The following is a 144179-nucleotide window of genomic DNA, read 5'->3' on the forward strand; positions in this document are numbered from 1 at the left end:
AGTTGGAGAGGAAGGTCATTTAAAGTTTAAAAAATGTCCTTTATTGGCACAGGAAAACTATAGCAAGAAAACTGATTAATAAAAATCATTAAACAAAAAGCCTCCAGATGAGCTTGAATGAGTCAATATGACTCATTAAGGAAATCATTAGTACTCAAAACCAGAATAATCCAGAAATGTTGTACTGGGTTTGAAAATACGTAGACATGAATTATAGGAGCAAATATGTCCACTATAGCCAACAGAGACTTTGAATATACACAAAAATACCAAAGTTTGAACTGTTCAGCTCTGCTTGAAATTTCTTTATGGAAACAAAAAGTGCATATAATTGCATTACAGCTTGATTGCTCACTTCATATATTGAGAGAAATCGGATTTCTTTTTATTAGCAATAGATCCTCTCCAGCCTTCTGGACATGAAGACTCTTTAGCTTAAAGGACCAGGGCATGCATCAAGTGCTTGGGAAGTAAAACATCATTAGGCTTCAATTTCAAAAAGTATATGGAAAATGTTTAGCCACGCTTGGAATAAGGCCAGGAAGAAGGAACAGAATGGCAGTAAGGTTTAAGATATGATGATGCTTCTCAAAAAGCTTTTTAGCCAAAAGCAAATTCACATTTTGATGCAATCTCTTAAAGTCTTGATCACTGACCTCAAAAAATGTAATACTGTGAACTCTGATGTTTGCTTTGAAGGAGCAAAAATAGAAAACATTGAACTAAATTTGACCTGCTGCAGATCATAAAACTTGGTGGTAAATGCAGGTCTGAAGACTTTATCTTGCAATGTGAACCATTTCTTCACCTTCTGTTCAGTGCTTTATTCCTACTGTATGACAGCAGAACGCAAGCCTAGAAATCGAGAGCTTCAGTCAAACACAAAACAAACTGACCTCCCACACACTGACAGCCTGCGCACATTATTGAACACCTGCAATAATGCTTGTGCAAATACATGATTTAAAGCCCCAGGCCTTACTACTGCCATTATTGGTTACCAATATTTGATGTAGTGCTTATTACACATACTACAATGTGCTGCGTTGAGGTCTGTAAATATTATAACAAAAAATAAACTTGTAAAATACGAAAGTAATCAATCCCAATATCAAATATTGGGCTATGCTTCTACCTTTGACCTCATTTATTTATTTAGTTTTTAATTAAAATAATAATAATAATAATCAATAGATTATTGAGTGGCTTGTGCATATGTGTGTGTGTAATTTAAGAAATTAATAATTTTATTTAACAAGGATGCATTAAATTGATCAAATGTGATCAATTTGCAAATAAATGCAAATCAATACTGTCCTTTTGAACTTTCTATTTATAAAACAATCACAGTTTCCACAAATATATGAAGCAGCACAACTCTTTTCAACATTGATATTAAAAATAAATGTTTCTTGAGCACCAAATCAGCATATTAGAATGATTTCTGAAGGATCATGTGACACTGAAGACTGGAGTAATGATGCTGGAAATTCAGCTTTGCATCACAGAAATAAATTATACTTTAACACATATTCACATAGAAAACGCTTAATTTAAAGTGTAATAATATTTCACAAAATTACTGTTATTCCTGTTTTTTTCCAAACTTCTACGCACGTAAAGGTATCAAAATGTATCAGCAGTAGTCAGAATGAACATAAGTCAATGTGAACCAGGTGATAAAGTAATTGCTCTCTGCATGCTTCAGTGCTTATACTAGTGTCTGTTCCATATAAGCAATTCATTCATCACTTGTTGACATATGATGTCTACAAAACTTACGGAAATACATCAGCTCTTCAGCTACTTGTCTCATTCACCCCTTGTCTCCAGAAACTCTCACAGGATCATTTCGACTGACTTTGAAATAAACATTTACACTGTGTGAACTGAAATTTGGAGTTTTTTTGGTGGAATATTAGGAGCTGTTTTTTTGTGCTTTGAAATTGGTTGTTTTTTATGATGGCTGTACATTGCTAAAACTACATGCGCTATAAATTGTGTTTATAAAAAGAAATAATTGGTGCCTCTTATTCTGGCTTAACAACATAAGCAGAATAATTTAGCCTGCAATCTTCTAACATTTTTGGTAAGTCTGCCACAAGAGTAAAACACGACCTACCATTGTTCAAAGAAAAATGAGGTTTACCTGTGCTTTTGTAGGGTGAACACTAAGCATTGTTATTTTCTTCATGGACTGTTTTCAACATCTTTTTCCCATGAGATCAGGTTGGTATGTTTGCAGAATCAGATGGATTCATGCACAGATTCATGCTGCAAATGTTGGTGTTGAGATCTACCGTATAAAGGATTCCATTCATCATCTATCTCTTCTTGTGACCCACTTCTTCTTAATTCATTCTCCTCTCGTATGTTCTATCATCTGTGAGTATTTGAGAATTCATGTTTCTGAATAAATAAATTCAGTATAAAATAGCATTGGGAGCAAGAGTTTAGTTTCTCTGTAAACACTGGAGAGCAATCAACCTGTACACTAAAATCACTGAACGTACCTGAAATAGCCTTTTCTATCTGATTCTACCCTTAGAAATGACACCAAATTATGTTAGTGTAACCTAATATAATCCAGTACATTATTAAAAATATTTTTTGATGATTAAACCCAATATTTAAAGGAATAGTTCACCCCAAAATGATTATTTACTCACCCTCAGGTCATCCAAGATATAGATGAGTTTGTTTCTTCATCAGAACAGATTTGGAGAAATGTAGCATTTCATAATTTGCTCACCAGTGGATCCTTTGCAGTGAATGGGTGCCGTCAGAACGAGAGTCCAAACAGCTGATAAAAACATCACAATAATCCACACCAATCCAGTCCATCAGATAACATCTTGCAAAGTGAAAAACTGCATGTTTGTAAGAAACAAATCCATCATTTATAACTTAAAACCATCTAAAATACATTGTCTATCTATAATTTTGAATCAGGAGAGAAATATGCACTGATCAAGCACAGTTTACAAGCAAACACAAGACAACTATTTCACTGGAAGAAGTGTTATAATGGATTATGGACTCATATTTTGGTCAGAAGCATTGCTTTAAGGTTAAAACATCTTAATGATGGATTAATTCAGCTTTTCTCTTCACAGGACATTCATTGATTGTCTGGAGTCATGTGGATTATTGTGATGTTTCTATCAGCTGTTTGGACATTTGGCTACAAATGATATCTGAACAGTCCTACAAAATGCTGCAGGACTAAAGGCCAGCTGTAAAATGAAAATCAAAGACATTGTGTGAAAACCACATTGATCAGTAAATACGCACGACCCTCACACTGCTGCTGGGGTCGTTTCAGTTGTGTCAGGCAATCTTAGCAAGAAAAAAAATATGCACATGATATTAACACGATTAAATAAAGAGACATCATTGTCGCTGATAAAGGCACTCTGAAGTGCCGTTTGGGCTGTATAGAGTCCTTTCTCATGGAAATCATCCCTCCGTGGGTCCTCTCCCTGCTTTTCATCAAAAACATGAATTTAACCTGCCTCCATTAGAGACTCAATGCTTTAAAAATGGCACACAAGCTTTGTGGGATGTGTCAAACATGAGCCTACTCTTAAAAATAAAGATTGAAACCAAAAGGGGTTTTATAGCCTGACGCCACAGGAGAATGTTTTTAAAGTCAATGCATCTGAGGAACTTGAATTATCAAGAATAGTATCCTCTCAAAGGACTCCTGTACAGACAAAAAGTGGTTGTTAAAAAGAAAATGGGTACAATGCTTTATAACAAGTGACTTCAATGTCGAGAACCCCAAATATACTGTTTATAGAGACTGTGTCTCGTTTAGTTCCTCTCATTTGTACATTTCCAAGACCCTTCTAGAGTTGCTCACCTCCCTTTGACGCAAAACAAGTCTTCTGCATTCATGTTTGCTCGCTTGTAGACGGGACTTCCTAAAACCTGCGTCAAACTAGCCAATCATAACGTCACCTGTCTGCAGTCTACATACCGATCACGTCCATAAAGTCACGGACTGCCCAAAGCGCGTCCATTTCAACTTTAGCTACTTCCTCCATGTGCATGAGCAAAATATTAAAGACGAGTGCTTTTCGTCATTGTGCGTTTTAAAGCAATCTGACTAATACATTTATTTGTTTTATCGATTTTAAGCGTCGGAAGGAACCTGTCACCTCCCTGTTGCTTTGCTATAAAGCCGCGAGCGCGAGTCAGTGCCGGAGGACGCAGAGAAGAACTCCGTTATATGTGGAGGACACCGTTCACGCGCAGCTGACAGAACACCCTACAATAGCTCGCGAGTTATACTCTGAAGTGCTTTGGGGAAAGAAAAGGAAACTGGGTGCAACATGAAATTTCTTTTACCGGCTGTAGTGATTTTTCTTGTTTTGTGCCAAGTTTTTGGAGAAGAATTGGGTCCAAAAGAAGACATTGATTACTGGACAGGCAGCAATCAGGTTCAGGTGAGTTTTTCATCTTTTACTGTTATCTAAACATGTCTTTTAGACCAAATAAAATCTAGTGTAACAGTTTTAGGGCTGGTTTTAAGGACCTTTCATTAGTAGGCATGCCAAAATTAAAAACGCATATTTTTTTTTTAATCAAATAGTCATTACATTGAGTACATTTAGTATGTATTAATAATAATAATAGTAATAATTACATTGATGTTGATATCACTTCATTTTTCTTTATAACAAGTGACTTAAAATCTTAAAAGAGTCCTGGGGGGTTACTGCAATTGAATACCATATTGCAGTAACAGCCCTAATTATAGTGTCATGTAATATGTGCAACATGGATGATGTTTTAATTAGATATCACTGTCGGGACTCGAGCACAATACGCACGGATCGCTGTCCAGTGCTGAATTAGTCAATGCTCTTACTGCTTGTTTGAATGGAGTGCACGTTTCCCATTTGACATTGCGGGTTGGAGGACAGCCAAGCACTTATGTCTTTCATGCTTTTTGTGCTCATAAACTGCATCTATGCAACTACTGTATCTCGTAGAGTATTTCTGTGTTCAAAAACTGTGGTGAAAAATCATCAAATTTGGTGAATTCTGTATTGGGATGAGTTATAAAATACTGTTTGTGTATAAAAGTATACCAGTGATCTTCTAAAGTGAGTGGCATCTGTCTGCCGGGGGTCTGATGTTCAATAATCAAATCATCTTTTGTAGGATGAGTGGCTTCAGGCGGATCCCTTCAGAGAGATATTAAGACGTATGACCAGGAAACCCAGACCTCATCAGTTCATTGGTCTGATGGGGAAACGGTCCTCTGGTAAGACCACACTCCTATATCTCCCCTAATTTGACATTAAAAATTCAAATCAGATTTTGAGCTGTTTTAACTAGAACACAGCAAATTCTAAAACTTTTTTTTGACCTATAACTCACATCTCTTTCATTCTTCCACCTCCACAGCAAATGCACAGATTACACGAAAAAGTAAGTGACCTCCACTACTGCATACAATGCATATCTTATTTGCTAAATGCTTTCATTTGCATAAAAGCAGTCTCTTCAAGAGCTTTACAATTATGCAAAGACATTTCCAGAGTTCTTTACTAACATAAAGGGGATTTTTTTTTTACAACTGTAGAACAAAAGAGAAAACTTTCAGCTTTAAGAGTTTTAGAGACACATGATTCCTCTTAATGCAAAACTCACATCCTCAAGGTCTAAATTTTCACAGTATAACAACACCTCTGTAAAGAAATAAAATCAATTCAACTGCACTCTAAACTTCAACAGTATCGCATCTATGTCAATCCATCTCTCCCTCTATATAAAATTGGTTCCCTTTATTGTCTTCTAGGGCATAAAATCAATTCTTTTGTGGGGCTGATGGGTAAAAGAAGCCAAGAGGAGCCAGGTAGGAACTACAAAAGCTCTATATTAGGTTTAGAACAGCTGCTTAATAACAATAGTAATAATAGAACTACTAGTGATTTAAAATTTGATGATCTTTTGACCTTCTCTCTTCACAGAATCATATGAATGGGGAACAGTACAGATCTACGACAAAAGGCGTTAACAAAACTAATCATCCTCACATCCGCTTCCTAAAGGATCATTTCATTCTGTGATATTCATTGATTTTTATTTTTTATTCAGGTCGGAAATAAAAATTTCACATTGTGGTAATATGGCCAACTGGCACCTGTGGCAGTTCATTTCCATCATTTAAAAAGGATCAGACATTTCAATTCTGTCACAGCATCTCTCCAGGTGTTGTGGAGCGTTAGAGCAAAGCGTTGTCCCTCCTAAGGTACTCCGAGATTTGTGCTGACAGTGTCAATACATAGTGCCTCAATGTTTTCATCATGACTGAAGATGTTGTTTTATAACACCAGGCCAGGTGTGATGTCATGTCCTGTCACTGCTACGAGTAAAGGTTTTGCTACCTTAATATCTCTGTGTGATTGTAGCTTCATATTAAAAATATTTTCTTTATTGGTGGAACTTTTAATTCCTTGTATCGTTGAATGAGTGGTGCATGGCGCTCACTCCACCTACATGCCATTAGGAGTATTTCAACAGCAACAAGTACACTTTCAAAGGCGACGGATGAGAAAAAAAAAAAAAAAAAAAAAGAACACATCCTGCTGTTTTGATGAAAGGCTTTATCAATACCATTACCAGAGATAGCTTCAGCATTTGTCATACATTGAAATCTCCAATTTAATTGAAAATGTCTTAAATTGTTCAGCATAGGAAGTTGCAGTTTCTTTAAACATTCAAACTACATGCACGGTTCTTTGCTGTAATTCTTAGTACATTTTTTAAAACCAGATTAAAGTGATGGTGCACCAAAAAATACAATAATAAAAATTTTTTTTTTTATAACCCTCAACTTTAACAGAGCCATTCATTCAACTCAGAGACTGGAGTAATGATGCTGAAAATACAACTTTGATCACAGGAATATATTACATTTTAAAATATATTGAAATCTACTGCATGAATGAATGATGCATTTATATAGCGCTTTGTGTATTGCTGTACACCCAAAGCCAATCAAGTGTATGGGGAGGATTATTAGGAGGCCATGATAGACAAGGGCCAGTAGAGGGAATTTGGCCAGGATACTGAAAATAAAGCATCACTCCAACCTTTAAAAACTGACCTAAAATAAACTCAATTCCGTTTAGGAAAGACTAAAAAAAAAAAAACAACCTAAAAGATGGTTTAGTAAATTGAACAGAGAAAGGTGAGGCAAAAAATATTTTAAGGCAACAAGGTCTCTATGGTAAGGTCTGACGCTTGATGTGATTACTGGTCTTTATCGGGCTTGTAGATGGCCAGGGTTCTGGCAGAGGGGTCTGTGGCCTTGATCCAGCGGGGCATCCAGTAATGTGGCGTCCACTCGCAGCGGCCGGGGTAATGCTTCTCAAAGATCTTCCTTATGAAGAAGCCCTCTTTGGTTGTGGGAGGATTGAAAGGGAACTGCTTACTGGCGTTCTCCAACTGGGAGTCATTCACCTGAGAGAGAAAAGAAAAATGAAAAGACGAGATGACGGTGAAGAGGCTTTAAAAATCACCGTGTCATGTGCAGTACCTCAGACTCGACGTGCTCCTGCAGGCTGGTGTACCAGGATTTCTTCATGGATGTCATTCCATCACTGAAGGCCTCCTTCCTCCTCCAGAGTATCTCATCTGGGATGAGGTTCAACCCTTTAAACGAATCCCTCAAGAGATGCTTCTCCACACCATCCTGCTCCGATCAAACAAGTGCAGTCGGATTACAAAAACCACTAAAGTGAATGTTGAAAATATACTACCAAAAACTATTGCTCATATTAAACCCTACTGTATCATATCTAATACAATAATTCGTAAGGCCTCTAAATAAATGATCAAAACCTATTGTACACAATCTACTACATGCCTTCCGTTATCTGGTTGATTCTTTTTACAGCAGCATGTAAAAGGCCTTTTAGCATCATTTTAAAAACATCCAACTTCGGGTCGTGGTCCACGTATTTTTGCTGCGAAATCTTTACAGATTTAAACTTTAAAACTGAAAGCAAGAATAACTATAAATATTCAAGATGAACACCTGAAGAGTTTATTTGCAAAAACATAACTCAAAAACATAACATAAAACCACAATTTTGTGTGTTAGTTAGCTGTATTTTTTTTGTTTTTAACTTGATCAAAAATAACCCAGCTGCAGTTTGATTGAGATTAATTGAAAAAAAAAAAAAAAAAAAAAAAAAAAAAAAGTTTTGAAAATGGTTAAAAACGTAGTAATCCGTTTTTGCAAATTAACTCTTCACTTACTGGACTGAGACAATTTTGTTTTTGAAAACACACGTTAAGAGTATCAAATAGAGAAAAATAGAGCTTTCATTTAAGCATTTAAATATAACAACTGATATTTATACGATTTTATGCAAATAGTCTGTTATACTATTATAAAGATCTCATTTGATTTACATTAGAAACTAACAGAACTTCATCTTATTTGTTGACCATATAAATATTAGCAACTGCACCAAATTGCATATTTTTGCTCAGTTTGGGCATCTGAATAAAATTGAAGTGAACATGATACCCAACAAAGATTTGTCTAAATGTTCAATTACCTTTCCATATCTAAAAAACTAAATTGTTATTTTATATGTCAGGCTTTACAGGCTTAAGGGTTTATCGAATCCCCAACTGAGCAGCAGCAACAAGAACTGACATGAGTATAGATCAGGGTTGTACAAACTTTAGCTCCAACCCTAATCAAACACACCTGAAGCAGCTAATCAAGCTCTTACTAGGCATAGCTAGTAGCTTCCATACAGGTGTTGAGCCAAGTTGGAGCTAAACTCTGCAGGACACTGGCCCTCCAGGACCGAGTTTGGACAGCCCTGGTATTGATACATCACTGAAGGTAAGCTGTCAGGAAAACCCACCTTAGGCACTCTCATCTCTTCAGGCAGAGAGAGGTAGTACGCTGTGAATCTATGGTCAAGGAAAGGCACTCTCAGCTCCAGTCTAATGAAGACAATAAGAAAAAAAAAAAAAAAAGTTTGCAGTGACAAATACTGTGAAAAATGACCAATTACCAATTTTCTGTGGGAAGAGAAGGAAAGGACATTTAGTTTTACCCGTGTGCAGCTGTGGTTCTGTCCGCTCTCAGCACGTCAAACAGATAAAGCTCTTTCATCAGACGCACACTGTCCTCTGCAGCTGCTTTAGGTGATGGCGCCTGATTTAAAAAAGACAGAAACGTTCAGCGAAAAAGCACAACCATCACAAAATACAGCAGCAAAGACTCATATACTGAACATTGAAGTCCAAATAATTGTGCTTAATTGTACTGAATGCGTACTTCAATCTTAAAAGTATATTTATAAAAAAAAAAAAAAAAAAAAAAAAAAAAAAAAAAAAAAAAAAAAACTCTACACATGGTCAATAAAGTAATATTCCTGAAATAAATGGCCACTTAAGTGTACTTAAACGAGTTTACTTTAACGACTGTTTCTAATAACACTTAAGCAGACTTTTAAAAAGTGCACTATAATGGCCATGGATGAACAAGGAAGTGCGGCTCTTGCTGAAAGCCCGCAACACTGCTTTCAGATCAGATGACGCTCAGGCCTACAGCATATCCAGGGCTAACCTGAAGAGGGGCATCAAGAAGGCCAAGCACTGCTACAAGCTAAAGGTAGAGGAGCATTTTTCCAACTCTGACCCCCGGCGCATGTGGCAGGGCATCCAGGTCATCAGTGACTACAAGCCATGCAACTCCACTCCAAGGGTCACAGACGTCTCCTTCCTTGATGAGCTAAATGACTCTTATGCTCGCTTTGACAACAACAACAACGAGACAGCCACCAAGATCACACTCTCAGGAGACCATCAGACCCTCAAACTCACCTCCACAGATGTCTGCACAGCATTGAGCCGGATCAACTCATACAAGGCTGCTGGCCCCGACGGCATTCCTGGACGTGTGCTCAGGACATGTGCAGAGCAGCTCTCAGGGGTCTTCACAGACATTTTCAACCTGTCACTCACCCAAGCAACGGTGCCAACATGCTTTAAGTCCACATCCATTGTGCCAGTGCCGAAACACTCCTCCCCAACGTGCCTGAATGACTACCGCCCCGTAGCACTCACACCCATTGTTATGAAGTGCTTTGAGCGACTGGTCCTGGCACACCTCAAGAACTGCCTCCCACCCACACTGGACCCACACCAATTTGCCTATAGAACCAATAGAAGCACTGAGGATGCAGTAGGCACAGTACTGCACTCGGTACTCACACACCTGGAAAACAACAATACATATGCACGGATATTGTTTGTTGATTTCAGCTCAGCATTCAACACAGTCATTCCCTCCAAGCTGACCACTAAACTTGGAGACTTGGGTGTTAACACCTCCCTTTGCAGCTGGATTATGGACTTTCTGACCAACAGACCTCAGCATGTTAGGTCAGGCCTCACCTGCTCCACCACCATCACACTCAACACCGGCGTACCACAGGGCTGTGTGCTGAGCCCATTTCTCTACTCCTTCTACACCCATGACTGCAGGCCTGTGCATGGATCCAACTCCAAGTTTGCTGACGACACCACAGTGATTGGCCTCATCAGAGACAACGATGAGACTGCCTACAGGGAGGAGGTACAGCACCTGGCTGCATGGTGTGCTGACAATAGCCTGCTCCTCAACACCAGCAAGACAAAGGAACTTATTGTGGACTTCAGGAAGAAGAAAAGTGGAACGCATGACCCCATCCACATTAACGGGATGGTTGTTGAACGTGTCTCCAGCTTCAAGTTCCTGGGAACCCACATCTCGGAGGACCTGACCTGGACCACCAACACATCCAGCCTAGTCAAGAAGGCTCACCAACGCCTCTTCTTCCTTAGGACACTGAAGAAGAACCACCTGTCTCCAATCATCCAGCTGAACTTCTACCGGTGTGCAATTGAAAGCATCCTGACCAATTGCATCACAGTCTGGTATGGGAACTGCTCAGCTGCTGACCGCAAGGCACTACAGAGGGTGGTGAAAACCGCCCAACGCATCACAGGGACACCACTCCCTGCCATTGAGGACGTCCAGAGAAAACGCTGTTTACGTCGAGCTCGCGGCATTCTTAAGGACTCATCTCACCCTGACCATAGACTGTTTAACTTACTGCCCTCTGGGAGGCGCTTCAGGAGCCTCCGAACAAGGACAAGCAGACTCAGGAACAGCTTTTTCCCTACTAAACTCTGCCCAATGATACCCCCCTCACACACCACTACAAACTCTTCACCCCTCCCCATCATTAAATCGATTAAAAAAAAAAAAAAACAACAACCAATCTACACACTGAGTACTATGTACTGTAAATTTTTATTTCTATGCACTTTCAATGTTCATTGCACTAGTGTTTATATATCTTAAATTTATAGCTCATTCATATCCATTTGTAATTGTTAATAGTTTTTGCTCATAGTGTACATTTACTGCACAATCCATCTGTATAGTATGTTCACATCACCCATCTGTATATCATACTGATAGTATTTAAAAACTTGTAAACTATGTCCATAGTACTACTGCCTTATCTGTATATTTCTGTACATATGTAACATTGTAGCCACTGTATATCCTGTACCTCTGCTAATTGCACTTCTGGTTAGATGCTAACTGCATTTCGTTGCCCTGTACCTTACATGTGCAATGACAATAAAGTTGAATCTAATCTAATTAAGTGTTAAAGTACATTTTAAATCGTTGCATTAATACTCTTAAGTGACAAGTACACAGTTTTTGACGTGTTGACTAACAAAGCACATTACTGTTATTTAATATTACACATCAATTTACATTTATAAGTTAATATTTTAAATGAACAAAACTGCACCTTCATTACAAATGTGTAATTACAAGTTTCAATAGAATAGACAAAATATATTTATGAAATTGCATATAAAGATGTACTAAAGTGAACCAAGCAATGCTAAGTTGCATAATTTTAAACTAATACATTTTCATGTAATTGCAATTAAAATGCAATGAATCGTCCTAAAACATCAAATTCAGTTCACACCTAAGTAATACAATAACATGTACCTTATGAAAGTAGATGTATCCTTGTGTAAGTTCATCCGAGCCTTCACCTGAGAAAATCACAACGCTGTCTGTCTTCTCACGGATGTGCTTTGATATCAGGTACATTCCTGCAGACAAACAAACAGACCACATCCTTTTTTTTTTTTTTTGCATAACACTTCTGCCATCTAGTGGCTATGAGTTCAGACTAGAGACCTGCACTCCTGCGGGAGTACCGTGGGCCCCAATGCAACAGTGTGCGGCGCGGGACAACTCTTGATGGGCGAGTGCGGGTGGGATGAGACTTGTGTGTGTGCGCGGGATGTGGGAGAATAAAATTATTCACGGGACTCCCGCAAAATAGAAATGATCTAAACATAACATGTCTAAAAAATATAAATTGTTATATATATATATGTATATATGTGTTGCACAAAAGCAAAAGGAACAACTAATATTAACATTAAAATGATTAACATGCGAAAGCTAGGCAGAGTTTCTATTTATAACACGTGTTTAAAGGGTTGCACAACGTAGCCAATCACAGACTCAGCTGTTGATTTCTGGAATGCAATGGCCAGTCAGAGGTGACTCACCACAATGATGAAAGATTCACTGTTATAACAGAGCTTTATGACATCGCGATGAACTGAGATGTCAGCTTTTAGTGATGCTGCTCGCATTTTGCCATGCCTAACCATGCTGGCAGCAGCCCATGCTTGCTTTTCGGTTAAAAATAACAGTGGTTTGTGAATGTTGATGCTTAGCCTATATAACAAATATTTCATCAGGAGTGTTTATGCTGGGATGTTGTGGAGCTTAGGAGATGTTACAGAACCATTTCATGTAAATTTCTTCGATGTACAAAAAAAAATCTTTATAGATTACTTTTATGCGGGCGGGAGCGGGACCAGATAAGATATATTTCTGCGGGAGTGGGCGGGTCTGTAGTTCAGACTCTATAGTGACATTGCTTGGTCAAGCATGGCTGCTGTTGCTCATTCTCATTTCAGTTCAAATCAAATAACCCCAGGTATCAAGCTCTTAACGTGCAAGTCATCCTACACTTTCTGTGCTACAAATATGAATGATACCACAAATCCAGCAACTTGCTGAAGAGGAGAAGTAATAAAAATGAAAAATATATAAATGAAGTTGCATTACCAAGCAGTTAAAAGCAGCCTTTTTAATCCCAATGAAGGGAAAGGACACCATAAGAAAGTGAGCAGTGAAAACCGATGGGAGATTGCCTTGTGCTGAACCTTTTGTCCTGCTAACTTTCTAAGCAGTGTAATGCTGATGATGCAGTTTTCAGTTTCAGACCACCATTACCTCTAATCCAGAGAATTCATGTGGTCACATGAGCAGAGCAGAGGAATGGTGGTGAAATAAACCTTAAAGCCGACCAGCTCAATATGGGCACAGTGACAAAAGGAAAGTTTCACCATCGACACTTACCAGATGTTAAAGAGAAATTAATTCGTTATTAAAAATTCTACCACTGTGGGTCGTGCTTGTTATGCGGACAAGCAGAGGAGAAATAAACTTCACATTGTGTTCCAAAGAAATTTATTAAATGAAGGAACTAAATGCCCCCCCCCCCCCCCCCCCCCCCCCATTTAGTTTGATGAACTTGTGTACTCACCGACAGAGGCACGCACAGTGGTGATGTCAAAACTCTCCAAGTGAACGATGACTTCCTCCAGCGCACGGATCCCCTCCTCAGGTGTGAAGTTCACTTCGTGGTGTTCACTGCCAATGTGTGCTGCCACCTGCCACACAACACCAGGCATAACATATCTGCTACCATTCCCATGAACAGGGTACAATACAGGCATGACATTCTTTCCATCTTTCTCTAACGGTCAACCTTTGGAAAAAGTCGTCAATCTCAGACGGTAACAATAAATATTATTTGAGCCATTTCGATTTTCTAACCTTTTTCTAGACATTTTATAACAGATAAAGATCTTTTTTTTTAAACAACTTTCAGTTGAAGGTTAAGCTTGATTAATCCAGTGGGTGTAAAAAAATTAAATAATAATAAAATGAAATGGGATGAATCATCTTCCTGCCATGCTGAAAACCACCAAATAAATCTCACATCTTTAATGTCACAATTCTGAGGAATGTCGTAATGGAGGTTGCATAAAAAATGTGGCACACAATGTTTCTGATAAATAAAATGTTAATTAAAAATATTTTTACTTAACTGGATTGCAAATAATTTCTAAAGATTATGAAACTTTTTCATTGTTATTGGTGATGCAACATTTGATGAGTTTAAAATTAGCTACTTTCATGGTAGGTTAATATTATTTTAGACCAGTTTAAAATCAAACATTTAATCTCACAAAAATACCTTAGATTGCATCTCTATTGGTTTGACATTTTCTATACTCCCAAAACATGCTTCCAGTGTTCAGGCTATGGAGCTGTAAAGTGCAATCGAAATGCTACATGTTCAGTGTGACTGACCTTGCGAGCAGCAAGAACATCTGGGCTGTCTTCTGCACCGATGGAAAACGTCTGAATGGGATACCGGAGCTGCTGTTCTTTGGCCAGTTTCACTAGTGTAGCAGCAACCAGACTTGAATCGAGACCACCTGGAAAAAAACCATCACGGACAGGCTGAATGTGAGAAAATAATCCAGAGTAACTAAACCAGTAAATCACAGCAAATAACTGAATGAGCACAGGCACCTGAGAGCAGGCAACCGATTCTTCTGTGAGCCATCAAGCGTTTCTTTACTGCACTTTCAAACAGGATCCTAATGTTGCTCTTGACCGTCTCCAGTTCAAAGCCTGATGAAAAGAAATTAATTTCTCTTTAGATTAGACTGACAGTACAGTAAATGGTGGTGTAGGCAGATGCATGCTAAAGAGATCGGGAGCTTCCAGAAGAAAGTTCCTCATTTATCTACTCCACAATCAAAAAAAATAACTTAAACTCTTGATTTTTTTTTTTTTTTTTCATGCCTTATCTGTATTTAGAAGATTAGAACTGGCAATAACAGTTTGCATGTTGTGTAAATATTATATTACTTTTATAGAAATTTGTGACGATACAATCAATCAAGAATTTGAGATTTTCTATATAGTATAATCGCCCTATTTAAGCATACTGTATGCATGCAGATAAACTCAGACATATATGAAACTTTATATAAAGAGCTGGGCAAAAACAGTTACATTTTGCAAGAAAAAAAACAAAAAACAAAAAACAGGTAGTTGAGGTCTGCTATATATACATAATCCATTTAATTTTTTTTATATTATTTTATTCATTTAAATGTTTTTGTCATTTGATTGTTTGATTTTCTCTTTTTTTTTTTTTACCACCATTTTAACTATCTAGGAATTTTATTTTTAATTTAGCAATTTTTACATTTCATTTCATTTTAAAAGACCTGAATCGGACAGCAGAATTGGAAATAAGAAATATTTTGAGTATTTATTCACTTAAAGTCATGCCCCAATTATCTGAATGTCAACTTTTGTTTGATATTGTGTTTTGTGAAAAGCTCCTGCAGCGGATGATATTTAATTTTGATATTTTGTTATCTAATGCAATGACATTGACACACGTTTAAGTGTTACACGAGTGTCTAAATGCTTAGGTTGCTGTATCGTTTAACAGCTCTTGTCATTAGTGCAGAGTGACAGGCTGTAATATTGGCGCACATGACAGACAGACAGTCAGGTTGAGCGGTGAAAGGAGACATTCATGCCTTCTAAGCTGTCATTTTATACCCTCTTTTATACCCCAAGATACTGGAGCTCTTAAGAGGAGCTTTACCGTTGTCACAAGGACTGCTGTTATCTCTCGCTGTTACTGGACAGAATCCTTCAGACAAACTGTTTGCTGTCTTAAAAGCACTCGAAGGTGCAAAGTGTCATGAATGTATGAAGATTTCATTGTGCATCAGTGCTCTTTAGGTTAGTTTGGTTTAGATTGTGGGCTTCATTTATAAAGCGTGTGTACGCACAGATTTGATCTTACAGTGTGCATACGCTTAAATCCATGCCAATGTTCATATTTATAAAGACGGTCTTTGACGTGGAAGTGTGCTTAGCGTCACGTCAGGGTCTGAGCAGATGTACGCAATTTTTATTGTCGGAGTATTACAGGTTTTTTAAAAAATATAAGCTGTTCTTGCAGCTCGCTGTTCTAAATTATGATGATTGGTGATATTTTATATGTTAATGATATTAATTAGGAGTCGTTTACAAGGCAGAGAGCTGAAACCATTCAATTGCGTGCAAGTTGTGGGAAGTCGTGGCCTAATGGTTAGAGAGTCGGACTCGTAATCGAAAGGTTGCGGGTTCGAGTCTCGGGCCGGCAGGGATTGTAGCAGGGGGGAGTGAATGTCCAGCGCTCTCTACACCCTCAATACCACGACTGAGGTGCCCTTGAGCAAGGCACCGAACCCACAACTGCTCCCCGGGCGCCGCAGCATAAATGGCTGCCCACTGCTCCGGGTGTATGTTCACGGTGTGTGTGTGGATTTGTTCACTACTCACTGCTGTGTGTGTGCACTTGGATGGGTTAAACGCAGAGCACCAATTTCGAGTATGGGTAACCATACTTGACAATACGTCACGACTTATTTTTTTTTTTAAGTTCAAGATCATTTGCGATTCATAGATTTCACATCTGAAAGAGACGCGTACGCACGATTTCTGTTCGTACGTTCATTCTATGAAGCGCACGTACGCATATCTTAGAAGCGATCGTAAGATCAAATTTAGGATGGTTTCTGTGCAACATTTTATAAATAAGGCCCTGTGTGCTTATCATCATTTTAGTAGTATTGCTCTTTTGTTAGTTATGATGGTTTCTATTGTCCTCATTTGTAAGACGCTTTGGATAAAAGCGTCTGCTAAATGACTAAATGCAAGTGTATTTGCTTAATAAAAATACACAGCAATTTTACTTTTGGTATACTTAAAGTCTGCTAAATTGGAAAAACTAATTTTGTGCATAATGCACTTTAATTGTGCGGATGTAGTGCAACTAGAGATACTTTTCAGGTACATTTTAAGGGCCAGATTTACTAAACTGAGCAAGTTAGCGTTAGAGCGCAATTCCGTAAAAGGGGAAAAGTCTGCAGGTGATTTACTAAATGCACACATTAAAGAACAAAGATCGTTTCCATAATGACGCAATCTATCAAGAGCAGTGCAAATTACCGCCCATTTAAGAAATGCTTTTTTTGGGCGTTAAATAATGGTGCAAATACCAGTAATTTGACGAGCACAAATGTTATATTCAAATGCATTCAATAATGTTAGGCACAAAAATAACTGTCTTTTCAGCGCTAATTCCAAAGACTGCCCTTCTTTAGTAAATCCTGACAGTACTATTTTAATGCCAAAAGACGGCTTGCGCTGGTGCAAGCCGTTAGTAAATCTAGCCTTATATATCTTGCATTTAAAGACATTATTCAGAGATCATGCAATCCTTATTAATAGTGATATTAAAACACATTTTAGGCATAAAGAAATGTGCATTGTGCAATAAAGAAATACTCAGAGTCAGTTGAATTATAATTTTATATTAGTAAGTCTTAAGTGATGTCAAAATATGATTTGAAGTAGACTTAGTATGAAATAAATGTATATTAAATAAATTATTGCATTATTGTTTTGTTTTTTTACTAGTATATATTGCTTTATGTGAGTGTACTGTATTATTGTATTACATAAAGTGGGATATACTTTAAATCCAGGAGTTAAATATATCACTGGCTAATTTATATTTTTCAGCGATATAATCAAGCAGTTGAGATTTGCTACACAACACATAATGTGAGTGTATTGTGTATGTATTCAGGTAAGGTCGGACATACTTATAGTAATTGCATAAGTTATTAACTATTAATGTGAGGTATTCATTTGTTATGTATTCATATTGGGAATTATGAAATCTGTAAGGTTTTGCTCAATTTAAAATTACAGTTTTGTTAAAAATTTGTCACAAGCCTAATTACTATTTGGTGAAATAGGGTTAAAAATGGGTCTCTTTATGATGCTATCAAACAGCTTAAAACATAAGTATTATGAACTACTCCTATGCTGAATCTGGCATCTACCTGTGCCTAGACCCTCCAGGTTGTTATAGGTGGCGTGTTTGGGTTCTTCTGTGCAGCAGTGGAAGCGATCCATCTGAACAGACTCCACTTTTCCAGTGAGCTTCAAGTCAAACACCTCAAAGTGTCCCGGTAGGAAGGCAGTGATCTTCGCAGGAGTGGACATGGAGGTTTTGATGTCTAGCAAACCTGTTTGGATTAAATCAAAGATAAAACAATGCTGTTTAAATCATATTCTGTTCTCAAAGTGAGCAAAAACACTAGTTAGTTTTCCATCATTCATTATACCTTTGGCCTCAGAACAGACAGCTAGAAAGCCGTTGTCGGTGAGCAGTCTGAACAGCGGTCTCACGCCGTACGTGTCTCTGCCCAAGAAAACCTTCCTGTTAGCCGTGTCCAACAAGATGAAGGCGAATACGCCATCCAGCATGGAGGCCATCTTCTCGATTCCAAAGCGATCGTACAGGTGCAGAAGGATCTCGCCGTCGACTTTAGTCTGATAATCAAACTCAAAGTGGTCCTTCATCTATAAAGATAAGATTGGACAACAGATGTTATGGTAAACCATGAAGGGATATAAGAGGAAGTAACTGATGTAATCTGGACTACGTAATCAGATTTTTTTTTTTTAAATGTAACACCTGTAATTAAACTATATTCCATTTTTTAAATATTCATAATCAGACTAGTTACTTTATTGATTACATGATGACTTGATATTCACAATGTCAGTAAATTATTCATAATTAATAGATTCTTCTTTCTTATATTCGTTCGGAAACTAAGATTTGTGAAACTGCACACACAGGCTTGCCACTCAGATGGCTGTAATTACACAGAAAATTGAGGACACAGCATAAATAAGAAATATTCTTTAGTAAGCGTTTTATTTTGATTGTTTATTTATTTTACATTTTTAAGATTTAATTGATTATTAGCTTTTCATTAAGTTACGAACTGGGGTTTGTGATGTTTAATGCACTTCATGTTGTTAAAGAATGGAACACATTTTCTTTCTATTTGTATTTTATATCAATATGCTACAACAATCCTATTCAGATCAATGTGATTTGAATAGTTATCTCAAAAGTAATCAAAAAGTAGTCTTATTTTACATTAACGTACGTATATTACAGCGTCTCTCTTAACATTCTCTGAACTGTGAGTGCAACTGTTTGCTGGAGCTTCAGAACTTTATTGCATATCTGCAAAATGTAGTTACCCACCCAAAAAATTTCATTCATGCTTCAAAACCTAGTTATCGTGGCAGTAATTTGGCCAAGGCCACCAAAATATAAAGTATTTTTGTCATCGTGTGAGCCACACTGGTCAAAATGTTTAGTTGTTTTTTCACCATGACAGTCAACCATGGAAATTAATGTTTTATAAACAAATCTGATATTTGTTGAGAAGAGTCAATAGGACATAGAAAAAAAAAAAAAAAAGTATATGAACATTTGTATTTATACAGTACATTTATTTTTGTACGAATGCATTACATGTAAAGTAGTGTGAAGAGTAACAGTGCACTGTTACTGTAGTATTACCTGATGTAAACTACGGCAACAGTTTGGATGACAGATACTGTACTGAAATGCAGAAGGCTGCACTTCTTATGTATGCCACATTTCCTTTCAAAACTACAAATTTATACATTACTGTATGTGGGATAGTGATTGAAAGAGACAGTTTCAAAATGTTTGAATTAAGTAATCAAAAAATAGAGTATATTAAGTAATCTAAAAGTAATCAATAGTAGAGTATATCAAGTAATCTAAAAGTAATCAAAAGTAGAGTATATTAAGTAATCTAAAAGTAATCAAAAAATAGAGTATATTAAGTAATCTAAAAGTAGTCAGTACATTACCTAAAAATGTAACCGATTACATTATTAATCATCATGTAATTTATGTTCAGTAATGGACTACATTTTGTAAGTAATCCACCAAGCACTGGATATCAGGCACATAAGTGGAAGAAACATTTATAAACAGATACAATCAGAAGGAAATGGTGCAGAAATGTTAAAAATGTTAACCTACTTACCTTGATGTGGTTGTAGATCTCTCCGTTGTAACATAACCACAGATAGGGGAACTTCTTGATTCGCAGAGGCTGCATGCCGTACAGCTGGTCCACGATAGCGAGGCGGTGAAACCCGAAGCAGCAGTTGGTGAAACCGTTGACATTCTCAAAGCGGAAAGCGTCTGGACCACGATGAGCGATTTTCATGGCATTGATGCACTGAACTGAAAGGCAGTCATCACTACCAAACAAGGCCCATATACCACACATTCTGATGCTGCGGATTAATAAGAACATAAAATTGTAAAAAAAAAAAAAATAATCATATCCAAATAAGACCAACCAATTCAAGACCACTATGTTTTTGTATATGTGCCATTGAAGTAATAATATTCTTTGATTTCGTCCATTGGACGAGAGTTTCTAAATGTGTCATTGTGGCTCCCGTCTGGAAATGATGCTTCACTAGGAGTGCTACAGAGTGCAAAAATCTGCTTTCTGAAGTAAAAAATCCAAGTCAAGGAAATACATTTTTAACAATAATTCGCAAACCAGTAAAGACTGACCTGCTGTGTGCTGAGAGGTTGTTCATCAATGGTATATGCAGCCATCAGCCAGCATAATTTCAATGTATTATTTTTTTTAGATAATTGTTTAACAGCAGAATTCCCAGTGAACTACATTACCCATGATTCTGCAGAATGTCCACCAATCAGAGAATACAGACAAGCAAATATAGCCAAAAATGCACTTTAGGACCCATCAACTCCTATGAAGCGTCTTCATACACATACATCTATATGCGCATATTTTGAAATAAACCTAAAATATAGTTTTATATATACACATCAAAAAAGTTATTTCTTTTTCTTTTTAAATTTGACTATTTGCAATGTTCATGGGATTGCAGTTCTTTACCTCAAAGTTATTAGCAGTCTTGTGTCAATTTTACATGTATTTTTGCTTCAAATCGAAGTTTGTAATGTGATTCACGTGGTAGCTGTTTGCTTTGGGGTTGATTACAGATGAAGGCTTTCACTTCTGAACCAATTTGCTGAAACCGTGGGGGTGGGAACTATTGTGCTCCATAGTGATTAAAATCTGATTGCTCATTGGACATTCAGTTCCTGCATTTTTGTCCCTCCTTGAAACCCGACTTGATGATTGGGCAATCTCTCAAAGGGGCGGGGCCTTTCAACACAGTGGTTGATTGACATACAAGACTGGCAGGATGTAACCACAGATAAGACTCACCATACCAGCCCGTTTAGTTAAGTTTTAAGATAATCTACTTTTTCTTTCTTTCTTTTTTTTTTATATTCACAGTGCTTTGACAATTATTTTCAATTAAATCCACTGTTTGTTACGGTGGCCGAGAGAGCTCAACGCGCTGCAAATCAAGAAAACGTCATCAGTTTGACAGCATGTGCTGCAAATGTTCACAAACAAAGAAACACACCGCAAATGCTCAAATACATTTTATTTGCATTGCCTTTGTTTGTTTGGTTGTGTTGTGAGTATTTGCAGCGTGTGTGTTGTAAAATTGAAGTTGTTTTATTAATTTGCAGGCGTTTTTTTCTATTTGAGCTCTCTCGGCCACCGTAGTTTGTACTATGAGAAGCGGATTTTAGCAGCAACTTAATAAAAACTAAATGAATTTAAAAAAGTCACATTTACGCTTCCTCGTTCTTGAAAAGTAAAAGCTGCCAACGTTAGCCGCCAATGATTAGCAGCAGCTTGAGTGAATTAGTTGCATCAGCATGCGTGCTTAATATAGTCACAAAAGCTTATTTCCTGTAAATAATAGGTGCATTATATAATATCTGACCGGTAAAACCTGTCCTCACATGGCTGGCCTGAACAGGAGAACAGCACAATCTTCGTAACCTTACAACATCACTAGACTTTTCTAATATTCAGCACATTGTTAATATATGTTAAGCTGTTCGTTTATTACATTAAAATACACTTATTGCAGCCGTAAAGCATATGTAGCAGGAAGAGCTGCGGTGGTTTTACATTTGGACAGGCTTAGGCATGTTCTAATCACATATATGACCATATTAAAAACGCAAACTGAAATCTCACACAACTAGTAATACCTGTAAAAGATGCTTGATTTGGTCTATATTGGTTGAGATGGCAGAGCTACCCGTTCTTCCTCAGCGAAGCTCAGCTGATGAAACACATGTGCGGTGTTTCTGCATAAAGATAGATGCCCTCGTGTCTTCCACAAGACGCTGCTGATTGGTCGATTCAAGGTCATGTGACTGTCGGGCGTAGAGATCCGGGTATTTATTTCATCATTGCCTCATTTTAATGAAACTGTTCAAAGAGCCGATGTAAAGATTCCTTACTTTTAAGACATTTTGTTTCATATGTATGTTAAAGTATCGTTAACTATTTATTTTCCACCGCTATATCAACCTGTTAACTGTCGGTTCCACTTTTTGAGTATAGGCCTGAAAATGACATTTCCAACTTAAATTGTTATACATTTTGAATGGTTTGGAGCAGATACTTAAGGTTGGTCTCTTTTTAAAGAAGACCCTTAGTAGATTATTGTAGAGGTGAAAAAAGTTCTAAAAATTATATTACAAAAACGTTATGGAAGTTTAAGTTTATGAAAATATAAAATGCAAAAATGTTAATATTTATACTTTACATAACATGTTTTACTCTAAAACTGCTAGACCAGGGGTGGGCAAACTTTTTGACTCGAGGGCCACATCAAATTTTCCACATTAAGTGAGGGGCCGCATAATATGTTTATGACAAATGAAGCTTTTATTTTAATTTTAAATTGACACTCACTTACTACTGAACTATGTATACTTGTACATACATGGCAGTTATTTTCTTGTACCATCTCTACCTATTTTTATGAGCACTTTATGACACACAGATAAGTTGCATTGGTGTACAAGTCTATGTATAAGACACAGTTTATCATTTAATTCAGAAATAATGTAAAATAAACTAAACGTGAATTTATATTCACTCCACAAAAAGTCCTGTAAATTTAGCAGTGTTCAGAATAGAAAAAATAATGGAAACATAAGTAAAAAACAAACACAAATTATAGTGGCATTCAATATAAACATATATTATAAAAGCCCAGCCTTAAATATTTAAAGCGAAACTGAAACTAGCGTCGTGGTTGCTGGAATATGCACAATTTAATATGAGCGCGCTTTGCGCTTGACCTTGATTGCTTTATATAAGTCACCTTAGAAAATCGCAGCACGTTGAAACCAAGCACACCATTGTTTTTCTTGTGACATTACCAATAAGTTTGATGTGTCACATGGCCCTCTTCCTATTGAAAAAACAAAGTTGTATCCAAGATGGCCGACTTCTTAATGGCCACCATGGTCACCACCCATCTTGAGGAGTTTTCCCCCTCACATATACTAATGTGCCACAAACAGGACTTTAATATCACCAACCATTCCCATGTTATTACGGTGTATCCATATAAATGGCCCACCCTGTAGTTCACGCTGCATCAGAAATTGAGAACCTATTGTTTTTTCTTTATATTCAAAACACTTTTAGACCTTTTTTTTTCTCAAAAAATAGAATGCATTTTATCTTTTGAACACTTGACATGAACACGAATGGAGATTTTTCATGATTTTATATATGTATCACTATTTCAAAGTAAAGGTCAGAACTCTCTCTCTGAGTCTGATGAGCACTCTTCTTACAAATTAACAAATTACAGTTGCCCTGTAAAATATTTTAAAAAATCAGTCACCAAATATGAAAACTAGAGTCTTTAAGCTTTCAAACAATATATAGTTTGTCAAGATTGCTTTTGGTTCAGACTAAGATATTACTGTTTAAATCATGTAATGGCAAGTGGGCCCACCGGTGGGCCCGTGACAGTTAACAGGTAAAAAATAATTAATTTTGGTGACATTTTTGACACAGTCCGACAATAATTTCTGACCCGGCACAACAGTATAAATAATCTGTTCTCAGCCAGGGGGCCAGGGCCCACTATGGGGCCTCAAGATGACTTAAAATAGTTTAAAATAAAACGAAATAAGCATTAAAATTAACTAAAACAAGTAAAAATCCAATATATTTCTTAGTATTTGGTTATTTGTTTTATAATGAATATACATCTTTCTAGTCATGCTAAGCTCTCAAATATTTTGGGTGAGTGGAGGAGGGCCTTGAAATAATGTTGTGGACAATAGTGAAGTCAAACATTTTGAGATCCACTGGTATAAATCAAATGATTAATTTTTGTTATTTAATTAGTTATTGATTGCATTCGAAGCAGGAAGTTTTACATCCAATCACATTCATGATGGTTGTAAATAAATCAGACAATTTAGTGATATCCCCGCAGTTGTGGTCTTGAGCCGTCTTAGTCTGAGACCAAGACAAGACCGATCTCGAGTACTACAACACTAATAAATATGGTAAGACAATAATTCAAGTATTTGAAAGATGTAGACATTGAATGTATTTTGGACCAAAGCAATGTTGCATTTCACTCAATGTGAAGCTTTTAAAATCTAACACAAGTATTGAGAAACTGGTCCTAGTGGTGAAACAGACCATTCCCTACACATGAAAAATGCATTCGGTGTGACCATGTGGAGTTATTGGATTTTTTTCTTTTAACCAATAGAATATGAATGAATGCTTAAGTGATTTCTTGTATCGTTAGAGGTGCATTTATGTAATTTAAGTTAAACTCTTCTATCAGACTTTCTACAAAGATGTTCACTTGACCATTGGCAGCCTTTGATCAGTAATTTAGTCACTTTATGATAGGCTACATTTGGAAATTTATTACAAATAGACAATCATTAGTCAATTATGTAACAACTGGCATAACACAATTGTCCACGGACATTTAAGTATAAAAGTAAATGGTCCATGACAAACAATGTTGTTTGGCTGAGGAGTGCGGCATTGAATGCTACATAATAACCCAGAGTCGTTTACACCGGGTTACGTGAATTCATTACAGATTCATTGTCAACATGTGCCAGACACCTTAAGATAGATCAGTGATAAATAGCAACAGTGAAAGTAGTGCAAATAGATCTCAAGCACTGGAAGAAAAGACTGAGGGCAAAACAATTATAAAGCTGTAAAACTATGTACAAGTAGGTGTAAAAATCATAGAAACGTTTCGACTAATGTTCTGACATTTTTCGGACCTGCTCTCCCGTTTATAAGAAAGAGTGTCAGACTTCCTGGAGAGGCACTTCAGGAAAAAAAATAGCTATTTAAAACCAAAGCTTCTGTTTGTTTTAAAACTAGCTGCCATTAGACTGCCTACTAAAATAACAGTTGGCTTCGATCAGGATTCTTTGAATAAATTGCAGATAGTGTGACCGAGAAATGTTTGTGTTAGCAATCCCAGGTGTTTGCATCTGAAAGCAGGCAGCGCTGCTGATGTTGGAGAAGCCTGGTCTTGACTGGTACTTCATGAAGTCAATACGATAGTCTTTTACTGCTCAGACTGAGGTTTAAAGTAATCTTCTGTCCTAAATACACTGGGAAGCTCTTGATGTTTTTGTGATTGCCTTCTTGGGCTAGCAGGTTTCTGTAAAAAAATAAAAATAAAAGAGAGGAAGGAAACATTTGTTACCAGTTGTAAAATGTTCAAGTATGCCAAATAATATGGCAGGCATGCATGTATAAAGAGCTCACATTTAAAAAACCTGGTACGGCCATTGTGCGGAAGAACTTTTTGAAGGTGCCTGGTAGGGTCCCAACTTCACCTTCGACTTGAGTTACTTGTTCCTCCATTGCACTGACATTGGCTCCAACCATTTTGACAAAGGCCTGAGAATTAGACAGTACACTTGAAACAACAACAACAAACATGTCCATTTGTCACCATGGTTTAAAGACAGCTTTTAAAGTTATTACCTCCAATTTGTCAATTTTTCGGTAAATCTCTCTCATCTCTTCAGATTTTCTTTGTATCTGTGGTAAGTTCTCATTGACCACCTGTGAGGTGTCGTTTCGAATCTATATATATAAAAAAATCTGTTAATGTCTTTGCAGGTTTGTCAGTTCAACGCCTTTGGTCACAGTGGTTATTAAAGCAGGGGTTTAAGGGGGCAACAGCAGGGTTCTGGGGGGGGGGGGGGGGTAGTTATTTATGGCAGTCAAAGTTAACTAACACTTTATAATGGAATCAAATTTGAATTGCATTTATTTGTTTATATATCTGCCATTTTTCTACTAGTGGATTTGGATACTTCATACAAAGGCCATTATTTTCTAGAATCTAGATAATATTTTAAGAATTTGCTTTAGTTCCAGTACAGTAACAATATACAGTACAAGCAATTTTTCACATAGATTTAATCTTGTACCATACTGATATAAAACTACAAAGAGAAAGAAAATCTATTCCAATAGTTGTTATTAACAACATGAAATGCATAAAATTTTACATCTCATTTTCCTAAACTGGGCTTCGTGAAGGAACTGCAGGGAGTTTGAGAGTTTAGAAGAATTAGGGAGAATCAATAAATAATTAATAATGCATTGCTATTGTGTGGATAATATGTAATCACAAATAATAAAAAAAACTACTGTAGTCTCATTATGAGTATTTTAAAAATTAGCCTACAAGTATTACATTTTTGGAATCTGATGTAATCAGTTGCTACCGAACTCTGAACATAACTTTGCTGCCTATATATTTAATCTGAGTTGTGCTTTTTTTCTAAATAGTTTGTCTACTCAGCTGTAATTTTCTTTATTTAGTTTTAGTAAGTGCGTTGCTTCAACATAAACCTGTTTTATTTCAGTTAGTTGCCAAAGCAACACCTGATTTAATTTCAGCTTCATTTCAACTGATGAAAAATTATTTTAAAAATAGTTTTTGTTTTAGTTAACAAAATTGCTTAGTGGTTAAATGCTGAATTTAAACATTTGCATGTCGTAAGTGTGGCTTTGCATTGAGCACTGTCTTAAGTAATTAGTTAAAACAACTTCAAAGAATGGCAGAAAAATATTGATCTTACCATATCAAGCATACCAACAAACTCATCGACTCTTGTCATCATTTCCTCCAGGCTTTTCTCCAAGCACAGGACCTGCAGAGCAAATACAGGACAAGAGTCAAGAAAAACCCATGATATACTGTAAATATAATGCTATTTAAACATATAGAAGGACAGACAGTTGCTTCACATACTACTTTGTAAAATAACAGAGGAGCATAAAGAATTCAAAAAGCAGTCGTGTGTCAGGAATTTAACATAATTCAGTCAGCAGCACAAAGAACAAGTCAGTCTTTCTTTATCCCATATCACACTTAGCAAATTAGGCCTGATAGAGGAACTACTCTGTGCTCCAACAAGACGAGTATACAGACTTTTAGTTGGTCATCAAAAAGTTCTCTCATTCTGACGGCACCCATTCACTGCAGAAAATCCACAGATGAGCAAAAGATGTAATGCTAAATTTCTCCAAATCTCCTGTATTCTCCATTAGTGAAGGGGCATCTACCCTCCTCAGCCAAAGCTAGAGAAGTTTTGAAGTAGAGAGTTTTGTTAGACAACCACTCACATGCAAAGTAACAGTGGTTTTAAATGTCTTAATATTGTCCTCCATTCAATTCTTTAAAAAAAAAGAAGAAGTTTTGCAATCATTTCCAGCCTAGTTAACACAACCTTTGTAGACGGAGTAATGGCCGAACCCAGGCTCATGTTCTTCAACAGAGCAGAAGTGCTAAAATCACATGATTTTCATCCCATGCATTGAAACAACTGACTTCAATTATCTTCATATGAACAGACATATGTTCAGGTTCTCATACTTTCTCAACCAAACATGGTTTAAAAAAATACAGAGATGTGGTATTATTGGTTTAACTTGATTCTCGGTCTACATACAGGACTTTGATGAGGACTGTACTTCTACAATTAGCATTACAAATAAAGTCATGTGAGGAATCTGATATTATACTCATGGGAGTAACTGAATACTGAAAGCCAACATGTCTAACGCACTTTAAATAAATATGGCTTATCCAAAGCTACTTACATGGCATTCAAGATATATAATTGATCAGTTTATAATTAACATAGACAAGCAGATAGATACAAATACTGAAACACTACCAGCTCACTGTGTTCACATTTTCAGACATGTCGATGCTTCAAGAAACCTACCTGCAAAGCTACAGCACTGTTAAAAGTTTTAGGCACTTGTGTAAAAATGCTGTAAAATGAGGATGCGGTCAAAAATAAAATGTCATAACGCCTATTAACTAAATTCATGGTTTGAGCATCTTTTGCGTTTAAAGCAGTATTTGCCATCGGTGCACTTGTGCATTGTTTTGTTTTTTCAGGGAGCTTTGCAGGTAAGTTTCTTAAAGCATCTTGGAGACGTTGTTCTCCACAGTTCTTCTGGATTTAGTCTGTTCAGTTTCTTCATGTCATTGCAGACAGACTGGATGGTGATCAGATCTCTGTGTGGAGCACTGGCTGTCGTCAGACAAAAATCTCACTGGATTATTACAATTAATGGCACAATGAATGTTTGGAAATATAAACTGATATTTCCTACTGACACACTACAGCAAAACATAGAAATAACTGACTTAAAACCATTTTGCAGCTGGTGAAAATAGTATATATAGTAATACTATATAAGATTCTTGTTTAAATGGATAGCAATAGCACATTTACAGTGGTGTGAAAAAGTGTTGACCTCCTTCCTGATGTTTTATTTTTTGCATGTTTGTCACACTTTAATGTTTCAAATCATCAAACTAATTTAAATATTAAATCAAAGATAACACAAGTAAACACAACATGCAGTTTTTGAATGAAGTTTTTTATTATGAAGGGAAAACAAAATCCAAACCCACATGGCCCGGTGTTAAAAAGGTGTTAAAAAGTGCTTGCCCCCTGAACCTAATAACTGGTTGGGCCACCCTTAGCAGCAACAACTGCAATCAAGTGTTTGCAATAACTTGCAATGAGTCGGTTACAGCGCTGTGGAGGAATTTTGGCCACTCATCTCGGCAGAATTGTTGTAATTCAGCCACATTGGAGGGTTTTCCAGCATGAACCGCCTTTTTCAGGTCATGCCACAGCATCTCAATAGGATTCAGGTCAGGACTTTGACTAGGCCACTCCAAAGTCTTCATTTTGTTTTTCTTCAGCCATTCAAAGGTGGATTTACTGGTGTGTTTTGGATCATTGTCCTGCTGCAGAACCCAAGTTCGCTTTAGCTTGAGGTCACGAACAGATGGCCGGACATTGTCCTTCAGGATTTTTTGGTAGACAGCTGAATTCATGGGTCCATTTATCACAGCAAGTCTTCCAGGTCCTGAAGCAGCAAAACAGCCCCAGACCATCACACTACCACCACCATATTTTACTGTTGGTATGATGTTCTTTTTCTGAAATGCTGTGTTACTTTTACGCCAGATGTAACGGGACACACACCTTCCAAAAAGTTCAACTTTTGTCTCGTCAGTCCACAGAGTATTTTCCCAAAAGTCTTTGGGATCATCAAGATATATTTTCTGGCAAAACTGAGACAAGCCTTTGTTCTTCTTGCTCAGCAGCGGTTTTCGTCTTGGTTCTCTGCCATGCAGGCCATTTTTGCCCAGTCTCTTTCTTATGGTGGAGTCATGAACACTGACCTTAACTGAGGCAAGTGAGGCCTGCAGCTCTTTAGATGTTGTTGTGGGGTCTTTTGCGACCTCTTGGATGAGTCGTCGCTGCGCTCTTGGGGTAATTTTGGTCGGCCGGCCACTCCTGGGAAGGTTCACCACTGTTCCATGTTTTAGCCATTTGTGGATAATGGCTCTCACTGTGGTTCGCTGGAGTCCCAAAGCTTTATAAACTTTTCCAGACTGATAGATCTCAATTACTTTCTTTCCCATTTGTTCCTGAATTTCTTTGGATCTCAACATGATGTGTAGCTTTTGAGGATCTTTTGGTCTACTTCACTTTGTCAGGCAGGTCCTATTTAAGTGATTTCTTGATTGCGAACAGGTGTGGCAGTAATCGGGCCATGTGGGTTTGGAGTTTGTTTTCCCTTCATAATAAAAAACTTCATTCAAAAAATGCATGTTGTGTTTACTTGTGCGATCTTTGATTAATATTTAAATTTGTTTAATGATCTGAAACATTAAAGTGTGACAAACATGCAAACAAATAAAAAAAATCAGGAAGGGGGCAGTGACGCTTTTTCACACCACAGTATGCTTAACTTGTAGTATGTCCAAATCACAGATGTGCTAATATTTAGAAGAACAGCATACTATCTTACGTAATAATATAGCTGTATAATATAATATATATATTTTTTTTCTGTCCTGATTTGATTTATTTATTTTTGTGTGTGTGTAGAGTATTATTGGTGTTTGGGCATTATTATATATTAAGCAGGCACAGCATTCTTGTTCCCTTACCTCTTCCTCCGCGTTGGCTCTGATATAGGAGGAGTAAGTGATGGCGGCGTGTCTCAGGAGCTCGTCGTCTCGTGTCTGCTCCGGCTGGGCTTCTCCGGCTGCTGAGCTCGGGCTCTGGGCCACTGCAGCGCCGAAGCTCGGGCTCTGAGACACAGTGCCGCTGCTCAGGGCCTCGCTCAGCATAGACAAGCTGCTGGCGCTCTGGGACACGATGCCGCTGTCTCTGCTCACCTCCGCGCTGGACTCCTCCAGCGGTGACAGCACTGCTGCCGCCCTGTCAAAGCGATGCTCCATGTTTCGCTGTCCGCTGCACTGCTCTTGTTTATGTGGAAGTGAACGCAGAGCAGCATGTGCGCATGCGCGGGTTTAACACCAATCAGAGAACGGCTCGGCCACATGCTGGTCATGTGACATCAAGGGTCTAACTTAAAAAACACAGTAGATAGATTGTTAAAATATTAATTTTATATTATGTAATTATTAAATTATGAGTTTTATAACTATATATTTATAATTTTGGATAAAAGCGTCTGCTAAATGACTAAATAAATAAATAATTTTATTTTAGATTAGCTGACATTGGCGTTTCCTGTCCAATGATGATAGGCCTATATGTGACCATGGACCACAAAACCAGGGTCAAATTTTCGAAATTGAGATTTCTACATCATCTGAAAGCTTTCAAATAAGCTTTCCATTGATGTATGGTTTGTTGTGATAGATTCCAGATTTTCAAATAGTTTCATCTCAGCCAAATATTGTCCTGAGGGTGCAAAAAAATCAAAATACTGAGAAAATCGCCTTTAAAGCTAGTTCTTAGCAATGCATATTACTAATCAAAAATTAAGTTTTGATATATTTACAGTAGGAAATTGACTAAATATCTTCATGGAACATGACCTTTATCTTTTTAATATCCTAATGATTTTTGGCATAAAAGAAAAATGTATAAGTTTGACCCACACAATGTATTGTTGGCTATTGCTACAAATATACCCATGCTACTTATGACTGGTTTCGTCATCCAGGGTCATATAAAAAATTATTTTATTTAAAATTATTAGTGAAAGATAGAATAGAATGAGCTTTTGTTCACGCAACACAAAAGAAATGTGTTTATTTTTAGGAGCTCATACACATCGCCATGGGAATAGATCTCTGATCCTTGGTCATAAAAAAAGTAATTAAACAACAACAAAATGCATTTTATCCATCTCTGAATTTTATTATGCAATTTTAAAAAACGACTTGACATCAGTAAAAACAATATAGACAATATTCACATGTATTGAAAAGGCTTTAAACTACCAGTTTAAATGTGGTTTTACTGCCTGACTAATATATTGAGCATTGAGGATAATTTAGACATTGAAATTGATTGCGTTAAACCATAAATATGACACTGAAACTGTCCTGACATGACTGATTTAAGACATAATCTGTTGTACCCTTTTTCTTTAGTAATGTGCTTTTTAGCTCGTCCTGTTTTGGATTTATTTTAATTTTATTTATTGTTAATGAATACACATATAGACGAACCAAGCCATCAACAGTGATATGAATGAAAAAGTATTGATGCCAAACAAAGAATGTGATTTTCAGCAAAAGAGACGCAGTTCAGGCAGTGACCAGCAGATAGCGACTCACAACAAATGTATTTCTACTCGTGTTATTCCAGGTCCTTGCTTTTACCAAAGTGAACATATTTCCAGTGGTCAGATCCAAATACTTAGTCTGTTTGAGTGAAGTATGTCTGTAGGAGGGGCAGTAAGGCACAAACATGGTGAATATGAAGGTAAGTCTTTGTTCATGAAGATAAAAACAATGCAGTCAACCTTAAAAGCAAAAGAAGGTACATCCACAGTGGTTTTAAATTATATACAAAAATGATTCTACAGGCTCTCTCTCTATAAACAAAATTATATAAACTGAGTTCCCACTGTATAACAGGCTGATATAAGACATGGTCATTTAATACCTGAAGTTTGACTGGACTTAAAGGGACAGTTCTCCAAAAAAAAAAAATCTTTCACTCAACCTCAAATGTTCCAAACCTGTATGAGTTTCTTCTGTTGAACACAAAAGAAGATTCTTTGTAGAACGTTGGTGACCAAACAGTTAAATAAAAAATTATTGGCTACCGTCAACTGTTTGGTTCTTCAAAACATCTTTCAACAGAAGAAACAAACTCGTACATGTCTGGAAACAAACCTAATTTTTTTTTTATTATTTTGGGGTGATCTATCTCTACTATGAGACAGCATTCTGTTCTGTTGTGGGGCTTTGAGTGGAGGTCAGAGGTGAGGCTTCAGTAACAGTGAGGTGACAGAAAATGTGTGTACGGACTAAACACAGAGAGAACCAACAGACTCGCATTCCGCTGGACTCCCGAAGTCAAAAGGTCTTCAAGATGACATTTAAGTGTGAAATACCTATATTTGATGACCCATTACACTCCACTGCAGTCCAATAAACCAGAAACCAAGTCAAATGAAACCCTACAAGACCAAAGTCAACATGATAGTTAACGTCTTACAGCAAGTGATATTTTAACCGAGATGATCTTATCTAAACAAATTTTCCACAATTTCAAAAAAAGCCTTTTTTGAATGCTGACACAAGTGATATTCATATATTTGGAAACCAACATTCTGAGGGTATCTGCCAAATAGTAAATTTAGTGCATACAAATGTACTAAAGATACAGCAGATACATATTTATCACAAAAAATCATGATAATTAATAATAATACTATTCAGTTATTAACTTGGATTGGGCAAGGCAAACAAAAGTTTGTGTTTCTGATTAAGTGTAAATTCATTTTGGCATTTGGCAACTAGCTTTTCTATTACACCGGGGGCAAATGTTTGTTTTCAGATACAAACCGTAATCTAAACCCAATTTCTGGTCCCAAGAGATATTTAGGTAACATGATTAAAATTAACCTCTAAACAAGAACTGAGAAACACTGATAGACAAAGACAAAAAAAAAGCTCTGCTTAGAAAAACAGACACATACCACTTAATCTGAAACATTTTTGACATTACAACACAGGGAAAGCAAACATTTAAAAGAATAAAATTGCAGATATTGTTTCTGTTAAATTATTCATTTTCCGAAACCCTTGAAGTTTGGTGAGGTTCAAAGTCAAGTCTGATGTCCCAGGCTGAAAGGCAGAGTCTCTGGGACGGCTGGATTTTATGTGACTGTATGTATTATAAAGTGATGACTGTGCCATCCTCCTCCACCCCTCCTCTGGGTAAAACCAGGCTGTGACGGGGGTCTGTCCTCAGGCTGCTGAGGATTTTGTGTAGGCTGCCGTTGCTCTCCCGCATGGCGGGGTTGCTGCTGTGGTAGGGGTGGTGTTGGAGGGTAAGGTCCTTGTGCAATTTGTAACTCAAATTATTGTGCACTGTGCCGTTAAAGCTCGGTTGAGAGTGGAAAGAGGCTGTGGACACGGTGGATGGCGGCCTCGTTTGGGGTCGTGTAGGGGGGCTGGGAGGGGTCACGGTGGTCATTTGTGTCTGGGACCGGGATGCAGTTGAAGCCACCGAGGCATTGGAGCGCCGTGATGGCCGCTTCATGTTGCTCTCAATTACGATGTCCGACTCCTCGTCACTCTCCAGATCCTCTGGATTGTAGCCATGAAAGATGGCAGTAGCACCGGTGGGAGCGGTGATGGCGGGGTATCCCACCGAACCACTGCTGTCAGATGACTGACCCGAGCTGCCCGAGATACGACTGCTGCGCACCACATTGTTGCGCTGGTTCACCGGCTTCACGGTCACAATAAGGTTGTGGCTGTTTGCGATCATCATGTCAGTCACCTGGTCCAACATTTTTCCTGTTACCTCGATGCCATTGACCTCTAAGACCTCATCGTTGACGGCCAGCAGGCCCGTGCTCTCAGCCAGGCCTCCAGGTACCATACGGGAAATGAAGATACCTGGGACCTTTTCCAAGCCGTGGGGCGTGACACGGACACTGGTTCCATCACGGATGTAGAATCCCAGGGGCTTGTCCGAGCCATGCCGGTAGAGCCGAACTCTCCGGTGAGATTCAGGAAGGATGTCCACGTCAATAATGGATGACACGGGACGGAAATCCTGAGGCATGCCAATGCGGATGTGGGGCCGTTTGCGGTTCAGGTCATTGCGAAGGGTGACCACAGCTTTCTTTTTCCGGGTCAGAGTGCTGGTGCCAAAGTTGCTGTAGTCAACCTCTTCTGCAAGAGTAAACAAGAATGACAACTGTTAATACTTTTGCATTTGACGCTTAAGCCTCAAGTATGTACAGAAACATGGTAAAGCAAGAGATTGGATCAGTTTGTTAAACTTCAGCCTTAGTACTTTTGGAAAGTAAAACTTCACATGAAGTTGATGAGAACAAGCATGCAAATCTAATCAGACCTGCCGGACGGTTTATACCCCTCAGATGCTCCATGGATTATGATGTAACATGCTTTTTCTGGCAAGTTAAATCAAAACATGAGGCCACTTTTGAGGCCATCATTACAAAAACGTACCCTCAACTAGTAAAAGAACACAACGGTCTCTGTTGAAGGTATTCAGCAGAGATGAAGGTATCTGCATGTTCTGATGCACGCTGATAAGTGCTGTAAGAACTCCATGTTACTGGAGCACGTAGATTAAGAGATCAAGTGTAATCACAAGTCCTACTGACACAACACATCTTAAAACAGAAATGCATTATTGAGATGCCCCCATAGGGACGGGGTGAGGTACTTGTGAGGCTAATGATAGAATATAACTTGAGGAGCACAGAGTGTTTTAATAAGACTTCTCTTTGAACACTAACATAACCTGCTTTAAAAACATCCCCCTCTGTGCTGAGTCAGACAGCAACCACACCTGGACTGTTCGTTGTGGATATAAGGTATAGTTTCCAGTGCAAGTTTAATTGACTTCCCAGAATGAGTTCTCCGGGAAATACAGGCAAGAAAATGCCCACCTTCTGTTCAATTACTCTCAAATCAATTTTTAAAAATGCTTTTACAAAGCTTCCGAATTTTCCTCAAAGCATCCAGCCACAGTTGTTCTTAGTTTGGCTCTTTGGCGGCCTGATTATTTTGATTGAGTCCAGACAGGCTTTTATTATGTCCTGGAATTTCAGCCACAACTGCAAGTCTCTTGATAGGAAACACATTGAAGTGTTTCTGCTTCTGGCCTTCATTAGGAGGGTACTGTTCTCCAAATGTCCACCCTCAACTGTCTTCTGAGAAGAACTTTGAACATCTAACGGAACATGTAGGAACTTGGGGACTGGTGAAAGGTGTAGTTTTTAAGTAAGCAAATACAAAGTTGATCCTGGAAGCTGGGACTTGGGGCAATGAATGTGTTTTTTTAGGTTTGCCTGGCAGATACTAGACTCCACTGGATTTTCCATTCTGTCTCCCGGTGACCAGTACGGGCTGGTATCGGCACAGACCCAATGTGGATTCTTTAACCTCCAATGGGACTAAGAGTAAGGGCAAGCCACTAAGTCACCAAGCCTAAACTACTTCTGACAGAGTAATCCTCACTGCACTGATGCATGATGGGAAAACAAATTCAGCTCAGTGATCAAAGGACAGCTGGCTGTTTCCAGACATTTCCAGGGGAAAGTGAATGGCCCAGTGCCTACCAGACAGAAAACAAAGTCTACAGGTTCAAGAAAGGCAACAATATTGCCCAAGGAGGTTTCATTAATTGGCAGTTTTCAAAAGAGAGGGATGTTGAGTCAATAGCTGATGAACAACATGCCCAAATCATTATTTCATACATACTTTCATACAAACAAATGTTGCAAACCACAATCCACAAATCTGTTCTTTAAAGGTTTAGGCACTAAATGGTGGAAATTTGGGTTATGAGCATGTCTACAATACTAACTTGAGGGCAAAACTTTATTTTTATTTTTGAAAAACAATTTTCAAACCATAATTAGTCTTGTGGATGCAAACCCCTACAAAAAGCTAAGGACTTGATGGCCTTATCTCAGTGGCCAGAATTGCCATGATATTTAGCCACTCCTGTAAGTAACATATCCAGAAAATCACCTAAACATGCATTATAGGGGTCATGAACTGAGAAAACAAAATTCTTTAGACATAAGAGGTCATTGTACTACAAGTTTCAGAAATCAAAACTTTGTCGTTAGTCTAAAAACAGCTTATATTGAAGGCAGTCTGCCAAAACGACAGCTTTTGGAATGTTCCTACAGGGCTCCAGACCAAAGACGCCTTTCCACTGCACTCGACATTCGGACACGTCTGTCACATTTATCCCCCTAGTGGCAGGCGCACATAGCTTTCAAACTGGTTCTGCACCAACCGTTATCTTGGCATATTCACCATGGTAAAATTAATGATTTTAATGGATACAATTAATGTATTGTCACAAAACAAATGACCCCCAAAATAAAAACATAGTAGGTTTAATGGGGCTAATCAACGTAAATAATGATTTAATAATTATAGAATAATTATTTCTGCCATAATTATTCTAAAGCATCATTTTACAGAAATAGTGTTTAAAGAATAATATTAAAGTGAACAAAATATTGGTAATTCTAACCTTACGGTCATAGTTTTTAATAGCATACAACACATTCGGTCGGGCGGTTGCATACGGTCTAGCCGCAGAAGTTCAAATAGTTTAACGCATCCGAAGCTCAAATCGGATCCTAATTTTCCGCATAAGCATATGATCGGAACTCCATGCAGCTACCGCACTACTCTCCATTGGAAATGAATGACTTCCGGTCTGTCGCTTGTCGTAGATAGTGGAAAGGCAGTTTATCATTTGAGAGCAAATGATATAATTTTATAATTACACTGTTGCCCCACCCTTACACCTACCCATACCACCCTAACCTTACCCATATCCCACCTCAATAGCAGCAAAAGTGTTCTGCAATACAATATGACCACAATAAGTACACTGTACTTATTTTTTTGATGCAAGTACATAGTAGTTAAGGCCACCTAATATAAAAAGTGACATAGAAAATGTATATATTCCACTCTTATTAAATGTACCATTATTCTTCTATAGTATTATATATAGAACTTCAGTGATTGTGTGATTTAGGGGGATTTCAAAAAGATTGAAACTAAAAGACGATGCTGTGCTGCCTATTTTGGATCCGACAGTAATGTCGCAACAAAAGTGTGTGAGTAACTGTTTTCATTACGTGGTCTTATCTTACAGATCGTTTGATATGTATTGAGTCATTTATGTGTTTTAAACCTAAATCACAGCAGTGTCCATCTGAGGAATGAATGTACGCTATTAGCCAATCACAGCAGTGGGCGTTTACTTTCAAGTCTACAATCCGCCATGTCGATTCAAATAGAGCGTTCTGCTAAGGGGGGAAAAAGCAGGATAGAAAATAGCCTATTACTTCTAAATTATGATGTTTATGTAAAAATCTTGATAACATTATAACTGGACCTCAGAGAACATTACAAAATAAAAAACAAAGGCAGTTCATGACCCCTTTAAAATAAGACAGCATTGTTGAGATGAAGGCACAGAGAGATTAGGCAAACAAGGCCTACAAAAAGTTAACTCTGCCCACAGAAAGCAGAGAAAGAATTTCTCATTTGCTGTAATTCAGAAATAGACAGCTCAAATGAAAACAGTAATGTTTCAATGATGTGCCTGGCACTGCAGTCACCTGACTAGGCTCTATAAGAAGGGGCCCAGTCCCAGTGTCAGGGGTCACTGGCGATGTGGTAGGAATAAACCCTACATTCCTCCGCCACAGTGCCTCAACTAGGAATGCAGAAGTTGTTTCACAACTTAACCGAGATGACCCACAACATGTTTGAAGCATAATTCATCAGTTGACCGTAGCGGTACGATCCCCCTCAGTCACCCATGGGTGGGTGTGGGAAAGAGGAGTGGGTGAGGTCTCAGGCCTTTGTTCATGTCGTCCCACCTCTCGTTAACTTGCACACCGAAAGGTTCCCTTTTCAAGTTCTGTTGGATTTTTTTTACAAATGCTCATAAAAGCAGGACTCAAAAGAGTTTTACGACCAATCATTATGCCTACCAACACAGTTTATTTTCCCATTTTCTCCTGCATTTCCTACTGTGTTTTCTGGAGAAACTGCCAATGCGATCCACTTTCCTATTTCCAAAACACCCTGCCCAAATTCCTGTCTTGGTTCTATTATTTATGCTTGCTGTCACTGTCGTGCTGGTGAAGAATGCTCTTGGTGGGAGTCATCCACCGAAGCCATGAGTGAATAAAGTGATGTGCATTACCACTGAGTGACAGCGAACACAATTCTGCATGACAATACCTTGCCTGTGAGGCCAACCAGCTCGCGATGAGAAGACTATATAGTACCCTGACAAACAGGACATCGATTTCCATAACATCATCAAACTACCAGGAGAAAGAAAGGGAACTCTAACGTGAACGGCATAGATTATGCGATTATATACATATAAAGCAGACACAGGTACTTCAAGGGTTCACCGCAGTGCAGAATCAGGGGTAATGGCTCTCAGACAGAGCCCCCTGGGAGAGTCTGTCTGTGTTTGCTTTAAACCGTCGCACTCAAATTTCCCTGGACGAATGGAGCAATGGCTTTTGGCTTCTCTCTGTACCCTGAGAGAGATTAAAGGAGGAAGCCCCTCCTTCACGGGTGCACACTCAGCAGAGCTCTCTGTGCAGGCTCCTACACACCCCTAGGTTTTTAACTTGTGTTACCCACAGTGCACTGACATACACATCTGGGAGAAGTTAGCAGGCAGCGGTAAAGGGTGGAGACTGTGACGGGAGATTCAGTTCCCTTGCCATCTTTTTGCGATGTTGCATAAGAACTGCTTTTAACAGGTAGACAAACTACGAAAGTTGTTTTAGACATTCCACCAAGTCTACCCTGGTAAAGAAGGAATCCAGCTCAAATATACAGGTTGTACTTCCACTGTGCAATTCACATGCAGCTCTGCACATAAACCATCTCTACGCGAAAACATATGCTCAGTGTTTAACCTTGTTCTCCACCCCCCATATGTTCTGCAAGTGTGGCCAAGTTTAGGACATGACTGCCAAGAGTCCTTTAGGCCCAACACATAACTAAGCATGTCCTATCATTACATGACGTAATCACTGCAGCTGCCAGTATGTAACGTCCACAGAAATGTAAATAAAAGCTATTACCAGTGATCACATAAAGCACTGAGGTTGAAAGTAAATGTTTGGTTATGAAGTGTGTGCAGGGCTAACAAAAAGATGTGGGGAACGGAGGAAGACAGTCAGGAAGCAGAACATGGTTCAGGATGCACTGGTTGCCCTCTTCACGCTGTGGTGTGTGTTGGTGATGAGTAAGAGGAAACTGATCAGTTTCAGCCCTCATGAACAAAGACAAAAGATTGCCCAGGTTGAAAACTGTTAATTTGATTCTGTATGAGAAAGATACTTGCTTTTGCTGGGGTCTCCAGACCTAGTAACAGGATCAAAGCTGATGTGACCCTTAAAGGAACAGTTCACCCAAAAATTTAAAATTATCCCATAATTTACTCACCCTCAAGCCATCCAGCGTATGATGTAGGACATAGACATAATTAAGGCACAATAATAATAGGCACATTTTAAGATGGATACGAACACAGATCTACAGAATAGCCAAACAATTCAAGAGACGCATTAATTCTCACCTTTGTTTCCACTATACCTACGTCATATGTCGTAACTCATGAACGCAGTAGTTGCAGGAAGTCAGTGATAAAAGGCATTAATTTACCCACTGGAGTCGTATGGATTACTTTTATAATGGATGGATGTGCTTTTTGGAGCTTCAGAAACTCAGACACCATTCAATGCCATTACAAAGTTGGAAAGAGTCAGGATATTAGTTAATACATCTCTGATTGTATTCGTCTGAGAGAATATACACCTAGGATGGCTTGATAAAATAGGCAAACAATTGCCATAGATTTAGATTAAAAGAGGGACCTAAGCCATTTGCAAGGATACTTAGAGGGGATGGGATGCTTTTGACTTGGCAACTAAGCAACCGCTCAGAATACAAAAGAAACTGCATAGCAACACCCTGGCAATGACCTGCAGATCCCTGGCATTGTGGCACCACTCTTTATACATAAGTTTTTTTATTGCTTCACTGTGGTAAGGTGACACTTTGGTGTATTTTGCAAATAATGCAATGCCAATAAAATGATATATTAAAAACCAACCCAGGCACATTCTGTGCAAATAGATGAGGCAATGATATCCTAAAACTCCCTTTAATCCCCAGAGGTCATGCGGTGTGCGTTTGACTCATCAGTGATGAGCGGGTGAGTCCTCATCTGGCTCTGACCTCATCCTGCATTTGAGATGATCCCAACCCCCCAAACAAGCTGTTAAGTGAGACGTTCCAGATCTGCTCTCTAATCTCTCACTGTCACGGGTGACACCAAACAGCACCGGGTTGCAGGAATGAGAGAGGATTAAGGTGTTAAAGACACCCGCAATCTGTTCCTTTAAAGCTGTTTGTGGAGGAAAGAAAAACTAAGCTAATCAGATAAACAGGGTGAAAAGATTCCTTGCACCCAAGTCGAGCTAAGTAACTTCTAGGGAAATGCATTTAGGTTGAAGTAGATGCAGACCACTTTTGATAAAAAAAATAAGTAAATTGCACAAATACATTGGGTATTCTGGTTAGCTTTGCAACTTTGTAGTCAATTTGTTTTACTAACCTTAACAGTCTACTAATGCTCTACTAGTACTCTAATGAGAGTTAGTTGACATGTAGTTACTCATAGTTAGCAGAAAGTACAAAGTGGATTATAGAAATAAAGCAAGTGTTTACTACTTAAAATTCAAAATTGATTTGAATTTTCTTAGTCATAGATTCTTTAATTCACGAGCACACTGATCAACAGAAAAATACAATTAGTTTTCATAATCTTTCACCTTGATCTGCCTCTGAAATTATTTTTCTTTTTATTTGGTCACCAATCCTTACTATTTTTTTCAACCACTTTCCTTTATTTACCTGTCATATAGAGACCACTTTTCACTCACAAATGGATCAAGTCCAGCCCTATCTTTTTTGTTGAAAATCCTGTTTGAATCTAAAATATGTCATGTTTCAGAACTAAAATGTGTCACATGAAATGTATTATTAACTTTAATACCCATACAACCATGGTACCATTTTTAGTCATTCAAATATTATACCATCATTCTTTTGGCATTTCATAAAGCTTAAGATTTTGCTTGAGAATAGTCACATGTATAGGCTATTGCAACTATTCAACTAAAATGTCCTTTCGTAATAAGCCAAATAAATAAATAAAATGTAAATGGATGTTGGTAACTACAGTAACTACATAACTTGACTGTATCATCTTCTAAAAAGGATGAACTATTCACAATGCAAGGCAAAAACAATGTTGAGAAACCAATGATGAAAATGATTCCAAACCACAGCAAAAAAATGCTTTCACTGCAATTTGCTTTTCTGCAGAGTCTACGCTTTGAATTATGCTGCGGTTTATGAGAGAAAAATGATGCTGCAGTCTTTTCATAAATAATAAGAAAATGCTGCATTCATGGCAAGTTAGAACTCCTGAAAGAATACGTTTCTTCGTGTTTACTTCTGGTGAGGGTCTGAAGTCACATTCCCACAGAGACTTGCAGGTAAAGTATTAGGAGTCTTTAAGTAAAAGATTTAACACAAATATTTTTTGTTTTGTTTTTAAGATGCAAGGAGTGTCGGCCACACGAGGCAGTCATGCCTCATCAGGGCGAGCGTCTTTCTTCCTGTTGTTATTGAGAAAGTGTTTCGAAGGTCTGGGCAGGTTGAGGCTGGTCTTCCACACCTGTACTCAACACACACCCTTTCACAACCCACTTCCTGAATGAGATCTGCTGAAATGTGTGCCAAGATCTCAGATTCCACCTCGCTCCGCTGCCTCTGTTTGCCATGATGACCCTCACATGTAGACACGTCTAGCACATAACACACACTCACTCACCCACACACACACACAGATGAGGCCTAACTACATTAAAAACAGATACTGGGCTTCAGAAAGCCAAAGTAATCTTTCTTCACCTAATATTTTGATAAAAAGCAACAAATTATGAATGAACTAAGAAATATAAAAATGAAACTTGTTCCATCATAAAAACATAATGACACCTCATGGTCACACAGTCTTGCTACAGCAAGTTCAGCCAGAGGCCCTATCAAACGCTTAAAGCTGTCAATTTCTCCACAGGAACAGCATCTGGTTTAACTGGCTTCTCCCACATTCACAGCTGAACTCCTCACCCGCACGGCAGCAGAGATTTGCAGGTGGCCCACAGATTTCTGCTGAGAGATGGATCTGTTTTGACCTCAAAGCCGGTCAACTGAATCCAGAGCTTGCAAAATTTCTAAATCCCTGGTACTCGTCAGATTTTGGTAGCCCGAAAATTAATTTAATTAGCCCAAAAAAAAAAAAAAAAAAAGACAATTTTGTTTTTAAATATAGAAAATCAGATAAGTCTAAATGTCAATCAAAAACATTTTCAATACACAAATATCAATGAAAGAATTTTATTTGAATTTTGAAAAATCAATTTAAGGCAATTTATGAACCTTTTTAAAGAGCTGCACAAGTCAAATGAACACTGTATGAGTGGGGTTGGACAATGTCTACTCTATGGTAACATTTTAAGCCATAAAATGACATGATTTACAGTTTAGATACAAGTTTTCACACACAAAAAAAATCTTATAACATGGCATTTCAGCTTTTAAACCATTTTTTTTGAAAAGCGACAAGTCAAACATTATATTAATTTAAAACATAAATATTACTGTCTTTAATTGTTTCGATTTTTAGAAGGCACATTAAATTTTCACATTTACAACTATGTTTGCTGCATAAAACATGGGAAGATGTTCGCATTGATCTGAACATAAGATAGGTACATTGGAAATGCAAATTCACTCTCTGCCACGAGGTGGCGCTTTAGGGGCAAATATAGCGGCTTCTCCGGTAATGGCTGTACACAAAGCAGCACCGCGCTCGCATACGCTGCTTTATCAGCCGTTTTATAGGCATGATGAAATGAAAATGCCAACGACACGTTTCTGAGGACAGATGGTACATCGGCACCGTGTTTTGACTTGGAAATGTGCAGTGCTCATTTCAGTCATTCAATGACATCATTGCCTTTTGAAGTTTAATTGTCTTTCCGTCCCCAACTGTAAGACCTCTTGAAATTGTAATTAAGATGTTTCTTATACCATTTAACGTATTTAAAACTTTGTATGACCTTCAATTTTATACAAGCAAATTGAGAGTTTTTAAGGGAGCCCTGTATTTAAGTTATCCTGTTGGGTAGGGCAGTGATACATTTTGTTAGCTCTACTGGAAAACGCAATAGCCCCGGGACGTCAGGCTAGCGATTTTACGAGCCCTGGAATCTGTTATCTAACAAAGAGTTACAGACTAAATCAAAATCATTTGGTAGACGACACTAATGAACCACCGTATTTTGATGTAAATACTCTGGTTCAAGATGCAGGTTCAAGAAACTAGAGAATTGCTACCATCATCACAGTTGTGCTTGGTCGTTATTGTGCCCTTAGGTTAGGTAACACACAAATTACCTAACCTAAGGCTACTTAGTAGAGACCGCCCCACTAATCAGTGGACTGTAAAGCAACTGGAGATAAAAGTCTTTGCTAATTGGCAAGCGACAACTTAACACATTCAGCTGAGTATTTCAGACACAGCAGCCAAACAGAAAAGGCTTCAATGCATTGATCCTGTTTGTAAAGGCCTTGCAGGTTTGAGGATTATTTTTGTTGTTGCTTTCTTAAGTCAGATGACAGCAGAATGTGAGAATTATGATGTCCCAAATCAAACTATTAATAGAGCTTTTCCATACAACTGTTTCCAATACTGATAAGAAATTTTCTTGAGCAGCAAATTGGAAAATCAGAATGATTTCTGAAGGATCATGTGACATTGAAGACTGGAGTAATGATGTTGAAAATTCAGCTTTGCACCACAGTAATAAATAATTACATTATCTATTACAACAGAAAACAGTTGAATGAAAATAATATTTCATAATTTTACTGTATCTTTCATCAAATATATACAGTCTTGGTGGGCAAAAAACAGTCTTCAGATGCCAAAGTTTTGTACATAATTTCATGCAAGGTACATGTAATGAGACGCAGGCCAGTATATTTCCCTCCTTCGTCACTTTTTGGCTGTCAGCAGCTGAGAGTAGAACTGGGACCGTGCCAATCAGATCAATGTAAATGACATCTCACCAGTCTCCCCGTAACCAATGAGATAAGACCTCCGCTCCAGTGCCATTATTTGTCTGGTGCCCTCACAGTGAGGGGGAGCTTATTGTTTTAAAGGTCTCTGACCTATATACGTGGCTTCCATTGGTGTCCCGCCATTCACAGAGTCTAATTGTTTCTTTAAATGAACGTCCACAATACATCCTCCCCCACACCCCTCTATCAGCAAGCTAAAGCCAAATTGGCTTACAGGAATCCAATGGCAAACCGCTAATAAGGCTAGTATGATTTCAGAATTACATCTTGTAGGACGGCTTAAACAATGGAGTGCAATGAAAGAGGCAGGGAAGGTATGAGGAATGAAGTCTGTCCAACCACTACAGATGAAAGGATTTAAGGAGGATTTCCAAAAAGCCATTCCCCATCCCCCCTACACACAAACCAAACACAAAACAAAGAGTTCAGATTAATTTCCCTTGTTTGCTCACATGAGGGCTACTGCCTGTGAAGCATGACACATGCACACAAAGCTAGTTTCAAATGCTTTCTTTAAGCTGTCATATGTTTGAAGGGATTCATACATGTGAGAGATGACAGATTAAGTCGTCTCCTGAGACAACTTTGGCTCTCGTGTGACAGCTAAAGACTGCAGTCAATCTATCAGTGGTCAAGTATGTTTACTTTTTGATACGCTTAATGTTAACAATATAATGAGAGCAAATTGCAAGTGAAAACTTAGAGGGGCCAGTCTACATTCATGTAACATTAACATGTCAAAGCCTGTTCACACCAACACGAATGTTTTCATGGCTTGATTTTCACATTCTATGTCTGTTTAATACAAAAAAAAGGCAAACACTCTGAATGAAAATGCAATTTCCCTCTCTGACAGTAGGTGGCACTTACAGAAAAGAAGAAATACTACAGTATTTAGAAATACCACCCACTTGTCACAGAGAATAAAGGACAGTATTTACTAGAGTTTTGCGAGACTAGTCAACTAGTCAATTAAACAGAATTGCTGCTGCTAGTCGGCTTCGGAAATACTAGTCAACTCTGCTAAAGTCCCGTTCACACCAAGAATGATAACTATAAAGATAATGATATTAGCGTCCACACCAGGAGACGATATAGTGAGTTTATTCTAAGCTCACACACGTCTGCTGCTTTAAATTCTCGAGCTTGTGATAGTGTCATTAATTTTATTGTTCAGCGGAAGCTATGGTGAGAATCCTTTCTTTACAGCAAAGGAAATCCAGTGTCCTCATGGCTTATATTGAAATCCTTCAACATTTTTCTTTACAAATCTTTGTTTTGTACTTCTAATTCCTGACAGGTGTTTAGTTTTGCTCTCTCTCTTATGACCTCTAAGAATATGTAAATTACCTCTGTTATGTTATGACTGGCTAAACTATGTGTGGGATCACTGTGGGCTGAGTTTCTGACTATTGCAATGGGCTTCACATATGTAAATGTGCACAAAATGTATGTAAATACGGAGGTGATTCTTGTACCAGATTTCATTGCTGCATTTATGATTATAAATACAAATAACGGTTTATTCAATGAATCCAGTTCACAAAACCGATCTGAATGATAAGTTCACAAAGTGAAATGATCCAGTTCTCTAACTCACTGATTTGATCTGTTTGATTGATTAACCTCCTTCTGGAGGGGCTAAAAAAACCTTCAGTGTTTTATAACTTAATTTTAATCTACTCATAACATAAAAAATATCAATGGATTTTGTTCTATTCTCCTTTTGCGTTTCGGGAAATAAAGTCAGAGGATTTTGGAGCCACATTAGGGGGAGTAAATGACAACAGAAGTTCTATGGGTAAACTAATCTTTTACAAGCAGAAGAAAACATTTGCAAACATGGATGATAGTACAGTCCATGTGAACTTCTGTGAACTCACTCATGACAGAAGATGGGGAGTATTCCAGCCAACTCATCCCTTGCATGCAGGAATGATGGAGAGAGGGCGAGGGTAACGGAGGGACGGGGGATCTGAGGCAACTGCGATGGGTGGGATGCGTATCCAGATGGTGCCGTCAGCAATTAATATACATTTGGCCCTCAGCCTCCCAAAAACCATATGAGGCCAGAGCACGAACGATCTGTGAATGATCCATAAACAGCCTGGGTGTGTCTGTGTAACTGTGGGGGTGTAGAGTCTTCTTTGTAATTAAGTCCACCTAAATGAGCTGGGCGGCAGGGTCACTCCTGCAGTTCTCACGACCTCGAGTGTACCTCTGGCTCTGAGATTCAGCTCATTTATTACACAGAAATGGAGATAAGGAACGGATGCAGGGGTAATCAGAGGGTGGTGTGGCACAGATTTTAAAGAGCTTTGCTGGTAATGAGAAGGCTGCAGGTCCAGCAACAGCATCTTGGTGGAAAATGGACATAATTGCTTCACCATTGATTGACTGATCACTGGCTGCCCCTCATCCACTGGAAAAAGACAATTACAGATTTTCCCGTGACTTCCCCTATCTTTATTTTTCCATACGGACCCCCAGTAGGTTCTGGACTGGGCTGGACTTGGACTGTTCTCTAGTCACAGGTTGTTTACTGTGACTGTCTGATTTGACTTAGTAAGTAGTCATTTAACAAACACTAAATTGTTACCGGGACAATCATCTACCTGAGGTTAAGAACTTGTTAGGATCTAGTGGTAATGACTCATGACTCAAAAACCTAGAACTTTTTAGCTCAGATCTTTAACTACTGTGCCACATCAACCCCTGATATTGAATTTAAAGTGACATGACGTGTAGCCAAGTATGGTAACCCATACTCTCAATTTGTGATCTGCATTTATCCCATCCAAGTGCACACACACAGCAGTGAATTGTGAGCGCACACCCAGAGCAGTGGGCAGCCATTTGCTGCGGCACCCGGGGAGCAGTAGGGGGTTCGGTGCCTTGCTCAAGGGCACCTCAGTCATGGTATTGAAGGTGGAAGCGGGCGCTGTACGTTCAATCCCCCCCCATCTACAATTCCTGTCGGTACTGGGAGTCGAACCCACAACCTTCAGGTTACAAGTCCGACTCTCTAACCATTAGGTCACAACTGCAATATCATCTCAATTTCTCTCTAATGAAGGAGAAAAAAACTCTAAGCCAGCAATACGCTTAGGTCTTGAGAGCTGTAGACCCCCCTCCACCTCCTTACCACTGAGCTAATTTAGGACTTGATTACAAAGAAGACTCTTCACCACTGTCAGTGGGGGAATAAAGTATGAGAAGGAAATCAGCCAGACAGTTACTAATATAAGTGAAGACTAAAATAGTAATGTGCATTTTAATTTCGTCCACAATAACAGATGAAAATGAGCATCATGATGATGTTGACAAAAAAAAAACACTTAGAAAAAATTGTTTTTAAATCCAGTTATAGTCAAAAATACAGGGGAATGGCCCAATTGAGCTGCAGCTGAACAGTAAATAAACCACGGTAAAAAAAATAAGTTACACTTAAGTTGTAAGTAATAAAATAGACAAAACGATAATTAATTGTGAATAGATTGTTTCTGTAACAAACTGGTCAATGAATAACCAAACATGAAGAGTTCACAATATTGAATTATAATAGTGTGCTAGGAGTTGTTTTTTCCAAAGATTATTTTCAAAGAAACGGGTCTAAGAAAACAAGATATGGGCAAAGATGACTGACAGAAGAGACTGAGAAAGACAAAAGACAACTGCGTCTTGTTACCACAAATAGTCTGAAATGGCCCAGACGGCCTGTCTGCAAACGAGAATGTTAAACATTTTCAGCAGGTTGGAGAAGTTTGTGAATGCGGTGAGAAAATCTCTAATGATACATGTGTTATTAGGTGTTGGTCACTTGATAAGAATAAAAAAAAAAAAAAAAAAAAAAAAAAAAAAAAAACCTGTCTAAAAATTACTAAATTATAAATTACTGTTTAATTACTGTCTTTGTGGCAGTAATTAAAAAACATTTTAGTCATGCCTCTAACAGTCGCTTTATACAGACAGCTGTTAGACGGCTCCGATTACGGTGTCGTTTTAAGAGAAACGTCAGGTACATTTTTCCGTCCGCATGATTTAAAACTGACCCATTTGCTTTTCAAATGGCATAGTCGTAATCCCAGATAAACAAGCACACACATGTCTTTAAAACTCTGAATCAAAGCGAGTAGATCCCTTGAAGAGCGGCGCTGTGGTAGGATAAACAGCTCATGTGCTCCACATGCCTGGTCTTGTCTCAGAGAGAAGTCCTAATTAGCAAGGAACAGGAATAAGCTTTGCAAAAACCAGCTACTCTTGCTCAGCCAGGCACCTCGAGTTAGATTTCAGAAGAGTGGCTAAACCACTGTAACCCAGAATGCACCTCTCCTGGTGCACACACCCTGAACAGGGCTGCGGCCTCAAATCTCAGTCCAACCGCACGGCACTGGGCCGAATCCAGAGGCCACAAACTTCTGCTCCAGGCTATAAACAATTATAGCCTCCAGAATCCTGGTGAACTCCACTTCCTTCCGCTCTGCAACAACAGGCTGAAAAGCAAGACATTGGACAACACACAAGAATCACTCTTCCAGAGTAACTTTCTGATTTGGGGAGTGGGCACAAGAGAGGTATATTGTATAACTCTGTTTGTCTCCAATAGGGTGGTGTTGAGTGATGCCAAATCGAAGTGAATTCAAACAATGTGTGCAGTAAGGTCACTCAGAAGCCAGTGCAAGTTATCAGCAGGCCAAATTTACTGTGAACAGTAACAGGCAAGCCTGGTGATTCAAAAGCATTACTTTCTAAAGCAATGAATCCTGAGGAACCAAGAACTGGCTAAAAACAAATCTTTTTGAAAGTTAAATCCTACGGAATTATATTGAAATTATAATTTTAGTGGTTTTGCAATCTCTTGCAAAAGTACTGCATTCCACAGAGAAGGAAACGAAAGGAAAATTATATTCTGTGCTTTTGCGAGCGAACCCAAAGTTTGTCAGGGGGGAACGCAATACTTTTATGAAAGAATGCAAACGTTTTGCGAGTGAAGGCAAAGTTTCTCAGAGAACACAATACTTTTGTGAGAGAACACAAGCATTTAAAATCAAATTTTTCCTCTCATCTAATTTTTTCTACCATGTCCCCTTAAGGGCTCAGTAAAATAGAAATCAACTGATAAATAAATTTATGTCCTAGTCCAACATTTTTTTTTTCTATAATCCGTTACACCGTTTTGTATTTCACAATACAAAAAAAAAAAAAAACTTAAATACAAAAAAACTAAACAAAACAAAAAAAATATATTTAATGTTTCATTGCAAGTGTAAAAAGAAATTTTCAATTGACAGCACGTGACAAAATATTAATTACCACAAAAAGCAATTTAGATTTGTTAATTTTTTCAGTTCAGTAATGGCACTTTTCCACTGCGTGGTACGACTCGGCACGGCTCAGAACAGCACGACACGGCTCAGTTCGGCTCGGTTTGAGTTTCCACTGCAGTTTAGTACCGCTTTAGAGTGGGCGGGATTATTCACGTGTCGTTATAGCAGCGCCACCTCTACTGCCGTGACTCCTGAAAAACGTTTTAATTCCACGTCGCTCCTTTAAGCTCTCGCTGGATCCGCTCCTCGGCTATCAACGAGAGGAACGTCTGTACTTCCTCAACAGACAACGAAACAGCCATTATTTGGTTATTAAAAGAAAGGTGCGCTCATTCAAAACAGTTGTGTTCGGTCCTTCACTGGCTGTGCTGATTTAAATCTAGCGGGTCTGTTGGGTGTCGTGCCGCAAGCTCAATGACGCAGGCAGTGACGATTTTCTCCGGCCAATCAGTGATCAGCAGAGTTTACACGTCACGTTTTGATAACGGTACGGCTCGCTTGGAACCTCGGCCGAGGTGGTACTAAAAAAAAAGTACCAGGTACTGTACCCAGTGGAAAACCCACCAAAAGTGAGCCGTACTGAACCGTACCGTGCTGTACCATGCAGTGGAAAAGTGCCATTAGGCATAAAAGTGGTACCAATTTGTGAATGTTAAAAATACTCACTGTTTTAACAGTACAACCACAAGATGTGAATGATATGAGTGTTAACTATTTTATTGTAAAAAAAAAAAAAAAACACTTACCATTTCAGTGGTTATATCCTACAATGCCCAATACCGTAAAATGACCATAAAATTGGCATGAACAACTTTGCAGATAAAATAATACAATACACAAGCTTTAATTTCACAGAAAAAAATTATTTAAGTGGTTTTACAGCATTATAAATTTCACATTTAAGTCCTCAAAAAATTAGCCCCATTTACTTCCACAATGTGTCTCAGCCTAACCCTGATTTTCACTCTTTTTTTTTGTTTTAACGAAAATGAGGAACGAATCAGCTATTTTTGGTGGCAATCAACATTATGCAACAAATGCTGTCGACTGAGCTTAAACTGTATTGAACCTGGTAAATTCCTTTAAGGCTGGAAAAGTTTTCTATGTAATAAAAGCATTGAGGTTTGTGGGTAAGACAGAAAGTCATTACAGGCCACAAGTCTACTTTTAACACTATTTTGATTTTGAATGGTTTTACAGAACACCTTCTAAAACAAAGGCCCTTTATAACACAAATCAAAAGAAACAAACTCATTCTTTAGAATGGAAACCGAAAAAACAAATGACAAAAAGCACCAAAGGTGTCAGCGGTGTTAGAGCCTGTTCAGAAATTCCAGCAGGAAAACGTGTGTCAGAGTTTCCGTTAAAATCCACCTGTGTGACACAAAGAGCTCACATGGCGTCCGCTCCACCCTCTGCCCTCTCGCCTTCTTTTACAGCATCCTTTAAACGTACCACACACGCTGGACCACACAACATCAACTACATTTTACAGCAGTCATCCAGTGGCTCCAGTGTAGGCTACGCTTGGCAGAACAACACAGAGCAGCGGTAACCAGCACAAAATGAGACAGCCAGGTTCTGCCCACTACAGCTCAATAAATGAAAACTGGATGAACAATGGTGAAAGGTTTGAGTCTTAGTACAAAGGAAAGTCTGGAGATCCAGATTAAAAAGTAATTCATAGCAATAATCTATTCTTTTTTATTATTTTTGTAATTTCTAAGGATGATAAATTTAGGTAACAATGAGGCACTTAAATAGAAGTGAATTGGGCCAATTTGTAAATGTTAAAATATTCACTGTTTCAACAGTATAACATGAAGAATATCAGTGTTTAAGTAATTTTTGCTTGAAAAAATATTTTCTGTGTAGCTATATGTACTTTTACAACTTGCCACGACAACGCAAGGCCTAAAACTTTACAATGACTGTAAAAATGTCAAGAACAGCTTAAATACACAATAATACGTTTTTTTTTTACAAAATCATGAGCTTCAGATCTCTGCTGAACAATAGACTACTTGTTTGTCTAAAAATGTATGATGGGGAATAGTAAGCCAATTCTCAAATAACTACTATGATGACTTTTGTTCTGCCCACTTAAAAGATAGAAGTACTTGCGTTGTCCAATCTATACAGACTGTGTCTGTTCCCCGAATATCGAGGTCAAGATATAAATTTAATGCAGGATCTAGAAAAAATCTGATCGTGATTAAACCAGAAAAATCACAATTTTTAGGTTCAGCATGAACAGAATTGGGGGGTCAGACTCTAATGTTAAAATGACTGCTACACCCCAGCGTTTTGGAGAGGTCAGCACTTTTACTGGAAAGACAGACAGAGACACTGCTGTATCACAGAGTGGCCTGACAGCTGCTGTCTCCCTTAAAAAATAAATAAGTAAAGGCAATCTCTGAATAATGTGTATTGTATGAGGTTTCCGAGAATCGTTGCTGTTAATGGCACCGCCTCAGGCTCCTCTCTGCTGCGCAGACAAAAGCAGCGCGTTATCCAGAGTATCAGCAGCATACAAAAGAAGTGGAGCCACGCTACTGTGACCAATGCTTTAAACCCAGCCAGCATTCGAAGAACTCAACCTCTAGTGGCGTTTTATTATTTATTTTCCCCCGTATGAAAGAGGCAGCACACAGTCCTGCTCGTGCTCCACGAAGGCCAAAAATAATCTCAGCAGGACCGGCCCTCTGTCCCGGGACTCAAGCAAATCGCAACTTCGCTCGCCAGCAGCACGTGAATTGCATAATCCATTGCTGTCCTTATGTAAGAGTCACAGCACAGAGAGGAACAGCACAGAGAGGAACACAGATTTTTGGCGCAAATAAACAGCATATCAAAACAATCATGGATGTCATATAATCTCACAGCGAGGGAAGATTAATCTCTGCTCCGGAGATGCGAGTTTGGTGATTTTCAGGCCTGCTCGTGGTGGCGGCGGCACATGGTGAGAACAAACAGCTGTGGGTGAGCTGTGTGTGTGCGGACGGCCAGGCATTCTCTCATTACAGAGTTCCCAGAAGCCCCTGGGCTCCACTGCCTCGACCAGCCAGATGTGCAAAACGGTTCCCTGCGGTTGGCTGCCGCTGTAGACAATCGGAGAAACAGAAGAAAAACACGGCAGAACCTTCTAGAAGGATTTAATATCCCTTTTGCTGTAGAAAGCACCGCTATTTAAGGGATTCACTTATGAAACATCAGGAGAACCAACTCATTTATGGGCACATGCATTATATACAGACATGAAAACTAACACGTGGAGATTTGAGACCTGCGTGTGAAACAATGACCATCTAGATACTACTAAAATTAGTTTATAGCAGGTCACTCTCCTCAAAAAATAACAATAACACACTTAGAAGAGGGATAGAGGAGGAAGAGTTTAGACTGTATCAATTTCATGGAGGGTTTACACACGGAGCTTAAAAATGAAATTCTGAACAGCTACAGAGATATTTTCTTGTTACAGATATATGAAACTTGAAATCAAATTTCTGCGATTATTAGTCATTTAAGTTGTACGCTCGTGAAGCTCAGACAGCGTCGATTTCGAATGCCGTTGCCTAGCTTCCATCTGGCGAATCTCCGCTCTCTACCCAACAAAACGGACAAACTCTTTCTGCTTTCCCGGTTAAACAAGGACTTTTCAAACTCTGCTGCTCTGTGTTTCACGGAATTATTGTACATAATTATTTTATTATCTGTGTCCTGTCCTGTCGCTGTCATTCTGTCGCCTCTACGGTCACTAAAACGAATTCCTTGTATGTGCAAACATACCTGGCAATAAAGCTAATTCTGATTAGACACTGAATGGTTTTGCTGAGGTAAATGTAACATTACCAGACATTGTAAGCTGTTTATTGACACTAAGCGCATACATGAAACAACATCGATTTTGACACGATACACAATCTCTTTCAGCATAACTTCTGATGTTCATACATGTTTATTTCATGCTAAAGCTAGTAGTGAAGAGGATGAGATGATCGGTTCATGTGCTGCTTGAACAGAGGCGCCTACAGTGATGGGATGGGAGGCGCCACAAACAAAATGTCAAGTGAAGTTCACGCATTAGCAGAAAACAATAGACTAAATGATCAGTCTTGGAATCTAAAAATCGATATTGATTCATCAAAATGAAGCTCAATTAAAATCAAGGAACCAATAGTGTTAATCTGACACTAGCGTCCACACAGCTTTATCTTATCCACATTGTGTGCACAAAACAGCCAAAACGTGCCATCAGAGAAGCGCTAATTAAATTTCACAGTTTCGATTAATGATCACACCAAAATTACAATCTCCAAGCTGCTCTTTTCCATACAGTGCCAGCATAGAGTGACCAAATGCTTTAAAACTATTATCATAAACATATTCCATGACTCATATTCCAAAGAAATCCACTCTCAAACACTACTCAATGATTCTTTGACACTTCTGTACTATTCTCTGTCTAAGCCCTCCCTCATGGACTGTTTTCAGCTCCCCCCCAGTTCTTTGTGGAAGAAACTTAAGAGTGCTACTCTTCTAAAATTAGCCAGTAAAAGTGCACAAAACTACCAATGCCAGAGAATGCCTTGAAAAGCAATTTCCTGCAGTTTTAGCAGGCAGACCTTGAAGATCATTCCATTATAGATTAAAAGGCACATTTACAAGTGCATGCAAAGAAAGACGCTTTTACCCCCTTTAACAAGCACAGACAAATTCACTGCCATGCTGTCAAAATGCCATTCATTTTTGAGCATTAAAAAATACCACAATAGCTCATTGTTTGAGATTTTTAGGAGTCAGAAAGTGACTATGCTATTGGAAATATCAAACTATATAAAAAAGTAGCAAACTTTAGAAGCTCTATGTAGAAACTATGTGGTTTCTCCATTCACACGAGGCAGTTTTTTCAGGTGATCTTGGGTTGGTGTTAGTGAAACACAGTGTAAACACACATGCGAGACACAAAACCCCGTTTAAAAGAGCTTGGCCCACATTTCCTACACCATTATCTACATTTACCTCAATCTTAACTTTGTTTGACTGAGAGGCTCAGTTTAGTTTAGCCTGTGTATCTCCAAAAACAGCAGGAACAAGCCAAAGATAGGAAATGTTCTTGTTTGTTGATGTTCTGTGTGTCCTGTATTTAGTCTTTGCCCTGATGTATCTGCTGTATGTCACTGTGAACTTGAATAACCTCATTCATACAGATTGTTACAACTGTCATAAGGCTATATGACTTCTGTGATGCGGATGGAATTACAGAATTCGGTCTTAAAAATGGAATTCACTAAAAAAAAAAAAAAAGGAAAGTCAAGGAATTTGGAAAATTTAAAAGTAGGGATGTGCAATGAATCAAAATCACAATATGGACTAGTGTCTGTGAATATTATAGCACAAAAAGACTACTTTTGAAATAAGAAGTTTGCATTTTCTGTGTGTCTCTATGTGAATAAGCGCTACAGTTTCATATACTGCATACTCATTCTCATTATTAACTCATTCTATTAATTAATAAACATTAACTCATATTAATTAATAATAGCACCAATAATTATACTATATTTTAAAACATTTAAGGAAAATCACAATTTGTGTGTAAAAATGAAACCCATTTCATTTAGCCTTGCTTGCAAAAAAAAAAAAAAGTTCATTTGATTACATATTAAAAAATGTATTTAAAAGCTTTATGCATTCTTCCGATTACCAATGTTTTTGACAATAAGTGTATACAATTTTTGGGATAAATTCCCCCAAAAAATAGAATGAAAAACTCAGTAAAAGTATGGAGTGCCACAAGGATCTGTCCTAGGTCCTCTGCTATTTTCACTATACATGTTGCCCCTTGGTAATATTATTAGATAATACAGGATTAGTTTCTATTATTAGGCTGATGATACTCAACTATATATTTCAACAAGACCAGATGAAACTTCTAAATTATCTAAGCTAACAGAGTGTGTTAAAAATGTAAAAGACAGGATGACCAATAATTTTCTCCTATTAAATTCGGATAAGACCAAGAAATTACTTATTGGACCAAAAAAAACTGTACACAGAATCTTGTAGATTGCAATTTGCATCTAGACGGATGTACTGTTACGTCCTCTAAAGTCAAAAATTTGGGTGTTATATTAGATAGCAACTTGTCTTTTGAAAATCATATTTCCCATGTTACAAAAACAGCATTCTTCCATCTTAGAAACATTGCCAAGTTACGGAACATGCTACCTGTTTCTGATGCAGAAAAGCTAGTTCATGCATTCATGACCTCTAGACTGGACTATTGTAATGCACTGCTAGGTGGTTGTCCTGCATCTTCAATAAGCTATACAGGTAGTCCAAAATGCAGCTGCTAGAGTCCTTACCAGGTCAAGAAAATGTGACCATATTATCCCAATTTTACATTCTCTGCACTGGCTACCTATTAAGCTCCGTATCCATAACAAAATATTATTACTTACTTTTAAGGCCCTAAATGGTTTATGAGATGCATATGACAATCGCACGCGATTAATTGCACAGCCCTAGTTCCTAGGAAGTCCACTAAAGGAGGTAGAGCTTTTTCGCATTTGGCTCCCAAACTCTGGAATAGCCTTCCTGATAATGTTCGGGGTTCAGACACACTCTCTCTGTTTAAATCTAAAGACACATCTCTTTAGCCAAGCATTCACATAATGTATCTCATAACCTTGTATTTCAGTTACATCTGATCAAATGCACATTTGCATTCTTTTGCTTAGTTGGAACAGCAGCTACACTACTTTTTCTGTTTCTGGCATCCCGTGGCAACTAGGAATTACACAAGCTTCAATCTGGATCCAGCCCTTACAAAGACCTGAGACGACCGAACATCTGAGAAGTGATGATGCCAACCCCCCAGAGGACCTCAGATGATGCCAACCCTCAAACAACATACAAAACTACCAAATTTTGCATTACATGACATTAATTAACTGCTTGATTTTTACCATACATTTCTGCCATATAGACATCAACTTGAGATATCACCACTGATAAGCTATTACTAAATATAATGTAGAAATTTTAATTTTCTGTAAAGCTGCTTTGCAACGATTTGCATCGTGAAAAGCGCTATACAAATAAACTTGAATTGAATTGAATTTAAATAAAACGTTAACAAACTGACTACGAGGGTTTTAATACAATGTTGTATGTTGTTTAATACAACGCTTATTTTGTTTACTAGGATGAGAGTTGCTGAAATCGCGTTTGGTCTCGTACTGTATCGTGTATCTTGTCAGTGTGTGCACTTGCTTGGCCATTTGTAGTTGATAAACAGGAAAGTGGGTCCAGCTGAATTGAAATGATCATTTGTTGGTTTGGTATAATAAAGGTTATTATACCGCGGCAGCGGTCGCGGCAGTCGTCGTGTGAAGCCCTCTTAGTGTGAAGACCAAAGAGTGTAAAGACCATCGACTCTACCGTGCGACTCCACCGGGCAGGGACACCGGCAAGGGATAGTAGTAGCTTTTTATTTAATTTTTTCATTGATATGTTTATTATTGAAATGTTGTTGTTATATGCATGTGTTAATTTTATTTAATTTCTTTATTTTCTTAAATATGTGGGTAGATAGTATTTATAGAGTTGTAACTTTTTAGTTTTAGTTACTTTTTCTTATTTGTAAGTCGCTTTGGACAAAAGCGTCTGCTAAATGACAAAAGTAAAGTAAAGTAAAGTAAGTATGAGTGATGTCAAGACATGGAGCGACATTTGAGCATTCATACTGTATGATCAGCAATTTAAAATCAATCTATGAGACAATAAACAGCAATATACACAAGGTTTAGCTATAAGACATAAATATCACACAAGCAAAGTTACATCAAATCTGGTAACGCCTGTCATGACTTGCAAACCCTGTAACTTTCACATAACCTGCACAAACATACCAGAAAAAAAGAAAGAAGCTGTTTACACAGAGAAATATCCACCCACAGGAATAACGTCTGTGACCCACAACCAGAAGTTTATCCACCCAGCACAGATTTAGACAACTTCAACAAAACATTTTGTTTGTTTTTACAAACTCAGGGACTGAAGTTAAAATTACAGTCTGTGGTCATCTACAGCATGCCATTGAGCTGAACCTTTAACTTTCTAAGATGTTAGCATGATTGGTCAATTATGGTTATAATTGACCAACAGAAATAAAGACCACAAAAATAACTCCCAAGTAAACAATAACAGAGTGAACTGCATTCATAGTCTTCATATGCTCAGTCTATGTAAAATAAGATAATGTACCATTGATTATAAAGTCGTAGACGCTCCTCTAGCACGCTATGAAGACTTCCGACAGGACATGTGTTCTCAATCAACTTCCTTTCTAATTTGGATTTGAATAAACAAACAACATGTGTCTGTGTTTTTATCCTCTAAACTTTCACTGTAACAAAAAAAACTTGACTCAAATTATTCTGTAGGCGACAGATGCTGCGTGACAAAGATCAACCAACTGAAGTCAAAAGCTTCAAAACATGACAGCAGAGTTTTGCTCCAGCTTATTATTGTCACAAAACACAGACATGATGGAGTGAATTACATTAAAACATCTGGGTCATGTTCCCACACTCATGCATTTTACTAATTTTCGTTCCGTATAATTTGAATAATCTGAAAGCAATCCTCCAATCAGAGGAGAGAAAAGAGTGTCTACTTTCAAAATAAATTGTTGATGTACTTGAAGTAACTTATACAAATTTGCTAATTACATGCTGTGTATGGGGGCAATATTTTTATTTATTTATATTTAAATGTATTAATTGAATTGAGTCCAAAAAAAAAAAAAAAAAACTACCATTCAGAAGTGTAGGGTAGGGTCAGTATGACTTAATATTTTCGAAAGAATCTCTCGTGTTTTATCTATTTGAATATATTTTAAAATGCAATTTATTCTTGTGATGCGAAGCTGAATTACTCCAGTCTTTAGTGCCACATGATCCTGCTTCATATTTTTGTGGAAACTGATTTTTTTTTCAGGATTCTTTAATAAAAGATCAAAAGAACAGCATTTTTTTTTTTTTTTTTTTTTTTTTTTATAAAAAAACTTTTAGAAAAATTACAAAATGTTAACTCTTTAACAGTAGCATAAAATAACCCAACAAAATGTTGCAAGGATTTTGTGCAGGGACTCAGCTCATTAAAATGAACATTTAGGGCATGCTGATTTGCCAAAATGAATTGGATTTCCCAGCAACACTTAAACATTTTAATAACAGGCATTTTATAAGCTCACTCAAATGAGCGACTGTGTAATGTATGTGATACAAAGTGGCCAAAAAAACCTTAATGCAGCATATTGTGCTGTTACTTGTAGCCAAAATTAATTAATTAAATGAAAAAAAAAAAAATTGAATTGTCATTTGAAATCCTAAGCTATTTTAAAAACAGCAAAGCTACTGTCACACTACTGAAAAATGTAGTTAGATTAGCAACATTGCTACTTTTAATTAGTTTCTCCTCCCCAACATTGAGTATGTGCAAGGATCCGTCACATTCATTTCCTCTGACCTCACATTAGTCATTACCCAGAGATCTGGGGGGTGTTACTGGGCCTCTGGCCAACCACAGGACAGGACAGGTGCACATCAGGTGGGTCTTTCCCACAGTGCTCTGGAGTGGAAGTCCCCAGAGTCTGTCTCAGCAGGGGTGAGATCTGCTCCTGGGACTTAACTGAGCATTAGAGCGCCCTGAGTCAGTGTCTGCTACATCAGATCAAGTCCATGTCTGGCTGAACTCAAGAAAGGAAATTAAGACTGCCTGGGCTGCTCGTCTCTCATCTTTATAGTGCATTTAAATAAAGGAATTCTCCACTGGTGACTTCTCTGAGTGAAAGAGTGGAAAAAGAAAAGAAAAAAAGAGAAATCTAAGGGGGGTTTAAAGAAACGGTTCTGTCCATGTATGTTAAGAACATTGCTGTTCTTAACATACATGGCACATCAGCCTTTATTCTGTAGTCTAGTGAAGTTAAAGAGAGAAAAAAGAGTTGGGAACGGTTCAATTTTTTAATGATTTACTGCAACATGCCTTGCACAAACAGTGAAGACGGATTCCAGAAACAAATGACTCGGTTCTTTTAGAGATTAAAGGACGTAAAGCACAACTCATGTAGTCCAAATGATTCCTGAATGAATGACTCTTAGCAACCAGTGCTTTTTTAGTGAAATCAAACAGATAGTTGGTTATACTATACATCACGTACAACTAACTGGATTTTAAGACTTAAAGGGATAGTTCACTCAAAAATGAAAATTGCTCCATGATATACTCACCCTCAAGCCATTCTAGGTGTACTGTATATAGCGTTCTTCTTTCAGACGAAAACAATTAGTTATATTAAAAAATGTCCTGGCTCTTCCAAGTTTTATAACTATGGTATGCTATGCCTACGTCTTACGTCATCTGCTGGAATGCCACTCTCTCGTGAACGCGCGTATGACAGTTAGCAGAAGCTAGATTGTGGTTTATAAAGTTTTAAATATGGATATTTTTCTTATACAAATGCATCAATTTACTTCAGAAGGCCTTTATTAACCTATGGAGCAGGGTGGAGCACTTTTTATGATGGATTTATGCACTTTTTTTGAGGTTCAAAATCTTGATCCCTATTCACTGCCATTATAAGGCTTGGAAGAGCCAGGACATTTATAAATATAACTCCGATTATATTCGTGTGAAAGAAGAAAGTCATGTAAACCTGGCTTGAGGGTGAGTAAATCATGGGGTAACTTAAATTGTTTGGTGAACTATCCCTTTAAAGCCGCTGTAGTTAGTTACTGACTTGTTTTTCAGTTGACAATGTCATTTCTGTAAGTGGTATTTTATGTATAAAAAATGAATTAAATGTTACCACATTTTTTGTTTAGTATTGTTATTTCATAGTTAAAAATCAATTACCAGATGTCACCTCTAAAACTTATGTTTTAAATTTATTTATCATTATCTGGCCATGACAGGTGTCTGTATTTGTGGACTCAAGCACTGCTGTGGATACATCAAGAATAAACCAGGCTTTAAATGTCCTTGATGTTTTTGGAAAGCGCTTGCATCCATCAATTTTTTGTTTTGTTTACTGTGTGGAGACGTGCTGATATCTCATTCGGTCTCGCGTATCTTGTCAGTGTCTGCACTTGCTTGGCCATTTGTTGTGAAAAAATAAGGAAAGTGTGTCCAGCTAAGTTCAATTAGTATTTTGTTTTGTTAGATGGGTATAAAAAAAAGCTTAGTTTACCACGGCAGTTGTCGTGTGAAGTCCTCCTCGTGTGATGACCAAAGAGTGTAAAGACCATCGACTCTACTGTGCGACTCCACCGGGCTGGGACACCGGCAAAGGATATAAGTATCGCTTTTGATTTATCCTCTTTTCTACTACTTCTTTCACTTCGGTTTCAGTTTTTATAAACATTTCTTACTATGTGCAAGTAAGTTGTGTTATTTCTTAGGATTACTGATAAACTATACTGTCGTGATTTGTATTCGTTATCTATTTTAATTTTAGTTAAATAATGTCTGAATTTTTTATGTCTGTATAGGTCTTTTATTAAGTTTTAGTTTTATTTAATTTGAGTTATTTTAATACTTCAACAAACTAAATGGAAATGAAATAAATAAATAAATATATATATATATATATATATATATATATATATATATATATATATATATATATATATATATATATATATATATATATATATATATATATATAATTGTTTTTTTTTGGTGTTTGGCTTAGTGTTGTTATTATTATATTCAGAACTTTTGTTCTTTAATATTTTGATTAGTTTTTAGCTTTATTTTTTGTTTTTCATTTAAATGTTAAGTTTTGAAATTTTGTTGTATGCATTTGTCATTTTTATTTCATTTCTTTATTTTTTAAATGTGTATAGGTAGTATTTATAAAGTTTTAGCTTTTAGTTTTGGATCTGTTTTTAGTTGTTTAAATACTACAGTTGATTGCTTCTGTTGTCCTCATTTGTAAGTCGCTTTGGATAAAAGAGTCTGCTAAATGACTAAATAATAATAATAATAATAAAATGTGACCGTGGACCACAAAAACAGTCTTAAGTGTCAATTTTTCAAAATTGAGATTTATACATCAACTGAAAGGTGAATAAATAAGCTTTGCATTGATGTATGGTTTGTTAGGATATTAGGACAATATTTGGCCGGGATACAGCTATTCGAAATCTGAGGGTGCAGAAAAATCTGAATATTGAGAAAATTGCCTTTAAAGTTGTCCAAATGAAGTTCTCAGCAATGCATATTACTAATCAAAAATGAAGTTTTGATATATTACAGTAGGAAATTTACAAAATATCTTCATGGAACATGATCTTTACTTAATATCCTAATGATTTTTGGCATAAAAGTAAAATCAATAATTTTGACCCATACAATGTATTTTTGGCTATTGCTATAAATATACCCCAGCGACTGGTTTTGTGCTCCAGGGTCACAAATTAAGTCCTGTCTGTCTGCGGTTTAAATGTGGCTTTCTTGGCCCCTAAAGTTGAGTATCCCTGCTTTGGAATAATCTTTCATTCACACTGACTCACCGTCTATCTGTGTAACCATGTCTATGTCAGGAACCCACGAGTGACGGGAATGCTGGGACTCTCCGGTACCGAGCGAGCGTTGCTGGTTACGGGCTTACTCACGCTCAGGTTAGTTGATGGCCAAACTGTGAGAAAGCACCTCATTGTTCGACATTCACAATGGTCACTATGAGCGCTGAATGGCACTCACAGCTACGAGTAAAGAAACTAATTAGCATAATAGTACAAATCCTGCTGACCACTTAAAAGCTTGTGCTGTTGCAAGAAAACACGACTTACGTAATCCACGACTGGAAGCCAAGCCATCAAGAGGACTAAAACTTTACATGCATGAATGGTTTGACCACATTCCAGGCTTTTTACCCAAGCAAGAACGGCTAAATGTTAAATCCTTCTACATAAACTACTAATCACTGTTTATGTAGTGATCTAAGGTGCCAAAATCTGTATTCTACTTTGTAAATCTGATCACTAAAAAGCATAATAATAGGTGTGAGCAAACGTAATACCTGCAAAAGCTGTCAAAGAATGAAAACTGCTTGAAGGCTGTTCTTGAAGTTTTAGCTATCCAGGCACTACTGGATACGGTTGTGCAACTGCAGAGATGGGAAGAATGCGAATACCGCAGAGCAGGGTTCATACCTTTAAAGCACGTTAAGAGAAGCGGCCTATCTGTGGATGTGGAAAGATGAGCACATTCAAGCCTGCTGAGGTGCCTCTCTCGGTGTTTTGTCTCTTTTCACGTGGCTCTTTTGTCTGTGTGACATGTCCTCCATACCAGCAGACTGTGACCTGCTTTCTATAGGTTGCAGTCCCTCTGAGAACAGACTGATCTGAACACTCAAGTTAACAGTGAAGCCCAGTTTACAAAATAACAACAACAAAAAAAAAGTTATATTTAGTATGAAGATGAGTCAATTTTGGTAAAAATCAGACAAACTGTCTAGGACAAGTTCTAAAATAACAGGAACGCATTTGTAACGCAAAATGACATCATAGAGTGCAACTGATTCAGCATGAGCCAAGGAATCAGGGGAAAATAGAATGATTCTACCCTTCTGCAATGTTATTAGCATATACATGAGAACAATTTTGAGCTGTTGGTGGTGCTAGAGGGTTTGAGTTAGAGACTCCAGATTTCCTGTATTTAAAGGTGCAATAGGAGATCTCGGAAAATGCTAACTTTAGCCTGATAGAACTGAAAGCGAACGTCCCACCCTCCCTGGAATCGCCGTCCAAAGCCACACCCCCTGAACGCACATACACTCAAAGAGCAGAATACCATAGACAACATTAAATTACTACAATAGGCTACATCAACGGTTTCCAATTACAGTCCTCGCGCCCTCCCCGCTCTGCACATTTCATATGTACTGAATATCTTATCACATCCGACGGTTGTTCTGTTCAACCGTAAGTCATTAAGTGCCCTGCGAAGTGGACATCACCAGATATTCCGCCATGATTCCAGTTCAAAGTGAGCGTATATGTTCCATACAAAGGGCATTCAAGTGTGCGAGCAGTGAATTTAAGTTATATTTAACTTCATACTTCTCTAGTAAGTTTAGTCTGTGTGTGAAGACGCTGCGCAGTGCAATCCATGAATGAATGTTCCAAAGTGAAATAAACTTCAACAGATTTTCCCTGCTCAGGGAGTAGGGAGCATGTCAATTGGAACACAGTTCATGCACGTAGCTCTCTTCTAACGAGCTGGTTATGTGAATCAGGTGTGTAAACTAAGCGAGATGTGCAAAATATGCAGAGCGGGGGGCACGACGACTGGAATTGGAAACCACTGGGCTACATCATGTGTCATTCACCGGTGAGAGAACTTTATAGCACAGTTAGTAAAAGTACTACAATACCAGGAAGGAAGATTGGGTTGCTGATGTTTGCCTGCCATTCTTGCTCTGTCTGCACAGTGTGCGTGAACGCGCTGATGACATATCGTGTTTGCGCAAACAGGGTGCGCAGAGGTATGCAAATACATAGGTTGACAGGCAGGTAGGAAAGCCAATTAAAACGCTCGGACCGAGCATTTTGATTCGATTAACATTTCTTGGTCCTACACCTTCCACAGAATATATAAATACATTTAGACCACTTAACTTAATGATTGCGATCAGGATGTGAAGAGACTTTCAACCAGAATAACAAAAAAATGTTTCTGAAGACAATCACCTATTGCACCTTTAATGTTGAGACTGTCCTCTATCTGTGTACCAAATCTCATAACTTCCCCGCATGTGATTCTATGGGCTACCACAGACTGAATAGCAGGAGTGGATGAAGCAGAAGAAGAAGAAATTTAAAGTATACAAGAAGTGCGTACGGCTACGAACATTCAGTGCTTAGCCCCTAATTAATGTAAATGTCTTCAATGAAACGTTTGATCAACTTAATGCATCCTTAATGAATAAAATTATAAATTTCTAAATAAATAAAATCTTACAGACCTAAAATTTCTGAAAGGTGGTGTATATTGATTTTGTGAAAAAAAAGTCCAGATCTTTACAACTTCTTAAGAGATGTCACTTACCAAATGTTAGCAAACGCCAAACAGCAAATTGTTCTAGCAAACACAACCAGTTCTTTTTTGATTTGTTGTGCCTACTTTTTAATCAATCAATCAATGCCTAATTGACCCTTCGCAAAGAACCGCCCCCTTTAGTCACTGTTGCTACATCCGACAAGCCATGGTGCTTTCACGCCACACGTCGTGTTCTCATGCAGTGAAAAATACATCGCAAAGTAAAGAGGACACGGACAACGCACAGACAGGACAGGACAGAGCAGGTTACGTCTGGAATGAAACAGTCTCAGCTTTCAAATTTTGTCAAATTTTATGAAATGTAAACAATAAATACCATTTTGTGGCTCTTTAATGCGTTGTGATAGATTGCTGTAGCGCCTCAGTTCAAGCAGCACAAGAACCGATCATTTACATTTATGCATTTAGCAGATGCTTTTATCCAAAGTGACTTACAGTGAATTCAGGCTATATATATTTATCAGTATGTGTGTTCCCTGGGAATTGAACCCATGACCTTTTGCGCTGCTAAAGCAATGCTCTACCACTGAGCCACAGGATCATCTCTTCCTCTTTACTAGTTATAATAGCTCGAAATAAACATGAATGAACATAAGAAGGTATCTTCATCTTGTGGTGTCAATACACCAATACCAAGTTCAAGTCCACCACTGTTAATCTAATTTCCTGTCTGGTTTGTTTGTCGGACAAAATGGCAGATTTGGTGTTATGATTGGTCAGATCGCCTTGTCAATCAAATTCCAAAGGGTCAATTAAAAATTTTTTATATTATTATTATTATTATTATAATATATATATATATATATATAGACAAGATTTTTCAAAGGCACAATGGCAAAAATAATACTAATTCTGTTATTAAATCAAGGAGACACAAATATCCAAAGCCAATCTAAAAATCAAGACTATATATCAGCCTATCGCTAGTACCAACCATTTTAGAGCATAGTTTCTGCAACTGAACACACATTCTCAGATACTGAAAGGAAAAAGTATCTAACACACATTCAACAGTTCAGCAACAGGATGCTGATTTGTCTTTAAGGGTGCACAGGGATTTACAGGAAGAGTCCGAGTCTCACCACAGGAAAGAACTGTCACTCTCTTCCCTACCATCAAAACCAGCAGCCTTTCCTGTAGAAAGTTATCTTCAGACCGCAGCGGCTCCATCACACACACATCAGTGTGTACCGGCCCACGCCAGGGAAACACTGACAACATAATAGCTGCAGACGGGGCCACGTTTGGGACTGTGTGTTTGTATCCGTGTGCTTCAGAACACAGCATACAATCACGCATCACATGATCCTGTTTACCCTGTATTTTTGTCTGACCACAGAAATTGTGGGCTGAATCTCCCTGCATCGCTTTGCAAGTATGTGCTAAATTCATACTCTACATTCTGCTGGATTTTAACCCCTAACTGACCGATTCTCAATTGGCGTCAAGGGAATTTGAAACCCATATTACTATGCAAGTCATCCCTGAGACTGATTACTCGACTAGATCTTCAATCCAAGACGAGTCACCAGACAATGTGAAGCAGGAACATCCACCTCGGAAAAACAAACAGTGCAAGGAAAAACTGGGACATGGAGAATAAAGGGATGTGGGTGGGAAGTGAGAGAGAGCTCGTACCTTGTCTCTGGATAAAGATTCGCAGCAGGGGGTGTGCGGTCGACACAGCCTTGCTGAAGTTCTCGTCGTTATTGATGGGGAGGAGGTCTCCGTGAACGTCAGCGTATCCAATCATCACCTCCATGTTTGCAATCCGATGGATGGTCATGATGAGTTTGTAGAATTCCTCAAATTTGCCAGGTTTTAGCCGATCCACTGAAAACCTCCGGAACTCTGCTCCATACTGCAAAAGAAACGCAGAAGTCAGCATGCTGCTACAAAACAGTACTACACTGATATTTATTATTTGTTACTAGGTAAAGATTATTGGCCAACGAATATATCACCAAAGCTGAATATATTATATATTATATTCATTGGCCGATAAGATGTTCTTTTTCAACCAATAGGCTAGATGTCTTTTATTTTGACAGAGAAAATGTTGGTAAACTGTAAAACATGTAAGTAAACAAATCAGAACTAATGAGAAATATAAATATTATTTAAAAAATGAGTAAAAATTTAAAAAGCACAAATTACATGAACAAGAGAAATTAACATTAAAGTCCGTGTAAAGTCAATTCTGAGAATTGTTTGTAAACACATTATAAATGTTAAAAACGCATTGCTGAAACATGTTACAAAAACTGTGAACTATGTAGTCGTTAATTGTGGAGTTAAACAGTTTCACCATTTTCGTGATCAGGATTGTTTGGGCGGGGCTAAATCAGGACTCAATGACGCAACCGAGCCACCGAGCATGGCCCCTTTCCCAACACTACAAGACGTGTGTTCGACTTGAAGCAGCGCTGCTGACCGACCGGTGTGTGACATCACAGTACAGTGAGAGCTACAAAGAGCAGACAACTCCTCATGATTTCGAATCGCTCTCGTGTCATACACTGATCGTTCTGTAGCGCTGCTTCATGTCGAACACACCTAATAACTAGAGCGCATTAGCATCAGTGGTCCGGCGCTCAATCGCGAGTTACTGTCATTACCGTTATTACTAAAGTTTTGCTAGCTAGCTATGCCTTCGTCACGTAAATGCATAATACCTGGATGCGATCATTTACAAAACAGCTCGGTCTCCTTATTAAATAAGCTATTGGAGGAAGAGAGAGACAGCAGCTTTCCCGTGAGTGGGCGTGGTTTCAGCGCCGCCAGTGGACACGCCCCCAGCGTTTGGGAGCAGAGCATACTGCTTATTTTTTCAAGATTTTGATACCTTATTTTATTTACTTCGCATTTTTTTTTAGCATTCAAATTTGGCTGGGTGGTTAATAACACATTTTTCTGTGGTGTGACAAACTCAGAACACGCATTTAATACTGACTTTACACGGACTTTAACAAATACATTAACACGAGAATAAAAAGTTGATATCCATCGACCTAACACACTCTAGCAATTCGTAACTATTTTAAGTTTTGGAGACAAAAAATTACTTTTGACCAAAGCATTACTAGAAAAATTGGATGTTCACTATAGAAATGTTCATGACTTTTCCAGTCTTGGAAAACTTCTATCAAGACCATGGGAACCACAGCTGTAAAGCTCAAGGTTAAACCACACCATCCTCATCCTATCCAGTTTCAACTTGCAACTCGAAGTAGACATAATACATCTCACCACCTAACCAAAACTGCAGACTTATTTCTCTTATTTTTACTTACTAGTCTCTGATTAATCTACTTAGCCTTCAGACGTGTCAGGAATCCCTAAACACTAACATTGAGAGATAAAACGTGTTTTCACCAGGCCTCTAACAGTCTATTCGGCTGTCTTGGCAGCTCTGCTGTTTGTAATGAGGAAATGGAGGCAAACAGGGACCTGAGACACAATAGAGAGACACACAATGCAGGTTGATGAGTAAGCAGAGCAAACTTCCACAACAACACACATGAACGGATGTCACCCCGTCACTGCAGCTGAGCCACACAGATGGACAAACCCAACAAATCTAGGGACCTATGAAATCAGTTTTTTCTTTTTTCTCAAATTCCATTTTTTGAGTTTAAATTTTTCTGGATTCCTAGTTTTTCCCCCATTTTAATTTTTCTAGACTTGGTTTTAATGGTTAAATTAAATTTTATTAATCTAAAAGCATGTCTAATTAATTGAATTCATGAAACTTTCATAATTTAACAGCAATTTATTAACAGTTAAATAAAACAAAATTTTTAAGGCCTAATGAAATATGTTTTATTTTTCTCCTCAGATTTAGTTATATTTTTACCAAATACCATGTTTTGCATTAATTTTCTGGATTCCATTTTAATGGTTTCATTAAATTTTAATAATCAAAACCATCTCTAAATAACTGATTTATCCTTTATTATTATTATTAATAATAATAATAATAATAATTAAATAAATCAATCAATAAATCATATATATATATATATATATATATATATATATATATATATCTATATATATATATATATCTATATATATATATCTATATATCTATATATATATATATCTATATATATATATATCTATATATATATATCTATATCTATATATATATATCTATATATATATATATATATCTATATATCTATATATCTATATATATATATATATATATATATATATATATATGTGTGTGTGTATGTATGTATGTATGTATGTATATATGAAACTTTTTCCCCCTCTCAGAAATTCTGTGTTGTGTATTTACATTTTTCTGCTAAATAAATCCTGGTAAATAATTTTTCTGGTAAATATTCCTTTAAAAATAATGTTTTAATAATTATTAAGTAATATATCTGTCACAGTTTCTTCAAGTTAAACCAAACTTTTATTTTGACGGGTGGTTGTGAAGACCATTAATTTCTCTGTTTATATGGTGATAGTTTTTCTCAAAAGAAATAGTAAAATGCTCATGAAGTGACTCTCAGAGCAGTTCTAGTGATGAGTACATATACAACCGAATACATATATGAGTACATCAATGTTTGAGTACATATATTCATGTACTCATACATTGAGGCAGCAGAGGCTGAAAACACCACGAGCATCATGCACGCTTCAGTATGTGCGTTCCGTTAGTAAACAAAACCGCATGTCTGAGATATTCATTCACACAGAACCTGCAGATCACAGACACTAATCCATATTGCATTTTGATTTAAGTGTACTGACCTACTTTTGATTTATGCGGTGGTGATGGCGCAGTGGATAAGACACATGCCTTTGGTGTGAGAGACCCGGGTTCGAATCCACTGTGAGACACCAATGTGTCCCTGAGCAAGACACTTAACCCCCTAGTTGCTCCAGAGGCGTGCGACCTCTGACATATATAGCAATTGTAAGACGCTTTGGATAAAAGCGTCAGCTAAATGAATAAATGTAAATGTAAATGTATGCATCCAAACTTTGGCTAATTCCGTGACATTCCGCGTTATACAGTAAATTCCATTTTTGTAAGTGGATTCCACAATTCCGTTAACGTTTTCCACATCGCGGAAATCATAGGGCCCTACAAATCTCCTCTCTTAGAACACACACTAAGGTCCGTTTACACAAGTCACCTTACAGCACTGCTTTATAAGTGTTTTTCTATGCCATTAGCAAACTATTAACATATTATTTGAAATGTACTAATAATAGACAGATAGTATGCAAACTCAATGTTGTTGTAATCTATAAGCATATTTCTCCAGTCCAACTGAAACAAATCCCATAAGAGACACACTCTGCCCTCAAATTCAGAAAAAGGCAATTGTCCGTTGGAGGCATATCACCATCACTAACAGGGTCAAGCTGAGGTTATGTCTCGGATCATGTGACTACCATGCAGATGTGAGTCTTGACTCAATACGTGGGTCGTCCCATGCAGCCTGAAAAACACAGGCCTCGCTTTGTCTTTCACAACAGCGGTTGAGGCTGCAGCATCCCAGCATTCACTCGTGGACTGTGCTGCTCTATATAATTATGCCTCTAGGATGAGAATCCCACATTAGCCAATGGCAGCCTGTCATTAGCACATGAAATATAAATGTGAAGCAGCAGAAATACTCTCGGAGGGTCTCTGTGGTGGCAGGTGTGTGATCAAGTTGACTACATGTGAAAATGTACTCAGTGGTTGACACATATGCAAACATCCATCCCACCACCTAAGTGTGAGGATTTAACCCATTCATCATCTCCAGATGAGACATCAGAGATGCTGCTGCACTGACAGAAAAAAAAAAATCCATTCCAGTTTTGTTTTTTCACCTAATGTAATGTATTCTAATGTGATACATTATTTTAAAATGGCATTAAAAGAGTGATATACTTCTGTTGTTGTTCATTCCCTGATGCCAACTGATGACGTTAGTCAAGTTTTCTTCTGCAAAAACAGCTGTAATTCAGCTTTACTAAATATGCAGCTTAAATTGTTAAAGTCAGACTGAAATTATCAGGTTATTTTATTAAAGGGTTATTATTTAACTTAAATAACCCTTTTTTTTACCACTCAGAGCCAAAAATGTTTGGCTAACTAACATTTTATTTTGCCACAGTTTGGCCACTTCTTAGACCTAGCAGTCATATGGCAGGGTTGTAAACACAAGATAACATTATTTCCTGTGTTTCTGACTGTTTACTTTAATAATTACATGAAAGAAACACTTCATGTTAAAAAAAAAAACAAGAATTTGTTAACTTCATTATCTTTTATTTTTAATTATTACTTTAATTTAATAAAGGAGTGTGTTCAATAAAATATGTTTTAGCTCTGAAATTAGTACTAGTATTAAACAACTTTTGGGTATTTTATTGGGTTTCATGAAAACTCCAAGTACAAATGAGATTTTTCCCCTTAAATATATTTAAAAAATAAAGCATGCAAAACAATGTGTCCAAACACAATGATACTCTCAGGTTTCTCAGGATCTCATGTACTTTGTAAATTATTTAAATTTGGTATCATTCCGCTTGGCTTTAAAGGGATAGTTTACCAATTTACACATTTACTCACCTTCAAGTTGTTCCAAACCTGTATGAGTTTCTTTCATCTGTTGAACCAAAAGATGATATTTTGAAGAATGTGGGAAACCAAAGAGTTGATGGTAGCCATGACTTCCATAGGATTTTTCTTCATACTATGAAAGTCAATGGCTACCGTCAACTGTTTGGTTACCAACATTCTTCAAAATATCTTTTGTGTCCAACAGCCGAAAGAAATTAATACAAGTTTCGAACAACTTGAGGGTGAGTAAATGAAGACAGAACTATCCCTTTAATAGCCATAATGACAGTAACAATTGATAATTTACCTCAGATCACGAAGACTTAAGGGAAACAATGACGAGCATCTTCCCATGACAAATAGTGTATCAGTCAATGAGTGTGTAACTTGATCATGTTAAAATGGTTTAATATTTGGTTATTTGATTATACGGTTATCTATTTTGTTTCAAGTGCAAGTGCTTGTCTAATTGGTGGGGATTTGTGATTGACTTATTACGTCTGATGTCTACAGACAAACTCACTGTGATCTTATCGTGTCTGGTTAGGATACAGTGTAAATCTGAATCCATACTTAACAACTCAGTAGTCATCCATGTGCAAACTCAAGCCCAAAAACAATAACATGACCTCAAATCTTTGAGAATACAAGCCTAAACAGAGCCTAACCTGACAAATTTCCAACATTAAATCCTGAGTAATACGAGAACAGTGAAAAACGTTATCAGTCCTCAAACCCTGACAGGTTCAGGCAAGTCAAAACACAGCGCTACAGCCAGATACACAGCTCTTTGTGTTAAATACTTCTGTGACATTAAACAGTACCCAAAACCCAATCTTATCAAATGTCAGTTTAGCGTTCCAAGAAGTACATTTCCAACTGAGATCCAGCTAGGTCAGTGGAAAACAGCAGTGAAAGAGCAGTCGGGGGAGTGTTTCTGGAATATGTACAAAGCCTTAGACACATCAGTGATTTTTCTTTAGATATAAAGCGTTGGAGGACAAAACCAGCTCCTCACAAAAGAACAGAAACCCCTTCACGCACTCTTATCACCAGCAGAGCTCCTCTAAAAACAAGTCTTCCCTGATAGTGACATACAGGAACGGGGTGATGACATCATAAAAAACACTACGTGTGATACGGAGAGATCCATGACATCACTATAGTGATTTAGCGCACAACTGATGAGTAATGCATCCTTTGTAATGTTGACACAGATGTGGTTGATACACAGTGTTCCAAACATCATAGTAGGAAGATCTTAGATACCTGCTTCATCAGCATTCTTGCCTCGCAGGTTGTGGTTTCACACATCCATCCATTGATGCTTTTGTTTGGGGGGCGAGTATAGGTTATTTCAGGTTTCAGAGGGAAAGCGGGTTGATCCGCACCCCTCCAACTTTCATATGGAGGTATCTGGCTCTTCCAAGAGAGCAGAAACCTAATGGGGCGCTCTCGTCTTTACAAACCCCAAACAGTGGATCCTTTCATTGACAACAGTAGCAGAGCTTTTCAGCCCCTGTTATGAATTAGATCACGGCTGAATAATAGAGGCGAATGATCAGACAATGGCAATGGAGTCTGGATCTGGGCACGTCGCCCACACATTCCAGCAATTAGGACCATCACATCCATAACCACATTAGAAAAGTTTGTCTAGCCAAAGCCTAGTCCAAAAGACAGAGTATTTTTTTTTCATCCACTCTAGAATAAGAGTGAATACAGTGACAGACGACTCAAACAGAAAAGCAGAGGCATGTAATGAACCATCCAGGTCCAATGGGTCTCAGTGACAGCGCTTTGACAGACACAGTCTCCATCAGCTTGGCTGCAACAGATGTATAGTCCACAGCACCATTAGCACGAGCGGTGACAGATATAGAGTTATTTCTATTTGTGAAGGGTTGGTTGAAGCTTTGTCAGGCATTTCCCCAGGCAAACTGAACAATTACTGTATATGAAAGGTCTGTATGACTACACTTTGAGTGATGATCAATCTATCATCATGATTATAATGAAACTCATGCTATTCTTCAAGAGAACTATTACAATAGAATGTCAGACACAAACACAGATGGATGGATGGATGGATGGATGGATGGATGGATGGATGGACGGACACAGAGAGACAGATAGGGAGCTGAATAGACAGACAGACAGATAGACAGATAGACGGAAAGCTGAATAGACAGACAGACAGACAGACAGACAGACGGACAGATTGGCGGACAGATTGGCGGAGAGCTGTATAGACAGACAGACAGATAGAGAGCTGAATAGACAGACAGACAGACAGATAGACGGAGAGCTGAACAGACAGATGGCCAGACGGACGGACAGACAGAGGGATAGACGGAGAGACGGAGAGACAGATGGACAGATAGACAGACAGACAGACAGATGAATAGACAGACAGACAGATAGAGAGCTGAATAGACAGACAGACAGACAGATAGACGGAGAGCTGAACAGACAGATGGACAGACGGACGGATAGACGGACGGACAGACAGACGGACGGACAGATAGACAGACGGATAGACGGACAGACGGACAGATGAATAGACAGACAGACAGATAGACAGACAGACAGCTGAATAGACAGACGGACGGACAGACAGACGGATAGACGGACAGACAGAGAGCTGAATAGACAGACAGACAGACAGACAGCTGAATAGACGGACGGACGGACAGACGGAGAGATAGACAGACAGACAGAGAGCTGAATAGACAGACAGACAAATGGACAGATAGAAAGACAGACAGAGAGAGCTGAATAGACAGACAGACAGACAGACAGACAGACGGACGGACAGACGGATAGACAGACAGACAGACGGACGGACGGACAGACAGACGGACGGACGGACAGACAGACAGACGGATAGACAGACAGACGGACGGACGGACGGTCAGACAGACGGACGGACGGACAGACAGACAGACAGACGGACGGACAGACGGATAGACGGACAGACAGACAGACGGACGGACGGACAGACAGACGGATAGACGGACAGACAGACGGACGGACAGACGGATAGATGGACAGACGGACGGACGGACAGACAGACGGATAGACGGACAGACAGACAGACGGACGGACAGACAGACGGATAGACGGACAGACAGACAGACAGACGGACGGACAGACAGACGGATAGACGGACAGACAGACAGACGGACGGACAGACAGACAGACAGACAGACAGACGGACGGACAGACGGATAGACAGACAGACGGATAGACGGACGGACGGACAGATGGACAGACAGACAGACGGACGGACGGACAGACAGACAGACGGATAGACAGACAGACGGACGGACGGACGGTCAGACAGACGGACGGACGGACAGACAGACAGACAGACGGACGGACAGACGGATAGACGGACAGACAGACAGACAGACGGACGGACGGACAGACAGACGGATAGACGGACAGACAGACGGACGGACAGACGGATAGACGGACAGACAGACAGACAGACGGACGGACAGACAGACGGATAGACGGACAGACAGACAGACGGACGGACAGACGGACAGACAGACAGACAGACAGACAGACAGACAGACAGACAGACAGACAGACGGACGGACAGACAGACGGACGGACGGACGGACAGATGGACGGATAGATAGACGGATAGATGGATGGTTGGATGGATGGATGGATGGATATACTAATCCCATTTCCCTATTAGATTAATAAAGTATCCATGTTAACTGCTGGTGTAAGCATGTACTTTGGGTGAGTAATACAAGAAACAAAAGTTTAACTTTGTCCAACTGACACAAATAATAGAGCCCATCCCAATGAATCAGCTCTCATGTTTGCTCTTGTCAAATGTGTAAATATGTCCGTGTGTTTGGATACTATTTTCGGACAGCTGGAAATGAGGACAGTATTTAACCTGAGCTGATGTGAAGATCACAAACACAGAGCAGAGATCTCCCATCTGAGAGCCACATGCTGCAGCAGACCAGACACAGAAACAGTACTGAGAGAGGACTTGTGCGTGATAATATACCGCTTTTTATTCTTCTGGAGATCTAAAGTCACTAAACACTATCCATAAATGTGACAGTTCAAGCGCCAAAACGGTGCTGTAACTCATTTTACTGGAGACGACTTAAAGTTAAGGGCTGATGAAACCAAACGCAATTCTCAAAAGTAAAATAAACGTTATTTTAAAATGCTCGAAATTGAGTAAACTATACAAAGATCAGACTAGTTCTTATATGGCATAATATGATTTGACATGGGCTAACCAAAGTTAGCCATTCCTACTTTTCTCATCTAAAAATATACAGCATAGAGAAACTATTCTCGTAAAAATATTTTCAAGCATGCATTTCACACAACTCACCTTGCTTTTGACTTCCACCGCGTTCATGTTCAAGCTACGCAAAGATTGCGATTTGTTATTAAAGCTGCGGTTCATTTCGCTCGCGTGAAACTTTTCAGCCCGTCCAGGATGATGGGCTCGATTTATAAGCCTGTCCCGTAACTGAACGTCCAAAATTCACTCTCAAAATGCGGAAAAGTTAGTCCTCGGAGGCTGTGTGACAGATTTTCTTAACTTGCGGTCACAAAACTTCTGCAGAAAAGTATGTGAAAGACAAATCAGCGCCTCTCGCAAGGAGGAGTGGGCTAAGTTTCACAAATTACATCATCGCTCCCTCTCCGACGATTCCATTGGTCCTACTATGGCGAAGGCGTGGCTTATGAATATTAAATACGTAACGTGACGCTATTACGGTAGAGCTAGCTGATTGGCTGAATGGCGAACGTTAGGAAGTAGGCGGAGCGAAGTGAGTGAACTTGAAAAACTTGAAAGTTTTTTATTTTTTATAGAAAATATTTTTTTTTAAATTAAAACGTATATTGCTCGTCATCCCCACCCATCTGTAGAAATGTAATATAGTTGTCTTCCCTTTAGAAAGTGGGCGGGTCATCCAATTACATCTCCGAAGGCTTGGCTTATGAATATTAATTAGACACATCACTGGACGCTACAGGAAGGTTACCAAGCAACTTTAGCACGACTTCATAAATATTCATAAGCTTTTCCTTAGCCATAATAGGATTTGTAAATATCTCCTGACTAGCTGTCTCATATGAACGTGGAATACAATATTACATGCTGTAAAGGGACTCGTCTCATAGTAATATTAGCCGGGAAGCGGCTCTCAGGCGCCGAAACCCGACAGCTGCTCTTCCCAGGAATGTTTTTTTAGTAACTTCTCAGGCAAACATACCACCGGTCAATAAAAAAGACATGTTTATGTTTGTCCGTTATCTCACAACTACCTAAAACATCCTGGGACTATAAAAGTATGACTGAAGGCTGTTCTCTCATTGACCGCTGGATGTCCCTGCTGCACAATTAAAGAAACCGAGCAGTTGACGTTTACTCAATTAACTAGTACCTTTTAAAAAAATTGGGTTAATATGTTGAACTTTTCCATGAGATGAAGTCTCCAGACACACTCTCAGAAAAAAAAAGAAAAGAAAAAGTTGTCACTAGGGTGGTACCCTTTCAAAAGGTACTTATATGTGCCATTTACAAACTAATATGATCCCTTTATTAATATGTGTATTTCAGGAACTAATATGCACCCTTTGGTGGGCCATACAAAGGTGATTTTTTTGGCCCCAGTGATAGCTTTTGTACCTTTTCTTTTTTTAAGATTGGTCATCTACTGTTATGGTTATTTTAGTTTATTATATCAGTCTTTTGTCTTATTTTCACGTGGTTTGTAAACTACTGAACTACTATTTTATGGTGTCATTTATTTATTTTTGTATTTATTTATTTTTTTAATGTTTTTGTGTGTATGTGTTGGGAATTTTTAGCTCGTAATGTGAAACCGATTTAGTTTTTTTGATTATTTTTATATTTTAGAAAGTCAAAGAAAAGCTGTTTTGTTGTTGTTGTTGTTGTTGTTTTTTTTTTTAAACCAATTTTACAGTTTACAATACAATCTATAAAATAGATAGGGTCAATTTCCATTTCTTGCTGACTTTATTGTTATACAAACTATCACTGTAGATTTCAGTCTGGTGGAAATGTGGACAGAATTGGCATTTTTGCACAATTTCTTTAATAGCACCTACATTTAAAAGTAACCCTATAGCTCCCTTGAGACTGAGGTTTGTTACTGTCACAGTAAGGCAAAACCCTATATTTACTATATTTATCAGGACCAATGCGAACAAGGCTTTGGCCGAACATTGGCATCTGTACCTGCATACTCGTGTAGTGCATTTTTCTGGCTGCTGCAGGGCCCCAGAGGTCTGTGTTAAAACCCAGGCCAAACTAGAGGCCCGCATGCACTTTTATGTGTAACCCAAGACGCAAGCCAGAGATCAGAGTGAAATGCTCTGATTGCCTTCGCTGATGTGGAGTCCTCTGAACTGTCCCAGGATCAGTCACGCTTGTCAGTGAGTAATGACTATGAGAGCAGGGCTGATCTGGGATCTGCAGGCCATTTGTGTTGTGATTGGTCTCAGTGAGTGATTAAACAAGGTTAAAGGGCTTCAGGCCCTGCGGTCATGCCTGTCTGCGGCCACTAATAGGCATTTGCCCGACTCGGTAAACAGCGACAGGAAGCCTGTCATTAGGGATATCAGCGTTCAGGAGTTTGTTTTGAAGCCTGGGTCTCCAATATAGATTTTAGTGCCTACAAATCCATGTAAATGTGTCGTTGCATTACAGGCGGTAGATAATGTTTGAGGGTTGCGTTTACAGCTTGTGGGCAGCATATACAGAGGAAATAGTGTATTTTTGAGGTAGTTATGTTTTTCTTCACCTAGATGCACCATGAAACCGAAGCACCGTTTTAATCAAATATTAAATATTCCTGTTCTTACTCCATCTATAGGATTTATTCACGTTCTTTTGGCACCACTAGGGAGAGACAGATCCCATAAGATGCAGCACATCGCAGACAAAGAACACCATGCGATGTGGCTTTCTGACATTGAGAGTATTACACAGTTATTACCCTGATAACACAACACAAAACTCCCTTTGTCTGGGAAACAAGTTCTGGATATTGTCTGTTCTTTTACAAAACTGATCTGAAAGTACTGTAGTGTTGTGGCATTTTATCAAATGGCCAGTTTGCTTTAGTCACCAGTAAATATAGGCCTATGTATGCATGTATAGGTTTGAAATCATTAAGACTTTTTATAATGTTTTTGAAAGCCTCTTATGCTCACCAATAATTTTTTATGAAGTTTTTATTATAACCAATTCTGAAAAGTTTTTGCTTTTTTTTTGTGATAGATTTTTATTATATTTTTTTCTTTCAGAATTCTTTAATAAATACATTTTAAAAGAACAGTATTTATTTGAAATAGTATTAACATATTACTTTGCAACCTATACATTTTTTAAAAATCCTATTCACCCCAAACTTTTCCACAAAAATGTTTTCATCACTGATTATAATAAATGTTTCCTGAGCACCAAATCAAATGATTTTAAATTGTAATAATATTTCACAGTATTACTGTTTTTACTTGATCAAATAAATGCAGCCTTGCTGAGCATAAGAGCTTTTTCAAAAACATTAAAAAACCAAATTATTCCAAACTTTAGGCTAATAGTATACTGTATATTGTTTCTCATAGACAGCAGTGAAATAAAAGGAAAGCAAATGGTGAGTTGTAAAGTCCTCTTTTTGAGTAACAAACAAGCAAAAAAACAAACAAACCAAAAAACAGTAGCTTCGCAGGCACACTCTCACTGTGTCATCAACTGTCTCATGTGTGTCTTCTACTAGAAAATTTCAAACATTTAAAACTAAGCTTAAATAAACTCCCATGATGTCTCCTGATCTATGAAGGAGTATCACAGAGCAATAACATTATCCTCTGACGCTAATACAGACCAAAACAATCCTTGACAGGACCGGGACATGCGCCATGAGCGATGTCTAATATTCACTTTCCTCCAAAACAATTAGATTGCTCTACAATATTCAGTTAGTGGTATCTAGAGCAAAAACAGCCCTGATTACAGAATCCAGACCACAATTTGCATGTAATAAATCATATTTCGGTAACTGGTTACGTCAGTAGACTTCAGTTTGAATTTGCTCAAGTGTCACAGTGAGTTGTGTTTTATTGTTTGTGTTGATGTGCTCCGCTTTAAAGGAACTTGTGGCCAGCTGCCCTGAGCTGGATGAGTGTTCCTGGAGAGCAGACGCAGTTATTCTCCGTTTTTCAAAAGTAAACATCCCCTCACACACACACACACACACAGAGAGACATTCCTGAACGCGCAAGGAAAAAGCAAAAAAAAGGGGGTAGTGGGAGAGCATGATTACAATCGAAAGAGAGTAAGGGAAAAATTACAACTAGGCCCAAAATCAAGTTTTGTTCCCCCTTTAAAAGCCTGATTAAAACCTTGAGAGTGTGTTTAAAGCATACGGATGATCTCAGCGTCTTCAGAAAGCACAGCTCTGCTCTCACACAGGCCGCTGTGATTAGGAGCACATTTCTGCTGATGTTCCACTGACTTCAGCGCTCACGGCCCGTCCTGATGGAGGATGAAACAGAAGCGGTGATGGCTCTTGAACGGGACCTCCTTGATTTTGGCACAAACGCTATACCCCCTCCCTTGTAAAGAGCTCCTTCTGTCTCAACACGCAGAAGCACAGGTTGTATTTGTTTTGGCCAGCTTTATATCTCTGAATGGCTATGTTATGAGTAAATTCCTGCTTGTTGACATTCATACCCTTAATAAAACATGTCGTGAGAAATAGTAAGAAATGTTTTTTGAGCAGCAAATCTTAAGGACCGTGTGTCACTGAATCCTGAGGAGGGGGAAAAAAACAAAAACATGCAACAGAAGAAGGTGAAGAAGAGGAGGAAGAAGAAACAACAAACCAACTTTCATTCATTCATTTATAAATGAATGAAATTAATGCTTTTATTCAGCAAAGATGCCTTAAAATGATGAGAAGTGACAAGAAAGACATTTACAATTTTACAAAAGATTTGTATTTCAAATGAATGCTGTTTTTGAACTTTCTATTTATAAAAGAATCCTGAAACAAATGTCCCGGGTTCAAAAAATTGATTTCAACATTTATAATAATCAGAAAAGTTTATTGAGCATCACATCAGAATATTAGAATGATTTCTGAAGGATCATGTGACACTGAAGGCTGGAGTAATGATGCTGAAAATACAGCTTTGCATTACAGGAATAATTACATTTTAAAATATATTCAAATAGAAAACAGCTATTTTAAATTTGAATACTTTTTTTATATATTATCACTTTTTTTTTACTGTATTTTTGATCCATTAAATGCAGCTTTGGTCAGTATAAGAGACAAGAATTTGAACGGTAGTGTAAATTTACATTAATTATTATTATTTTTTTTATATATATAATTTTTATATAAAATATAATTTTATTTTATTTTATTTATAATTACCAAGAAGTGTACATTTACATATATTGTGTAATGAAAATAAATTTTACCTCCTGGTTACACCACATGACATTTTTAGAGTAAAAACTCCACCAATAACTTCTTTAGCAGGTTTAAAATTTAATACGACCTCACGTTGTGACAATAACGTTTACACACTGCCTCCGAAACTTTCGTCCGTCATAAAAAAATTCGGATCAGGTTCGATTTTCTGCATTTGCTTATTCATAACAAGCATTTTGATAGGAAAGGTAAGACGAATACGAAACAAAATGCAAAAACGCATACTCGGTGCGCAAGGACCTTAACAGCACACCTCTACTTAACAAGTCAAATGATTTGAGGTATCATGATAACACAAAAACTACAGGACGAGTTTTGTGTTGAAGTTTAATTCTTAGGGTTAGGGGTTTGTTTGCGCAAAAATAATAATTACGTTTGCCTTAGCAAGCACCAAAAATAATGTTTTATTTATAGGTTTTCCAAAGCTCAAGGTCATTATTTATGAATATTTTACCCATTGTACATGATACATGCTGCCTGCAAACAAACAAATGCAGATGTTTTCCTAATGAACAGTTATGACACGAACACGCTCAGACGAGAGAAGAGCACAATATGTCTAGAAACCGCGTCTAGCTTGCCGTTGTCAGGGTTTGTTCCTGTGCCTGAAGCCTGATGGTGTCAAAACACTCTCCATTTTTTGCCGAAGAATGAAAACACAAGCCATCTGGAGCAGGGGTCAAAGGGTAATTTCAGGCATGGTAATGAGGATGCTTGTTGCTGGAGGATGTGTGGAACACGCAGCAGTGGGCCTGTGTGCCACCGGACTGACTGAACATTAAACATTAACAGCACTTTACAATCTCAAATATGCTCTCTTTCTCTCGCTGTATCCCGCACACTGCTCTCTGTTCTCATCTTCCTCTTAAAGGGATAGTTGTTTCAAAAATGGAAGTTGTTTCAAACATGTATGAGTTTCTTTGAAGAGATACTTTGAAGAAATTTGGTAACCAAACATTTGACGGTAAGCCATTGATGTACTATGGAAAAAAAAAAGGATGAAAATCAATGGCTACCAGCAACTGGTTGCTTATCAACATAAATATCAAAACAAAAATATCTTCTTTTGTGCTCCACAGAAGATAGAAATTCACACAGGTTTGAAACAACTTGAGGGTGAGTAAATGATGACAGGATGTTTATTTTTGGGTGGACTGTCCCTTTAATTTGTTTACCTGCATTAAACAATGTCAGAGAATCATGAACATGCAAATGTGATTCTTCATTATTCAAATATTTATTTTCAAATCTCAGGGTACTTTAAATAAAAATGTATTAGGTGAAAGAGGATCAGAAAACAAAACAAGTTGGTGAATTTGTGCATTTTAATGTGTTTGAGAGACAAACGACTGGGTGATAATAAAATAAAAATAATGTGCTCATCAAAAGTTGATGCAATGTTGAAACACTTCTTAAACCTGAAATTATTTTTGTAAATCCAGTGGTCAAATGCTGTGAAGCCACCTGACTAATGACTGATCTCTGTGTGAAAAAGAGGAATTAGGGAGAATCAATAAATTATTGCTATTTTGTAAATAACATGTAATCACGTAATCAATAAAAAAAGTAACTGTAGTCTGATTAGGAGTATTTTAAAATGCCATTTAATCTAATTACAAGTGCTTAATTTTTGGAATCTGATTTATTACATGTATTCAGTCACTACCCAGTAATTACACTACATGTATATACTGCATATATATTTTTAAAGTAATACTTTTATTCAGCAAGGATGCATTCAATTTATCAGAAGTGACAATAATGACATTTGTTACAAAATATTTCAAGTTCAAATAAATGCTGGTTTTTTTTTTTCCTGTTGATTCTGAAAAAAAAAAAATCATTTGCACAACAATATTAAGCAGCACAATTATTTTCAACATTGATAATAAAAAGAAATGTTTCTGGAACAGCAAATCAGCATATTAAAACTATTTCTGAAGGATCATGTGACACTGAAGACATTTGAAAGGTAGTGTGAATGTAAAAATTAAACATGAATAAATCCTGTATAAGTAACACAATGCCTGTCTAAAGCTACCAAATTGAGTCTAATCATAAAGTTACTTTAAGCAGCTTTTTGTAAGGTTTGCGTGACTTTGGAGCCCTTTATTCAGTTAAGTGAGAGGAATTCACTATATCACCATGTCGAATTAAAGTGAATCGCTACAAGTGCAGCCGTAAAACAATCCACCCTTTTCTCTGAATTTCGTACCTGCTCACCAAACTTAGGCAGCGTCCAAAATCGTATAGCCTACTCTCTTGAGTAGTTACTTTTTAAAAAAGTTATTACTTCGCAAACACAAAAGGAGGATGTTGTATATAATGTAAATGCGTGTAGTATGAAAGTAATCTGGATGTTCTACATTTGGCTGGTTACACTATTTTTAAGGTGTCCTTGTTACAGTGCAATTACACATATAAGTACTGAGTAATATTATTAATTACCTACATTTACTTATATGGTTAGGGTTAGGGTTTGGCTTAGGGTTACTTGCATGCATAATTAATTGTTATTATATTAGTAAGTACATGTAACAAGGACACCTTAAAATAAAGTGTTTTAGCATTTGTGACCCTGGACCACAAAACCAGTCATAAGTGTCAATTGTCAAGATTTATACATTATCTGAAAGCTGAATAAATAAGCTTCCGTTGATGTATGGTTTGTTAGGATAGGACAATATTTGGCCGAGATACAACAATTTGAAAATCTGGAATCTGAGGGTGCAAAAAACTCAAAATACTGAGAAAATCGGCTTTAAAGTTGTTCAAATGCAGTTCTTAGCCATGCATATTACTAATCAAAAATGAAGTTTTGATATATTTACAGTAGGAAATTTACTAAATATCTTCATGGAACATGATCTTTACTTAATATCCTAATGATTTTCGGCATAAAAGAAAAATAAATCATTTTGACCCACACAATGTATTTTTGGCTATTGCTACAAATATACCCCGGCGGCTTAAGACTGGTTTTGTGCTCCAGGGTCACATTTGCTTTGTTATTGTCATGTGACCTACCAGCAGCACTACCATTCATAAATCCTCTCCCGTGGTCTCATCGTTAGCCCAATACAGAATCACATGCAGTGTCTTTAAGGTATAGGCGAAATAATATCAATATCGGTGGGAAAAAGCATTAATAAAATTGAATTAAATCTGGACTTTTTTGTGTGCTGTGCATTTTTATGCTTATCAGAGTTTGCTGTTGTTAGCTTAGCTACATGCTAACATCAACCTTTATCACAAGTATTTGTGATAAATCCAAATCATTCACTTATGAGTTTCTATTTGAGTTAGAAGTTTTGTTTCCAACCTGCATTTCTAGCATTTTCACAACAGCTCAATGTATCTGGTGCACTTGCAACAACCACCATCTCCAACACTGTGTTCAAAGATAAAGCCTATTGATACTTTCAGTGACATGAACCATAAAACCTCAGCAATTTACATTTTCTCTTCTGCAATAACCACACGAACCGGATGTGTTATCAACCTGAAATCAAATACAATAACCAAAGCACATTCGTTCACAGTGACTCTTCCCTGTCAGTTTTAAATGACTAACGCAATCCGTTAAATTACACATTTTAGTTAATATAATCAGCCCACTTTTAGATGACAAATTTTTCGCATTGATTTAAATAGGGTAATCTTGTATTATATTGATATAAAAATACAAAGAGTAAGAAAATAGATTCCATTTGTTGTTATCAACAGCATTGCATTAAACATTAAATTATGATCCTGAAATCAAATACACACTCTCAGTGACTCTTCCCTGTCAGTTTTAAATAGTGACTCATTTCTGAAACATACGGGACCATTTCCTCTGGTTTGGTACTCTGGGGGCCTGTGACATGGTTAGGAAGCAGGGTTAATTGGCTCTCTCTTTGCCCTCCTGTAAATTACAAACAGACTGGAGAGATTTCATACCTCTCTTTTCCTTTTTTACTCGTTCTCTACCTCTCCGACTTTCTCTCCCACTCTCTTTCTCTCTGAGGAGCTCCGTCTGGCTCATCTAGATTATCTTCTGTTCAGTGCGGCCCGCTTTCATTATCATCATGACAACCTCGTCAGTCTCCAGACGCCCTCATGCAGGCAGAGCTGGCGCTGTTCAGAGAGAGGGAACATCAAAGCTCTCGCAGGAAATGTGTGCTGTACTACCAGCCCGTCTGGGTCAATATGGCAGATGAGAGGCGGCAAGCATCTCAAGGGGTGAATGGTACAAACAAGCAGCCATGCACACGAAGCCTGGAAGTCCTTTTCAGACGGGAGAAGAGTAATGTTACTAACAGCGTATACATGTTGATTTTACAACTGCCGAATTTGAGAAAGCAGTTTCAAACAACAGCTGGTGTCACAGGAAACCCTCAACCCTAATGTCAAAAAGTCAAATGTTGTTTTCATCTTCTCTTAAAGGCCAACCTAGGGAGACAGTTTCGAGTCTGGCCTGTGTCATATCTCAATTCTACTACCCTTCTGTCTCTGCTGTATATAAAAAAAAGAAGAAGCCAAAAATAACAAACGCTGTGATTTTATTGCATTTCTGTAAAGCAGTAAAAAATTGGTCAGCCGATATATATATTATTTACTAGTTTAATTATAATGTTAGCTACATTATAAATTAAAATGAAAATAAAAAAATAATATGGCAAAAGCTTTTCAACTTTTTAAAATATATATATTTTAATTTAAATGTATTTAAATAATAATAATAATAAAAAATTGATGTAAATATAAACTGAGATAAAAAAGAGTTAAAAAATATTCAACGTTTTTGAGACAAATGATTTAAATTTATTTATAGTATTTAAATGACTGTAAACCAGTATACATTTCCAACTATTATAAATTATACTGTAAACTACATGACAAATTCAGATAAATATAAAAAATAAGATGAAAAAGTATTTTAAAAAATATTAAGCGTTTTAAAATAAATTATTTAATTTAAATGTTTTTATATTTTAATAAATAAATGACTGTAAACCAGTAGAAATCTGTCAGGTCTATTGTAAGCCACACGACAAATAAATAAAAAAAAGTATATAAAAAGTATCCTGCATTTTAAAATAAATTAAGTTAAATTTATTTTAATAAAAATATATATTACTCCAGTATTAATTTGTCAGCCTTTATAAATTATTAAATATGTTCATTATAATGTAGGCTACATAACAAATTAAAAAGAAAAGAAAATAACATTAAGTTAGTTAAAAAGTATAAATTTTTTTATTTAAATAAATATTAATCAAATGTATTTATACTTTTAAAATTCCTTAAACGTGTGATCAAATTTCCTAACAAACTTGTAAGTCACATACTTTTTTTTTCTTTTCATATTTTTTGGGTGGCACTGTGATTTAGACATTAATTAAATGTTTATACATATGACATAGACATATTGTGAAATTTGCGCCACTGCTGTTTTTCCCTCCATTAATCCTGCTGTCACACCAGCTGCTGTCAATACTACTGATCTTGTGCTTCTGCCCCTTTCCCATCAATACCCAATTATCCATTATAACCAGCATAAATCCCCAACACCTTTCTGCAATCAATAATCAATACCCAATATCATCGATTCCCAATGAAGGACTACAGTGCAAACCCTAATACACCTAATACAGCAGCAAAGAGCTCATGCCAGAGCTGCAGCACAGGAGACGCTGCACTGCTATGATATAAGAGTCCTTGCTGTCCTTCATGCTGCTGTCTCTCTCTCTCTCTCTCTCACACACACACACACACCTCCAGTAATCAGTCCCCTAAAGCAGCCCAGATTCCAGTAGTAGATTTATAGGGCTAATAAAGATGTGAGGGAGGGAGCTCTCCGTGGGACAGACCTGCTGTCAGACAGGTAAAGCAGCAGAGACTCATGGCGGGACAAGGGCGCGGGCCCTTATTACTCACCTCATGGATCCAGCAGGGTTGATGGTGAAAGTCGATCGAAGGACAGGAAGTGACCACCCCTTTTTTTGAAGGGGATCTGCATGGATGGAGTCCCGCTTGGGCTAGAGCTATTTTCTGCTCTGCTGTGTCTAAGAGTTATTGATCATTGTGTGCGGCGTACACTGAGGTCTCGCCAACTACAAAAGGTTTAGTCACTGGTTGCATTTAACATTTCTTGGCTCAATTACGTTCAGTAAATTTGATTTCATAATAGCGATGACTGCTATTATGAGGACTTAATTAAAAAAATATATATTTTTGCATCTTTAGAACAGCTGACTAATGTGTCATCTACATTAATGCATTTGACAGACACTTGTATCTAAAGCAACTTAGGGGCTTTTACACAACACTATTTTCAAATAAATAAATCAATAAATATATATATATTTTTTCAGTAATTTCATTTTTTTGCCATTTTTGTTTTTTAAAATAATATGTCTATACAGTTTTTATTTCAATTTTAGTTATTTTAGTTCATAAGGTTAATCTAAATGTAAAAGAGGAATGTTTCCTTGGAAACTAGTTGAAATTAAATAAGGTTAAGTGTTTTATTATTATTTTTTTTTTAATTGATTCATTAATTCATTGCTTTTTATTTATTTTATACAGACTGTATATATACACACACATAATCAGCGAATTAATTGATATAGCAATTAACTAATCAACAGATTAAAAAAGTACAACAATAATATCTTCTAATAAATTGTCATGCAATAACAATAATATAATTATTCTAATTGAAAGATATTTTTGTTTTTCTTTTGGAAATCTTCTATTTCGAAGATTAAAATTAAATACGTTTTGGGCTTATAGTTAATGTATTATGGCTAAAAGTAAAAAATAAATGAATTATGCAAACAGTATGCTACTTTACAGTTTTTATTTCAACTGTTTACACACAAAATCTTTATTTGTCACATAATTTCTGAAAGCTGACACTTAAGCACTAGAACCACACACCAAATCTGCAAAACCATACACTAATTATCAGCCTTTGACTCAGTTTTCAGTTTCATAAAGCACTTTTTGCAAAAAAAACAAAATGTAACACACAAAAACCTAACAGGAATTAATATTTTTTTGAATGCAGTGCTTCATTTTGCAAGAGATGTGAGGCATTTTGTGTGTGCAATTCTTGGATTTGTGTGTAAAGTTTGAAAAAAAAGTAAAAAAAAAAAAAAAACCTGTAATAACTGTGATCACAGTGTTGTAATGGTGTTAAGTAGAAAAGTGTAAAAATGTCAGTAAAAAACATTGGTTAGAGATTTCTGTGCTGCTCTTTTCATCTCGCACATCTCTTCAAGTTCCTCAAGTCCAAAGATGAATTTCGTGCTGATTTTTAGAGTTTGACTCAGTCATTATAATGAACTAAACGTAACCTTTTTGGTTAAATTTTTTTTAAGTGGTAAATATTACATAATGATTAATTAAGTTTTCACATGTCGTAGTGTGTGAGCATTTCTTAATTTTTCTCACAGTGTGTGTGTAGGCCTGAGTCATATTGCACTGAGCGGTGTTTATCTAAGCAGTCTGTCTCTGTGTGTGTGTGTGTGTGTGTGTGTGTGTGTGTGTGTTTGTCTGAGCAGGCTGGAGCGCGTCCCACACCACCGGCCTGATTGCAACAAAACAACATCAATCTCCAGAAGCTCAGGGCCTTAAATAAGTGCCCTGCTATTTAGGGAAGGAGCGAGAGAGAGACAGAGAGACTCCCGGAGAGTCTTTAACTCCTCATTCTCTCAGCCTCAAGAGTCGTAGTCACTTCACAAACCCTTTAATACAGCCACTGTATCACACACAGGCCGCCACTAAACACCGTGTTGCTCTGATCACTTCCATGCTGTCTCTAAACGCTTCTTGTTTGGCCTCTTTAAAGTAGCCTTTTGCATGTGTTCTCCATTACGCCTGGACAAACTTGTGGCCATTTCCATGTGGTCATTCAAAACAGCCATTTTCATGAGTCCTCTCCCATCTGTTCACAAGAGTCCGGTCATAATTCTTCTTTCCATGCCATGTCTGTTCACCATTCTCCAACTGTACATCTCAATATGTGCAAATGCCTGAGATCTTATGCTTACTCATGGGATCTTAACATCTCTGTTGTTTCTTCTAGATAGAAATGAGATTACAAATATGGTTTACAGTTTCCTGCTTCTTTTTTTTGTCATCTGAGAAGAAGACTTCCATGTGATGTGTCTATTTTATAGTCAATGATGTCTGAAGACCTGCCAAGTTACCAATGTTTGCAATCAAAGTCTGAGATTTGAACTCGTTAACTCTGTTTCTTCTAGACATTATTATTATGTGGAGAACAAATTCATACTTTTCTGCTATTTATACTACTTATTGTAAATAGTGGCAATTATCTGCACCTCAGTATTGTAGCACATTATAAAATCAGTATGCGATACTAACTTATTGAGTGTAAATTTTAATTTAATTCAAATTATTAAATGGATGCCACCTTATTTGGGCAATAAAACTACACCTACCCTAACCCTGCCCGATACTTTATTTTCAACTTTTTGATTAGGCCTATTTCCTTCATTTTTATTGAAAATAAATGCTTTTCTGATGTGATCTGAAATTTGAAAAGGGAGAAAAAAAGTTCGCCAAAAGGTGGATTCGAACTCGGGTTGATTGCGTCAAAATGTCTAGTAGAGCAGATGTGTTTACTCACCGATCACGCAAACACTAAACAGCGCAGTGAGATCCAGTGAGAAGCACTTGAATTCAGCGAAGAACACAAATGACTGGTATAAAGTAGTATCAGTCGATATCAGTCAACTGATATAAACTAGTTTAAATCCAGATAAAACAGCACTGACAAACAGCAGAAAAACTCTGTGCAACGACACAGTCAGAAGGCTTTTCAATCTACAAATCACCATCACCGTGGATTTACTGTAACACTAACTGCACCATGGCAGAAATGTGGGGTATTTATATCAAATTTATTATATTAACGTAGACGTGTATTAAATGTATTAAAGAAGTAATGAAATGTAATTACAGTATATTTGTGATTAAGCTATAGGCTAGCCTTTGTGTATTTATAATAAATGTATTTAGACTACTGTTTTTCATAGAAATAGGCTACCTAGAAACCATATATAGTTGCATTTTTACCACAGTATGAGGTGCTATATGTGTGGTTTTTAACTCTGGTTATCATGATGTAAATGTATGCTACTATGGAAGAACAATGAAACAATAAAACTCAAACAGTCAGAAAATTTTTATTTCACCATATAAAAAAGGAGGTTGCTGCAATTTTTTACAGATGTTACTGATTTTGATAATGAACATAAATTTACAGCTGCATCCTAACTCAAACTACTACTGTCAACTCAATGTCAAATGTGCATTTCTAAGAGACAAAAAAATAATGTTATTATTGCATATATATATATATATATATATATATATACAGTCGTGGTCAGAATTATTGGCACCCTTGGTAAATATGATCAAAGAAGGCTGTGAAAATTAATCTGCATTGTTAATCCTTTTGATCTTTTATTTAAAAAATTCACAAAAATCTAACCTTTCATTGGAGAAAAAGAATTTAAAATGGGAGAAAATATCATTATGAAATAAATGTTTTTCTCTAATACACATTGGCCACAATTAATGGCATCAAACTTGTGAATATGAATGGGAATATGCTTCAGAGATATTTTACTCATAAGAATTTCTAGGGGTACCAATAATTGTGTCCAACGTGTATTTGAGAAAAACATTTATTTCATAATGAGATTTTCCCCCATTTTCAATTGTTTTAGTTCAATGAAAGGTTCGATTATTGTGATTTTTTTAAATAAAAGATCAAAAGGATTAATTATGCAGGTTTATTTTCAGAGCCTTCTTTGATCATATTTACCAAGGGTGCCAATAATTCTGACCACAACTGTTCTCTCAAAGATCTTATCAATGTCTCAAATTGTGCTCATATCATCCAAGATACCAAGGTTTGCAAAGGCTGAGATGTTTACACATTAAAATCCCAAATATGTTATGTCTTTTGACATAACTTTCGCTTTTTCATGCTTCCCAGGTATTTCTCCTGTGAAAAACATCTCACATTCTCCACACAAACATTTGATCTGATACTTCTCCTTTCAGAAAAGATCTCAACCATTTCAAAATGTGCTCAGATATAGTGTGGAATGAAACGCAGAAGAACGTCTCATCTGTGTCTATCTGTATTTCTCATAAAGAATTTTAGTAAATGTCTGAGGCAAAGTTGATATCAAAAGGAAACATAATAGAGTTCCATTAAGTCTCCTGAGCTCTCAAAGAGCAAACTCTAAGCATGACGGCTTTCCTATGGGTAAATATTCGAAATGTTCGTTCCCATTTGGTCCCCTGTACTCTGTTGTTTCCTTTCTCCCTCTTTTCAGGTCGTCTTTCACAGCCTGTCACTCTCCTGCGCTCATTTGTACGGTTCATTCTGACACGTCGAGGTGAAAGTGTGCTGAGGAACTGAAAACACTCGACTGCTTTCACGCAGTGCGGGGCCACAGCGCCTGAATGCGGGAGCCACTGAAGCATGCACTCCTCTTCTTTAGTGCTCCTCCTCTTTTCTCCCTCGCTCCGCTCCCCTCCTGCCCTCGTCTTTGTTACCAGGGGTTTGGGGGTACAGAGGAGCTGGTGTGGGGGTAAGGGGTTTGTGTTGTTGTCTCACTGGGGCCTGACTTGCCGTTTCTTAATGGGTTTCACAGCGGCCTCCGGCGAACAAAACAGGCCAGGGGTAGCGCAGCTGAAAGAGTGCAGTGGACGAGTGAACATTGTTCATCCCGTTTTCCCCCACCCACCTTCCTCTCGTACTCCCTGAAATCCTGGTGGCTCCCACAGAGAGCACACATAGCAGAGGCCCCGCGAGGACAGAGGTAAACACAGCCTCATATCTGCTCCTTCTCCTCCCAGAATCCCCCTCTCTGACTCTCGCACACGCTTTGTATTTTCCATTGATGTAAAATCATGCCCATTTGTTACTTTTCTTGCTTTTCACAACAGCATAGATTTTTACATTTTCTGATTATGTACTACCACTATTATTTGGTACTAATATGTCCAAAAGTAACCTTTATGTAAGTTTTTAGTACAGTGACAAAATTATTCCATATAATAATAATTGTAAAAAGAACATATGCACTAAAAATATTTGGGGTGATTAAGTTTCTTTTTAAGAAATTAATACTTTTAATCAGCAAGGATGCATTAAATGGATCAAAATTGAGAGTAAAGACATTTATAATGTTATAAAATATATTTATTTAAAATAAATCCCATTCTTTTGAACTTTCTATTTATCAAAGAAAACATCTAAGAAATGTATCATGGTTTCCATAAAAATATGAAGCAGCATGACTGTTTTCAACATTGTTATTAATCAGAAATGTTTATTGAGCAAATCAACATATTATTATGTTTTCTGAAGGATCACGTGACACTAAAGACTGGAAATTCAAGCAGGAAAAACTACATTTTAACATATATTAAAATAGAAAACAGTTGTAATAATATTTCACAATATTAGTGTTTTTACAGTTTTTTTTAATCAAATAAATGCAGCCTTGGTGAGCAGAAGAGACTTCTTTCAAAAATACACCAACCCCAAACTTTTGAACAATAGTAATTATAGAGCACATGAAACATTATTTGAAAAATAACTGACATAAAGTAATACTACTGAATCTGAAAGAAAAAAAAAAAAAAAAAAAAAAAAAACCTTGGAAATGGAACAAATAAAAAATGATTTTGAAGAGTGTATAGAACTCATGATGTTCTCTAGATTTGACTCAGCCTCGCTTTCAGTGTCCATTTTATTGTCTGCCACGTGGAAACTATTCGTCCAAACACTTTGAGAAGTAATAGCACACCTCTCTGCAAGAAATCACAGCGTAGTTCATAGCATAAATGTATTGGATGAGTCATGTGTAATGTTTAGCAATTAGTGGTTTAGAATAAATCCCAAAAGGATTATCAATAATAAGAGTGAGGCTTTCTTTAGCAAACACCACTGACTCAAAGCGTGCTGCATTCAGATGCAGTGTAACCCCTGATTGTTGTGCAGATGTGGTGCAGCGAGTCCCTTCATAGCTCACTGTCACACTACAGGCCGCTCCACTGGGTAAACAGGGGGCTGCCCATATGGCCGAGGGCCCCGTCTACCCTTCCTCTAAAGAAACCAGCAGCCTGCAGACTCTGCAGAAAATCAGAAAATAGGTCGACCCTCCTGACCACAGCTCCCCTGCTGGAACATATGGGTGTGAATGTGTGCACGCACACACACACACACACACACACACACAAACACACATGCATGAGACACACCTCCAGAGAGTGTTACAAGATGTCAGTGGTGGAAGATGGACGAGAGGAGTCTGGTTTCCATTAACTGCATTGTGAGGCCAGGACTGGAGAAGTCGGTCAGGAGAGCAGCTTCGGAGGTTCCCTCATAGAAACCTAAATACAGTCTTACAAATTATAACTTTTTTGATTCTTACTTTGAAATGTCATGTCATATTAGCAAAAGATGGCTTTATGCACAACAAAAATGAAGTGTAACAGGATCATAAGAGGTTTCAGTATGGCAGATATCTTTAGAGAGATGACTCATGGATCAACACAATGCTGGCAGCAGGAACTGTTCATTACAAATGCATCAAAGACATTAAACAATTCAATGTTATTTAATATTATTATCTATATTATCTTATTATTTTTACTACTAATATTAATAAAATGTATTTAATTGTTTTCATTATTTGATTATTATTCATTGAATGTTTATTTTATTAATAGTATATCATTTTTTTATAATAGTATAACTACCATATAATATAATTAAAAAAAAACACAACAATAATTTTAAGTCACTATTTAAATAAATATTTGTTACACTGTATGTGTGCATATTTAAATCATAATCTATTATTATTATTATTATTATTATTATTCTTACCATATACAACACAACAGATAATTATTTCTAATTAAAATGAACAATAATTACCCCTGATTTTCATAAACATTTTTACTCTGTGTGTGTGTGTGTGTGTGTGTGTATATATATATATATATATATATATATATACATACATACATATGTATTAGCATTTGATCAGGTTGCTGAACAGTAAATTAAATATATATATATATACATAAAATGCTACTATGTAACTTTAGGATTTGAATGGCTTGAGACTTATATTAATCCAGTGAACAATACAAAATCTCACCAATGCTCTGCAACATTGCAATATCTGTAATTCTTAAGTGTAATCTCTCTAAAGACTTAAGTAATGTGCTTAAGTTTAGACAACATTACTACATAATCTCGCTAAAACCATCTTCCCTTCTTTTAGGGCCTACAAGTTGAGCTAACTTTTAAGACAAATAAACAGTTGAACAAAAGCCACAGCTTTCCCAGAGCGATCACCAATACGCCTCACGCTTCAGGCAGCGGTATCTCAATGTCCCGATTGAGAGGGGAACATTGTTTGCTCAAGTTTCCACCCCCTTATCAGACAAATGGCATCAGTCATAATGAGAGCAAGCAGGCTAATTGAGCCTTTGAGCAAATGTACACACGGTTTGAACAAATCTATATTGGTTTAGTATAATGCATCATTGTCACCTTGTGTTATTTTACTTCATTCAAAACACACACACACACACACACACACAGAGGTTGGTCACGGTGGCTATAACGTGTCTGCCCTGCAGCGATCTGCACCCTTCCGCTCTGGTCTTTGAAGCATGCCTTTCTGTTTGCTACCTTTTCATTTTATCACTCCCTTTCTTCTGCACCTCACCTCTTTCCTTTGCTCTCACGATGTGTGTGTGTGTGAGTCCAGCTCTTTTCAGCAGCTGACATTCTCATGGCCTGCGCTGAGCATGTTGTCTTCTCTTCCTCAGGATGTGGCTGCCCGTGAAGCGTCTGCTCTGTTCACCTCACTCAGACTGTGCACGTATGCGGTGTAGAGAGTAGGTTAGAGTGCCTGTGTGTGCTCTTGAGGCCGACCCTGGGGTTTTCTAATGGAAAGAAAATCATTTAGACAGCAAATGGCATTTTGTTTACATGCTGTTTTAAAGAAGTCTCTGCATTTATTTGTACTGTGCATTTGTATTGCTAATATACTAAAGCTACCAACTAGCAACCGCATGGCTACACCCTGGCAATCTGTTTTGAATGTGTAAACACTCACTTTATAAATGTAAGAGTCTAGTTCTTTGTTTTGGGTCTCAGCCGGTGTTCAGTGGTTCGCTCTGTGCCGGAGAGAAGATTTGGCAGATCTAGACGCTTCCATCTGTAAACTGTAATACTGCAAATGAGTCACAAATCACTTTAATTAGAGGCTCAGTCTGTGGAACTGAGTGGAGAACACCGGAAAGCCAACTTGTTTCCTCTTCTAAAAAAAAACTTTAAATATAACAACATGGGAGCAAACACTTCTTGCACTGCACACACATTTAATAGGAAATAAAAAACACAAATGAGATAACTTTAATATAGACAACAATGACAAAGTCTACAAACTAAAGTCTATAATTAAAAGTGATATATCAAATAAATTAATACTTTCTAAATACTTTTATTAAGCAGGGACTTATAAACTTATAAAAAAAACAAAATTGACGGACATTTATAATATTACAAACAAATTCTATTTCAAATAAATGTTGTTCTTTTGAACTGTCTATTCAGCAAAGTATCCTGAAACAAATTATACTTCTTCTATAATCTTCTACAAATTTTGAAGCATCACATCTGTTTTTAGCATTGACAAGAGTGTTTCTTGAAATCAGCAACTTTAAAGGCAATTTTCTCAATATTTAGATTTTTATTAAGCTCATAGTTATTAATTAGTTTAATGATTACTTAATCACTGCCTCTTTTTTTATACATATGCTATATATATGTATATATATATATATATATATGAAATACAACCTCTACATTACACCTCAATTAGCCCTTAATCCTTGTTCCATTATTTCACCCCATTTCATAAAATACCAGATAACTATTTTGGAAGCAGGCAGGGATTATATCAGCCAGCCCTAATAGATTAATAAAATTTCCCGGCAAGTCCGTCCCAGTGCTCGTTTCATTGGATTTGGCAGACACAATTTAGCAGCATTAATGAGCATTTAATGAGCAAGTCCCATAGAAACCCATGCCTCTCTGCTTGGGTCACTGTAGGTCTTACACTTCTGAAACTCCATTGCTCAAAAGCTGTATAAACACTGTGTTTTAGATGATAACTCAGCCTATTTAATGCTACACAGTCTGTTTGTAATAATGTACAACTGTAGTGAGGAAGGATATTTGTTTAGAGCTCTAAAAGAAGAGCAGCTGAGCATTAGCCACACATCCTGCGAAATCTGTGAAAATAGATGTCAAAAACAAATACAGTATATGTACAGTATAAATGTATAATATTTCTATTTATGAAATATATTTCATATAATGTTTCAATTCAAGTAAAAAAAAAAAAGTAAAAAAGTAAAACATATGAAACCTAATAGAAATGTAACACATTTTGGACATATATGTCATGTACATGTATATCCATCCTAAAACCCATCAATACATGTTGATATTATGAAAACTACACTTTTACAAATATATTACGAAACATATATAATCATACAGTTTTAATAAAGTTGCAAACATAAATAAAGGTTACACTTTATTTTACAGTGTCCTTGTTACAGTGTGACTAATTATACATTTAAGTACTGAGTAATATTAATTAAGAACCTAACATATGGTTAGGGTTAGGATGAGGGTTTGGTTTCGGGGTTAGTTGTATGAAATTATGAATAATTTATTGTTATTACTACAGTAAGCAGTGTTGTGGGTAACGCATTACAAGTAACTAAATTTATGCAATCAGATTACTTTTTCAAGACATAAATAAATCATCATATATTATTAACATATGTACTGCACAGATTTTACTATGGGGAACATGTATACAATTTATGTCATAAAATTAAATATTCATCTACTCAGAGAATGTAAATGTGAAAAAACATGGCCTTATAGGTAACATACATGGCAATATCACTCTTGATGGCAAAATATGTCATATATTACATTTCCAAATGGGCTGACACTGTCAATGTAGCACATATATGTGATTATAATCAAATTTAATTTTCAACTTCCCTGAAGATCCCTGTATTCTGTTTCATTCTGTTGGAGCTATTGGTCTTACTTTTTAAATAACAGCCCTAAAAAGGCTGATTAATTTATTCATCATCTTTTCTATCTTCAAATGTCCCTAAAGGGATGTTTTTATCCCATTTAACTCATTTCTGAGGAAATATTTGCCCCGTGAGTATAGCTGCGAAGTAAACACACACACACACAGGCAAACGCTACAATGCTAGCTGTGGCTAATAAACCATAGCAGTGCTAAAGAGTCATAACAATAGTGAATCCGCTCCTAAGTAAGCTGTCTTAAGTATTTAAGCTTTTGTCTTCGCAGGACACCTGTCTCTCTTCAACTCCACACGAACACAGTAATTGGATCTTTACACTGCGACAGGAAACAGGAAACAAAAGCAGCGGCGTATGAAGTTAATGCGCGGCGTTGCAGTGGCTGTGCTCACCGGAGGCCCGATCTGTCTGTGGCTTTGTGCACAGGCCCATTAATCCACATTACTGCTGGATTAATTTGGTTTGTGAGGGAGATGTTAATAAATGCACTCTGAGAGGATGCCTGCGATTGATCACCGCTTCCCGCCGCTGCGCACTCGCTCCTGTTAACCGGCAGAGAGAGATCCATCAACCCTTCATGCATACATACTCGAATACGGCACATTTTAATGTCTCATAATCTCTCCATCTTCAAAGAACACAATTACCGCAGGCTTTCGCTCTCTCTGGCCTTATTTACATGAACTGCCTTCTGCAATAACACTTAGCTGCACATGCTTAGCATATCCTGTGTACGACAAAAAGACAATCAAATATCCACATTGTTTGGCCTTCAAAGACTAACACAATAATGGCAGACAGACATCTATCAGAGGAAAATAAACCCATGCGAGTGGAGGAATTCTGCTGGACTGCCTCTGGAGAGAAGTTTTCATGGAAACTAATTGTAAATGTGCCCTCATATACTCTCTGAATGGCATTTCCCAGCCTCGTCAGGCCAGTCTGTTGGTTTTATTGGGATTTTGTCAGCTGGTTACCCAAGCTAAGACTAACCACCCTGCTTTTTGCTGTTGCAGGACTAGCAGCACTTTGAACCGCTAACGTGTATTGAATTTATCATTAGCGAGGCATTATTGCTGTTTCCTATACTGTAGATAACATGATTTAGGAAGCAGTGTGTAGTGAATAGCTCTTCCATCTTCCAAACAGCATTTCAAAATCCTCTGCAGCAAACTAAATTTATCTCAACAGCAGTTACTCAGATGGTGCAGGGCCTCCTTAAAAGTATAAACATATAATATAGCATATATATATATAAACTGCAAATAAATAAGACTGTTAATGGACAAATATGCTTTTTGAGGCTGGTGATGTACTTATGACATCTACCAGCAGAGGCCAACAAGTCTATGCTGACCACCCTTTAGCAGCATGCTTTTAAAAAGAGAATTTATAATGGAAATCATATACGTTAAAGCAATATATTTGAATTTGAACTGAATGTAATGTTCTCGGATGTTCGATTGCATGTTAATTGCAATTAAATTAAAATTATTATAGTTTAAATTTATATGTTGAACTTAACAGTGCCTTTTTGACCCACTCATCTTTAAATGTAATTTCATAATTCTATTGTCTTTGAAATATGGATAATGCACTGACAAGCATTTATAGTTAACTCAAATATACTTTAATGTCATTTCTATTGCAGCTTGTGCATCTTGTATTAAAATACATTTGGGTCATTCCACGAAATCGGTGCCTTTTGCGTCCCTAATAAATAATCAAACACAGATTTAATATAGCAACAAATAAATGTTCAATTCAAAACATAACAATACTATATTATGCTTTCATCAATATTAGATAAAAAAATTATATTGATTATTATTTTAAATAATTTAAAAAGCATTTATGCTGGTATAAGGGTAAGGTTTTTGGCCTGTCCCTCGCTATGATTTTATATATGATTATATAAAAATCACATTTGCATATTGTTCTAAATATAGTCTCATTGTTAAGCAATGTTTTTGGCATAAGTATGCATTTTTTCTATAATTTTATTGGTGTCCCCTGGTTTCATGTCAGCCCTGTTACTCTCATCAGAAGACCTTTGAAAAAAATTATGTGCATTCAAGTGATATCACTTCTCTAAACCAGGATTCCAATGCTTAAAACACAAGTATGTTTCTCTCACTTTTTTATAATGTTCTATTTTTGATGATTTATGAGGCTTGGCTGAGTGGGGGCCATCATGCAATGTCAAACCTGTTACCATTTTTAAAATGTAATTTTAAACAATTATTTCTTACATTTAATATTATCAATATCTACAAATAAAATCCTTTCAATGTGTACAATATCTGCTTTTGTGAAGTTGACTATCAGCTAGCAATTAGCAAATTTGTTTGAAATCGTCAAACCTGTTTCTGTCAACCTGTTACTTTTTAGAGTAACAGGTTTTGACATGTGGGTAACAGGGATGACATTGATTAGGCTTGACCCTGTTTTTAAAGATTGTCTGTGTAAAATTCAAACATTTTAAAGGTCACTCTCTGTATATTATTGAGCTAATGTCTATATCATTCAGTGGCATATGATTTCTAATTAAATTATAGTATCTAGTAACGCTTGTGTCGGTAACAGGGTTGACAAAAATACCAAAACATGAGGTAGAAAAATAGCCATAAAATAATAAATTACATAGCCTGAGATGGCACAATACAATTTCTTGTCATTTTAAGGTGTCTTCAATTTCATGGATATTTAAAAAAAAAATTGATTAAGCTTATTTTATTTTTAAATGTTTCATTGTACTCTTTTAAGCAGCCTTTTGATTCGTTATTAATATTTTATTATAAAACTCACTATCAGTACACATTCAATTCAATTACACACTCTTCTTGTCACAAAGGCAGTCAAACCGTCACAATTTGACTTTTCTGTCAAGGCTGTTACAGAGACGTGTGATTTTTCAGGACACCCGTTTCTGTATATCTGTCAGGTAATAGTGATTTTTATGCACGCTGTGCTTGAAAAAAAAAATCAATAAATAAACTAACAGTATCATCTATACCTGCTAATGAGGAGAGACAGGTTTTATGGACACCTGGTGCAAAGCGTCTTACCGTCCATATGGCATCCCATCAGACTGCGTGATGTTTAAATATGGGTCAGAATTTACGATAATCATGACAGCCCATACAGATGAACTGTAAATGAATGCTAATTAATCACAACCATACGCTTCATTCTGATTTATCCACTTAAGCAAAGAGGAAATTACTCAAAGAGACTATGATTGAATAATCAAAGCACTAAATGAATGCTTGAGCATCTTAAAACGTTCACAGTTGCTTTTGTTTCTCAGTGAACAACCTGTATCATAGTTGGCGTCAAATGCTGGATTTCTGGTAGATTATTACAAGGTTTTCTTCTGTGGGTTTTAAAGTGTGTGGAAACGTGAGGCCGCCTCGGGCCCTGTGGGAGGAAGAACCCATCACTGCCTCTGCACGGCTCACAGGCCAAACAGGAAGTGCCTCCACTTACCCGATTAAAGTTCACTGATTTAAAGGGAAACCTTATACTCCCTGATGGCACGTTTTCAATAGAATTATTCAATTAAGTTATCCGCAGATCACTCCACAGCCGATCTCACCGGATAGGGCAACATAAACGGATTTCCACAGTGCACCCGGTACACTTATGAAGGGGGAAGGAGAGTGGGAGAAAGAGTCATTCTGGCTGTTCGCCCATAGGCATAAGACATACTTACAACGTCAACTTCAGCATTTTTCTCATATAGAAAGGCTTAAGTGTGGCTCAGTCACAGTCAGAGTATATCATGCAGGCATGTTCTTAAAGGGACAGTTATCCTAAAAATGAGTGTTCTGTCATTATTTCATCCATCCAACAATGTTCACACTGCTCACTCAAGATGCCTGTGTTTTGTGTTGTTTATGAATGCTCAAATCGGTCAAACTGAGAAAACACCAGGAGCTTTTATCGTGTATGAAAATGTGTTGTTCATAAGGGGGGGAAGTCAAGAAATTGACTGAAAAACGCAGGAAAAAGTGAAGTGAAGTGACATACTTCATATGGTGACCCATACTCAGAATTTAACTCTGCATTTAACCCATCCAACGTGCACACACACAGCAGTGAACACACACACACCGTGAACACACACCCAGAGCAGTGGGCAGCCAATGCTGCAGCACCCGGGGAGCAGTTGGGGGTTCGGTGCCTTGCTCAAGGGCACCTCAGTCGTGGTACTGAGGGTGGAGAGAGCGCTGGACATTCACTCTCCCCACCTACAATCCCTGCCGGCCCGAGACTCAAACCCGCAACCTTTGGATTACGAGGCCGACTCTCTAACCATTAGGCCACGACTTCCCCAAATCTCTCAGCAGAGGATGGTTTCGATCCATCTACCTCTGGGTTATGGGCCTAGCACGCTTCCGCTGCGCCACTGTGGCTTGTAAACCTGCGTCTGCGGTCGGGAGGAGCCGAGTCGGATGATGCTTGTGTGTGCAAATGGTTAATATAAGATATAATATATTAAGATATTATATAAATAAATATAAGTACACAGTCAGAATTCACTCAATGCTGAAGGCAAAATTACGTGATTGCAAAGAAACTATTGTTTTTTAAATGGAACTGATCGTTAGGGTCCAGATTTGAAGTATGCACACAGAAGTATAATTGAAAGTTACAGCAGCGGGAAAGATTTTCGGTGAATAATGACTTAAAGTTTGGTTTGTTCTACACACAAAACTATTATATAACTTCAGAAGACTTGAACTTAATAACACAAATCATATGCACTACTTTGTGGCAGTATTATTTCAGTATTTTTTATATACTATACATTATATTCTTAATTTTACATCTCATATTGTTAGGATTGTGGACTGTTTTGTGTGTGTTTTGCTCCCCATGTGTTCCCTGTGACCCAGTTTCTCCCTCATGTTGATTGTTAATTTGATTCCAGGTGTGTCTCGTCTTCCTCCCTGTTTACCCTGTGTTTATAAGCACCAGTCCTTTCAGTTAGTGTTTGTCGGTTCTTGATTGTCTTCCCTGTGCTCTATGTTCCCCATTGGACTATTAAAAACTCTAGATTTGCTAAATTCCTCGTCTCCGTGCTCCTGGTAAAGTGTGACAGAAGAACCGACCAACAACAGTTACCTCTGTGTCTGCCCTCCGTTTTGTTTGCCATTTTGCTCAGTTTTTTGTTTCCGTTGTGGTCCCATGGATCCCCTCGTCCGGCCCGAATTTCTCCTCCTCCTGCTGGAGCAGGGGACCGATCTCTCGAGGACCATACCAGACTGTTCCTCCTATTAGCTAATGCCACTAGCTACCCGGACGATGCGATCTGCTCATTCTATAACGCAAGCCTAAACACCGCGTGCAGAGCGCTGTCGTCCGAAGATGGTCCTCGAGAGGATTTCGCCGCCTTCGTGGAGTGGACTCTGGCGAGAAATGGATCGTCCCTCACAGATCCACTCCAGACCCAGAGCCCAGCCCACCATCTCCCCGCGGTGCAAAGCACCAGCCCGAGCCCACCGATGACGGAGAGCCATTTCCCACCGCGATTTGCGAGCCAGCGCTAAGCTGAGTGACTAAGCGGATGATCGTCCCGGAAGTTGAGCCCAACCCGTCAGACCAGGTGCGAGAGCCAGCGACCGTGCCCATCACGAGGGAGCAAGCCGTGGACGGTGTGAGCGTGGAGTGGAGATCCGCCCCCTGCACCACGGCTGAATGAGAGATCTGGCTGAGAGTGAGCTGATGAGAGATCTGGGACTGCTAGACAGAGAGGGGGCATCAGATCCTCCAGTACCCATTCCTCGAAAATGCCCTCCAGTGCCCGCTCCTCGAAAATGCCCAACCTTCCTCCCACCCGCTCTTGCCTCCTCCACCGCTGTCATCTGGCAGCCCCCCGCTCGCCCTCAGCCCCCTATCTGTTTGGTGCTGGAGTATCCCTCATCTCTGCCTCCAGCCTCTGAGGCCTGGACTCTGCCTCGGCCCTTAGACCCAGTGGCTCCACCTTGGCTCCTAGCTCCCTCGCCTCAACTGTCATCCATCGATCCTCCAGCTCCACTGGGCTCCCTCATCCCTCCGGCTCCGCCTTGGTCGGGCGTCGACCCGCCATCGCCTCAGGACTCCTCTCCTCTGGCTGCGTCTCGTCGCTCCGTCCCACCGGCTCCGTTGGGCTCCTTCCTCCCTTCAGCTCCACCTGGGTCCTCAGTCACTCCGGCTCTGCCGGGGATCTCCAGGCCTCCGCCTCCGTCGCCAGAGCCCTCGACTCCACCCTGGCCCCCCGGATCCTCGGCATCCCCCTGGCTCGTTGGCTATCTGTCTCCGCCTCGGGACCCTCCACCACCTGCTCCCCTGCTGTTGGTCGGCCCCCTGGAGTCGGTGGCCATCCCTCCTCCATGGCTCCTCCCTCCGTCGGCTCCACCGTGGGCCATCTTCACGGCTGTGGCCTGGGTCCAGCTGTGCGCCTCCTTCTCCGGGTCCATCCTGTCTCTTCCCTGGCTCCTCCCTCTTTCGTCGCCTCCCTGGTCTCTGTCTGCCGACACACCTTCCGGGAGGGGGGCGATATGGACTGTTTTGTGTGTTTTGCTCCCCATGTGTTCCCTATGACCCAGTTGATCCCTCATGTTGATTGCTAATTTGATTCCACGTGTGTCTCTTCTTCCTCCCTGATTACCCTGTGTTTATAAGCACCAGTCCTTTCAGTTTAGCTTTGATTAGTTAGTGTTTGTCGGTTCTTGAATGTCTTCCCTGTGCTCTATGTTCCCCATTGGACTATTAAAGACTCTAGATTTGCTAAATTCCTTGCTCTGTGCTCCTGGTAAAGTGTGACACATATTTTGAATTATAACTTTAACTTTTATATTTTCAATTTTCATGGTCAGTTTACTTTCATAACTTAGTTTTTTTTTTCAATTTAACTATATATATATATATATATATATATATTTATTATTATTATTTATTTATTTTTTTCCAGTTTTAGTTTAAGTTCAGTTTTAGATTTGATGTATGTCCAGTTAGTAATATTTGTGCTGCAACTTGAACTTATTTCAATGGTTTGCCAAGGCAAACTTTATAATTTCTTTATTAATTTTTCTTAATAATTTAATTTACAAAAATGTTTTAAAAGTTTTGGTTTAATGATAACAACCCTGCTTTTATTGCAATTGGAGCTTGACAGCCCCAATCTCCATTCTCTTGCATAGTATGGAAAAGGGCAGCACAGACATTCTGCTAAATATCTCATTTTGTGTTTCACAGAAGAAGGAAAAAAACATACAGGTTTGGAAAAACATGAGGGTAAATCTCCAAAATGTTTTGGATGAACTATTACTAAAATAAAATTGTAACACTTCACAATAAGGACACATTTGTTAACATTAATGTGAACTAACACAAAATAAAACTTCTAAAGAATTTATACATTTTTATTAACTTTAATCTTAACATTTAATATTTTAAAGATTAATAGTTGTCTCTGTTAACATGAGTTAATGCAAGTTGAACAAACAAGAACATGAACTTTTTATTAATGAACATTAACAGTTATTAAATGCTATAATATAGACTGCTCATTGTTACTTTATGTTAGTTAATGCATTAACAACTAATATTTAATGAGTACAATAAAAATTATCACAAACTTTATAAAGTGGATATTTTTATGCATGTAGGTTGCTATTTTGACCTGTTTCTTCTCAGAACGTCTATGCTCAGAAAGCAGAGCTAATTAAATGCTCTTATTTCAGAGACCCATATGATGTCCCTTATATAAGAGCTTGATTAACAGTGTGTTATCGACTGAAAGCAGTGCCAGACTGACAATGATTTAAAGGTCTCTGTCCCACTTAAGTAGGACGCCAAGGCCATATAGCTCACAACTGCATAGAGAAAAAGCAATGAGGCGCTTTCCACACATAAGGGTCACCACAGGTTCAATCATCATTTTCTTGAGAATGAACATAAAAATACAACTCCTTAATCCTTTTATGTGCACTCAGTGGGAGTAGAGGGACAAACCCATACAGCAGTCGTGCCGAAGTGTTTGTAATGTAGGCTGTGTTTCATGACTGATGGTGTTGGCAGCGAGAGGGAGAGAGGTGGACAGATCCTCCTCCACCCGCAAGACTCTTTCCTCTCTCTCCCACAGCGGCCATCTGTCCGTCCAAACCCCCGCAATGAGGCAGCATGAATCAGCCCGAGATATGAGCAGTGCTCGCACACACAACTACAGATCTGATGTAAGACGCTACTGTCTGCGTGTTTGCACAACAGCTTCTCCATGCTGCGCATGTTGCTTTAATTCAGCATGCATGCTCTAATATTTTCTTGAGAAAACCTAAAATGTGCTTCATGTTATAACATCAGAATTAAAGCTTTCTTTTTTTATAATTTTTTTTTTATAAGAGCCTGCATACTACTTAAAGGAATAGTTCACCAAAAAAGTTTCTTTCTAATGTTGAACACAAAAGAAGATATTTTGAAGAATTTTGAAGAACCAAACAATTGTTGGTCCCCATTGACTTCCATATAGAGAAAGAAATATGGGAAAGACAGTGGGGAACATTAACCGTTTGTTTACCAGCATTACTCAAAATATCTTGGTTTAGAACGACACGAGGGTGAGTAAATGATGACAACATTTTCATTTATCAGTTACCAATGAAAGTAGTCAGATCAGTCAAAAAAAACAACAACTCTTGAAACTGTTGTTTTCTTTTCTGTCTTGACATATTTTCCTGTTGAAACTGGAAGTTTGGGCCAGAGTTAACTAAAACTGAAACTACTACAAAAGCTATAAAAAAAAGTTGTTACTTGAAGAAAAACAAAAACAAACCAAAACCTAATTTTTAATTTCAGCTAAACAACATTTTTCATTTCAGGTTAGTTCAACTGAATATACAGTACTAAAATAATTATAACTAAAACTGAACTAAAAATAAAAACTATCAAAATGACAAAAGCACACAATAAAATTAATAAAACTTTAACAAGGTGAAAAGGGCAAAATTATATAAATAAAAATAAACAAAAATAAAAACATATCAATGGAATATTTGAGAATAAAAGCCAGACAACAGAAGTTATATTATAGTATAGAGTTATAATTTGATTAATTGTATTATTTACATACTATTATGATATTTATTAATATGTTAAGTAAGTTTTTTTTATATATATATTCAGTTTATTTTAAATTTACTTTAGGTTTTAGTATATTTCTGATGAGCCTTTGTCAATTATTTATTTATTTGTTTGTTTTCAATTTATTTTAGTTTTAGTAATTGTACTTTAACTTAAACTGATCTTATTTCAGTTAGTTGCAAAGGCAACATTTACATTTTTTGTCCAAGTTTTTATCTAAAAATTCTATTTCCGCTTCATTTCAATTAACGAAAATTTTTTTTTATGATTTTAATCATTTTACTTTTAGTTTATTTATTTATCTTACTTCAGTTCAAGTTCAGTTCGTTGCAAAGGCAACTTCTCAAAATTTAATTTACATTTTTTTTGTCCTACAATTTTTATTTCTGCTTCAGTTCAATTAACGATTTTTAATAATTTTACTTCACAATGAGAACAGTACTACTATTTAATCAGTTGCAGATTAAAACAGTGTTAGTGGAAGGGAAATTCTCATTCTCGAGAGTATTTGAGTCATGAATACGTGTGCTTCATTTTCCCAGAAGAGAAATGTGTAAATCTGAATTTTTTTAAGTTCACCAGTATAAAACGTACATGCATGAACAAAAAGCCACAAACCTCTCGTTTTAATTTCATGGGGTCTTTAAGGTAACAAACCCTACTTTCACTTGGGTATTAAAATAAGATTATTATATTTGAATAGACCAATCGATCAAGAGTCACATGTGAACTGTGGACGGACATTTGGGAGGGACAGCGCTCATGTGTTTGACCACAAACTCCACTCTGATAGAAAATGTCAAACCGTTGGCCAGCTGTGCACATCTGCAGAGAAGTCAAACAGACAGACAAATGACTATTGAAGAGTCTGTCTGTAACTGGTAACAGATCACACTAAGCACTGAAATATATGACTAATTATCCAATAGCATCAAAATGAGTCATCCTTGTGGAAAATATTGAAGAAAGGAAGACCGGGGCCAGTTGTCACATAGGGAAGTTGTAACAAGGGCTATGTAAAGTTATGAGTCAAAACTCCAGTCATGCAAACGTGTTTTCTCCAGCAGTCGTTTCTATGCTGGTGTCCAGAGCAATTTAAAACTGCTACTATGTTAAATGAGGATGATTTTTGTGAATTCTGTCATCCAAAGTAGAATTACACCACCATCATATTTTCCTACAGCTGCTGGGTGTACATATAAAACCACATTCAGACAAGAGTCGGTTTGGGGTCAGTAACATTTGTCTTATGCTCAATCAAGGATGCATTTATTTGATAAAAAAATATAATAAATACAGTAATATTGTGAAATATTATTTCTATTTATAATAACTGTTTTCTATTTGATTATATTTTAAAATGTAATTTATTCCTGTGATGCAAAGCTGAATTTTCAGCATCAGTGTCACATGATCCTTCAGAAATCATTCTAATATATTGATTTGCTGCTCATGAAAAATTTCTTATTATTATCAATGTTGAAACTTTTGTAAAATGTTCAAAAGAAAAGCATTATTTGAAATTAGAAATCTTTTGTAACATTATAAATGTCTTTACTGTGAATGTATCCTTGAAGAAAGCATTTATTTCATTAAAACATGACCCCAAACTTTTGGAGTGTAGTGCATATAATGAAAACAGATTTTAACAACGAAGAAGTACAGTTTTTGTCGTCAAGACTTGTGTCTGTAAAAACTGATCTACTCAATAGCTTTATTTTCATAAATTATTCTTTCAACAGCAAAATGAACTCAATTTAAAATGTAAACAGAAAATATATAAATAAAACATGACATATCGAAGGAATATTTGAGGGAAAAAGACAGGAGTTATTTTTTGCTACTTTTCAGTCTTATTTTAGCGTGATTTATATTTATTCATACTTTGAGTTTTCATTTGAATATTTTCATTTTTTTAATTAGGTTTTAGCAAATTTGTTATGATCCTTTGTCATTTTTTGATAGTTTTATTTATTTATTTTTTAAAAGTATTTTGTATTTAGTTTTAAATTATATTTATTTTATAGCTTTATCAGTTTTAGTATTTTAATTTCATTTCAGTTAGGTGGTAGGGCAGTTTCTTACCTTTATATATATATGTTTGTTTGTTTTATTTATTTATTCATTTAAAGCTTTCGTCAAATTTTCAATTATTGAAAAATTATCATTAAAAATTTCCTGGCATAAACAGTCCCCCTTGTATATGACGTTACCTCAATGTCAAATGTATATTGAAAGTCATCCATCCCTTCTGTCGTTTTTTGCACTTGAAAAGCCATCTTTTCTCTTTGCTTGTGTCTGAAAGCTCTTGTTGCGTCCGAGGCGCTCTGCAGTGGACAGCTAGAGCTAATTAAAGAGAAGTAATGGTTTGGTGTGAGAGGAACCGCTACATAGTCAAACATATGCAGAACGCGGCTACACCTTACACACCGTAACCTCACACGCCTGGGAACACTTGCTGTCAGAGTGGTGTTTCCACGGCAACAGGGTCGTGCCCTTTGACCTCACAGATCTGAGGAGTGCTCAGGTCGTCAGGGGAGCTAAAGGGACCCCTATTTTTTGTGTCAAGAGGAATTCTGAATGAAAAATGGATGGATTGGGGAGGTGAAGGAAGGAGGAAAGAGGAGATGACTGTGTGGAAAAGAGAGAAAATGCTAATATTTGAATCTGATGTTGTCACAGCGGGGCTGTACAGTTTTGTTTTTGTCTTATCGCCATACAAAGCAGAGCGCCTGAGAGTCATTCCCACCCGGGGCGACGCATACCACGGGGGGTACTTGCTTGGAAAGATTTCAGATTTGCTGTGTTAAATCTATAAACCACAAATTAGTAGATTATTAAAAAATAATTAATTGTAATTAATGTCATGTTTTTATTTATACTTAACACATTTAATTCCTGTTTATGGCAAGAAAAAAAGAGAAAAAAGCGCAAATTGTGTCATGTTACATGGATATGCTCGACGAACAGCATTTACAAAGAATAAACTCTTCAATTAATGATCCAGTATCTTCAGAAGAGTACATTTTGAAGCATATGCAGCAGAAGATTAGTTCAATTTTAGCTTGTGAAAAATGCACACTAAAATTTTAAATAAATAAGATTTTGAATAGATTTTAATAGATTTTTTTTATTTTTTTTATTGTCTCATTCTCACCAAGGCTGCATTTATATGATCAAAACAGTAAAGAAACGTAATATTGCGAAATATCATTACAATTTAAAATAACTTCAGTATCAGGAATTCCAACACTGATAATTATAATAATAATAAATGTTTCTTGAGCTGCAATCCTTGACGACTGGAGTAATGATGCAGAAAATTCAGCTTTGCATCACAGGAATAAAATGACCTTTTGAAATATATTCCAATAGAAAACAGTTATTTAAATTGTAAAAATATTTCAAACTATTATTCACTGTTTTTACTGTATTTTTAAACAAATAAATACTGCCCTGGTGAGAGTAAGAGACATCTTAATCTTAATTCTTCCAAACTTTGTCCTGTAGTTTATAAATTAAAGTCTATATGGGCCATAAAACTACATGTAAGAAGAAAAATAGAAATACAGAAACTATAAATGGTTTTATAAATAGATTTATAAGTGTAGCATCTCACACTACACTGCACTGCTGGACATTTCTTGTCAACTATCCAGTAAATTTGTATAGGTGATGTCTTGCCTGTCTTTTTATGTTTGACAGGAGGAAAAAGAGTGTTTTATTTAATTTAGTAAGCTGACAGATATATTTCCAAGAGTAATTGCTTTCAACCAAGGGTAACTAACTGACCACAGTCAGCCTATTTTGATCCAGTTATTCCGTTCTGAAGGGGAAATGTCTGCATATTTTCCATACATAACACATGGGGTTGCTGGGGCTGAACCAGTGGAAATGGACATTAATATCTGTCATCCTGGGTGAGGCTTCATAAAACGCTTATGAACTCCAGCAGATCTGTGTCACCCGAATTTTCTTCATAGGCCTCAATTTAGCTATATTGCTTTTCTCACGAAAATATGTCACTTTTATTTATTATTATTATTTTTATTTATTTATTATTATTTTTTTCAAAATAAAATGTAAAAAAATTAATTTTGCATAAACAAAATTAACCCATTAGGATTATTAATATTATTATTATTATTTTATTATTATTTATATATATTTTTTTGCATTATGACATTATTTTCATGAGTTAGGGACATTTCTATCTGAATTGTCATTACTGTCATGCATCAAAATGTAAAATTTAAAAAAGTAGTATAATACATCACATTACCATAATATTAAAATATCATTATTTGTCATATTACATAAGAATGACATTTACCGACTTAATGAAAATTGGTTAGTAAATGTGTTTAATCGTCATGCAAATAATGTACCAATGCAAAAAAGCCTTAATGGTCATAAAATGTTCCTTCAAAATCTAATTTGCTATTTTTTCTTTTGATTTTGGCATGAAATAATATCCCAGGCATGTTTTTTGACAGTTTTGTTTTGTGAGATTCACCCTTTTGCGCTCTCTGTCTCCTGTCTCTAAGCACCAGTGAATAAGTAATTGCTTGCGAGCACATTTAAAGCTTTTTTCACAGTAGGCATATGTATCTGTAATTGTTTGTCTGTCTGAAACAGTGAAAAACTGAAATAAAGCGAGAAAGAGAGATGAAGAGTGTGAGCGGGAGAGACGTTTGGGGGCTGTTCCTAATTTTGTTGTCAAACAGTAGCGGGTGTAGCGTGTGTTTTGTAACCGGCTGTGCGGGGCTGGTTATAATAACTGTGAAAAATCTCATTAATTCAGTTAGACTGAGCCGCTAACGCCCTGTAATGTCACTTATCCCTGGGCCCTTTTGACTGCCTAACTAGCATCATCTCCATGGTGACAGAAGAGCAATGCTTCACACATAGACGCAAACTTTTCTTTGTCTGCCTGTTAACACTTGAAGGCTTTAGCTGAGGGAATGCCTGGGTTTCGTGTTTAATTCGCACACGGTTCGGGTTCAAATCCAGAAACGGCCGTACTCATTTTTAATAACACAGCGCAGCTTCCTCTCCAGGCTGAGGCTGTGACCTCATTTCCTTTGTTGGGCTTCTGCAGGAAGCACGGTCAGCCTCTTCCTTTCACACCGTTACAGCCTGATGAGGGGTGACAGCTGGGGAAATGAAGTTCAATCACAGCTACATCTACTGAGTAAATGAATGATCAGTGTGTTTTTATGTATGTGGCACATCTCACACAAGATTTGCATCACAATGATACTTGAGTAAACTTGAAGTGGAACCGAAAAAACGAGATTTTTACATTTTGGACAAAAAGTGAGTGGTATTTGCACATGTAAAAACTCCCCAGAGTTATGTTTGCCAGGGTGTTGCTATGCGGTCGGCAATCAGGTGATGTTCTGATTGGTTGTTAGTAGTGGCCAAGGTGGCAACTCTCTAAAAAAATAAAGATTCGTAGGTTTTCACAGTGATGCAATAGATGAACCATTTTTGATTTCCCAAAGATCCTTTTAGTGAACAGGTCCTAAAAGAACCCTTTTTTTCCTTAAGTGTGAAGACCAGTGTTGGGGGGGTGTATAACAAGTAATGCCAATTACATAATCAGATTACTTTTTTTCAAGTAACTAGTAAAGTAATGCACTTTTTAATTTACTAAAAAATATCTGAGTTACTTTTTCAACTTTTTCAGACTAAATGTGACACACACACTCATCTCACACACACACACACACAAAACAGATTCAGTATCCCTTAACTCAGAATATGACACAAACCTGCAATTATTAAATAAGTTAAATAACACATATATCCTTTATGCATTTAATCCCATTTTATTTATATTTGCTGCTAAATAACTTCATGCAGTTCAGAATGCCTGAAGCTGAATTATTTTACTTTTGGTGTGAAAGGGCTTTTACATTTGCCAAAAATATAAGGCAATATAAGGCTTTCGTTAAAGACGTCATGTGCATGTGGTGGAGTAATAACTTGATGATTCATTGATTTTATGTCTGTGGAATGCTGAACATGACACCTAACTACTATTTTTGTTCCCTGTCATTTAGTTTTATTTGATTTTGATGCATCATGGTTTCCCTCTTTCGTCATACTCCGGGGCTCCTTTAGACACTTAGACATGCATTTAGCCAAGTCTTCAAAAATGGCACTTGTTGAGGACGTGCTAAAATATATTGATTAAAACGTATATACATATTAAAATGAAAGATATTGATTATACTGAATGTTTGCTTGCTTATTGTGCTCAAGAGCATAATTATTTAAGTCCATATGTCTTCCTAACAAGAATCTACACTTCGAACCACAGGTCCAACCACGCAGGTTTGCGATGGTGTTTGCGAATGTTCGCTCGAATGTGTGAATACTGAAACACCGAATCGTTGAACTGTGTTGGTAATGACAGAACTTAAGATCATGGTTGGCTAACGATGCTTTTGGGAAACGAACCCTTGAACATTTTTCATAATGAAAGAACTTAGTTATTTGCTATGTTTCGATCCACCTATTTTTATGCGCATTTTGGGATATCGCATAAAAAAACGCTGGATGGAAACGGCAAGATGTGCATGAATTCTAAAAATGCGCATTAAAAACTATCGTGCTCAACTAAGTAGGATAAATTTCTTATCCGGAAAGAAAGCATGCGCATAAACTACAATGGAAACACTTTTACCGAATAAATTCCTAAATGCGCATTTGCGATGGGACAGCATAAAACTGAACCAAACAATGGACCCATCTCAGTGCACAGCATCTGAAATGCTAGTTCTGTCATTTTAAAATTCTCGTCAAAGTGCTTTGTTAGAATTAACTCCCAGAACTGCATTTCCAAACAGCAGGCTCCCAAAATAAGACATGACTGCATTTCATCTGCACGCTCCGAAGCTCGTAATTTATTGTATACACAAAGTATTATATACAGTGCCTTCTCCTACTGCAAATTTATTTGTTTCTTCTCTATATTTAGTGCAAGTTAATCAGGAAGTGACGTCTCTTCAGATCACTGGATGGAAACGGTGCTTTATTTGCAAATGTTTTATGCGATATTTCAATTGTGCACAAATTTAATTCGTATCTTTGGATGGAAATATAGCTATTGTGCACTTGTATTTTTGAGCTGGTCTGCCTCAATGTGTCAAAAAGATTGAGATGGCCAGTCGAATCAAAGTAGGTGGGGTTTACTGTTCAAAGACCCAGGGCAAAATTCTCAGCGTGAAGCGTCAGTTTTGACTACTATTTTGCTATAGAAATGTTAAACGAGTAATATCCAGAAGTGCAAACTACTCAACATTTTTCCTTAAACTTAGCCGTTTCAGATTAAAAAATATGGCATCAATTACGGGATTCGTGTAATTCCTAACGGAATGTGATGAGACATGAAACGTTTTTTGCATACAAAAAAGAGTGACTGTGTGCAACTGTGCATAAAATATTATTTGGAAATGATTACTTCCCAACTAGAATTAGACAAAGAATTAGACACACACCATTCTATTTCTTTTCAACTTTATTAAGAAATTTAAAAAAAACAAATTGCTCAAGACAATTGTTCAAGATATGTGGTTAATTCTCAGCCAAAGAGCCAAGTCAAAAGAGCCACATTTTATTGTAAGAAAGCTCTCCTCAAAAATCCACACACTTTAAGGTACCATGTTTGTACTGCAAATAGCTATCTTGATATTAACTAAGTCTAAAAACTAGCTAAATGTATTTATGCAAGCAACCACTCACCTATTAACAAAGCCACCTGCATACAAATGAAAAGATGCATATGAAGACCAGCATTTACCACAGTTAATTAAGCAGCATTATCTTTAATTACATCAAGTGAACCCGTGCCCTGTGCTGAGCATGTTTGTCGAAGAGTGTGGTAAAGTTCCACTTGAAATGAATGTTACTATTCTCACACTCGTGGAACTGCACAGCATCAGTGTGTGGTGTTAAAAAGCCTTGAGAACTTCCTCTTTTAAGTGCAAAGCAAGAGCAAAGTGGGAGGTGAATAATTAACCCTCCAGATCTGCATTGAGATATCTCACTTTGTTGAGGTGACGCACACAACACTGTGGTGCATTTAATATTTAAGTTACATTATTTATATTGCTTTGGGTTACAGGTTTATTAAAGGAAACATGCTTATCCTGCTTTGAGGTCTCACCCAGCCTCTATTTTCAAACCCATAATTCCGTAAAAAATAATAATAATAAATAAATAATACTACAATAAAAAATAAATAAATTTATATAAAAAATAATATAATTAAATAAATGAATAAATATAATTTTTAATGTATTTATTTTTAAAAATACAAGGTTACACTTTATTTAAAGGCGATGTTGTCACAGTGTAATTACACTAACAAGAACTGAATTTATTAACTACATGTTAATAATACTTACTATAGGGTCACATACTACTTACTATAGGGTTAAGCTCTGTTTAGGGTTTGTAATTATGCTTAATTTATTGTTGTTACTACCATAAATACATGTAACGTGTAATTACGTCTCCTTAAATTAAAATGTTACAATAAATAGATTTATTTTTAAATAAATAAATTGTTTATTTAAAAATAAATAAGGTTACACTTTATTTCAAGCAATGATGTTACAGTGTAATTACATTAATATGCACAGAGTATTATTAATTAACTGCAAGTACTTATAGGGCTATTGATTTGAATTTTGATTTGATTTAATTATTTGTATAAATTTTTACTATTAAAATATGTTTAAACACCATCACATTAAATGCTAAAAAAAATAAAAATAAAAATATTCTTGTTAAATACAAGAAAAATCACCACTCATTTGTAGTAATTTGTTTCAATCTTGTGGACCCCCAATTGAATGCCATGTGGCTCTTTTGTTGCATTTATCATCATTTTGTTGCCATATCATGTGACAACAACAGTTAAAAGCTTTTCTTTAAAAGACGAGTCAAATATTTACAGACTTTTTTTTGCGAGGCTGGGCAAGCCGAGGTTTAGTTTTACTTTTCGGCCCCAGGCTTATCCAATAACGGCCAATTGACAATACATTAGCACAACTGCGCACGTTTAAACTTTCAACAGCCGTAAACATGTTAGCAAGCACCGATGTTGCTCAAATGAAGCGATTCATCAGGCCCTCCTGAAAGACTCCTTTGTGGTTCGTACTACAACTTCTCAATGCGGGGGGTGGGGTGGGGGGGTCGTCTGAACTGACATTCCAGCCTTGCTTAATTAACCCTGTGTAGCGATAAAGCAGTCATGCTTTTCAAACCAAATCTCACTCCACCTTAATGACTTCCAGAGTCTCCCATAAAGACCCCAGCCAGACCCCAGTGGCCGTCCACCCCCTCCGCCTCCTTTAAAACCCTTCTCTCTCCTCTTAAAATCATGCAGTCCTCACTACTCCGGACAAACGTGGTTTCCTCCTCCATCTCACATGCGGCCCACTTGAAGCGTTTGAGGGCGCTGAGCATTCCTGAGGTTTCTCACCCCACTTCAAGAGTCCAGCTGACGTAATGAATACTGCTCATGCGTTGAGTCACTAGCAAGAATACACGCCAAAAGAGGTTTCGGCACAGTGTTTTCTATAAACACGCACTCATAAAAAGCATTAGATTAAATAAGACATCTTTTGTTGGTATTATTTGGACGTTTCTCTCCGTGTGACACCGAGCGCACCCTTTATCGTGGTGTTGATAACATGATGGATTGCTAGATCCTCAGGACGTCTTTGATGTTTTAGAACGCAGCATAAAGTGAAACATTTCAATGGGTTACAAGCTATTCATAGATTCTGACAAACTGCTTTTGTTTTCTACTGACACACTGTTCTAGTTTTTATTTATAACGGCCCAGACTTGTTTTAATAAGTCTATTCATTGACTGAAGAGACAACAAATACAAAACAAACATTATGCAGAGTGATTCTGTTGTCAGTTGTCAACTACTGCTGCTGTTTTACAGACAGATTAAAGCACCTTTGTGTTCGCAGCACATCTGATGATCACAGAAGGGCAGATTGCAGGTTTAGGAGCTGGAGAGCTTTCATGCTTGTTTGACAGCACACTGGTCTTAACTTTTTTTCCCATTGTTTTGAAATACATTACAGCAAAAGGGGTGATGTTTTGGGGGGCAAACTGGAGGGCGGTGTTTTTTTTTTTATAGCATCAACTATATAGGAGAGATAGTTGTCACTTTCTACTCCAATGAATATTTCTCAGGGTTTGTTTTTTTTTAAAGTTGCTGTAGAGACACAAACCTTCAGGTCTTGGTAACAGCAAAGGTATTTCCTGCCTTATTGCTCATAAAATCCTATAATGGGGCATTTTGTCGCAATGGAAACCAGCTGTTTATGGACATTGATTTGACAAGAATTTGTTTTTTGAGACAAAAACAAAACAAAACATCATATTTAAGTAGAATGGTCATTTTTGCACAATAATGAATTTCTAAAGCAAAATATGAATAGTTATTGTTAGGCATAGTAGTCAAACAAATTTAAACATTGTTCCCATGACTTAAATACATGCATGGATAAAAATTCAAATATGTTGATTTATTAAACCTTAATAACTTTGATAATTGGGCAGTGGAGTCATAGCTCCCAGCATGTTTCGCATAGGACTGGGTAAACAGAATAAACACCTTTTTTGAGTATTAAATTTTTTTTTTTATTTCCATATTTATGTGTTTTTGATAGATTTTTTTTTTATTGTATTTTTGCTGCAAATGATAAAGTTCCTCTAAGTCAGTGTTGTTTGTTAGTTGAACAATTTAATCAGAAGTTATAACTTAACTTTTTTTTGGATGGGCCCAGAAACACAAAGTCTATATTTATGCTCTACCTGCATGATGCTTTATTTAAAAAAATAATGCACTTGTAGATGCAATGATCTTTTTGTTAGACACATTAGCATGTGTTGTTACAAGCTGGCAGTTAACTTTAAGCGCTTCAAGTCAGATGTCAGAGCTGGGAATGATGTCACACCTGAGTTGACCGCATTCTGAAACACAAGTCAGAAAACCAAGAGGGATTTTATCCATTGTTATCAATATCAGCTGATAAAAACATAAAAAGTGGTATTTTGCACAGAAAATCCTGAAGTATCATATCCACAGATAAAGGTTGGATAATTTGAGCACCACTGAGTTTATAAAACATAGACGAACAGAAGTGCTAATAAACAAATTATTGCTGTTTCCCCTCTGTTGATGTGCTGAGCTGCCACCTTGGATTCTGAAGTCAGTATTGTTGTGGTTCGGAACTCCAGTTAAAAGTTTGGTAACATTTCATTTTAAGGTGTACTTATTACACATGATACATGTACTTACCATTATGATAACAATAAATTATACATAATTACATGCAAGTAACCATAAACCAAACCCTAATCCTAACCCTTACCATATGTGGCCCTGGACCACAAAACCAGTCGTAAGTAGCACAGGTATATTTGTAGCAATAGCCAACAATACATTGTATGGGTCAAATTTATCGATTTTAAAGATCATGTTCCATGAAGTTATTTTGGAAATGTTCTACCGTAAATATATCAAAACGTACTTTTTGATTAGTAATATGCATTGCTAAGAACTTAATTTGGACAACTTTAAATGCGATTTTCAAATAGGCCAAATATTGTCCTATTCTAACAAACCATATATAAATGGAAAGCTTATTTATTCAGCTTTCAGATGATGTATAAATCTCATTTTCAAAAAAATTGACCCTTATGACTGGTTTTGTGGTCCAGGGTTACATATAGTAAGTATGTAGTTAACTCATTACTTAAATGCACAATTACAATGTAATAATGACACAAAATAAAGTGTTTTACTGGGAACTCACAATTTCCAAGTAGAAAAGGAACACAGCATAAAGCAATCAGTTTCCTCAAATGAAATAAGTAAACTAAATGGGTTTTTATAGTGTAAGAATGTCTGTTTTTGTAAAATCAATGACAAACAGTGGGCTCCCATCATGTTGCTGTTTTGGACCCCGTTGACGTTTTATTGCATGGACAAAAGCAGTTGAAACAGTCGTCAAAACATCATCATTTCTTCCACAGAAGAAAGAAAGTCATAAAGGTTTGAAATGACAGGACGAATTTGAAATAATGATAGAATTTCAATATTTTGGTAAACTGTTTTGAAATCAACATACAAACCCATTGCTAGAAAACATGAATTTGTTTAGTTGGACTATTGACTTAGAATCTCACAATCTTACTGAGATGTAGTCCTTGTGACAACTTCTCCATGTGACAACTAACCCCAGTGACCTCCAATACACAAACTCTATATCAAAGCTGAGTATATTTGGAGATTGTGTAGCATCGCCCCACGAACATGACATCTCTGTCGTAGTTTGACTAATTTCAGGGTGGCAGTGTTTAGAGGAATGTGATGACAGCAAATGACCCTCTCTGGCTCAGTCTGGCACAGTGATGTCAGGCCAAGAGAGACACTCAGACATGAAGTGAAACCGAGCACAGGCGCGAGACGAGGCGAGATCTAAAAAAACAAAAACAAACGCTCGTCAGGCAGAACATCAAGAAATGGCGACGTGCTTCAGGAGTCATGCTGAAATCTGTGACAGATGTAACGATTCACAAACAAAAACAACAACTGAGGAGCGCATGATAAATGAAACGTAAGTACAAGCTCGTTTCGAACCAGGAGCTGTCAACACGACTCGCAATGCTGCACCTCCATCTGAGCCTCTGCCAGGAGTTTGAACACAGTCAGCCAGAGTTTTTACGAGTCAGCGCTATGAAAGCTAATATTGATTCCACTTCGCAGTTATAAATCCTTATTCCATGAAGGTTCTGTATTGACGGCGTCACTTTTATCACAGAGAGACGGTTTGCGGAGAAGGAATATGATTTAATTTTACAGAGGGGGGTTAGAAACACATTGACTATAAAAAAAGTATGACACTTTAATGAGCCACAAACTGAGGCATTTATTGAATGTGTAATTATAGCGGCTAATCCAAAAAAGAAACATGAGGAATCATTTGCAAAGCCGATTAAATATACTTTCAATTTTCATTTAACTCACGCATTTATTAAAACAAGCTAAGCATTCACATTATTTACAGTATGATGAATAATAACATGCAGCATGACTTATGAGCATGAGGCAGATATTAGTCTGTTTCACTCATTCTTTGGTTTCCTTGCCTCACACTCATTTTAAGGTCAGAAACATAGATGAAAGTACACAAATACAGATATAAATGCTTGGCTAACACACTGCACAATGCATGCTAACATGTGTTGCTGTGGTGGTATTTAGCCATCAAATATGATTGTGATTTGATTTGTTATTTTTCCAGTAGCTAGCTATAAAAATGTCAGCAGTTGAGGAGTCTCTCTACATTGTTGTAAAACAGACCGAAAACCACCTGCAGAATAAAACATTTCATGCTAATGCCTGTAATAATGCTAAAAATGCAATACATAATGTATAATACTTAATATAAAACATAACTGAGTTTCTTTGGGTGTTTGCACACATTATTTGTTGAAACCAAAGTATATTTTGCTTTTTTATGTGTACGGTAGGGTATGTATATAGTACCTACACATTACATAAAATGCATCATTATAATGACCGATAAGTTATGACCAATAAAACTAGTACGTACTATATGCATGTAGCAAAGATATTTGTATTGGTCATAACTTATCGGTCAAAATATAAATTGCACAGACACTGGACAAGCATGCATTGTACATGCTGAACGTTTGTGTTTGTTTCAAATAAGCTAAATAAGTATAAAATGTCATTGTTGTCCACACTTAAACATTATTCCAAAGTACAAAATCTGCTAAAAACAAAAATAAAATCATTTTTATTATTATTATTATTGCACTATAAACATTCTCTTCCATTTCAGAAAACAATGCAATGTTGATTGGTTTCCTGATAACTTGTATTATTGTTAATGAATGTGTAAATAAAAATAATTAGCTATAACCTAAATAATTAAGCTGTCATTATTGTTCATACACAAAAATACTTTCAACATTGCCAAAATAGACATCAACTAGTCAACTAGTATTAAGAATAGCTATACCAAAATGAATCAATATTTTATAACACATAGGTACTGATATATTTTTTAAAAATGAGTTGGAGTAGAATCCACTAAAATAGGTTCTGGAGGCACAAATTAAAGACTAAAAACATCCTCTCCAACTTTAGAAAAACCACTGCATTGTCAGAATTACAATTACATAGCGGCAAGATCTATGCCCCGTTATTCAAATCCTGGTAGATAAAATCTCTGTAGAAAGCCTACAGAAAGACACATCCCTTTCTGTGTTTCCTAGAAACTGTCTTTGTGAGCGTGTGCCTTCCAGAAGAAGCCTCCAGTCTGGCCTTTATGGCTGGAATAAGAGTATTAGGAATTGTGTCCAAGAAAATGAAAGGAAGACATTGCAGGCCCTGTCCTCTGAAACTCTCTTCCCCGTTCCTGTTGCCATCTCTGTCACTAATTAGCCAGAGCCGGCAGCTGGGAGCAATAGGAAATGGCACAGGCTGAAAATGACATGGATCAAGAACACCACCGCCTAATAATATGCAGCACACCACCAGCGACGCCACAGTCCACCAGAACGGAAGAATAGAGTCGGCTTGCCAAACGAGAGACGCTGAGCTGCACGCTGAGCCCAAAGTTAATACCTACCATGATGAAGGGAGATTTCCCAAAGCCAAACCTTCCCGTTGCTTACTGTTGAGGAATGTCATTTAATTAAAGGTGAGACGAGGAGTTATTAAATAATAGATTATTCCTAACTGAAAAGATGAAATTATGCTGTTCATTCTCAAAATCAAATAACCAGCGTACACCTCGCTTACTCATTAATCTCTTTATTTTATGGGGTTTGCAGCACATTCATAGTTTCACTATAATCACACCAACACTGTTAAAAATGCTGCTTTTTCCTGATTAAAGATCCACAGGTTTGTTTTAGCAATTCAGAAGCATTGCAATAGAAGTAATAGGAATTATTAGGTGCTAATTGGATTACCTTGAAGAGTAAAGAGTCGTCATTGGATGACATGAAGATCATAAGAATGGAGAGGGTATGAGATTCAACCGTTTATCTTCAAACTAGACAGAAGTTGCAATGGAACAATGCCTCCTTGCCAAACACAGAGGTTGGCATCGACTGTGCTGGAATCCAACTGTAAACGCAGCATAAATGGGGTGTGTGTTCACGGTGTGTGTGTGTGTTCACAGTGTGTGTGTGCACTTTGGATGGGATAAATGCAGAGCACTAATTCAGAGTATGGTCACCATACTTGGCTACATGTCACTTCACTTTCACTTAAAAAATAAATAAAGATAAATAAATAATACAAGTTTCCCTGTGTAGAGAGAATGAGGTGTAGAGGCACTTCTTTAGCAATTTCACTTATGGTGTGAAAGGGCCTTTAAAGTTGTCAAAAATTATACCTTTTAGGGTTTTTGTTGTTAAAAACAAATAAGCCTAGCCCAGCGACAAAAAGTAACTCAAAAGTAATGTAATCCATTATTTTCCAAAAATGTAATGCAGTTACCTTTTAAGGAGTAAGGCACTACTGTAATGCATTACTTTTAAAAGTAACTTTTCCCAACACTAGCTGTCAAGATATTGCATGATTCAATCCAGCATCTGAACTAGAAAACTGACAGAAATCCGTATTAGACCAAGACAGAAATAAAGAGTTAATAAACTTGTAGAATTATCTCAACTGAGAGGCATGTGATGACTTTTGTCATGCAGACAGACAGGGATAATATGATTTAATGCTTTTATAAATCCAAGCATTAAGGACCTCTCAAATCCTGCATGAGTCAACTTCACTGGCACTTCTTTCAAATTAACACCGTTACACACTAATATTTGGGTTTACTTGGACAATAAAGGAAATTCCAGCTTTGTGTTTGCCTGCTTCTTTCCTGTAAAAACAGTGTAAAAATTGAATTTCCCCATCAGATCCAGTGAGATACTCTCACTTCATGGCCTTGGAGGAACGTGCAGCAGAGAGCTTTGTTTAGCCTCACATCTCAGCTCTCTATGCAACCTCAGGGTCGCTCTATGTGCTTGAAGCTATCAGAGAATATAGCATAGAAAAATACAACACATTGACCTACTGAGCATCAAGGAAGCGGGTCTGTATTGAACTAGACTAATATAAAGGATATAAAAAACAAAGTAAATATAGAGGAAAATTGTGAAAGAAGACTCAATAGAGAGAGAAAAGCTAATGTCAGAAAGAAAATGCTAGAGAATGATGGGGTCCCAGAGGTTGCGGAACCAGCGCGAGCTACGTTCAAGGCAATGCACATAAAGATGTCAAGGTCAGAGGATATTTTTATAAAACAAAAGAGAACAGTGTTTGAGGTAATGCCAAGACACTTTCAGGATATAAATCTCACAATACAAGAAATCTTACTCATCCTGAAAATGTACTTTTTGTTTAAACAAAATTAAACAAAATTCGTCCATTTCAAAGAACCAAAACATTATAGAAACTTGGGGTGACTTGGGTCAGAGCACCCTAGCAACCACCTAACAGTCATGCAGAACACCATTGCAAACAACACATAAAACCATGGCAAAGATCAAAACATTCTAACAACCACATAAAAACTTCCTTCATCTGCCTGGCAACCACATAGTAACAACTCACAGCAACCTAGCAACCACCTAACAATCATGCAGAACACCAAGCAACCACACATAAAACCATCTAAAGTATCCTATGAACAATATAGCAACAACCGACAACCCCCTAAAAACTACCCTGAACACCCTTACAACCACTAAACACTCATGTGACCACTCATATCACCCTAGCAACAACATACAAACCAACACCCTAAGCAACCAAATAGCAACCAACCTGAAAATTCTAGAAACCACATACAAACAAACATCCTAAGCAAACCACATTCCAACAACCCAAAATCATATAATAACCTCCCTTAACAACTACATAGTACCACCTACAATACTTTAGTGATCACCCAGAGCCCCCTAATTCTTCTTTACAAACCAACACCCTATGCAATCCTCTAGAAACCACTCTAAACACCATAGCAACCACCCACAACACTCTAAATACCACCCTTACCACCATAGCAACTACCTAGCACCTCCTATGATACCCTAGCAACCACAAGCCAACAACCCAAAACCCTCTAGCAACCCCCCTGAACACCCAACTACCTCAATGCTCAAGTGACCACCCAGAACACTCTATTTATCCCATATAATCCAACACCCTAAGCAAAAACTCACAAACCTCTAGCAACCACCCTGAACACCCTAGCAACTATATGAGACCCCCCCCCCCCCCCCCCCAAAAAAAAGCTTTGTGAATTTAGTATGTCTTTTTCATGTCTTTACATCATTTAGAGCATAAGAAAAAAAAATGGAAAAATAACATTTTTGAAAAAGTTTATTTTATTCTATGTCTTCTGTAGAGGACACTAGGACTCAGTTTTTCTAAAAATAAAATGGCATGAATAGACATCAAAAAGGCAAAAACAATGGGATTTCACCAATCAATTTTTTTTATACTAAACTTTGTTTAAGGATGATTCTCAACTATGTTATAAAATATGTAAAAAAATTATTTGATATACCATTTTGTTTTATGCAATATGTGTGTGTAAAAATTTCCAACTGGTTTTCCCATTAAACACAGTGTATCTATACTGTATCTAGTTTGCATATTAATGTGTTGCTGTTAGGACAGCATGTTGAAAAAATAATTGTCATAATGGGAGTAATAATTGGCCAGATTTTCATAATAATATCTAATATTTCATAAGAAAATTTATTTATAATTTAGTTTCCTAATCAATTGTTATGTTTTCCAAAATGCGTAATAAACATGCTTTTAGTCCTGGTGTCCTCTACAGTGGACATGTGGTGGACAGTGGACATGTATGAAATGATGTCATATTTGAATTTGAAAACCCATAACATTTTTTTTCAATTAAAATTATTCAGATTTAAATGACAATTACAAAATATAATCATATTTCCATAAGAATGTAAAATGTTTCACAAAATTAAATTTAGCCATTTTTAAAGACCTAGGAGAGGGTGTGGTCATGGTGAAACTTCTAATAATTTAATATCTCTAAAAAGCCCTGAATGTGCTCTGTACAGGACATCCAGACTTACAACTGTGATATGTGAGGTCTCAGAGAAATTCACTAAAATATAATGTCCACTACAGAGGCAAAAACTCCATAGCTGGGTCTCAGGAGGATACAACACCACCTACAACACTCTAGCGACCACCCAGAACACATGCAGTCACAAACAAAACAACACCCCTGTAGCAACCATCCTGAACTCCATAGCATCCACAACACTCTAACAACCACCCTTAACACCCAAGCAACTACTTAACACCTACAACACTCTAGAAACCACCAAGGTCACCCTGGCAAACACATACAACAATTTAAGCAACAATTTACAACCCTCTAGCAACAACCCTTAACACCCTAGCAACCACCCACAACACTCTAACCACCCTTAATGCCCTAGCAACTACTTAACACCACCTACAACTCTCTAGAAACCACAAGATCATGCTGGCAAACATATACAAACCAACACTTAAAGCAACAACTCAAAACCCTCTAGAAACCACCCTTAACACCCTAGCAACCACCCACAACACTCTTACAACCACCCTTAGCACCCTAGCAACTACTTAACGCCACCTACAACACTCTAGAGACCACAGAGATCATGCTTGCAAACATATACAAACCAACACTTTAAGCAACAACTCAAAACCCTCTAGAAACCACCCTTAACACCCTAGCAACCACCCACAACACTCTTACAACCACCCTTAGCACCCTAGCAACTACTTAACGCCACCTACAACACTCTAGAGACCACAGAGATCATGCTTGCAAACATATACAAACCAACACTTTAAGCAACAACTCAAAACCCTCTAGAAACCACCCTTAACACCCTAGCAACCACCCACAACACTCTTACAACCACCCTTAGCACCCTAGCAACTACTTAACGCCACCTACAACACTCTAGAGACCACAGAGATCATGCTTGCAAACATATACAATCCAAAACACTTTAAGCAACAACTCAAAACCCTCTAGTAACCACCCTTAACACCCTAGCAACCACCCACAACACTCTTACAACCACCCTTAGCACCCTAGCAACTACTTAACGCCACCTACAACCCGCTAGAAACCACAGAGATCATGCTTGCAAACATATACAAACCAACACTTTAAGCAACAACTCAAAACCCTCTAGCAACCACCCTTAACACCCTAGCAACCACCCATAACACTCTTACAACCACCCTTAGCACCCTAGCAACTACTTAACGCCACCTACAACACTCTAGAGACCACAGAGATCATGCTTGCAAACATATACAAACCAACACTTTAAGCAACAACTCAAAACCCTCTAGAAACCACCCTTAACACCCTAGCAACCACCCACAACACTCTTACAACCACCCTTAGCACCCTAGCAACTACTTAACGCCACCTACAACACTCTAGAGACCACAGAGATCATGCTTGCAAACATATACAAACCAACACTTTAAGCAACAACTCAAAACCCTCTAGCAACAACCCTTAACACCGTAGTTCTCATTCCCGCTGTCCCTCCTCCACTCTTGTAGCGTATCACTAATGGTGCGCAGATGGTGTTCAGACTACAAGCGGTAAGAGGGGTCTTCAGGATCACGCTCTCTCATATGCAGGGAGGTGACCTGTACATACCTGAGCCCCAACACCCCTCCCTCAGCCACGCCTAGAGTGTCGAGGTCTCTGCCCAGCCAGACCCTATTAAAGTATACGAGCAGAGAGCCATCCGTCCTGCCCGAGCCTTTAAATACAAACATCCTGATAGTTTAATGGGCTAATTAACTTGGATTTCAGCTCCTCAACAGCAGGTCACAGTGGTGAGCACGAAAGTCGATTCTTGCTCTGTTCGGTGGACTGAGAGTGTTTAATATTCTAAGGATTTGTGTGACAGCACACAACAACAAAACCAAACTGCACATGATAGGTGAGATTAGGTAGTAATTCATTAACTAAATCCTGTGTGTGGGAATGTAATCATGAAAAAAAAGGTGTTTGATTAATATGTGACTACAGCCTAATGACAGATCCTCCCATTTGGCTGCTGTGGAATGATGGGATTTGGCAGCGCTAAAGAGCAGGGGGGTCACTGCCCATGACCTTTGAACCCTGTGCTTTAGCTATGAAAACAGATCCAAACAATGCTCTTTGGCATAAAGCTCCACTGCTAGAATGCACATCTTGAATGAAGCTTTAACTGGACTCCCCATTCAGTCTGTTTATATTTAATTCGTTTGCAAACTGACATTTACCAGCAAATAGCAAGACAATAGAGCTATAAAATGAATGTGGATGGCATTAAATTAAGATACTCCCAGACTAAATTATGAAAAATGTTTGCACCCATATTAAGATCTCAGACTTTTGAGCCTAGACTTAGACCTATTGCCAATTTGAGCACAATTGGAGACTGCTGAGTAGGGTTGATATTGTTAACTAAAAATACAACATGAAAAAGTGTGGTAATGTATATAAAATAAATAATTAATTTTGTTTCTCTCTACCCCCTAATCTCAGTTTTGACCAGGATAATTATTTCTTGAAGACATTTCATTTATGGATATTTATTTCCTATTGAAAAATTCGAAACATTTTACTAGTATTGATATTGTTAACTAAAATATAACTTTAAAAAAAAAAAAAAAAATTGGTAATGTAAATAAAATAAATAAATTCTAATTTAAATATTAAATGAAAAACTGAAATGTTGAAGTAAAATTACTAGAATTAAAAATGGAAATCTAAATGAATTTAAGATAAAGATAAACAAAAAATATTAAAACCACAAACACAAAATTAAATAAAAAATTGAAAATATAATAAATACTATATTCCAACTAATCTCATCTAGAAGAATTCTTTCTTCAAGATATATCATTTATGCATATTTATTTCCTACCGAAAAATTCTAAACACTTCACAAGTACTAATAATACATTTTTCAACCATTTAATATAGTTCAGCAGCAATTTAATATACAGTAAATATATACCATAAAATATAGAATTTATATATAATTTTACCAAAGTCATGGTGTGCTTTTTTCTGATATATTACAATGGCTTCAAACATGGCTTATCCATTCATATTGTGTCTGAACTATATGTTTTGCACATATGTTTAAACACTACATACAATAATGAAAGCCATCATCTTTCTACCATATACTGATTTGGAAACAGAAACATACCATTAGCTTGTTATTAGGTAACTCTTGTTTCTGTTTTCAGACAGCCCCATCTCACCTGCCTAGTAGCTTTGTGCTTCAGCTTGTGTGTTGAACAGGAGAAATGTGTTTCACTGGGTTGTCGCACACAGAGAAGGCAAGTGCCGTGGAGGGTACGTGCGATTACTGATTTCCCCCAGAGAGCCGAGGCGCGATGAGAGTGTAGCTGCTTTGATTATGGAGCAGGAAGGCTCTCACAGCGCTCCAGATGGACAGGCTGCACATTGGGGGGCTGATTTACGTGGCTGTTGTTCCCCGGTGCTCTGTTCTAATCAGACCCGCTATCATTAAAAACAACAGAACACAAGTCTGTGCGTGGAGTGGGAGCCACTCAAGATAAATGTTTAACCCTTCCTCTAGAGGCTGAAGGGGTTGAGTCTGATTCCTGCCAGATTATTTGATACATTTTAATGAATCTGTCAAAAAATGCGGAAATCTCATGACAATTTGTCAGCGATTGTGAAGTTTATATTGAAGTTTAAATATTGATGACAAAGCTTTGAAACCAGGGCAGCTCAGCATTAAAATTCATGGCAGAAAAGGTAAACTCAATAAATCAACAGTCAAATGGGAGAAAGGGCTTTCAAGAGACGTAGTGGAACATTTTTATACAGTTGAAGATGAGCAACGTTTTGTTGGCAGTTAATGAGAATCCTTCCTCACAGCTAAAGGTGGAATGATAAATCTGTTCAGTGGAAATACACACAACATACATTGTTTCTTGTGTCTAACACTGAACATTGCAGCCTTGACTAGAAGTGTTTTTACAGCTAATGCAGCAGCCAGCAGCTTTGCTACAGTGTGCACAGCTAACATTTCTGGCATGCTGTAATGTGACAAAACTAGATTGTTACACAGTATATATATATACATTGTGTGGCGGGAGGAGCCAACGACAGACACAGTGGGCGTGGCGTCAAGCCTCGGAGAGGTTTTTATTAAACAATATTTAAAATAAAGTGTCCAAAGGGGGAAAAGTGTCCAAAATAAACAGGGATCTGGTGTCCTCGTTGTGCTGCGGGGCTCGTGAAGGAGGGCAGTGTTCAGGAGGGAAGGGTCCAGGTAAGGGGCGGAGTCCGGCGGCCGCACGCGCTCCCGTCTGGAGGTCCCGGAGCGCGGGTGACGGCGGCTTCTGTGGCGGCTTCGTCCAACTCCTTCATCCCCGGGTGCTCGACGGGATTCCACGGCCCGGCGTCCTTGCCCGACGGCCGTATCGCGGGTGCAGTGTCGGCCGGACTGCGGGTCCGGCCGCTCGCGTCTCTGGCGGCGGCAGGTAGTTCCCTCTACGCTCCCTTTCCTGGACCCACGAGGACACCAGCGTGCATGCACGGGGAAGAGACCGGTCTCCCGAGGAGAGGCGCGCTCGGAGTTTAAACGGCGGCGGTGATGAGGCTCCATTCACGTCAGGTGCGCCTCATCACACGCCGCCAGCCCTGGCTGTTTCAGCGCCCCTCCTCTCTCTCACACACCCACTCCCGTCGGGAGCCTGGTGAAGGGCGGCGAATAAGGGACGGGGTGGTGATGATGGACAGGGGGGAGGCAGCCGACTCGTCACAATTGTTTTATTTTGCAGATCTATGTGGCCCTTTTTTGACTCCATATATCTCTGTTAAAACTTTTTGAAAATGTATGCTTCTTTCAGTCTATTTAGCTTAAAATATAATATAAATATAATTCTATAATATAATAAATATAATAAAATATAATTCAAGCAATTGGCATTTATTTAAACACTTTTGAACAGAAATATTTCATGAAAATACCATTTAATATCAATCTGATTAAAAGTCAAAAAGCATTGTGACACTTTGTGGTAGTCAAACATTAGTTGATCAAATTGCATAGTTAATGTGATGAACTACACCTGTGTGAGATCTGAGTTCATCTAGTAAAATCACCATAACACCAACTAAAAGTGACTGCACAAATGGCTCACAAAAGTAAGTCGTCTTGTTCGATAAAAGTGTGTTTTTTTTTGTCATCAGCACAGTTCACTAATGGCCATGCACACGGTTCATGTGTTTCGCAAGTATACTATGAAAGGCTTGCGCACCAAAAACAAAGTATATCCAGGCTTTTTGTGTCACTATATATGCTACTTCATATGTGATTTACGTGGAACCTTCACAGTGTAAAGGAAGACAAATTCAAATCATTAGAGCACATGATTTGATGTTGTTTATGGATATAGCACATGCTTTTATATATATAGCAATTTGGAATTCATTTGGGATCATTCTCCATCAGGACCTTCTCTACTTGAGGCAAGTGTTGTTGAGAGGGTGGAAAGGCCCTTTGGGTGGGTGTGAATTGATGGGGGGCTCTATGTGCTGGGAGGGACATCGGACTTCTTTTGTTTCCTTTAGCCTCTCTTCTGATGTGTAGTCAGCACTTGAGGCACATCCCTTTTCATCTGAAGCCTGCCAGCTGTGAGGGCAAGTCAATAAGCCAATACTACCCCATTACCCCCCCACCTCCTACCCCAGGCACACACGTCCCCCAGCCCCCACCTCCCTTTGTCTCTGCATCTGTGTCCTGACTGTAGGTGAAATTATCACACTGTTGAAACAAGTGCTAAAAGCAGGCTGCTCCACCCTTCCCCTGCTCCAGGTCTGGGCTGGAGGTGATCCAGACAAGGAGGGAGCGAGAAAGTCCCGGCTTCCCTGCCACTGGACATGAGAACCGTCTGTCTAGGAACATCCCAATCTCTCGCTCTCACTCTGAGCTCTCGCCCTCCTGGGGTGAAACACAATCGCCTCAGGGCTACAAGGTCTGTTCGACATTGAGATACGCTTAATCTCCCTGGGCTCAGCGTGTCCCGTCTCCATGATTGGAAGAATCTCTGTCTACCTGAGAGCTTTGCTCCTGGATATAGAGTGAATCCATCTCTGTCGTCATACTAAACGAACCCCCAACCCTAAGCATTAAACTCCATTTGTGCTACAGACATCAACGATACTCCAAATCACGTGGCTTGTTGAGGAGAAGTGCACTTTTACTTTTCTAAGTGATTGGAATGGCCTGGCAGACATAAAAAGGGTGAAAAATCCTTCAGACACATACTAAAGGAGGGACTCACGAATATCTAGAGACTAGGCCATGACACAACAAGCTGATGCTCGGCCAATGTTGGGCCATCATTGAGCATCTCTCTGCCTTGGTTTTACTGGCACCACTGGCACTAGTCAGACTCCCATTGGCGGCTTTTTGGCTGATTAAGCATGTTGAATCAAGACAGATCACTCTGGTTAGCTGTTCAGCTTAGCAAACCAGAGGCTGGTTGCATAAACCGCTTAGACTAGTCTTGAAAAGTTGAAAAGTTTTCTTCAAGACTTGTCATAACCGTTAAAAGTCAGTTATAAAAAGGTAGATCGCCACAATCTGAATCAGAAAATTAAGATTATCTCTTGGTGGACTAGTTGGTCAAACTAGTTCTTAAGACACAGTCTTAACATAGTGGCTAGGTTTATGCAACTGACCTCAGAAGAAAACTGGAAGTGATGGAAACAAGTAAGCAATGAAGTCAAGAGGGCAACATGGAAAACTTTTCTCAACAGGTGTGTTTGATTTGAAGCGATGCAGCACAGACCAGTCGGTGTATGACATCAAAGTACCACAACAGCGATTCTAAAATGCATAAGAAGCCTTCTGCTCTGCTCTGGTACTTTGATGCCATACACCGACCTGTCTGCACAGCGCCGCTTCAAGTCGAACACACCTGTATATCTGCAGTCCTAGCTCTTCTGGTTTTTACTTTTTGAACAACAAATATAGTCTACTGCCACCTGCTGCTATGGAGAGTTATTTCTTCTCAGGCAGGTGCAGAACATATGTGCTGGTTGGCCAGTGTGTGTTCAAGCAAACTTTTTTGGCTCAGATATAGGTCATGTGAGGTAAAACCATTGTTTGTTTTCATCGCCATTAAAGTGCTCCTTTAGGTTCCTAATATTGTTTTTGGACTCTCCTACAATAGGTTTACATGCATGCAAGATCAAAAAATGCTTTCGTTTTCTCAAAATATGCATTTAATATAATCAAATTTTTCAACAATTCTCAAACGATTTTTTCGAAGCAGTTCTACCATCCACCTTTCTGTGAGCCTACTCCGCTCTGATTTGTCAGATGGCCCAGTCTGTTGTGATTGGTCTGCCATGCAGAGCTCGTGTTGGAAGTGATACGCCCATTGCAATAGTTCTGTATTCTGAACGCTCAATAGAAAATATAAACATCTATTATTTATCATACTTACAGGTTGTGATTGAGTTGAACCAGCTGGTCCAAATAACTGTGTAATAATCTTTCAAGAGCAAGCGTTTTGCGAATCCCGCGTTGAACTCCCCAACATTTGAGAAGCAGTAATCAGTAAAATGATGGGAACGCAAAAAAAAAAGGGGTTGTACTGCTGTGGTATAGTAGAAAAAATAATTTTAACCACTGATTCTTTGCAGCCTCATCTTTCGGATGTGAAAATAAAACATTTACTTTCACAGCGTAGGACACAGCATCTTCTCAACATGATGTTAACCACACAAACAAGCTACAGTATTTGAGGTATTATGCAAATGTGTTACCCCGTGACGTGTTTCCATCATAGAACTGGGATTCGAATTACTGATGACTCAATAACTTTATTTTGCACGCTCGGCTTTACAACTTTGCAGATCGTTTACATTCACATACAGCTACATTACACATGCATGCAAATGGAATAATAGAGGCACTTTAAGTGTTTGATGTCTGTTTGATGTGTCTGGGCCTTAAGTAACGACTCAGAATACCTCAGCAATCACCTAGCAATGTCCTGTTCTAACCTCCCAGAACTTGATTGGGAACCACTTGATTTTCAGTGTAAAAGTGTGAAAATGTACTTTTTATTTTATTTTTGGAGTCTTTGCAACATTGTATGGTAGAAAGAAGATAAGAAATGACAAGGAGCAGAGCAGGGAATAGGATCAAGGTTTGACATGAGCCTGACTAGAACCTGAGCCAACCAGTGGGCAACAAGAGTCAATGTCAAAGCACATGAGTTAACCACCTCAGCTACACAGCTATGTTTTTCCAATAGATCTCAGGGCTCTGTCTAAGGGTACTGAAGTGTTTAATCTGGTTTTGTTTCTGGGCATTCAGGAGCAGGATCGAGCTTGACTGGGGAAACTATGGTACAAGTCTGTCTGTGGAATCGAAGTGTACAAGTGGAAAAAGAACAACAACAAAAAAAGATGATCAAAATGCTCTGCTCTCTCTTTCCTTTCACATTTATGCCTGTCTCTCGCTCCAGGATGTTTTTATTTGCTGTGATCAATAGGATGCACCTCAGTGGCCCTGGTCTGTTCTCACATCACCAGCCAGGGGGAGAGAGTTTCCTGCTCAAAAAAAAAAAAAAAAAAAAGAGAACTACAAAGAGTCGGTGGAAGCAGACAGAGGAAATAAAGGGAGGGTTTGTTGGCCTCCTTATATTAGAGACCGTTTAAGCAAAATGAGACCGTAAAAATGCCACAGCTTTAATGGGCAGCAACAGGATGTGTGGTCATAAAAGATACACCCCCCCCCCCCCCCCCCCCCATCCTAAGTTCCTTGTCTCTGTTTTTCTCTCTCTGACTGGTTTCTGGATAAATAAGGACATCAGTAAAAATTGAGGGAATTTAGATCAAATGAAATCTAAAAGAACCCATTAATAACTTTGCATGCTGAGAGGAAAAAAGACTCAGATTGTATACGCAGATCCGTTTCACCAAATAAATCTCACATTTTTGTGCATTGTCATAACAATAACATTTTCCTCCAATTTCCTGTTACTATCTGCCATCATACAGATTGTGTGGTTAGACATGAACAAGATAATCCAAGAATCACACCAAGTTTTTTTTCTTTGTGCAGTAGTTTTTAATGGTTGAAAGGCCACATTATATACTCTGAATGATCTCTACTGGACATTAGGTCTTGACACAAAGGCCACAGCAGCACATGAGCTATGAAGAGAAAAATACACTCACGAGCCCTTTGGGCAATCACACTGCAAGCTCTTCTTTCAACAAAAGACCTCTATAATCTCGGCTGAAAATTGATTCTTCTCTCCAGACTGCATAGTAATGACGAGATGAGTTTATCAGTTAATCTGGTGAGTTTCGGGCACGACCAGGAACACCGAGTTGTCTGATCGTGACTGTACAATGTAATTAAGGCTGGTGGGGTCTATAGTGTATCAGGTGAATCATTTTGTTCTTAACTCATTCAAACTGCATTAGTGTGTAATTTTGGCCACAAACAGTAAAATAGTGCTTGTTGTCATGGAAACTCAGTTATAATGTATCATAAGTAGCTAATATGCCTACGAGTGTTTAGTGACCCCTGACCGCGGTTTTTTCCAGTTTGTTGTGTGAGTGTTTGCACTTAAAGAGTTGACACTATTCCATGTCAATAATGTCTTGGAAAGGCAGAAATAATATTTAAATTACAATACAAATAGTTACTTTTTTTATGAAATGAACTTTTACTACTATTTGCGCTATCACTCTTTAATTGTCACTTTAATCGTCACTCAAACATGTCATGAATTGTAATTTTTATGACGATCCAAGTCATCCCACCGAGTTGCGACCTAGTAACTGGTCACGTCAGTATTCAGAATGACATCAACAAATGCATGTTGTCATGTGATATCTAAATGGTGTATAATTGTTTAAAAGCATAACTTGTCATTTTAACCTTAGCTATCCTATTTTTGTGATTACAGCAACATAGAATTATCTAAAACATGCAAAAATGAATGTTGAACAGAAATGGAATGATAGGATATATTTTCAAATAAAACTTTTAAATAAATTTTAGTTCACAAAGCCATTTATTAAGTAACCATAAATAAATGTTATAACCTTGCATTTCATCATATTTACTATGTTTTACCAATCTGGGTTATGATTGTTAACTAAACCCTAAAATTTAGCTGAAATAAAATGAAATATAAATATGAAAGATGGAAAAAAAATTATACATGTTGAAGATCTAAAATTAATAAACAGAAATAAATAAAACTAATTAAACATATTTAAAAAAAATAAATGATAAAATGACAAAAGCACATAATGTATTTAAAAAGACACTAAATTTAAAATAAAAATAAATTAAGTAAAATTATACATGTCAAAGACCTATAATTAGTAAACTGAAATAAAAATACATTACACTTAAATAATAATAAATATTTTAAGAAATAATAAAAATGACAAGCACATAATAAAATGAATAAAAAAATCACTAAAATTAAAATAAAACACTCACACATATATACATTATATATATATATATATATATATATATATATATATATATATATATATATATATATATATATATATATATAAAATAAAGAGAATAATTTATCCAGTTTTAGGTTCAATATAAAAATGAACAATTAGGGGTATGGAGGGAAATCTGATGCTTTAACTGTAGTAAAAATAGCTGTCCTCACTATAATTTTTTTTTAAAGTAAAGTATTCTTAGCATAGCAGGGTTATTTGATCCTGATCTCCAGATGGACAGAGATGGATATCTGGGCTCCCTTTCGTCTGCGTGATAACACTCCAAACACCGTGTTGATTGCACATCAACAGCAACTCTGCTAGCGCACAATCACAGATGACTGCCAGAAACAACTGTGTGAGTGTATCTGTTTCATTCAGGAAGAGAGAGAGGATGAAAAAAGCAATCAATACATCACTCGCGAGAAAAGCGACCATTAAATTGGGATTATTTCTGGTAGGCTCAACAACAATAAAAAATGTGCTTCAAAAAAAGGCTCAGACATGGACAGCTAGCACGAGCTGAGCCTGTGATTGCTTCCTCTATAGGAAATAAAGCATTTAAGGTTAAATTTGAGCTAATAAAAGACAGAAACCCTCTTATGTTGACTGTCTGAAACACCAGAGAACGGAAGGGAGGATATTAAGGCTAATCGGGTTCCTCTTATCCATCTGCACACAGAACAAGGCCTTCCGAAGCGTCTAGTAGACTCCATAAAATCAGACTGACATATTGATCAGGGCCACAATTAAGCTGCTCTATTCAGTACGTGCCACCATGAGGAATTTAGCCCCGAGTCGCTGGTTGCAAAGGAGGATTTTGGTGATGTTTTGGCAGTTTGAGTGTCTCTGGTGCAAAACAGTGACAAAGACTGGCTTGTTTGCCGACAGCTACGAGGGAATAAAAATAACACACAGAAAAGAAGAGCTGAGGGTGATTTCACGTCACATGACATGATCACTGTACCAGATGACTGCATGCCAGCGTAAATGGTTAATGTCAGAAGCAAGCCACTGTTAGTTCAGTTAAAACCACAATGCCTCTGATTGTGAGCGCGTGTCTGTGTGTGTAAATGCGTGGTATCGAGTGGCACACTTGTGGTTTTCATGCATGCTGGAGCCTGCTCTTTTAATGTCCTGTAGACTGTTTCTTTCTTTCTCAGTTCTCGTCCTTTATTGTCTAAAACACATTTGTAATGGAACAACTCACATATTTCTCATAACTGTGTATATATTTCTGTGTGACTTCATGTCTTACAGTTGCATCTTTATTTTTCATAATTGTGAAGTTATAGTTAACAATTACAACTTTATTTCTTTTAACTGAGTTTTTATTTCTCATAAATTAAACTTTTTTGTAGTTATAACTTCATAACACAATTGCATTTTTATTTCTGGTATCTGCTAAGTTATATTTCAACTGTAACTGTAACTTTGTTTCTCTGAGCCTTATTTTAAGACTTACTTTTTTGTAATTGTGACTTTATATCGCAAAATCTTTGCCTATTTTCTGTTTTTATTCAAAATGAGACTTATTTTGTAATTGTGACACAATATCAAACAACTGTCTTTATTTCTATAAATAAGACTTATTTTTGTAATTATGACTTTATATTGTATAAAATTGTATAACGTAAAATTTAGTGTATTTCTCGTAACTGAATTTTAATTTCTCATAAACTAGACTTATTTTTTAATTGTGACTTTTTAATCATACAGCTGCATCTTTATTTCATGTAATTTCAAAATTGTATTTAAAAAATTACAACTTTGTTTATTGAGGAATTGAGTCTTTGTAATTGAGTCTTTATTTGATAATTATTTTTGTAATTGTGACATTACATTGGAGAATTTTGTCAATTTCTCATAACCAAGTCTTTATTTTTCATAAATGACTTTTGTACATGTGCATGTACATGTGACTTCATGTAGAACAATTTTGCCTATCTCTCATAATCAAGTCCTTATTTCTCATAGATGAGACTTACTTTAGTTTATTTCTTGTAATTGTATTTATATTTCGAAACTTTTTTCTTTTTCACAATTGCAGCTCGTTGCAAAATTCATAGCTGTGACTTTCTAGCAATCGCAAATAATTTTTCAGAATTGCCATTATTTCTCCCAATTGTGAGAATTTCTGAGAATTTATCTGAGAATCTTAATCTGAGATTTTATTTCCAACAACTGCAAATGTATTTCTCACAGTTGCAACCATTTCTCATAATTGCAGTTTTATTTCTTACAACTTTCCACATTAGATCTAATTAAAAAAATGTATCTCACTTTCATTTTTAGTCAGAAGCAGGCTTCCATTCCTAAGTCAAATGGACTATTGGTATAGACACCGTTTGAAGCTTTTTAAAGCAGTATTTCTAAAATCTTAATGATAATTAATGCAGTAATTAAATGTGGGTTAACTTCAATGTGTACTGCTATAAATCGAATCGTTTGTGATTCCTCTACACATTTCGGAAAATGTGTTCCTGGCCCCTTAAAATTTTAATATACCTCCTCTAGCGTTACCAGACACATTCCTCCATGCACACGGTTCATGTCAGCACTGGTGTTGCCTTTAAAATAATTCACATCAGTCGTCTGACAGGTGCAAGTTTATAGGCATAACCCCAATAAAACCTAACGATGCCAATTGTACCTTGTAAATCCAAACAACCACAAAAAACTCTCCAAATGTCAGTACTTTTAATCCTTTTATAAGCATGTCTTCCTCAATGAACTAAACATTTCCACAATTTCAAAAGCGAAAACACATACAGCTGCTGATGCGAACCTGTTAAACCACGCGCTTAAATTTAGCTCAGCAGAAACCACAAAAGGCTCGTCTTTTAACCGTTCTGCGGAGGGGTGCAGAGAGAGTGACATTTCTTCCGTCTCTGCTTTATCTTTATCTTTTTGTTTCAAAACTGAAGTGGATTTCAGGGGATGTCGAAAGAAACAAAGTGCTTTCTCTTCAGGCTTGGCTTGAGACTGCTGTTCGCTTGGTTCATTTCACACACAGCTCAAACTATACTCTATTTTTAACTCATGAACACAGCAGCAGTGGTTTCTGAACTCACAGAGAGACAATGAGAAGTTCAGCTAGACCAGCTCCAATGCAAAGCCAGGACCAACATATAAACCTATAAAAATCCTATCTTTTTACGTAAACTTTGTTGAAATTCCTGCTAGTTTTATCCATGGCTCAGAGTACATCCTCCACAAGAAAGCATCAAACCAAATGGCTCGGTCAGGTACCTTTACCTTTGTTTTTTTGGTTTAAAAGTCTGATTGTTTCACAGTTTGAAAGCCATTGCCTCAGGGAAGTGCATGGGCAGCTCAGAGTTTTACAGCTCAGAAACAGTAGCTCTGCTGTTGAATATCACGACTAGGCCATTACTGTCAGGAAAACATCCAGATCGGCAGCTTAAGAGCAGTATGGTTTGAAATTAGCCCCTTGTGCATTAGTCATGAAATAGACATTTCAATAGACATAGAGACAAGCATGTCTCTAATTAGTTTCATTCTTTGTTAAATCCCTGACCCGAGAGATGGTGCTCTGTTACTGCTACTAGAAGACAATCACAATGAGACACACACAAATATGTAACATACTAATCACGTACTAATATATATGCGCAAGACCTGTCTAGCAAAGCTTGTTTTTAGTTTTTCACAAATGGATATTGTAATTGCTTTTCATTTAGGTTTAGCGTTCAGCTAATTTCCAATGAACAATATGCATTTTTGTTTTCTTTTTTTGGTGTTTCATATTCCAAATGATTCCCTGAGGACCTAAGCATGCTTTGCTGCAAACTAAAGTGCTGTACACTTAAAATAACTGATTTTAAATGGTACATTTGCTGTCGGAGTCTTAGACCGTGACCTTTTTAATGCCTGAGCAGAGTTGAGAGTAACAACAAGTGGCCGTCGTCCAACGTGACTCACAAACTGCTCAATTCAGGAAGAAACTGAGGCCAGTTATGATATCTTAACAGCAGAGATGATGAAGCATTTTTATGCCTTTTGGTCATTTTGTCCAAAAATCGCTGAGGATGAGGGCATGTCTTGCAACACATTATATGCCTGATTTGCCATGAATGTAGCAATTTCTGGCAAATATTTTCTGCTCCACTTTGATACTTAAACCTAGTTATTCAGTTAAAGGATAAGTTCACCTCCAGAATAAACCCCCCCCCCCCCCCATGTCATCTAAGATGTTCATGTCTTTCTTTCTTCAGTCGCAAAGAAATGAAGGTTTTTGAGGAAAACATTCCAGGATTTTTCTCCATATAGTGGACTTCAACGGGTCGATGGTTCAAACTGCAGTTTCAATGCAGCTTCAAAGAGTTCTGAATGATCCCAGCTGAGGAATAAGTGTCTTATCTAGCGAAACAATTGGCCATTTTCTAAAAAAAATACAATTTATATACTGGTCAACCACAAATGCAGGATATCCTGGAATGTTTTCTTCCAAAATCTTAATTTCTTTTCAACTGAAGAAAGAAAGACAAGTAAATTATCAAGAAATTTTTATTCTGGAAGTGAACTAATCCTTTAAACCCATTTACTTTGCTATACTATCCACAGACAGTTGTTCTTTAGTTTATTAATTGCATTTACCATCTTTTAGCAACCGTATCAGAACAGGCCTGTGACGCATCATTTGAGAACCACTGAAATAGACTAAACGTAGCATCCATAAACCATTCTAGATGCTTCTCAGAATGTTTAAATGCCCTACAAATCAGCACATGCAATATATAGAGGAATGCATTTTCTTGCAGGCAACACTTCTGTGCTCCTTTCAGCTGCTATACAATGAGCTCCTTATAAGAGCAGAAAGCAACCCTATCTAATCACCCCCTATTGGATTAAGCCCGAGAGAGAGCCCAGCTTTATTCTTCAAACAGATTTTCTTTTCACAGTCTAATAACGTGAGGCATAGGTAGAGATTCAGGGAAGATAAGACGCCAATAAATCATGTATATCACTCAACTGTTGTTTGCAAAAGATTCTCCTTGGAAGGAAGCCTCCCATTAAACCCAGGCGTGAATGTACTGTAGCGGGTCTGTGCTGTGACCTGAGGAGGTTTAATGCAGTGTTGGAGAAACTCACTAAATGTAACAACAATGCTAACAATAATACATAGAATAGATTAAAAACATAAAATACAGTTCGGAGGCTTGGGGACAATAAGATTTCATTAAGCAAGGAAGCAATTGCTTACACATAACAGTAAAGACATAATGTTACAAAAGTTTTCTATTTCAAATTTTAAGGCCCCGACATACTTCAAAACGAAATCAAAGAACAAACTGATATGACATAATTTCGAACAAAATCAAGCCTAAAATGAAGTTCGTTTTGAGTTCGTTTCGGCAGTTCGGCAGCAAATCAGCATATTAGAATGATTTCTGAAGGATCGTGTGACACTGAAGACTAGAGTAATAATAATTCAGCCTCTGAATTAAAATTAAAAGTTAATTGTGACTTTTTATCTCCCAGTTCTTTTTTTCTTTAGTTTATCTCAGAAAAGATACTCTCACAATTGCTTTTGTTCTCTCAGAATTGCGAGTTTATATATTGCAATGCTGACTTCATAACACGCAATTGCAAAGTTTGTATCATGCTATTGTGCGAAAAAAGTCCGAATTGTGAGATAAAAAGTTGCAATTACCTTTTATATTTTTTATTCAGTGGCGGAAACAGGCTTCCATACATAAGAGATTTTCAAATCTTACCAACCTAAAAATTCATGGCAATGCATTTGGGTGTTTTTAGTTTTATAATTTGTATTTAGTGTAAATGTATATATTCAAGCTTGATGCTGTCATCAAATCCCGAATTGAGATCCTCTTTTGTTAAACAAGAGATTCAATGAGAAAAATATGAAGGATTTGATTTTATCCTCTGGGATTTGGTTGGATTGTGAAAAGTGATCTCTAAGATTAATAAACATTAAACAGAAGCCATTTTGATTCCATGTTGCCTTTAAATAATATTTTAAGATTCTGACAGGTGTTGAAAGCTTTTGATAGATCCATACTAAGGTCAGGGGACTGCGAGAAGAGCATATGCTTTCTCCATCAACCGTCCGGCATATCCTCTCGCAGGCCTGCATGGGAAAGCCTGTCATCTCTGAGCTGCCATTACATGCACTTCAGGGGCCTGATGTATAAATAACCCCACAGCCCTCCATCCCTCCCAACACATTTTCTCATTCTCTCAGACTAATGCTCCTAACATGACCTAATCAAAATCAGTCGACATGATCAGACCGCTGGCAAAAGCTCCCCCCTCAGAGGTGCCGCGTTTCCTCCCACTAATGGCTGATAATGTGCTGTGGGGGGTCATACGCAATCTGACACATAAAAACACAATGTGTATCTAGAGGAGGCTGTCCGCTGGGGCTCTTCACTAAGAAGATAACATTTCAGCATGCCGGCTGCGCCAATGAGTCTAACACACAGTCAAGTGTCTGAACGGCTTCCCAGTAAGTGTTTACAGTGTGAGAGCTCTGTTAGCATTGTAAAACAGACTGCACATGCTCACAGCCCCTGACAGTTTTTTATGTCTAAAACAATATGTGCCAAAACTACTCTCACCCATCATCAGTGCCACTGAATCATCGGCCTATTGTGTAAGCTCTCGTTTTCTGAACTATAGATAGGTTTGCCATACAACAGATTTGTCACATTGGACAAAACAAAATTCTGTAAGTGGATGCCAAAACAGTCACATTCAGCTGTGAATGGTAATGTTGTATTTGAAAGACTCCAATGACTGACTCAGGTCAGAAATATTCACAATAGGGGAAAAACAGTTGCAGCTACATCGTAGACTTACAAAACTTCACTAAGGCAAATGTGGATTCACATTAACAATAGATATCTAAACTACATGAATAAAACTGTTAGCTGTGCTTTACTAAGTAAAACTGGCCATCACAGTCCTGGATAGTTGCCAAGAAGTTGTTATGTGGTTGCTAGGGTTGTTCTCTGTGGATGACAGGGAGTTATGCAGTTTCTAGGGTGTTCTAGTTAGTTGCCAAGGAGATATGCTGTTGCTAGAGTGTTCTAGGTAGTTGCCAAGAAGTTGTTATGCAGTTGCTAGGGTGTTCTAGGTGGTTGCCAAGAAGTTGTTATGAAGTTGCTAAGGTGTTCTAGTTACACTGAACAAAATTATAAGCTCAACACTTTTGTTTTTGCCCCCATTTTTCATGAGCTGAACTCAAAGATCTAAGACTTTTTCTATGTACACAACAGGCCTATTTCTCTCAAATATTGTTCACTATCTGTCTCAATCTGTGTTAGTGAGCACTTCTCCTTTGCCGAGAAAATCCATCCACCTCACAGGTCTGACATATCATGATGCTGATTATTGCACAGGTGTGCCTTAGGCTGGCCACAAATTTTAATTTACTAAATTGTGACAATTCTATTTTTGCTTTGTCAATATGGTGTATGGAGTGTAGACTGATGTAGGAAAAAGCATTTTAAAGCAGTTAACATAAGGCAGCAACATAACAAAATGTGAAAAAAATGAAGGGGTATGAATCCTTTCGCAAGGCACTGTAGTTAACTGGTTGCTAGGGTGTTCTAGGTAGTTGCCAGGGAGTTATGCAGTTGCTAGGGTTTTCTAGGTTGTTTTCAGGGAGTTATGTATTTGTTAGGGTGTTCTAAGTAGTTGCTATGTAATTGCTATGTTGTGCTGGGTGGTTACCGGAGAGAGGCTAAGTGGTTGCTAAGAGTCCACACTCAAGTCTCTATCATATTCTGGCTTGAGTCTCTTACTCAGTGTTACTCTATGGGATTTTTTTTTTTCACCAGGCAAAATCTTAAAGGGCACCTATTATGCCCTTTTTACAAGACGCAATATAAGTCTCAGGTGTCCCCACGATGTGTCTGTGAAATCTCCGCTCAAAATACCCCACAGATAATTTATTATATCATTTTGAAAATGCCTATTTTGAATAGAAGCAGAAACAGGCTGCTCCTCAGATACTCTGCTAAAAAAAACATCTGTTTGGTTTTGAGTATCATGTCTATAGTGCTGAAATCATGTGTTATGTCTGTGAAGGTAAACAGCTACGAAAGAAATCACGGTGTATATTAAATCTGTGTGGCAGCAGCATAATATACAGTAACTAAATCAATAAATCCACTGTTCTTGTCTCCTCTTGAGGCTGGGACTCTAAATAGTGTTTTGTGCTCGTCAATACAGCCAAAGACAGAACAGTTAGCATGCTTTGCTTGAACTTTTGCCATGGCCTTAAAACTGGTACACTGTTTGCAAAAACACAATGGCGGCACCATGGATGGAAACTTGCAGAGAAAAGCTTACCACAAAAAAAAAAAAAAAAAAAAAAAGTTATTTTTCACATTTTCTGGGGTTGGATGCACTTGAGCCCTAAACACACTGCATAATTTTAGCAATCCTATAAGATCATTGCATGTCACACTGTGTGACGTTTGTGTAGACTGTACGATTACACATTTGACTCGTATGCTACGACGCACGTTTCTATAGAAGAATAAAACATCATCAGCATGCGCTAGTGGTAAACAAAAAGAGCATGATAAGTCACACTTTAGCAGTAGTAGTTTTTATGTGTGCTGAAAAAAAAGTGGAAGCGGCGAAAGAGGAAGAGATACGAGCTTGAGGCTTATTTTTTAGCG

General features: G+C 37.5%; 4 protein-coding genes across 4 annotated transcripts; 1 reads left to right on the top strand and 3 right to left on the bottom strand.

The window, feature by feature from the left end:
* The first annotated feature begins 4023 nt into the window (after positions 1-4023).
* LOC306847194 (protachykinin) lies at positions 4024-6451 on the top strand. The gene is made up of 5 exons (XM_079381007.1): positions 4024-4451; positions 5173-5275; positions 5419-5442; positions 5813-5869; positions 5985-6451. Exons 1-5 carry the CDS (start codon positions 4338-4340, stop codon positions 6029-6031), a joined length of 345 nt encoding a protein of 114 aa, XP_079237133.1. The 5' UTR covers positions 4024-4337; the 3' UTR covers positions 6032-6451.
* Positions 6082-22431, bottom strand: asns (asparagine synthetase). Its single transcript, XM_079381006.1, has 12 exons — positions 22266-22431; positions 20185-20440; positions 18427-18664; positions 18142-18327; positions 14750-14851; positions 14525-14652; positions 13692-13818; positions 12068-12174; positions 9099-9199; positions 8904-8985; positions 7556-7711; positions 6082-7479 (listed from the first exon to the last, which is right to left on the bottom strand). Exons 2-12 carry the CDS (start codon positions 20431-20433, stop codon positions 7270-7272), a joined length of 1686 nt encoding a protein of 561 aa, XP_079237132.1. The 5' UTR covers positions 20434-20440; positions 22266-22431; the 3' UTR covers positions 6082-7269.
* Positions 22432-24397: 1966 nt separating this feature from the next.
* LOC306847145 (biogenesis of lysosome-related organelles complex 1 subunit 4-like) lies at positions 24398-30940 on the bottom strand. Its single transcript, XM_079380945.1, has 5 exons — positions 30587-30940; positions 27177-27248; positions 26068-26169; positions 25846-25980; positions 24398-25738 (listed from the first exon to the last, which is right to left on the bottom strand). The coding sequence occupies exons 1-5, from the start codon at positions 30878-30880 to the stop codon at positions 25643-25645; spliced, it is 699 nt and encodes a 232-aa protein (XP_079237071.1). The 5' UTR covers positions 30881-30940; the 3' UTR covers positions 24398-25642.
* Positions 30941-31787: 847 nt separating this feature from the next.
* LOC306847170 (partitioning defective 6 homolog gamma-like) lies at positions 31788-76673 on the bottom strand. The gene is made up of 3 exons (XM_079380975.1): positions 76329-76673; positions 67006-67228; positions 31788-34813 (listed from the first exon to the last, which is right to left on the bottom strand). The coding sequence occupies exons 1-3, from the start codon at positions 76401-76403 to the stop codon at positions 33804-33806; spliced, it is 1308 nt and encodes a 435-aa protein (XP_079237101.1). The 5' UTR covers positions 76404-76673; the 3' UTR covers positions 31788-33803.
* Between the last annotated feature and the right edge of the window lie 67506 nt (positions 76674-144179).

This window comes from Barbus barbus, assembly GCF_936440315.1.
Source record: "Barbus barbus genome assembly, chromosome: 27".
NCBI lineage: Eukaryota > Metazoa > Chordata > Actinopteri > Cypriniformes > Cyprinidae > Barbus > Barbus barbus.

Coding starts and splice junctions, on each gene's coding strand:
- LOC306847194 (XM_079381007.1), top strand. CDS start 4,338: ATGAAATTTCTTTTACCGGCTGTAGTGATTTTTCTTGTTTTGTGCCAA. Junction 4,452..5,172: donor CAGGCAGCAATCAGGTTCAG/GTGAGTTTTTCA, acceptor CATCTTTTGTAG/GATGAGTGGCTTCAGGCGGA. Junction 5,443..5,812: donor TGCACAGATTACACGAAAAA/GTAAGTGACCTC, acceptor ATTGTCTTCTAG/GGCATAAAATCAATTCTTTT.
- asns (XM_079381006.1), bottom strand. CDS start 20,433: ATGTGTGGTATATGGGCCTTGTTTGGTAGTGATGACTGCCTTTCAGTT. Junction 14,653..14,749: donor AATCGGTTGCCTGCTCTCAG/GTGCCTGTGCTC, acceptor GTTTTTTTCCAG/GTGGTCTCGATTCAAGTCTG. Junction 12,175..13,691: donor CACTGTGCGTGCCTCTGTCG/GTGAGTACACAA, acceptor GTTTGTCTGCAG/GAATGTACCTGATATCAAAG.
- LOC306847145 (XM_079380945.1), bottom strand. CDS start 30,880: ATGGAGCATCGCTTTGACAGGGCGGCAGCAGTGCTGTCACCGCTGGAG. Junction 26,170..27,176: donor TTGTTGGTATGCTTGATATG/GTAAGATCAATA, acceptor TTATATATATAG/ATTCGAAACGACACCTCACA. Junction 25,739..25,845: donor CCGTACCAGGTTTTTTAAAT/GTGAGCTCTTTA, acceptor ATTTTTTTACAG/AAACCTGCTAGCCCAAGAAG.
- LOC306847170 (XM_079380975.1), bottom strand. CDS start 76,403: ATGAACCGCAGCTTTAATAACAAATCGCAATCTTTGCGTAGCTTGAAC. Junction 67,229..76,328: donor CGGTGGAAGTCAAAAGCAAG/GTGAGTTGTGTG, acceptor TTTCTTTTGCAG/TATGGAGCAGAGTTCCGGAG. Junction 34,814..67,005: donor AATCTTTATCCAGAGACAAG/GTACGAGCTCTC, acceptor TTACTCTTGCAG/AAGAGGTTGACTACAGCAAC.